Below are 144,179 nucleotides of genomic sequence, written 5' to 3' on the forward strand. Positions count from 1 at the left end.
GCACCTTGAGCATTCCCAGCAGCCTCAGCAGCAGCCTGCTGTCTGAGGGGTTCAAGAGAAGGACAGGTTAGCTGAGCCTGCCCCAAGTCGGCCCTAGAAGGTCCCCCTGTCCCCAGAAACTCAACCTGATCAGGTTCAAGTTCTTCAGAGACAGTTCCTTCAGGGGTCTCAAGACCAGCTTCCTGTGAAGCTTGATCCTCACTTGCAGGCAGTTGGGAAGGCACAGCCTTAACCCTCCTGTTCTTCTTCTTGGAAGGTGCTTGGTCCATTGTTCCAGGATCCAAGACCTGAGGTTCAGAGAGGCACTTTTTGTCTGTGACCTGGTCACAGCAAGGACATGTGATGATATCCCTAACATCTCTGCATGAGTCCTGTACTCAACTTCTGACCATAGAGAGTTCTCCAGGTCATTGCCCAACAAACATTCAACTGGGAGATCAGCACTAACCACAACTCTTTTTAGGCCAGTTACCCCTCCCCAGGAAAAGTTAACAAGTGCCACACTATGTGTAGTAGTGACATTGCTGGCATTGGTCACCAGGTAATTATCACCTGGCATGTATTGTCCAGGGTCCACAAAGTTAGGTGTCACCATTGTGACACTGGCACATGTGTCCCTGTAAGCTTGAGCCACTTTGTTATTAATCAAAGGCGTCTGTCTGTATTTTCCCAAGTTACTGGGACTGATGTCAGGGGTCAAATCTATGTCCCCTTCACAAATCAGAACAGCCTGGGTAAGGGTTCTGACTAGGTCAGAATCTACTTCAGTTCCCAAGAAAATACTCACTACCCCCTTGGCTTGTGGACCAGCACTGCTAGCTGTACTAGTGGGTGCAGGTGCCTTAGGGGCTGCAGTGCTGGGGGCTCCACCCTTTTTACACTCACTTGTCCAGTGAGAGGTGTTTTTACAAGTTTTACACCAGGGTTTCTTCTGACCTTCTTTCTTCTTTTTCTTGGAAGTTTGGGACCCACCCTCTGTTTCAGTTTGGGGCCCTGTTGAAGACTTCTGGTCTTTAGATTTCTGCTCCCCACCCTTCTGGTCTGTTTTCTTCTGGTCACCACCCTGGTTCTGGTTCTGGTTCTTTTGCTTAACTCTGGTTCTTACCCATTTGTCTGCCCTCTTTCCCAATTCTTGGGGAAAGGTCAAATCTGAGTCAACCAAATGTTGATGCAACTGCTGGTTCTGACAATTATTTAAAATGTGTTCTCTCATCAGCAAATTATACAATCCTTCATAGTCTGTAACCTTGCTTCCCAGCAACCATCCCTCCAGAGCCTTAGTGGCACACTCAACAAATTCAGACCAGTCCTGAGTCTGTGTCTTCTGGGTATCTCTGAACATTAACCTGTACTGTTCAGTGGTTAAGCCTAACCCATCAATCAGAGCACTCTTCAGGACCATGTAGTTTCTAGAATCCCCATCACTAACTGTGAGGAGTCTGTCTCGGCCTCTACCTTCAAAGGAGAGCCACAAGATTGCTGCCCACTGCTCCTGAGGGGTCTGCTGTACTCTGCAGGCTCTCTCCATTGCAGTTATCCATTTGTGGATATCATCCCCAGCTTTGTAGGGGGGCAAAATCTTTCTGTTATCAAAAGACCTGTCTTTATCCTTGTGGATATTGCTGCCACCAGTGGGTTCTATTATCCCACTCTCTCTAGGCTGTCTTGCTCTAGCAAGTTTCTCTTGGGCCAGGGCAACTTCTAATTTTTGTCTCTGGATCCTCAATTCAGCCTCTCTCATTTTGGCCTCATGTTCCCTTCTCTGAGGGCCAGTAATCTCCCTTCTGGAGTGACCATGAGAGCCTCTAGAAGCATGGGAGTTGTTAGAGTCACCTGAGTGAGTCCTTCTCCTCCTAGGCTTCTGGTTAAGTCCACCTGGGTGTCTGAATGGGTTGTTACCAGATTCAATCCCAAATAGGCTTAAGTTAGCCTGGTTCAGCCTACTGACCAGCACCTGACTATTTCTGTCATCATCTGACTCACTGCTCCCCCTTCTGTCTCTTCTTCCTCTTCCTCCTCCTCATCTACCTGAGGAGCTCCAGTAATGGGGGCTTCCTCATCTACCAGGACTATAGGGACAGGGGCTTCTACAGTGTCATCCTCAGAAGGATGGCCTCCTTCAGCATTCCCTGTGGGGTCTGCCTTAGAGGTCTTTAGAGTCTCAGACTGGTCTAAGAGCTCTCTAAGGTGGTCTGTAGTAGGGGAAGGCCCTGTCTTCAGACCCCTTAAGACACAAAGCTGTCTTGATTCCTTAAAGGAAAAAATAGCAAATTTGGATGGTGCCCTTGGAGGGTCACTCTCAACAGGGACGTTCCCAGTGGAACCCTCTGCTCCAGACATTGCTCTAGTGTGGGTGGATGTGTTGCAATCTACCTACACTGGTGTTTACCTACTAAACCTATCTAGTAGTTGTAGTCAGGGTGTGCTACTCCCTTTCCTCTACAACAACTAAGTTCAGTAGAACTTAAGTATACTAGTCTTGTTTTATATGTACCTAGCAGGTACCTGTATGATCTTTCAAATGATAATCTCAAAGATTGTAATGGTAAAACAACAGCAAGCTCAGATCCCAATCCGCTGCTCACCAATGTGAGAAGTTGGCCTGGTATATAATGCTCACTAATTCTAGTGATCACTTTGTACCATGCCAAGCAACCCTTATGATGATTGGTTGTAAGTCAACCTTATAGACCAGTTATCCTAGTGGTAACGTGGACAAAGCAGTCTTAGGCTAAACTCTGAAAGGCATGTGAAGCCAGCTGTATTACCATACACAACCCCCTTGAATACCAAATGAAAGGACACTACACAGATATATATTGAAAATATATATTGATTTATTAACTAAAAGTATCCCCTGGACTCTTTATGAGCACAGAAGCACAAGCGTTAAACACAAGACAGTTTAAAATACACAAAAGTTGCACAATATGGATGAGCCCTAGGGGCCACCTAAACCATATACTAAGAAAGTGGTATAAGAGATACCAATCTGAAAGGAAACAGGCCTAGGGCCTTGGGAATCGCTGGAGCTGTTCGAGACTAGCAGTGACTAAGTCGGGAAAATCCCGCGGGACTCGGGTGCAGTGTTTAAAGTGCACGTACTCACCAATGCAAAGTCTATGGTGCGTAAAAAGTACAAAGTTAGTTAGTTCGGAACCTTCCGAGTGACCTAGAAAGCTGAAACTTGAGACACAGGCCCTAGAGATGTGTACCAGTGTAGGAACACTGGCGGAGCTGAGTTACCTCACCCACAGGAAGCGGGTGCATAGGGTCGAAGTAGTGTCGGGTGTCGTCATGCTGGTCGATGGTGCTTGGAGCTGAAGATGCTGCAGGCGGCTCGATGTGAAGAGTTCCGGTGGATTCAAGGGTGGATCTGAAGATGTGAAGACCTGAACGCAGAGGGGACAATGTTCAAAGTCACTAGCCAGTGACTACCGTGGAACCAGATTGGAACCAGGCAATGTCGGGTGCAAACAGGCATTGAGGTGTAGCTTCTCTCTGCAGCCACGTGGACCCCGGGGGTCGAGGACGTCCAGGAGTCGGTCACGAGCTGTCCCATGCAGGCTTCTCGCTGTTTGCGGTGTCGGCAACCTGATCGGAGCAAACAGGCCTTGGCTAATGCAAGCCACGCAGGAGTCGAAAAAGGCTTAACACTCGGACCAGCAAGGTCAGAGAGGGTGCTCCTTTTTACAGGAGCGAGGGCAAGTCTGGAGCAACCAGACCCGTGGTGTAGTTTGTAGTTGTAGTCGCCAAGATGGCCACTGACCACGTGGCTAGTGGCCAGGATGGCGCGTCAAGTGGCACAATGCAAAAGGGCCCCAATGCAGACGTGGAGATGCTGGGGGGCTGATCTTCGGTGCAAGGGCTGCTCGGTGGTGGGGGTTCTCAGTCCCCAAAGCACAACGTTGAGGATGCCTCTGGTGCTGCGCTGTCAGCTCTTCTGGTGTCTTCCAAGAAGTCCGGTCCCACGTCTCTCGGTGCCTCCACGGGTCCCTTCTTTGCAGGGACTGTGGATCGGGCTGTGAGAAGTCTGGGAGTCTGGGTCCTGTCAGGCTCTGGGCTCGGGCTCCGGCGGGAGGCAGCGGCAAAGCAGACGTTGATTTGATGGTTGGTACCTGTGTTCACAGGGTGGCCACTGCTAGGCCACAAGGGAGATTCTCTTCAGTCTTCTGTGCAGCAGAATGTCGAAGTCCAGTCTTCTTCTTCGTGTAAAGTTGATTCAGGATGATCGGCTGTGCAATGGCACTGCTCCCACTCTTATTCCCAATCTGAGGGGTGGATCACCTACTAGGTCCTTCCTCTGGGTGGGACCAGGAAGGGGGGGCGGTTACACCCCCTTTCCTTTGTCCAGCTCCTCGCCAGGCCTGGGTCTGGAATGTCTCAGGACCGGTTTGGACTGGCTTGTGCACAGCGACACCTTGTGTGCCCCGGGCATGTCTCAATCTATTCAGCCCTGTCCTACCCAATACACAAAACCCTGTCTGGGGTGGTGCTCGCACCTCCCAAGACAGGAACCCTTTGTCCAAGCCTCTCTCGCTGGAAGGGCTCCCAGCAGCAGGAGGTCAGACTTGTGTCTGCAGTGGCAGCATCCATTTTGTGATGCTGAGGCTCTGGTTAACTTTAACCGGGGTTAAGACTACACACATGTCGTGTCCCTCTAGAAGGGTGGAATGCTATCCCCGTCGACAGAACTGTCGAGGGGATAGTATTCCAATTCGTATGATACCTTACTCGACATGTTTTGATAAAGCCAAACCAAAGATAGCATATAACCGCGAGGATTATAATGCACTTAGGAGTATATGGTATGGCAGTATCCCGGAACAGCTTAGGGAGTGGTTCCCAACAGCTGCAGACAGGCTCAGCTCATGCTAGAGCACCATCTCACATATTTCCAAGCACTCTGCCTCCAGGATTGATGAGGCCTTCCATAGGAGTGGCTGATAGGAACATGTGTGTCCAGTTTAAGGTCAGGCATAGGGATACTATACCTAAGTAAGAGGTGATTACACAAAATTACCCCAGCTGAGTGATCAGCCAGTTGTGTCAAATATGGAGGCCAGGCCAGGGGTGGCACAATACATGCTGCAGCCCCTGGTAGGCCTTGGAAACACCTTTGCCCTGGGTACCTAGGGTACACTGTTACAGGGGCCAATAAGGTAAACCAGTTCCAATTAGAGAACAGCAGGCTGTGGGTCTGTTTAGCAGGCCCACAGCCACATTAAGTCATAAACCAGTGAAGCAAAAAGCAAAAATTTGGGGTGACCATAGGATAGCAGACCCTACTCTCCTACATGTCCATCAACTGTTGTTTTTGCATTTGTCACCCCGAGTGGGATGGGTATGCTCAGACATGAGTCCCATGCTCTCCACACCACTGGATTCAAGCAAGCCGGGCTGAAGATTGCTGGAATGCCTGAAACCGGTCCTCGGAAGCTTGTTTCCGGTCTAGGGAAGGCATGGCTTGGCAGTTTGGGCTGGACTGTTCCCATGAGGCACAGGGTCAGACTGATTTGCATAGGGCCATGTCTGAACTGGGGTGGTGTGGAGTGCAAAAAAACGATGGATTTAGGCCCAGATCTCTGTACTGGGGTGAATGTATGACATTGTTCTGCATTCTGTCCATCAACTGTGGTTTTTGAATCCTTCTCTCCAAGCACCAAGGAGGGATTTCTCACAATTCTCGAATCAATAAAAACTGGCTCCCCCCTCGACCCCGCACCACTCAACTTCCTGAAATTAGTGACTTCAACCATCAGCCCTACTAAAAAAGCCCCAGTTAGACCCCTTAGAGATGTCCAACTACCGACCCATTTCTCTACTACCAGGGATTAGCAAGGTCGCAGAAAAATTCTCCAATCAACAACTGTCCGCCTTCCTGGAAGCAGGTGAACTCCTTCGCAGCTCCCAGACAGGCGTCAGCCCTGGCCAAGGCACAGACACAGCCCTGATAGCGGTGGTTGAAGAGGCAAGGCATGATTTTGGACTCAGAAGGCTCAGCAGCGGTGATCCTCCTTGACCTAAGCGCAGCCTTCGAAACGGTTGATCACTGTATCCTTATCCAAGGTCTCGGCAGTTTAGGAGTCTCGGGCTCAGCCCTTGCATGGTTAAAATCCTTCACAGACAGCATGCGTTCCAAGGCAAACCCTCTCCAGTACGGCGTGCCACAGGCTCGTCCCTGAGCCCGACACTTTTTAACGCATACATGTCCCCACTGGAAGACATTGTCACCCCTTTCGGGATCAAATTGATCACATACGCAGACGACACACAATTGGTCGTCTCACTCAACCAGTCAGACCACTCCTTTGTGAACCTACGATCCTGTCTCTCAGAAATCTTTTGCTGGATGAATAAATCCCTCCTCAAACTTAACGGAGATAAAACGGAGCCAATGCTGTTGGGCCACAAAACCACATCCATCCTTAACTCCATATGGCCTACATGCATGGGATCAACTCCCCTCCCAAAAAGTGAAGTCAAAACCTTGGCGTCTGGCTCAACCAAAACCTTTCTTTCCAAACCCAAGCTAAGAAAACCATCGGCGTGTGCTTTGGCCTACTCCGCACCGTACGGAAAATACTCCCTCTCTTACCTCCCCACTCCAGAAAACTCCTCATTCAGGGCCTCATCCTCTCTAGGCTGGACTATAGCAACGCCCTATACCTTGGACAGTACCAAATCGCACGCCCGAGGCTAGGGGACATTGCGCTGACCAATCTCCTCTATGCCGACGATCTTGTTCTAATAAGCCGCACTCCAACAGGCCTCCAACATCTTTTGAACACTAGTAGCACATTCTCGCATCGTAACGGCCTAACCATCAACTTGAAAAAAACAAGAATTATGGCTGTGAACTATAAGAAGACCAGGAAGAACAATTGGTTCCTGGACGGCCACAAATTGGATCAAGTGACGTGTTACAAGTACCTGGGTGTCTTATTGGATAGCAGAGGGTCGTTTAAACCTCAATTAGAGACGCTACACCGAAAAGGAACCATGAGCTTCCTCGCGATGAAACCCTTGAAGAAGCTTCTGCCTGACCACACGCTCGACCCTTTTCTGCAGGTACTGAGAGCTCGTCTCCAACCGACATTAACATATGGGAGTGAACTTACTTTTGGAAAAGACGCTCTGACACTTGACAAAGTAATCGCCAGAACCTACAGGTCAATTTTCCAGCTTCCTAGTTATGTCTCATCAGCGCAAATCCGTCTGGAGTTTGGGATACAAAAGCAAACAGTGGAAAGAAGGGGCAGCTTCATAAAATGCTGGCACAAGATCAGAAACGCAGAGCCAGGCACCCTAAATTCCCACCTCTGGACTGAACTGCAAAGACGAGAACGATCACACGCTAGAGAGTATCTGACGGAATCTCTAGAAAATCTCGAGCTGACTGGCCTTTAGAACAGCCAAGTAGACCACAAAAACTTTAAAAAACTAGTAACAAAAGCAACTAAAATAACATCGCTGCTGGAAGACAAAGAAACGCTGGCAAAAAGGGCACATGGATGGATAGTCTTAAATGACTATAAAACTCTAAAGCCTCAAGTGTATTTAGACCAGGGATTTAAACAGATGATCAAGGAAAAATTCCTAAAGCTGCGATTAGTTATACTCCCAATTCTCCCTCATCTGGCTCCATGGAAGAGGATTCAGGACGACCAATCTTGCCGACTCTGCAATACAGGTCCTGAAGATCTAGTCCACACAATATGTATTTGCCCCAGTTTAACGGACCTAAGGAGAACACTACTACGCGAAATATGGAATCAGAAGGGGATTAGATCCTGCCGACAGGCAGTCAAACTGTGTTTCAATCCGCAAGAGACCCAACTAAACTGCAGAACTACAAAATACCTCGACGCAGTGGCAAAAAGAATTAAGGAAGCACAAAAAGATGAAAATGAGTAATAGCCAGACAGTGCCCTGCATTCTTGGGTTCGCGACCCAAATGAAGTACATTAACTGCCTAACCAACTACATGTACTACACAAATAATTTTTTAATGTTTGACAACCAATTTTTATGTATTTTAAATTGTGAGTTTTAATTAACTGTGGAATAAATTTACCTTACCTTACCTATACCTAGGTACCCCAGAGACCACCATAAACAAACTCTAACTCATCCAGAACTCGGCAGCAAGACTGTTGACTGGAACATCAAAAAAACTCTCAGCTAAACCCGCCCATGGATCCCTTCATTGTCTCCCAATACGGGAAAGAATCACATTTAAGTCCCTGTGTATAATGCATAAATCACTCCAGGGCAAGGGCCCCCATCCTGAGAGGCCTGATCACCCCCTACAAAGCCAACAGAGCATTAAGATCTGACCACCTCTACTTTGCAAACACTCCCAGAATAAAGAAGGCACGAACAGGCGAAAGTCTCCTCTCCCTCAACGCCGCAAGGCTCTGGAACACACCACCCCTCAATATTCGGAAGGAATCCAACATCCTGAAATTCCACAAACTCCTAAAAACTTCCTTTTTCCCTAAGCCCCCGTTCCTTCTGCTAAAATCCATACTCATAGCGCTGGGACGCCCACGGGTAGCCACACGCTCTACAAATCCAATTCCATTCCATTCCACTATCCGCACCAAAAGCACAATATCTTATTTTGCCACACATTGGTCAGAACATCATCACTCCAATGCGCAGTTAAAATTTATGATCTTAGAAATGTTGTTGAGGAAATCTGGTCAAGACAACAGTAGAGTGTTGGCTCAAAGAGAAGCATGGTGGATAAAAAAATGTCAGACCCTTATGCCTGGGGGTCTTAATGACAGAATTGAATTACTATGTTTCTGTTTCTTTAATGTTTGCCATTCTCCAGATTTTCATTATGTCTGCTTTTGTCATTTATTCCAGTAGGTTTTGCACGCTGGTTCCTATGTGTTGACTTTTGTGGCCCATAGATTGTACAGATGCATCTCTTCAGTCAATTATTTTTTTAACATGTGGTGGTGTTTATTTTTATCATTATCTTTTCATTTCTTCATTTTTTCATTTATTTCTGTTTTTTTCCCTGTTTCGATTTTATTAACACCGGGAATTTCATCATGACCATTTTGTTATTTCCTTTATAGTGGTTTGGAGTTTTCTTGCATTTCTTCGTGGTAATATCACTTTTGTATAATTAATCACGCAACACCAGACACTTTGCTGCTCACTTTGTTCCGTAGTTTTTTCCGTTTACACACTCCAAGATGGTACCCATTTCTAGCATCAGCAGTCCTGTTTCTATTTTCATAACCACCATTTGATCACATTGTATACGTTCTGCGGCGTGGTATTAGTAGAGGAGCTTTTATCGTATCAGCTCAAGGAACGTAGCCCGTGTTTGAGTCGTCCGGTTATTCCTGTTCGTAACTTTTTATGCAGGCTTGTACGAAGTTACGAGTAGTCCGGTCATGGCGTGAGCGTTACGAGGGTCACCGTACTACGGCCATTGAGTAAAGGCGTCTACATCTAGAATGTGCTTGAGATGTTGGATCGGGTAATTCACAACGTTATTAAACACTAAGGTATGACATCTCCATTTCGAGAGATTTCCATAAGTTTTTGCGTATTTAGATGCATTAGGATCCATTCTTATTCTCTTTCACTGACAGCCTGGTACAGTGGTATTCCGGAGGAGGTTTATAGAAGAGCTTATTACTGAGTATTTCGCACACTTCTCATTAGTAAGTTATTTTACGTGTTGGCCTTCAGTGAGCCACCATTTTAATTTCCAGATTCTTTTTTAAACTTATTGTGATTTTTTGCACAGTTTTTTCTTAGCTTGTTCCGTTGACACTGGCAGTACACTACTCGTGCATTACAAAGCACGTGGTCATAGCGTAAATCGTTTGCTTTTCATCCAGGATGGCTATGACAGTCAGTTCACATTAGTTTAGTGCACGGATTAACAATCAAGCACTATTTTTGTTTTATTTACGTCATCACTACTAAAGATTAACCTACACAGGTTAATGGTTCTTCTTGCTGTCAGTGCACTATTTCTTCAGATATTGACTGCTTGCTGATGCATATAAGGTTACCCTGTACACCTTCGTTTTGTCTCTACCCTGGACACTTTTTGGCCATGATTTTCAATTGTAAATTGCAGGTTGTTTCCAATAATGTTCCAATCTCGTTTTTTTGTTTTCTTTTATTCCTTGCAGTGGCCCCTGAAGAAGGGATTTCAATCCTGAAATGCATTGGGCATGAGGGCCTGACCAGGAACTTTTGATTTTAATTTTGTCAAAGGGATTTCACTGCAAAACTGTTTATAAATGATAATTACGTATTTGTATAGTGCACGACTACCCGGAGGCATCTCGGCGCTTGTACGAATACCGCTAAGGAACACTTCCTGGCCTTTCCCTGTGAAGTGCCCACTCCTGGGCACCCCCAAGGTGAGGCCATGCATCGTAGCGTTGTTGGGGCCGTTGTGGAGATTAAGCAAGCTATTGCCCAGAGTTGCAGAGTGGGACTCATGATTAGAATAGGCACCGAGGCGAGAATTATCAGGTCTGAGGGAATTGAACCCTGGTTCCAGGCCAGACTTCTGCATCAGGGTCTGCCGCTCTAACCATTGATCCACACTTCTCCACAGTGTACTGTTAAGAAAATTGTGATTCGCTATTTTTCATATTGAATACAATGTACACCAACCAAGTTTCTGTTGCATTCTAATACACTTAACGATCAGTCCATTTAGATTTGTGTTATATTTACATATTATGAAAGTTCACTGATTCTTTTTATTGATTCTTTTTATCTAATAATGTGAATCATAAATACATTAACACTTGCAGCGCGCCTGGCAAACTTGTGGTGCTCCACCAGAAGTATTTCCTAAAGCTGATAAATGCCCACACTTCCATATGGATTGCCAGAAAATAGAAGTGGTAGAGTCCTTCCCATACCCAGGAGTCTTATTTGATAAAAATCAAACTTGGGAGAACCTGGTAGCGGAAAAAGGAAAGGTTTCTGAAAGCTATTGAGGCCTTCTCTAAAAAGTTAGGCGCTAACCCACTTGACCCAATTAAAATTATTTATCAGGCCAAGATGAGGGCAATAGCCACATAAGGGGCAGGAGTCTATGGTATGGCGCCTACCGACTGTCTCCAAAAACTTGAAGATAACTTTTTTAAGTCCCAAGTGTCCCTACCATCCACTTATTCAAATTATATCTTACATATAGAATTGGGGTTACCCTATATGTTAGATACCATTAGACTAGCGCCAAATTAATACAAAACATAATTAAAGACTGTTTAAAATTGGACAATTAGAGTAATGTAACAGGGACCCCCTGATTCCGAATGGAGTTCCTAGGACAGGGTAATTACACTTGTAAAAAAATTCCTAGGCAACCACTGACCTGTCGTTGATCGGGTTAGACCAGAACCCTGGTCTAACCCCACTTCCCCACTTATCCGTGCCCTTCGACAGTTTAATGTCACAGCGTTCAACTACGCTGATGACATACAACTAATTTTCAACATTGATTCCTCTGCTGACTCTATTGCCACCTTTCAAAACACCCTATGCTTCATTAGCAATTGGATGAGCTCAAACCATCTGAAGCTCAACCCCGACAAGACCGAGCTGGTTCTTGTCGGGGGTTCTTCCAACCCTTGGGACTCTTCCTTCTGGCCTGTCAGCCTCGGCAGTCCACCCCGCCCTGCCAACTGTGCCAAAAGTTTGGGAGTCGTCATCAGCAGCGACCTTTCTATGACGCCCCAGATTAGCGCGGTAGTCTCCTCCAGCCATTTTCAATTAAGGAAAATCAGGAAAATCTCCCGGCTACTTACTTCCGAGGCCCTTACCCTGGCCCTGCTTGCGCTAGTAATATCGAGGCTCGACTACGCTAACGCGCTCTATGTTGGCATCCCAGTCTACCAACTTAGGCGGCTTCAGCTGATCCAGAATCAGGCTGCCCGCCTGATCCATTTTCTCCCAAGAGATCAACACGTCCGTCCCCTTCTAAAAAGCCTCCATTGGCTCCCGGTAGCCGCCCGCTGCAAGTTCAAGCTGGGCTGTATCATTTCCAAATCCCTTGCAGGTCAGGGCCCCCTCTTTATTTCGTCCCTCCTTCAACCCTATGTCCCTCCTCGCACTCTCCGGTCTTCCCAATTGGCCTTGTTATCCATTCCCAGATACAAGAGGAAGAAACACGGTGGGCTCAAGTTCTCCTTCCTGGCCCCCACTTTTTGGAATTCCCTCCCCCTGCCTCTCAGAATGTCCACTCCGTACCCCAAATTCAGATCTTCCCTTAAAACTTTTCTTTTTACCGAATCCTACAAATAAACGGCCTCTTTGCTCCTTCATCTGCTCTCTTCTTTATGGCGCCAAGAAACCTAATGGTGTTAGCTGCGCCTTACAAATTTGTTTAACATAACATAACATAACAACCCTACATAAGAAAAAGCCTCAATACACCGAAAAACTGACAATTAAGTTGTTGTCGATATCAATATCATGCATTGATATCGACAACAACTTAATTGTTTGCTCTTTTGATGATCATTGTACACCAGTCAGTTCTTATTTCTGATGAAATGTTTTTAACCAATTAAGGTGGTTATTCAATATGTTTTGTTGCTACCTTCTTTTAAACTGTTTTTTATTAATTGATGTGCATTGTCAAAATACCTTAATAAATATATATAAATATATATATATACATATATATATATATATATATATATATATATATATATATATATATATATATATATATATCTTTTTTTTTATATATAATCACGTAGTTTGTCAGTGTATTGAGGCTTTTTCTTATCTAGGGTTCTGGTCTAACCTGATCAACCACATGTCAGTGGTTGCCTAGGAATTTTTTACAAGTGTAAAATTGGACAATTACAATAAGATCAGACAGCTGAGTTATGTGGAATCAGAATTGATGGCAATTTGGTTGGGAGAATTATTTAATGATTAAACGGCATGCAGGAAGATTTCAAAACAGAAATTAATTGTGATTTTTATGCGGAGGGCTCATTATCTTCGTAGGAAAAGGAATTACAGAAAAAAGACGGTCCTCGCATATCATTGATTACCCCGAGCAAGAGGGAGGATATTCCTATCTAGATCTAGATAGGAACTTTTGGGGTTTTGTCTGACTCTCCTCCCCTTGATGTTAGGTTATATGGAGAGAAGATTCAACACTCAGATTTGATGCTGTGTCCCTGCGAGAACCATTCCCCCCAATCTGACCTGCACCTAGACTTGTTTTGTGGGTTTTAAAAGACAGGAAGATGTTAAATGTTGTATACTTGTAAGCACAGCTGCCCCAGCAAAGGGGCGTCCCGGCGCTGTATACCCCTGGGGAACCCATCCTGGCTTTCCCTGTGAGATGGTCCCTCCTGGGGATCTCCAAGGTGAAGACAAGCATCCCCGGCGCTGATGGGGCCGTTAGTAGAGATTAAGCAAGCTATTGCCCAGAGTTGCTGAGTGGGACCCATGGTTGGAGTAGGCACTGAGGCGAGAATTATCGAGTCCGCTGACCATGGCCCAAGACCCTGCCGCGTAGGGAATCGAACCCTGGTCCCGGACCGACCTCTGATTCTGGGTCTGCCCCCTCTAACCAGTGAGCCACACCACTCCACGAGAAGAACTTATCCTTCCGATTTTAAGGCGCCACAATTTTAAACAATGCCAGGTGGCACATTACTTCTTTCCCTTTGTCTGTTTTTCGGTAGCCACCTTTTGGTGGGTCTGTATGAAAAGGAGAAAGGCGCGAGGTTGGTTTCAAACTAAGAATTATATGTAGAAATTAGTAATTTGATGTACACTAACTGGATTCAGTCTATGAGCACATAATGCACTTTATGTGATAAAATGTCCTGTAAAAATTATTATTTGATGTTCTTTTTAGATAATTCGACTTGCTCTAGGATTTTAACTTGTTATGAACTGGGGCTGGTTGTTGATCACTGATTTAAATTGTGTTTTTTATGATCTATGTTTAAGAGATTGAATAAAGATTGATTTTATTGATATATTGACTTGCATGTGTGTCTCAGAGTCTGTGCTCCCTCTACCTGCTGCTTGGAGAAGCTGCTGCAGTGCCCCTGGCATGGCAGGGAGGAGCTCATGGTAATCCAAGGCCCGGGACAGTGTGTGTGCTCCGCGCATGCGCAGCTGTTAACACAAGGCCCGGGAGCAGTGTCTGTGCTCCGCGCATGCGTAGCGTTAATACAAGACCCTCCTTAACGTGCCTGTGCTCAGTGCATGCGCAGCTGTTAACACAAGGCCCAAGAGCAGTGTCTGTGCTACGCGCATGCGTAGCTGTTAATACAAGGCCCTTTAAGGTGCCTGTGTTCGACGCGTGCGCAGCTGTTAATACAAGACCCGGGAGTAAAGTCTGTGCTCAGCGCACGCGCAGCTGTTAACAAGAGGCCCTCCTTAACCCGCGCTCTGCTTAGGAAGGCAGTGTCTGCCCTCAGCACATGCGCAGTTGTGCACAGGAGCCTCTTTCAGCTGGCGCTCCGCTGAGGAGGCAGTGTCTGCCCCCAGCGCAAGCACGGGTGTAAATCCATCGAGCCCTCTTTAAGCCGCGCTCGTAGTTCAGTCCTGGGGCTTGCTTGTGTGTGATGGAGGACAGTGTGGACGGTCCCGGTTGTGTGCCCGCTCGGTTGGGCTCTGTAGGCCGCGCTCTCCCTGCGAGGCTGCGCAATGCTCAGTGACAGAATGCAACAGTTTCATGTGCCTCGCAATCCTCAGCGCATGCGCAGTCATACAGAATGGTAAATTCTGCGCATGCGCCCGTGTGAGAAATCGAGTGTCCTGCGCATGCGCAGCTACAGTTCCTGAGCGTGGCTCTTGTACTGCGAGCGGTTTGTTGTCTTTGCGCCCCCTCCGCCGGGCTCCACTGCCCCCCTCAGGTCGCTCCTCCCTCGCCGCCTCTCTCAGAGCGAACCCACAAAAGAGGTAAGGGGGACATGGCCGCGAGGCAGCGAAGAGCAATAAAGTATGAGAACTGCAGGGGAAGGGGGGCTGAGGGCGGGGCCTGTGAATGTGGGGGCGGAGCCTGTGGTGTGAATGCTCCTCCCCTGCCTGGGGGTGGGGGGTGGCTCTGGTGTTCTAACTATATTTCCACCCCGTCGTTTTGTACACCCCCTACGTCAGAGGGATGCCGATTCATGCAGGTTCTGCCTGTGTATTCGTGCTCCTCCGTCTGGCTGTGCACGCCCTACGCGTGTCACTCACTTTGCGCATGCGTGCTTCGGTTTATTTGATGCGTTTTTCTCTCGCGCGGACTTTACCCGACGGTGTCGGAGGCTTCACAATAGGAACAGCAGCGTGACACAAGGGGAAAATTACACGTCAGCATGTTACAAAAGCAAATATTACGTTAAAAGAGGCAAAAGTGACAATCGTGAGCAAACAAAATACATGAGGAGCAAACGGTGCATTACAGGAGGAAAAAGTGACGCTTGCAGGTTAAAAAAGCGAACAAAGTACAAGTGGAGGTAAAATACTGCACCGGAAACCGACGGCTCGACCGCTGTTGGCTAAGCATACTGAAGTGCTCGGTCGGTGACGCAGGGTGGCATCTGCTCATGCATCTAAACATAGCTCACTCACTCCTGACAATCACTCACTCCTGACCCTCAATCACTCCTGACCCTCACTCAATCCAGGCCCTTACTCAATCCTGATCCTCACTCAAACCTGGCCCTCACTCAATCCTGACCCTCACTCAATCCAGGCCCTCAATCAATCCTGACCCTCACTCAATCCAGGCCCTCACTCAATCCTGTCCCTCACTCACTCCTGACCCTCACTCCTGACCCTCACTCAATCCTGACCCTCACTCAATCCAGGCCCTCACTCATGACCCTCACTCAATCCTGGCCCTCACTCCCTCCTGACCCTCACTAAATCCTGGCCCTCACTCACTCCTGACCCTCACTCAATACAGGCCCTCACTCAATCCTGTCCATCACTCACTCTTGACCCTCACTCAATCCAGGCCCTCACTCAATCCTGGTCCTCACTCAATCCTGTTGCTCACTCACTCCTGACCCTCACTCAATCCAGGCCCTGACTCAATCCTGGCCCTCACGCACTCCTGACCCTCACTCAATCCTGACCCTCACTCAATCCTGGCCCTCACTCAATCCTAACCCTCACTCAATCCTGACCCTCACTCAATCCAGGTTCTCACTCAATCCTGGCCCTCACTCATGACCCTCACTCAATCCTGGCCCTCACTCACTCCTGACCCTCACTAAATCCTGGCCCTCACTCACTCCTGACCCTCACTCAATCCAGGCCCTCACTCAATCCTGTCCCTCACTCACTCTTGACCCTCATTCAATCCAGGCCCTCACTCAATCCTGGCCCTTACTCAATCCTGACCCTCACTCAATCCTGGCCCTCACTCAATCCTGACCCTCACTCAATCCAGGCCCTCAATCAATCCTGGCCCTCACTCAATCCTGGCCCTCACTCAATCCTGACCCTCACTTAATCCTAGCCCTCACTCCTGACCCTCACTCAATCCAGGCCCTCACTTAATCCTGGCCCTCACTCAATCCTGACCCTTACTCAATCCAGGCCCTCACTCAATCCTGTCCCTCACTCACTCCTGACCCTCACTCAATCCAGTCCCTCACTCAATCCTGGCCCTCACTCAATCCTGACCCTCACTCAATCCAGGCCCTCACTCAATCCTGGCCCTCACTCCATCCTGACCCTCACTCGATCCAGGCCCTCATTCAATCCTGGCCCTCACTCAATCCTGACCCTCACTCAATCCAGGCCCTCACTCAATCCTGTCCCTCACTCTTGACCCTCACTCAATCCAGGCCCTCACTCAATCCTGGCCCTCACTCAATCCTGACCCTCACTCAATCCAGGCCCTCACTCAATCCTGACCCTCACTCAATCCTGGCCCTCACACAATCCTGGCCCTCACTCAATCCTGACCCTCACTCAATCCAGGCCCTCAATCAATCCTGGCCCTCACTCAATCCTGGCCCTCACTCAATCCTGACCCTCACTCAATCCTGGCCCTCACTTAATCCTGGCCCTCACTCACTCCTGACCCTCACTCAATCCAGGCCCTCACTTAATCCTGGCCCTCACTCAATCCTGACCCTTACTCAATCCAGGCCCTCACTCAATCCTGTCCCTCACTCACTCCTGACCCTCACTCAATCCAGTCCCTCACTCAATCCTGGCCCTCACTCAATCCTGACCCTCACTCAACCCTGACCCTCACTCAATCCAGGCCCTCACTCAATCCTGGCCCTCACTCAATCCTGACCCTCACTCAATCCAGGCCCTCACTCAATCCTGTCCCTCACTCGTGAACCTCACTCAATCCAGGCCCTCACTCAATCCTGGCCCTCACTCAATCCTGACCCTCACTCAATCCAGGCCCTCACTCAATCCTGACCCTCACTCAATCCTGGCCCTCACGCAATCCTGGCCCTCACTCAATCCTGACCCTCACTCAATCCTGACCCTCACTCAATCCTGGCCCTCACTCAATCCTGGCCCTCACTCAACCCTGACCCTCACTCAATCCTGGCCCTCACTTAATCCTGGCCCTCACTCACTCCTGACCCTCACTCAATCCAGGCCCTCACTTAATCCTGGCCCTCACTCAATCCTGACCCTTACTCAATCCAGGCCCTCACTCAATCCTGTCCCTCACTCACTCCTGACCCTCACTCAATCCAGTCCCTCACTCAATCCTGGCCCTCACTCAATCCTGACCCTCACTCAATCCAGGCCCTCACTCAATCCTGGCCCTCAATCAATCCTGACCCTCACTCAATCCAGGCCCTCACTCAATCCTGGCCCTCACTCATGACCCTCACTCAATCCTGACCCTCACTCAATCCAGGCCCTCACTAACTCCTGACCCTCACTCAATCCTGGCCCTCACTCACTCCTGACCGTTACTCAATCCTGGCCCTCACTCACTCCTGACCCTCACTCAATCCTGGCCCTCACTCAATCCTGATCCTCATTCAATCCTGGCCCTCACTCACTCCTGACCCTGGCTCAATCCTGGCCCTCACTCACTCCTGACCCTCACTTAATCCTGGCCCTCACTCAATCCTGGCCCTCACTCAATCCTGGCCCTCACTCAATCCTGACCCTCACTCAATCCAGGCCCTCACTCAATCCTGGCCCTCACTCAATCCAGGCCCTCACTCAATTCTGACCCTAACTCAATCCAGGCCCTCACTCAATCCTGGCCCTCACTCAATCCTGGCCCTCACTCCTGACCCTCACTGAATCCAGGCCCTCACTCCTGACCCTCACTCAATCCTGGCCCTCACTCATTTCTGACCCTCACTCAATCCTGGCCCTCACTCACTCCTGACCCTCACTCAATCCTGACCCTCACTCAATCCTGACGCTCACTCACCCTGGCCCTCACTCAATCCTGACCCTCACTCAATCCTTGCCCTCACTCAATCCTGACCTTCACTCAATCCTGACCCTTACTCAATCCTGGCCCTCACTCAATCCTGGCCCTCACTCCTGACCCTCAATCAATCCTGGCCCGCACTCAATCCAGGCCCTCACCCAATCCTGGCCTTCACTCCTGACGCTCACTCCTGACCCTCACTCAATCCTGGCCCTCACTCAATCCTGACCCTCACTCACTCCTGACCCTCACTCAATCCAGGCCCTCACCTAATCCTGGCCCTCACTCCCGACCCTCACTCAATCCTGACCCTCACTCAATCCAGGCCCTCACTCCTGACCCTCAATCAATCCTGGTGCTCACTCACTCCTGACCCTCACTCAATCCTGGCCCTCACTCACTCCTGACCCTCCCTCAATCCTGACCCTCACTCAATCCTGGCCCTCACTCAATCCTGACCCTCACTCAATCCTGGCCCTCACTCAATCCTGACCCTCACTCAATCCTGACCCTCACTCACTCCTGACCCTCACTCAATCCTGACCCTTACTCAATCCTGGCCCTCACTCACTCCTGACCCTCACTCCTGACCCTCACTCAATCCTGGCCCTCACTCAATCCAGGCCCTCACCCAATCCTGGCGCTCACTCCTGACGCTCACTCACTCCTGACCCTCACTCAATCCTGGCCCTCACTCAATCCAGGCCCTTACTCAATCCTGATCCTCACTCACTCCTGACCCTCAATCAATCCTGACCCTCACTCAATCCAGGCCCTTACCTAATCCTGGCCCTCACTCCCGACCCTCACTCAATCCTGACCCTCACTCAATCCAGGCCCTCACTCCTGACCCTCAATCAATGGTGGTGCTCACTCACTCATGACCCTCACTCAATCCTGGCCCTCACTCACGTCTGACCCTCACTCAATCCTGACCCTCACTCAATCCAGGCCCTCACTCCTGACCCTCAATCAATCCTGGTGCTCACTCACTCCTGACCCTCACTCAATCCTGGCCCTCACTCACGTCTGACCCTCACTCAATCCTGGCCCTCACTCAATCCTGGCCCTCACTCAATCCTGGCCCTCCCTCAATCCTGGCCCTCACTCACTCCTGACCCTCACTCAATCCTGGCCCTCACTCAATCCTGGCCCTCACTCAATCCAGGCCCTCACTCAACCCTGGCCCTCACTCAATCCTGACCCTCACTCAATCCTGACCCTCACTCAATCCTTGCCCTCATTCAATCCTGACCCTCACTCACTCCTGACCCTCACTCAATCCTGACCCTCACTCAATCCTGACCCTTACTCAATCCTGGCCCTCACTCAATCCTGGCCCTCACTCCTGACCCTCAATCAATCCTGGCCCTCACTCAATCCAGGCCCTCACCCAATCCTGGCCCTCACTTCTGACGCTCACTCACTCCTGACCCTCACTCAATCCTGGCCCTCACTCAATCCTGACCCTCACTCACTCCTGACCCTCACTCAATCCTGACCCTCACTCAATCCAGGCCCTCACCTAATCCTGGCCCTCACTCCTGACCCTCACTCAATCCTGACCCTCACTCAATCCAGGCCCTCACTCCTGACCCTCACTCAATCCAGGCCCTCACTCCTGACCCTCAATCAATCCTGGTGCTCACTCACTCCTGACCCTCACTCAATCCTGGCCCTCACTCACTCCTGACCCTCCCTCAATCCTGACCCTCACTCACCCTGGCCCTCACTCAATCCTGACCCTCACTCAATCCTGGCCCTCACTCAATCCTGACCCTCACTCAATCCTGACCCTCACTCACTCCTGACCCTCACTCAATCCTGACCCTTACTCAATCCTGGCCCTCACTCACTCCTGACCCTCACTCCTGACCCTCACTCAATCCTGGCCCTTACTCAATCCAGGCCCTCACCCAATCCTGGCCCTCACTCCTAACGCTCACTCACTCCTGACCCTCACTCAATCCAGGCCCTCACCTAATCCTGGCCCTCACTCCCGACCCTCACTCAATCCTGACCCTCACTCAATCCAGGCCCTCACTCCTGACCCTCAATCAATCCTGGTGCTCACTCACTCCTGACCCTCACTCAATCCTGGCCCTCGCTCACATCTGACCCTCACTCAATCCTGACCCTTACTCAATCCTGGCCCTCACTCAGTCCTGACCCTCACTCACTCCTGACCCTCACTCAATCCTGGCCCTCTCTCAATCCTGGCCCTCACTCAGTCCTGACCCTCCCTCAATCCTGGCCCTCACTCACTCCTGACCTCACTCAATCCTGGCCCTCACTCAATCCAGGCCCTCACTCAATCCTGGCCCTCACTCAATCCTGGCCCTCACTCAATCCTGGCCCTCACTCAATCCTGGCTCTCACTCACTCCTGACCCTCACTCAATCCTGGCCCTCACTCACTCCTGAACCTCACTCACTCCTGACCCTCACTTAATCCTGACCCTCACTCAATCCTGGCCCTCACTCACTCCTAACCCTCACTCACTCCTGACCCTCACTCAATCCTGGCCCTCACTCACTCCTGACCCTCACTCCTGACCCTCACTCAACCCTGGCCCTCACTCACTCCTGACCCTCACTCAATCCTGACCCTCACTCACTCCTGACCCTCACTCAATCCTGACCCTTACTCAATCCTGGCCCTCACTCACTCCTGACCCTCACTCCTGACCCTCACTCAATCCTGGCCCTCACTCAATCCAGGCCCTCACCCAATCCTGGCCCTCACTCCTGACCCTCACTCACTCCTGACCCTCACTCACTCCTGACCCTCACTCAATCCTGGCCCTCACTCACTCCTGACCCTCACTCACTCCTGACCCTCACTCAATCCTGGCCCTCACTCACTCCTGACCCTCACTCAATCCTGGCCCTCACTCACTCCTGACCCTCACTCACTCCTGACCCTCACTCAATCCTGGCCCTCACTCAATCCAGGCCCTCACCCAATCCTGGCCCTCACTCCTGACCCTCACTCACTCCTGACCCTCACTCACTCCTGACCCTCACTCAATCCTGGCCCTCACTCACTCCTGACCCTCACTCACTCCTGACCCTCACTCAATCCTGGCCCTCACTCACTCCTGACCCCCACTCAATCCCTGGAAAAGGAAGGGGTGTGAGGCCCCCGCCTTTAAATAAATTGTGTGCCCCGGGGAGGTGGTGGTCCCCGGGACAATGTGGGGGAGCCAAAAGCCCCCCCCCACTTTAATTTATTTCAGCCCTGGGGAGGTGGAGGTCCCCTGGGCAGCGGGGGGCTGCGTGCCCCCACATAATTAAATAAAGCCCCGGGGAAGTGGTGGTCCCTGAGACTTGGGGGGACCTGGAAGGCCCTGCCCCACAACCTATTAAACAAGTCCCAGGGAGGTGGAGGTCCCCGGGGCAGCGGGGGGCGCGTGCTCCCCGCATTTAATTAGCATAGTCCCGGGGAGGTGGCTGTCCCCGGGGCAGCGGGGGGCGCGTGCTCCCCGCATAATTAAATAAAGCCCCGGGGAAGTGGTGGTCCCTGAGACTTGGGGGGGCCTGGAAGGCCCTGCCCACATCCTATTAAACAAGTCCCAGGGAGGTGGCGGTCCCCAGGGCTGCGGGGGGCGCGTGCTCCCCGCATTTAATTAGCATAGCCCTGGGGAGGTGGTGGTCCCCAGGGCTGCGTGAGGCGCGTGCTCCCCGCATTTAATTAGCATAGCCCTGGGGAGGTGGAGGTCCCCTCGGCAGCGGGGGAACTGCGTGCCCCCGCATAATTAAATAAAGCCCCGGGGAAGTGGTGGTCCCTAAGACTTGGGGGGGACCTGGAAGGCCCTGCCCCACATCCTATTAAACAAGTCCCAGGGAGGTGGCTGTCCCCAGGGCTGCGGGGGGCGCGTGCTCCCCGCATTTAATTAGCATAGCCCTGTGGAGGTGGTGGTCCCCAGGGCTGCGTGGGGCGCGTGCTCCCCGCATTTAATTAGCATAGCCCTGGGGAGGTGGTGGTCCCCAGGGCTGCGGGGGGGGGGGGCTCCCCGCATTTAATTAGCATAGCCCTGGGGAGGTGGAGGTCCCCTGGGCAGCGGGGGGCTGCGTGCCCCCGCATAATTAAATAAAGCCCCGGGGAAGTGGTGGTCCCTAAGACTTGGGGGGGACCTGGAAGGCCCTGCCCCCCATCCTATTAAACAAGTCCCAGGGAGGTGGAGGTCCCCGGGGCAGCGGGGGGCGCGTGCTCCCCGCATAATTAAATAAAGCCCCGGGGAAGTGGTGGTCCCTGAGACTTGGGGGGGCCTAGAAGGCCCTGCCCCACATCCTATTAAACAAGTCCTGGGGAGGTGGAGGTCCCCTGGGCAGCGGGGGGCGCATGCTCCCCGCATTTAATTAGCATAGCCCTGGGGAGGTGGAGGTCCCCGGGGCAGCGGGGGAACTGCGTGCCCCCGCATAATTAAACAAAGCCCCGGGGAGGTGGTGGTCCCTCAGACTTGGGGGGACCTGGAAGGCCCTGCCCCACATCCTATTAAACAAGTCCTGGGGAGGTGGAGGTCCCCTGGGCAGCGGGGGAACTGCGTGCCCCCGCATAATTAAATAAAGCCCCGGGGAAGTGGTGGTCCCTAAGACTTGGGGGGGACCTGGAAGGCCCTGCCCCACATCCTATTAAACAAGTCCCAGGGAGGTGGAGGTCCCCGGGGCAGCGGGGGGTGCGTGCTCCCCGCATAATTAAATAAAGCCCCGGGGAAGTGGTGGTCCCTGAGACTTGGGGGGGCCTGGAAGGCCCTGCCCCACATCCTATTAAACAAGTCCTGGGGAGGTGGAGGTCCCCTGGGCAGCGGGGGAACTGCGTGCCCCCGCATAATTAAATAAAGCCCCGGGGAAGTGGTGGTCCCTAAGACTTGGGGGGGACCTGGAAGGCCCTGCCCCACATCCTATTAAACAAGTCCCAGGGAGGTGGCTGTCCCCTGGGCTGCAGGGGGCGCGTGCTCCCCGCATTTAATTAGCATAGCCCTGGGGAGGTGGAGGTCCCCTGGGCTGCGGGGGGGCGTGCTCCCCGCATTTAATTAGCATAGCCCTGGGGAGGTGGAGGTCACCTGGGCTGCAGGGGGGCGTGCTCCCCGCATTTAATTAGCATAGCCCTGGGGAGGTGGTGGTCCCCAGGGCTGCGTGGGGCGCGTGCCCCCGCATAATTAAATAAAGCCCCGGGGAGGTGGTGGTCCCTAAGACTTGGGGGGGACCTGGAAGGCCCTGCCCCACATCCTATTAAACAAGTCCCAGGGAGGTGGCTGTCCCCTGGGCTGCGGGGGGCGCGTGCTCCCCGCATTTAATTAGCATAGCCCTGGGGAGGTGGTGGTCCCCAGGGCTGCGTGGGGCGCGTGCTCCCCGCATTTAATTAGCATAGCCCTGGGGAGGTGGAGGTCCCCTGGGCAGCGGGGGGCTGGGTGCCCCCGCATAATTAAATAAAGCCCCGGGGAAGTGGTGATCCCTAAGACTTGGCGGGGACCTGGAAGGCCCTGCCCCACATCCTATTAAACAAGTCCCAGGGAGGTGGCTGTCCCCTGGGCTGCGGGGGGCGCGTGCTCCCCGCATTTAATTAGCATAGCCCTGGGGAGGTGGAGGTCCCCAGGGCTGCGGGGTGGCCTGGAAGGCCCTCCCCCACATCTTATTAAACAAGTCCCAGGGAGGTGGCTGTCCCCTGGGCTGCGGGGGGCGCGTGCTCCCCGCATTTAATTAGCATAGCCCTGGGGAGGTGGAGGTCCCCAGGGCTGCGGGGGGGCCTGGAAGGCCCTCCCCCACATCTTATTAAACAAGTCCCAGGGAGGTGGCTGTCCCCTGGGCTGCGGGGGGCGCGTGCTCCCCGCATTTAATTAGCATAGCCCTGGGGAGGTGGAGGTCCCCTGGGCAGCGGGGGGCTGGGTGCCCCCGCATAATTAAATAAAGCCCCGGGGAAGTGGTGGTCCCTAAGACTTGGGGGGGACATGGAAGGCCCTGCCCCACATCCTATTAAACAAGTCCCAGGGAGGTGGCTGTCCCCTGGGCTGCGGGGGGCGCGTGCTCCCCGCATTTAATTAGCATAGCCCTGGGGAGGTGGAGGTCCCCAGGGCTGCGGGGGGGCCTGGAAGGCCCTCCCCCACATCTTATTAAACAAGTCCCAGGGAGGTGGCTGTCCCCTGGGCTGCGGGGGGCGCGTGCTCCCCGCATTTAATTAGCATAGCCCTGGGAGGTGGTGGTCCCCAGGGCTGGGGTATCCCCGCGGGCCCCGCTAATTAACTGGACAAGGCTCCCAGGACCTGGCCCACCCGGGGGCGTACAGATAACTCCTGCACTTTGTTTTAAAAATGTTTTAGGGCAGGATTCGAACACCTGGAGTAAATTCTTCTGAATTTTTGGGGGATTTGTTTTTTGTAATGCTTTCTTTGGGCTTGGGGGTCTTTGTGGGACCCTCTGAGCAGCCTAGGGTGTCAGGGTGTTTCTACCCTGCCCCCTTTTCTTGTTTTTCATCTTTTTTTCACCCTTTTTCTTGTGACTCGGTTACAGAGTCACAAGATGGCTGTCAACACTGCCTGGTTTGGAGTGTTGACAGCCAATCAGAGTGCAGATCGTGCCCAGGAGGGTTCGCAAATCCTCCTCAGTGCTCAGATATCGATATTTCAATTTTTGTTTTATTTCTCAGCAACTACTGAACAGATTTACACCATTTAAACAAGCATTGGCATAGCCAAAAGGTCTCGCTTTGAGACCTTCCAATCCTTTAGCCATGCAGCACATTATCCTGGGTGCTGTGCTGCCACGGATTGAAGAGCTATACAATTAATTACTGCACACTGGGTCATGCAGTGTGATTCAGGAATACATGCCTGTTCAAGAAACATTTATGGACACATGAAGCAGCCAGGGCTATTGCACTTTTTTTAAAAAGTGCATTGGCACTGCATGCTATGTTTGCAGAGACGCTGACTGAATGCAGTAAGGGCAGAAGCAGTGCAAGCTTCACACACAGCAGTGCAAGCTTCACACACCCAGCAGTGCAAGCTGCACACCCAGCAGTGCAAGCTTCACACACACACCTACACAGCAGTGCAAGCTTCAATTACACACACAGCAGACAGCGCATTGCAGTTTCCCTCGCAGAGACACTGACTAATTGCAGTATGGGCAGCAGCAGTGCAAGTTTCACACACAGCAGTGCAAGCTGCACACCCAGCAGTGCAAGCTTCACACACACGCACACAGCAGTGCAAGCTGCACACCCAGCAGTGCAAGCTTCACACACACACACACACACATCCAGCAGTGCAAGCTTCACTCACACACACAACAGGCAGCGCAATGCAGGTCCCCTCGCAGGATTTGAAAGTGCACACCAGGTTATGTAACCCTTTTAAAGGCGGGGAGCAATTGTGGCCTGTCCATATTGTGACTATCACTGCGGTGACATGAAGCTGTATGTTTGCCAAAGAAGAAGTTCAGCAGAGTCGCCGCCGCAACCCAGGGCAGCTTGAGGAGAATGATTGTGGGGCTTCTGGCTTGAGCACACGATTGGGCAGGAGTTGATCGTGTCAAGAGAGGAAGTTGATTGAATCACCAATGTGGGCCCTGACCACTGACCAGAGGTGAAAGGCGGGTGAGCGTTACCCCAGGGGCCTGCCTACGGAGTGTGAAGAGTGGCATCACTGCTGTGCCCCGGGACCTTCATGAAACAATGGGTGGCACCCGCCTGCAAATAAAGACTGGCATTATAGCTGCAGCCAAGGCACTTGTGCAGGGGAGGAAGTCTACACCTACCAGGGGCCCAACTTTGATTAAGACGGGCATTATTGCTGCGGCCCTCTGTGATGTCACTGAGCATGTTATGAGTGATGTAATATGTGACGTCATGAGCAGTGCATTGCAGGGGCGGAGTTCTAGTTTACTCTACTAACTATAACGGCCGGATTTCTCTGGTTTTATACGAGTGAAATGTCCAACTAACTATAATGTCCCAGAAGCCTATGGTTTCTTAGTGAATATATATATATTATATATATGTCCAGTTTCATCTACAGCAATCAACAGAGCGCACTCTCGGAGCAAGTATATTTTCAAAACATTTATACCACAAATGCCAGACGTGTTTCGCCACGGTCGCCTTCCTCAGTGTCAACCAAACAATTCATTCAATTGTCATTTAAATAAATTTAGCATGATTCAAAACTGAAAATCAGTGACAGCGAAAGAGGTAACTTTGTGTGTAACTCTCCTGGCAGTGACTATAGGGTCATCTTGTAACATTGTTGTTAATACAAGCGCGGTATTAGGAAAGGTTATTTACTAATGCATTTCATTTAACAAGTGCCTCTCAACCATTCATTGGGCTGTCTTGTATCTCGCTCTGTACAGGCAATGTAATACCAGGTTCAGTATCCCACTGGAACTGTAATTTTCTGTAGTTACTGCTCCGGCTCTAAAATTAACCTACGTGAATCCACATTTCTTCTTCATTATTTAAACCTTTCGGGGCCTTACACCGCAACTGGATTATGTATCTTGATTCTAGGGTACCGAGTTTTTTGACTCTATCTCCACCCCTCTCATCTTTTTTCCCACCTGGTCCAGACAGACAAACCTCAACAGGCTGTTATTGCTGTTGTGTTCCAACTCAAAATGCATGGCAACTGGATAGGGTTGATCTTTATTTGTGATCTCCCATAAATGATCCAGGATCCTTTTTTTAGTGGGATGAATAGTACCCACATATTGTTTCCCACATGGGCATTCTAAGCAGTACACTCTGTGGTCTGAGTTGCAGTTCAAGAACTTTTTTATCTGCATTTTTGATTTTCTCGCTGGTACCACGTATTCCCTCACTTTCTTGCTATTTTTACATGCTTTGCATCTTGTGCAGGGGAAAAACCCTCTGATTGGATCCTTCCTACTTGCCTTTTCTCGAAAGTGTCTTCTGACCTGGTGGTCTTTCAGAGAGGTGCCCCTTCTATAGGTAACGAGTGGTGCATCTGATATGTGCCTTCCAATGGTGTCAGATTTAAGGATGCACCAGTTCCTTCTGAGGATCTGATATAATTCTGACGCCTTCTCTGTGTAATCTGTAATTAATCTTACAGTATTATCTTCATGAGTCTGTTCTTTTCTGTTATTATGTGCACTTTCTTTATCTACTAGTAGCTGACTGCGTGGTATGGCATCACTTATTTTCTCTGCTTGGTCTAGAATTCCTTTGCAATATCCTCTCTTGAGAAATCTTCTCTTTGCCTTTGATTTAGCTGTGTCATATTCATTATGGGTAGAGCAATTTCTTTTAATTCTCAAGAGTTCCCCATACGGTATATTATCAATCACATTTTGTGGGTGATAACTTCCCACTGGAGAATGGAATATACTGCAGGTGGTTTCCGATATACAGTAGTATGTAGGGAATTATCTTCCACATACACTCTCAAATCTAAGTAGACTACCTCTTTACTGTCAATGCAGCTGGTAAATTTCAAATTAAGTTTGTTATTATTCAATGTCCCTATGTAGTCTTCTGCCTCTTTCTGGGTACCCACCACCCACCCCCACTTCCCAGATGATGAATAAATCATCTATATAGCGTGCCTATAAAGCCGTAGCGTGGCCATTGGGGGTAGTGGGAGGGGTAGAGCTGGGGCTGCACTTCAAGATGCTCACACCCTGCACAGCTCAAGAAGCTCGCAAAATACTGCCATGGCTTAACAAGAGAAACAAGAAGAATCTTATCTGAGCCTCTTGTCACCATACATCTCAAATAAACAGACTCAAGGAAGAAATGTTGCAGAAATGTAACAGGCTGACTCAGTAACCAAGAATGACTCAGCGAGCCTGTCTGCCTCCGACACTTCTGGAAAGTTAGGGAAGGATTAGCAGAACAAGCTGCTTTTACCCAGAGCAGTGAATGAAAGTCTGCGCATAAAAAGCAAGTTACATTGCTATATTGTTTAGACAAAGAAGGTTTAAAAACAATATGGCACTTTGCGATTATTAGAATGTGAAGCATGATAATACAAAACTATATGCAATTTGAGGATACAATATGAATACTTGACACCCTTCATTTAATTCATTCTGGCCTGAGAGATCCCGACAGTCTGGGGGAAGGAGGGCGTCCATGTTTTTTGCAGGGTGGTAATGGGGGGAGGGCTCAAGTTTTGTAACACTACTGACCTGCACATAAACTTAATACTCAAAAAGTTGTGAGCCAGCTCTTGTCACTGTACCTCTCAGAGAACCCCGAACTTGGACATTAATTATCTGCTAACTGCAGGAACATGAGTTATCCACAGAGCACTGTCAGGGAAAGCCATAAGAAGCTGCTAGCTCCCATTGAAGAGTGAGAGGACTGAAAGTACCAATACTGTCTCACCTCACAAATGCGGCTTCCTCACCCTCTCTTCAGACATGCCACCTGCATCACGAGTCAACGGTTACCCAAGCTCTGCAAAAATTACTGGATCAAGAGGCTCCCTCCCAGGCTTGCCACAGTTGTTTTCCCTTCAGTAATGGAGCGTGTGAGACAGACTGTGCTGGACCCTGAACACGTATTCAAGGAAGTGTGAGTGCGACGAGGCTGGTTTATTAATTCACCACTTGACTAATCAGTCTCCTGCCCCTACGTCGTCACTTAAGCCACAATTTGTGACATATTTACTATTTTAAGGCTTGTAATAACATCACTTTTGTATATTTAAGTCCATACAGATACTGAAAACAGCAAAACCGCAAGTACTAAAATTCAGAGTACAGGGGGTACGAGCCCTAATTTAAAAACAAGCATTGGCATAGCCAATAGGTCTTGCATTTGGGACCTTATAAGTGTTTAGCCATGCAACAGTTGAAGCACCAAGGATATTCTGCTGCATAACGAAATACGTATACTGTCCAAACAGCGAGACCTATTGGCTATGCCAATGCTTGTTTGTTTTTTGTTGCTGTTTTGTTTAAGTTGCCAGATCTACAATAGCTGGACATTGTTTTTGTTAATTGTTCTTTTCATCAAATGAACTTGTTTTCATAGCTCTGAATGTTGTTTCCATTCTGGTTGTAGGAAGCAGTCATTCCTGGGGGTGTGGGGGCTGCCCAGCTGTGCGCATGCGCCGAACCTTGCACATGAGAAAATGCCTGGTGTAGGCGCAATTCAGAAGTGTGGAGTGAGTGAGCCCCTGGCAGCGGACTCACTCACACAGGCGTTCATGCACCGCGCCTGCATACTCAGCATGGTTTAAGGAAACTCGACCCACTCCCTCCCAGGCATCGAACACATATTTACCAAGAAACTCTGAGAAGAGCCTGCCTGCTGCACTGAGGGCTGGTGGTGTGTGTGCCTGGTGAAATTGTGCACTGACGGCTGGTGGTGTGTGTGCCTGGTGGAATCCTGCACTAATGGCTTGTGGTGTGTGTCTGTTGGAATCCTGCACTGATGGCTGGTGGTGTGTGTGCCCGGTGGAAGCGTGCACTGACAGCTGGTGGTGTGTGTGCCTGGTGGAATCCTGCACTAATGGCTTGTGGTGTGTGTCTGTTGGAATCCTGCACTGATGGCTGGTGGTGTGTATGCCTGGTGGAAGCATGCACTGACGGCTGGTGGTGTGTGTACCTGGTGGAATCCTGCACTAATGGCTTGTGGTGTGTGTGTCTGTTGGAATCGTGCACTGATGGCTTGTGGTGTGTGCCTGGTGAAATTGTGCACTGACGGCTGGTGGTGTGTATGCCTGGTGGAAGCATGCACGGACGGCTGGTGGTGTGTGTGCCTGGTGGAAGCGTACACTGATGGCTGGTGGTGTGTGTGCCTGGTAGAAGCATGCACTGACGGCTGGTGGTGTGTATGCCTGGTCGAAGTGTGCACTGACAGCTGGTGGTGTGTGTGCCTGGTGGAAGTGCGCACTGAATGACTTCTAATCATTTATGACTTCTAGATATGATCCAATACTTTGCATTTAATGTGTAAGGTTTGTGTTTTTTTTGTAATGTGGTTCACATGTAAAAAAATATTTGTTTGTCAGTACAGGTTTGAAATGCTAAATGCGCGCACTCTATTTCTTTACGAATAAGAAAACGGAACACTTTAATCACAAAAGCATTATTAATTATAAGACGAGAACGTTATGGCACTGCAATGGGCACATGATTTTAAAATGCAGAATGCGTGCAGTATATTTATTTTAAAATTAAGAAAACACAACTCTTTAAGCACAAAAGCATGAAGGAAAATGAAGCTGACTAAGAGGGAGGGGGGAGTGAGAGTAGAGAGAGAAGTGGCGGGGGAGCATGGTTCAGGTCCGTGCTGGGACCCAGCCTCACTTGCCCTTCCCTCTGAAAAAGGTGGAGGGGGAGAAGGAGTAGGGAAGAGCTGCAAAGCAAAGCTGCTGGCAGACTCTGACCTTGAAGCCTAGAGGTGGGGGCCCGAGGAGCGAGCAGCCCAGAGTAGAAAGGGAGACAGGAACACTTGTTTTCAAGAAATGAAATGCACTGTTCATGCCCTATTGACAAACTTCCATGGCATGAATAGGGGTGAGGCTTGCAAACAGGAGAAGTTTCCCTCCTCCCTGTTCAAAGGGAGGGGGCGAGAGGGGAAACAGCAGGCTGGAGAAGGTCAGTGCTGGGTTGTTTTCAACTTTGGAGATACGGAGAATGGAATGCAGGGGGAGGAGAAAACAGCCAGGGCCTGTGACCCATGACTAGAGAGGAAAGCCATATGGCCCTCTGCTCGTAAGCGCATGCCCGCACACATGCACGCAAGCTCTAGGCCACAGTGGTAGCATTTTCTGAAGCCCTTACTAAAGTCTCGCCAGAGCACAACGCATGCGCTGCTCTAGGCTCGACCTAAAAATAGGTTTTAGAGGGGCAGGGTTTGCAAATTAGCAGAGTCAGTGTGCAGTAATGTCTCAGAGAGGGACATAGCAAGTCTATAATATCTCTATTTAATGGTAAAGAATCGTGATTCACATAATATAAGCACGCACATAAGCAGTGTATGCCCTCCTGTACATAAATAAGGAAGGCTTAAATGTATTTTGGTACAACAATGTGGGAGAGTTTTAATGAAACTAGGGGGAATATGTAAACATTAACCTTTATTCGGCAGAGCAAGTTTCCAGTGGGAGTAAGCTAAAATATTGTAATGCATGATATTGTAGTGTAGTTCCTATATTCCCAATAGGCTCTGCGCATTGGAATAACATAAACACCAGTTTAGACGTAGGACTGAAGTCGACTAGGTCTCTACTCAATATGTTAGACTTAATTAGGTATGCCAGCTAGCTCAGAGGTCACTAGAAACTTTCTCGAATGAACAGGGAGGAGTTAACTTCCCTGATTAGACAAGAAGGGATTAGCTTCTGACAACCGCATAAACATGACAACTTTGCTCCCTCCAGAATAAGGAGTATATCTCCAGAGTCGTGTGAAAACAATGGATAGCTATTTCACTCAGTCAATCATGCATACTTAGTTTCACCAGAGTGCAGAGAAATAGAGAGATGGGCGTTTTCAATAAAAGGTGTTATTTATTGAGCAGTCCTCTTTCTCATGCAAGAAAAGTAAATTGCCACAATTGCAATACTTGTCATAAAGTAAAGTGCGCACAGTAAAAGGAGTATTATAAAATAATACTGTAAAAGCATTGAAATGGTTTCTGAGCCATATGTTATGTTATGTTATGTTATAACAATTTATTATGCGCACAGCAACTCCAGCGAAGGAGCGTCCCGTCGCAGAGACAAGGAGCAACATAACAAAACAGGGAGATAGGCCTCAGAGAGATGGCTAAAACAGGAAAGTCTTGATGGCTCTACGGAAAGACAACAGGTCCTCAAGCAGTCGGATATCAACTGGGAGGGTGTTCCAGATTAACGCAGCTTTCACCCTGAAGGAACGACCCCCCATCCTGCTGAGCCTAAATCTGGGGACAACAGCAAGGGCCTGACCTTGAGAACGGAGGTTGCGGGTGGGGGCATAGAAGGAAATTGAGTTGGCCAAAATCTCAGGGCCTATACCTCTTAGGATTGTGAAGGTCAGACAAAGGACCTTAAAAAGAATACGCTTCCTTACAGGGAGCCAATGCAGGGAGCGGAGGACATTAGCCACCGGGCAGAATCTAGGTAGGCCGACAATGGCTGTCGCCGCGGCGTTTTGCACCCGCTGCAGACGAGTTAACTCAGCCTGGTTAGCCCCAGCTAGCAAAGAGCTTGCGTAGTCCAGACGAGAGATGATGGTTGCCTGGACTACAAGCTGTCTGGTAGGGGCATCGAAGAATTTAAGAACTGGTCTTAAACCTCTTAGCAGTCCAAAGCAACAGGCTGCCATTTTTTTGGTGTGCCCTACGAATGTGAGACCAGCGTCTAACCAGACCCCTAGATTCTTCACCTCCGACACCGGGGTCGGAGTGGGGCCCAGCTCCGAAGGCCACCACTGATCGCCCCAGAGCTCCACTCCCTTCCCGACAACCATAACCTCTGTTTTTGTGGCATTAAGCTGGAGACAGTTACCTGTCAACCAGCTGGCCACCGCCTTCAGTCCAGACTGAAACCTGGGGGCATCCTGTTCCGCATCCCCGCTGAGAGTAACCGCCAGCTGTGTGTCATCGGCATATGAGACCAAAGTTAGGCCCCACTGCCTTGCGACATCAGCCAGCGGTCTCACGTAAAGGTTGAACAACGTGGGACTCAGCGAGGACCCCTGCGGAACCCCCATGGCCAGAGGCTGGAACCTGGACTTGAAGGGAGGGATGGCAACACAGAAGGAACGGTTGTCCAGGAAGGAGCGGAACCATTGCAGCGCCTGGCCACCGATCTCCTCGAGACGCTGCAGGAGGATGCTGTGCGATACAGTATCGAAGGCGGCGCTGAGGTCTAACAAAATCAGCGCCGCCGTCTGACCAGCATCCAACCTCGCACGGAGATGTTCCACCATCACAAGAAGGGCAGTCTCCGTGCTGTGGCCAGCACGGAAGCCATTCTGTGTGGGATCGAGGGCATTGGACCGGGCTAGATGTTCAGACAGGGCCAGATTGACATGGGCCTCTGTCAGCTTAGCTGGCCAGGGTAGCAGCGAGATGGGACGATAGCTTTCCGGCTTAGACGGGTCAAGGGAGGGTTTTTTAATAATCGGAGACACCACCGCCTGCTTCCAACTAGTGGGGACTACCCCCGACTCCAGGGAAAGATTGACAAGGGAGCGTATAGCCGGGCGTCCCAAAAAGGTCTGGTCTCGAAAGAGGGCAGGCCTCACTGGATCAGATGGAGACCCAGATTTAACTTGCATGGCAAGTTTGTCAAACCCATCCAAGGTGAGAGGGGGAAATGAGAGCAGAGTGGTCTGATGAGGTGTCTCCTTGGAGCTACCCAGCACACTTCCAATACTAGGGAATGCCCGATATATAGCCTGGACTTTTCCCAAGAAATAGGAAGCGAGGGATTCGCAGTGTGCGACAGAGCTCTCAAAATGGATAAAATGCATACTTAAAATGGATAAAATATATACAATTACATACAATGATAAAAGTTGACTAACCGTACTCAACTGGTGCTTCTAAATACGCCTACCCCGGTGTACCTAACCTAAGCCTAGTACGTGGGAAGGAGTAAGTGAGCTGCAGTTTAAGTTAAGTTAGTTTGGCCAAGAATCTGAATCAAGAATTCTCTAAGGGTCTAATCAGCTCCGTACCTTGGTTTTAGAATGAAGGAGGTCTTGTATCTCATTCTCAGGACTCGATCTCCCAGTAACCCGCAAGGGTGACTGGAAACACTGGAGCAGGATTTTCCCGGCAGGAGAAAAGACAGCGTCTTTCTCAGTGCTTCAAATAGAAGGGACGGCTTCCTTCGGCACTCGCATCAGCTGGGCTTTGGGTAAGTAGATAGCCGCTCTGCTCCAAACCACCGTGTGTTGCTTAAGGCAAATGCTGGTATATTTTTACCTGGAAGGTGCCTTGTTTGACGTAAGGTTGGACATAAGACGTCAATTAGAACTGTCACTAGGAACTGGCAGTTCTTTCAGGACTCGCAGGAGTTCTAGGACAAATCGAAACAAAAGCATGGGGAATTCCCAGGTTGCTGGAGGTTTGGTTTGTTTAAAGAACTTGTTGTACTTTCAAGGAGTCTAAGGAAGTTGCCTTGCCGTATTTGGACTGCATTGGCTATTACTAAATATGGATATGATTCTTATTCCTTTATAAGGAAACTAGCAGCCCGCCCCAGCGTTGCCTGGGGCAGAAGGGGGCCGGGGGCAGTATTTCAGGCTTGCGTGCACTCCCGCCCCGGCCCCCGCCCAATCACGACATTTTCTGTGTCCCGGACAATGTCGTGGCGGGCGGGAGTGCACGCAAGCCTGAAATGCTGCCCCCAGACCCGAAGCCTTGCTGCAGTTGTTCGGCCCAACCTCCCGCACCGGCTCCCTCCCGTCCCGTGTCCCAGAGCCTTACCTGATCCGCCGCTCCTCCCCGAGCTCCTCACTTCACCGCCGCTCCTCCTCGTCATCACGTATGTTGCGGCCAGCGCTACGTCGTGGCCATCAGCGCCGCGGCCAGCGCTACTTTCAGGGCACTACTTTTTTTAAGTTATATTTTTAAATTTACGTTTTTTAAAAATTTTCTATAGCCTATGTCCATCTGCACACCCTGAGGATTACAACAATGTATTGGGTGTGTGGATTGGCGCTGTGGTTCCCGAGTTTACCTTGCCAAAAGGTTTGCGTTCTCTCTTTATAATAGTAGTATAGATGATTTGTTATAACCACATAATGGCATAAATCGGGGATATTTAATTTGGGTCCTAGATACGTTTACAACACCCACTCCATGTATAATGTCCATCATTACTAAATACTAAGCAATATATAAACATATAGGTATGCATGTGTTTTCCAGCCCACCCCAAAATACATCAAATGCATTTGAAATGGTATAGATACACGAAAATGAGTATTATACTGTACGCTTTCAAGCAGTGGTATCATTCAGATAAAATGTTGTTCATTTAGAATGTTGACTGAATGAATCACGAAATTTACATTCATGAAATGGCTCTTAATACAGAAAAAAGAGGTCGAGACCATTTCATCACATATTCATACAAGATTGTACATGCGCTAGAGGCTGATTCAAAATATTGTCTCTAGAGTCTCTATAAATAGAAGTTCTGTTCTCTAAAAATAGTTCTACTTTAAGCAGAGTATCATGTGCCAAAAAAAAGGTAAATATTTTGGAAATTGGGAAAAAATAATTTTGCTTTCAAGGGAAAAAATAGTTCCAAATGTTTTCAGTAGTGTTGTTTATAAAAACTGAAGGCCGAATTCAGAGTTCAGGGAACGCTGTGTGCTCGCTATTTCAAATATTATTCTCGTTGTTAGGAGAGAACATTACCTCAGATAGGCCAGCAAAAAACGCGTCTACCACAGTAGGTGAAAGTTGGGCCAACTCCGAAAAGGTTGAAATAGTGCATATATGCGATGCATTGCCATCATCGGTGTCTAGATCAGCAGTAGTCACGGAAGGTTGTACCTGTGTGGTGCTGCTTTCATCTCAACGAATGCCGTCATCAGAATAGGTAGCCGCTGGGAACAACACGTTGCATGAGTCGTTACCGGACAAAGCAAAGCATCGATATCCATTGGTACTGCTGATGGTAGTGTAAGACAGATGTCCAACACGCATTCTTCTCCGCATAGCAGAGATACTAGGTGCCGCAGCGGCTATTGTGTGCCTCATAATTGCTATTTTTAAACCCTCATACTGTCCTGATAACGTTGTGGGTTTTAAACTGTGTACAATTGAAGGAGCTCACTGTACCTTTTATTCGGTCGCAGCCTCGTTCCATCACGGCTGGTGCCGTTTGTGAGGAGGGCGTTCTCAACCTTTGGCCTGGCCCCTGTGGGCGTTGCATTTCCGCCAGAACGGCGGGACCGGTGCCTTCTTAGGCAGCACCACCTTCTCCCGCGCAGCGGACGCGCCTGAGATACTAGGTGCCGCAGCGGCGATTGTGTGCCTCATAATTGCTATTTTTAAACCCTGATACTGTCCTGATAACGTTGTGTGTTTTAAACTGTGTACAATTGAAGGAGCTCACTGTACCTTTTATTCGGTCGCTGCCTCGTTCCATCACGGCTGGTGCCGTTTGTGTGGAGAGCGTTCTCGACCTTTGGCCCGGCCCCTGTAGGCGTTGCATTTCCGCCAGAGGCGGGACCGATCCCTTCTTAGGCAGCACCACCTTCTCCCGCGCAGCGGACGCGCCCGAGACTCTAGGCGCCGCAGCGGCGATTGTGTGCCTCATAATTGCTATTTTTAAACCCTGATACTGTCCTGATAACATTGTGTGTTTTAAACTGTGTACAATTGAAGGAGCTCACTGTACCTTTTATTCAGTCGCCGCCTCGTTCCATCACGGCTGGTACCGTTTGTGTGGAGGGCGTTCTCGACCTTTGGACCGGCCCCTGTGGGCGTTGCATTTCCGCCAGAGGCGGGACCGGTGCCTTCTTAGGCAGCACCACCTTCTCCCGCGCAGCGGACGCGCCTGAGATACTAGGCGCCGCAGCAGCGATTGTGTGCCTCATAATTGCTATTTTTAAACCCTGATACTGACCTGATAACGTTGTGTGTTTTAAACTGTGTACAATTGAAAGAGCTCACTGTACCTTTTATTCGGTCGCCTCCTCGTTCGATCACGGCTGGTGCCGTTTGTGTGGAGGGCGTTCTCGACCTTTGGCCCGGCCCCTGTGGGCGTTGCATTTCCGCCAGAGGCGGGACCGGTGCCTTCTTAGGCAGCACCACCTTCTCCCGCTCAGCGGACGCGCGTGGCGGACCGCCGGCGGGTCGCCGAAGGCTCACCAAAGGCGAGCCCGTCTGCGCCCGTCCGCGCTGGTCCGTCGCTAGTTGCTAGGATCCCTGGTTGACAGTTATCCTGAATGGCCCCATTGGCCCGGGAGGAGCTGCTCGCTCTTCAATGTCAGGCGGCCTGTGCGGCCCATCTCTGGTACCCTGGCTCACAATACCTGCGGTGTGACCACTGAGGTTTTGAGGCCACAGAGGCCGTCCTGACCCCACTGGCCACAGCCTCAGTGGAAAAAATTACTGCGAACTTAAAAATATTGAGCCTTAATTGCAGGTCCCTAGCTAATCACCACGGAGATGTCCATGAGCTCCTTATAGATTGATCCCCTGATCTGTTATTTTTAACGGAAACGTGGCTAACTAACGATTCATCGGCTATCTCGGCTTTGGCCCTCCCCCCTGGCTATCTTATACAAACTCAGAACAGACCTAAAGGAAGGGGTGGGGGACTAGCGGTGATTTTTAAAACCGTCTATTCCTGTACTCTTTCCCCCACAAGTATAGCCAACTGTGAAAGCACTATATTTAAGCTAAGGTTCTCAGACATCTTCACCCTCACGGGGCTTTTGATATATCGCCCTTCTGGGCCAGCGAGCGCTTTTCAGGAGTCATTAGTCTCAACCGTCTCAGCATTAGCCTTGCAGTCAGCAAACTTCAGCATATTGGGGGACCTCAATATCCATCTTGAGTACCGCGAGTCCCCTGCTATACTGAAGGTCCTGGGCGACCTGGAGGCCTGCCAGCTATATCAGGTGGTTGAAGGCTCATCTGGCGGGCCACCTGCTAGACCCGGTGTTCTCGACATCCAGGGAACTACAGCCTCTACCCCTAGTCCCCTGAGCTGGTCGGATCATTTTCTGGTGCAGATTTCCATTAAGATCCCAGCCAGCTCTAGGGAAAAGCTTCCTCCCACCCCCCTTTGGAGGCGCCCATGGCATAAGCTAGATGGTGCCTTGTTTGAGGCCAGACTAAAAAATTCCCGTCCAGATTGGTCTGGAAACTTGGGGGAGGCCGACTTAGCTTACAGGGAGTGGATCAACAAGTCATTGGATCACTTCATCCCTAAGAAAATGTCGAGGCCCAAACGCGAACAGTCCCACCCATGGTACTGCGAGGCACTCGCAATTAAAAAAAAGCAATGTAAGTTACTTGAGCGTATCTGGAGGCGATCTTACGACCCTCTGGCTAAAACCAACTTCAGAGCCACCACTAAAGCCTATCATAGGCTTATAAAAAAGACCAAAGCCAGCTACTACACTGATCTGATCAGCTCCAGCACTAATCGCTCTAAAACTATCTTCTTGCTAGTGAAGGAGATGACTAAGTCACCTGAGGGAACTAGCAGCACAATAGTATCTGACTCGCAGTGCAAAGAGCTAGCCTATTTTTTTGTCAATAAAGTCCAAGGGATCTACAACTCATTTAACCCTGGTGGACCTATTATGACCCCTAGCCCTATCACAGGCCCACCGGACCTCCCCTATTTACTCCAAACCCTCCCACTCATCTCGCAGGCAGACATAGAACTTCTGGCCTTAAAAGTTAAGTCTGGGTCCCTGGAAGCTCCCGTTAAACCAGAGACGTTTAGACTATTCCAGGAGCCCATCATGATGGAAGGGCGGGAGTTGATCAACAGATCACTTCAGTCAGCTACAATTCCTAAATCTTGGAAACATGCCACGTTGTCCCCCTGTTAAAAAAACCCACTCTGGACCCTTCCAAGCCAGAAAGCTTTCGACCTATTTCCCTGCTCCCGTACCTGGCCAAGGTGGCGGAAGCACACGCGAAGTCCATCTTGACAGGTTACTTGGAGACTAATGGGATTCTGGATGAGTCTCAGAACAGATTCCGCGCCAAACATAGCACAGAATCTGCCCTACTGGCCGTTACGGAACAGCTAAGGGCGACACAGGACATGGGTAGCACCTCAGCTCTGGTCCTGCTGGACCTGAGTGCGGCGTTCGGCACGGTCTCCCATGGGATCCTACTTAGGAGACTTTGGGAGATAGGAGTCGGAGACGGAGCTCTGGATTGGTTTTCGTCATTTCTATCCGACCGTTCCTTCCAGGTCCATGCTCCGCCGTACTCATCCAGCAGGTTCCCTCTAGGCTGCGGCGTCCCGCAGGGGTCTGCCCTCAGTCCCACATTGTTTAACATGTATGTCTTCCCCTTGGCCATGTTGGCCAGGGAACCTAAGATCAAATTAATTTCATACGCGGACAACACGCAACTGATCTTCACCTTTTCTAATGAGACCGTGGGGGACCGAGCCAAATTCCAAGAAGATATCCTGGCCATTTCCAACTGGTTGACAGAGAACTGTCTCCAGCTGAATTAATCCAAAACCGAGGTACTTCTTATTGGCAGCGACACTCAGAAGTGGGATGAGCACTGGTGGCCCCCTACATTGGGCCTGCCTCCTACTCCTTAGAAGGAAGTCAAAAATTTGGGTGTGATAATAGATAACTCACTTGCCCTTGAGTCCCATGCCAAAAGAGTGGCAGGCACTTGCTACGGCCGCCTACGCTCTCTATCCCATCTAGACTACTGTAATGCCCTTATGCTTGGTTCCAACTTGACAGTCACTAACAGACTGTAAAGGGCTTAGAACACTGCCGCCCGCATTCTGTTCGGACTGCCGAAACACTGCCATACCTCCCAGGTCTTGCGAAGGTTGCATTGGCTGCCTGTTAAACAACCCATTCAAATCAAAACCCTCTGTCTCATTCACAAAATTCTTTATTGCCTTGGCCCCCAAATCTTGCAGGGAGTTTGTTCCTTCTATGTCCCTTCGCGTGCTCTCTGCTCCGCGGACCTTTTTCTTGCCCACACCGTCAAGATCCGGAGGTGCAGAGCTGGGGGCCGGTCATTTAGGTATCTGGCTCCGAAACTCTGGAACTCAATCCCTCTAAGAGTGTGCGCTACTACAAACCACCTGCTCTTCCGAAAAAAATTAAAACCTGGTTGTTTTCTTCTGTTTAGGGTCCCCCCGGGGTTCGGCACTCTGTCGTCTCTATTCTTGCCGTCCTGTAATTAGGCATGTCCGCAAGAGCTGGGACGCCCCGTTGCTGGGGTAGCCATGCGCTATATAAAATAGCGTAACATAACAACATAACATAACATCGAAGCACAGGTAAGATGCAATTTTGCCTAATTGGTCTGAACGAAAGAAACCAGGTAGTATTCAGATCTCTTAGCCGGGCCAATCCGAGGACCTTAGTGATACGGTCTCGGTATCGTATTGCTAGGATCGTTTCTTCCATCGTAGCCTGAGTTTTGTCTGTGACTTGGCTTGCCATATCGGAGCAGAAGGACGAAAATAAAATTCCTGCTACGAGTCCCAAAATAAGAGGCAGGCCACCGAAAAGAGAATGCACAAAATTCGGGAAGACGCCCAGAACTGTTTCAAAGGGTGCTAACAGTTCCGAAAAAATTGTCTTAAATACATGTGCGATGCCACTGGTATCTGACATGTTTAAGATTTGACTTAACATTTCTACGAAATGCACGGGGCAATTTGTCGATAATAGGGTATGTATCTCTGCCGCTGTCCTTGCAACTTGCAGTTCATATGTCTCTTTGGACGAGGTTAAAGGCACAGTTGTTTGTAAAAGAATAGACTTAATTCTGCTTAAAGTATCAATTCGAATAGAAGAAATATTCACAGAAGGCCATATTGCTGCCTCCATGTCTGGATTGCTGTTTGGATACAATACTTGCATACAACAAATGACCCTGGAAGTAACGCTCACAAGATAGGATTTTCCTGGCATTGGAAAGTTGTCTGAAAAAGGGCTCTATCTGTGTAGCAGGGGTGCCGTGCAGATTACATGAAAGGTTGTTTGATGAACATTCGCAGGCTCCATGCAAGTTAATACCTTGACACAGAAGTGTACCGCTTAGTGATTTTTTACAATTGTTACCACTAAGAAATACCTCTTTTTCCCTTCACTATAACATTTATGCGTAAAAGGCTAATTCCAGGTTGATTTGATGTATCCTTTACCCAACCTTTCATACAGGCCAGCTGGTATATATTTTTGGCAGTATTGAAACTGAAAAGTTGTTATCGGGATTGTAATGGTGCCATGTATTATCCATTCAATGACAGGTCTTTCTGATATTGTCAATGGTAATCTCTCAAGTTTTTCAATGCTCAGCACCGTATAGTCTGCTCCTTTTTGTGCCAACGAGATTTGTCTATCAATAAGGTTAAAGATAGAAAATAATGACGTTATGTGGATTAGACGCCATGGCACGTAGCCTGAATGGAGGTTTTGTAACGTCCAGCCTAGCTGTACAATAGAACGTAATTGGGACTGGCCATGTTGTAACATTAGCATATCCTGTTCTATTATATCAATAGCAGATGATACAATGCTGTCCAGTGAATAAATTCTGGAGGACAGAGTCGTTAACCCATTGTCCACTACACAAAGTGATTTTTCCAAATTAATACGATCAATTTCTCGTATTTTATCTGCAGTTTCAATTTGTGTTACTTTCCAAGCTTCGTTGTAAGCTGCGTATATACCGGCGTATATGAAACGTTTTTGAAGCTGTTTGCGAGGTCCCAATATGAAATCTCGCAAGTCAGCACCTTCTTTAAGTAAAGTTAAGTGTTGCTTAATTTCGGGAAGTGTGAATCTCTGTAGCCAATCGAGGCATAGTTTTGTTAATGTTAATGTTAAATTGGTCTTCTATAGCGCACGGCTACTCCAAAGGAGTGTCCCGGCGCTTTTTATTGGTGACCAGAAAAAAAACAGACAACACACAACCATAACAGGTTCAATACAGAGGATTAAAGGGGTCCAGCACTATAGAGAGCGCCCTAGTGGGCAAAGAGCCAAGTCTTTAGGCCCTTCCTAAAAGCCAGTAGATTAGATGTACTGCGTAGAGTCAAAGGGAGAGAGTTCCAGAGTTGCGGAGCTCGCAGCCTGAAAGAGCGGCCTCCAATACGGGCCTTTTTTACTCAGGGGACCACAGCCAGGAAAAGGGACTCCGATCTCAAAGATCGTGCCGGATGGTAAAAGGCGAGCCTCCTTTGGAGATATTGGGCTCCCGAGGCGTACAGAGCCTTATGGGCCAGTGTCAAAGCCTTAAATGCTATCCGCTTCCGGATAGGCAGCCAATGGAGCGACTGCAATAGGCTAGAGGCTCTGGCCTGCATGTGGAGGCCAAAGATGGCCCGTGCGGCCGTGTTCTGGACCACCTGCAGGTGGTGCAAGAGATACTCCGGCAGGCCAAGATATAGTATGTTGGAGTAATCTAATCTTGAACCGATTAGGGCCTGAACCGTAGTCCTCCTATGTTCCTCGGAGAGCAGAGGGGAGAACTTCCTGAGCATCCTGAGGATGCCGAAACAAGTTCCCGTGAGAGGCAGAACCTGGGATCTAAGCGTCAGCCCGTTGTCAATCTTGATTCCCAGGTTCTTAGCTAGCTGGGACGAGTGCGCTGGAGGGAACATGTCGGCAGGCCACCATCCATGCCAATCTGGGTCAGATGGACAGCCGAAGAAGAGTATCTCAGATTTATCTGAGTTGCACTTGAGGCTGTTTAGCTGGAACCATTTAGAAACAGCCCCAAGGCACTCACGGATACTCTCTCCGTCAAAATCTTCTCCTTTCCGGCAAGTAAAGAGGAGCTGGGTATCATCGGCATAGGATACGATCTGGGCCCCGAAAGACTCCACCAATGTCGCCAAAGGGGTCATAAAGATGTTAAATAGAGTCGGGCTCAACACGGAGCCCTGAGGGACTCCGACTCCCAATGGCAGCACCTCGGCGGAGCTAGAAGAGGCCCAGACCGTTTGTCGGCGGTCAGCCAGGAAAGATCTAAATCAGCTGAACACCGTCCCCCTCAGACCGATCTCATAAAGTCTGGCGAGGAGACCCTCATGGGGGACGGTGTCAAAAGCCGCTGACAAATCAAGCATGACCAGCATAGCTTTGCCTCCTAAATCCAGCGACTCTTTAATGGCTTCTGACACCTCCAGCAGCGCCGTCTCGGTGCTTAGATTGGGGTGGAAGCCAGATTGGGAGGAGTGTAAAAGATCGTGAGACTCCAAGAAATTGGAGAGCACGATATGTACATGTCTCTCCAAGATCTTAGCCAACGCAGGGAGGAGCGAGATGGGCCTATAATTGGTGGGAGCCTCCGGGGCAAGGCTCGGTTTCTTAAGGAGGGGGATGACCATAGCCTGCTTCCACGCCTGCGGGATCACCCCCTGGCCCAGGGAGAGATTCAAGAGCGGATTTGGCAGAGGATTTACGGCAACCGCCATTTTCGCCAAAAATGTGGCCGGGCATGGATCAAGGAGGCGACCCAGATTTAAGATTAGCCATAAGTGCCAACAATGAGGGTGCCGACAGTGGCAGAAAAGCTGCCAAGACTGGACCTGGAGGAATTGGATGAACTGGCCCATCCGCGAGACTGGGATGAACATCGACCAGCTTTGTAGGAAAGGAGTCCTGAATCACCTTGATCTTTGTGGTGAGGAAATTGGCAAGGGTACCAACCCATGACTCAGAAGGAGCGACCTGAGTCGAATTTGAACGCGGGGTCGTGAATTCTCTAACGATCGAAAAGATCTCCTTACAAGAGTTGGCTGCGTCCTCAATTCCCCTGGCAAAATAGCCTTTTTTCTCCTGGAGAATTTCCCGGTGGTAGGCTTTGACCGTTGACCTGTAGGTAAGCCTCGCCTCAGCGTCATACTGAGTCCGCCAAGCCCTTTCGGCAACTTTACACTGCCTACGGGAGTGCGCCAGCGCATCGGTGAACCAAGGAGCAGAGACCCCTTTGAATGTAGTTCGGGGGGGAATCACGGGGGCTAGATCGTTCAGCCTGTCCGTTAGCCACATCTGCAGAGCTTCTAGGTCTTTGTCCAGATCACCCGTAAAAGGGAAGGGATGGTCCAGAGAGGCCTGGGCCAGCATCTCCGTAGTCACCCGATGATACGCCCTGGATGCTGACCCCTTGTCAAGGTTAGCGGCAGATAAACAACACAAGAGCAGAAAACACAAGCCACTAACCTTTAGGGGTCTAGCCAGCAGGGACCACGGAGAGAAGATAGTCTTCCCTATACCCGATAACACTGACCCTCTCCGGTGGAGGTATACACCGGAGACAGGTAGTCCTCCAGGTAAAGGGAAGGGGAGTTGCGCCGGGAAGGTTGTTGTGAAGGCACCCCTCAAGATCTGGTCTATGGCACAGGAGGACTTCAAGGCACAACAATGTCTGCAAAGACAAGAACACGGGTTAGTAGTGCTCTGAGGATAAGGGATACAAGCAAACATAGGCAATTATCAACATGGGATTCACTTACGGATGATAACCGCTTGATTCGTCCCCAAAGTCGGGAAATGACGAGGGCTCGGATTCAAGCTGGAAACGGGTTCTGTTTAAGTCACAGTTAGCTACACAAACGGTGTAGAAAGGTGATTTCCTCTTCGAGTAGTTATAGTCACTATCGAACAGGATATCGTTTGGAAGAGAGAGGTGATGTGAGATATACCAGACAATACTCATTGGCATCAAATACCTACTCTAGAAAGCACGGCCGTGCTAAATAATAAGGAGACCAGATCTCTACTTACGAAAATATCCAAAGTATATCGGCGTCCAAAGCGGGAAAGAAAGTGTCCGCGCACCCTTTGCTCTCGGCGTCCAAAGCGGGAAGGCAAGCGTCCGCGCACCCTTTGCTCTCGGCGTCCAAAGCGGGAAGGCAAGCGTCCGCGCATACACAGGTCTAAGAAGGCTAGGTCCATACACGATCAGGTAACCGGAAGGATTGACAAGCAACTTGGAATTGTGACGGAAGTGTTTTTATACTCTCTCTGGGGGCGGAGACTGTTTCGTCTCGCCCTGGAGCTTTCTGGGAGATGTAGTGCTGCCGCGGTATTTCCTCACTTGAGCCTTCCAGCTCGTCACGATCACGACAGAACCCCCTCTCGAGGATCGCCGACCCGGCGGTCGACCCGGTTTTCCAGGATACAGCTGATGAAATTGCGAGATCAAGGCAGGGCAGTGCAAATTCTGCTCTGGTTCCCATGTTCTCTCCTCTACCCCAAATCCCTTCCAGCTCACCAGATACTGCACTCTACCCCTATGGATCCGGGAATCCAACAATTCTTCCACCTCATACTCTTCCAGACCTTCTACCAATACTGGAGCAGGATGGACGGGCAATCTAGTTTCCAGATGACAAGGTAGGAGTAGTGAAACGTGAAACACTGGATGTATTCTCCAGTTCTGGGGAATGGAAAGCTTTAAGGCCACAGGGTTGATAACCTCCTCAACACTATAGGGACCTATATATCTAGGTTTGAGTTTGTTAATTCCCCGGAGATGAATGTTTTTTGTGGAAAGCCATACCTTATCCCCCACCTTGTAGACCGGTTCAGGAGTGCGTTTCTTGTCGGCATACCGCTTCTGCGTCGCTTGAGCTTCAGCCAAGTGATGTTTTGCGTCAATTTGAATGGCCTGGAGATGAGCATGATGTTCCTGGATACTGGGTAGATTGGTCGTAACAGGCCATTCGAAGGGGAGAATGTTCGGATGGTACCCAAGCAGACAGAAAAAGGGAGAACATCCCAGTGTAGTGTGGTCAGAGTTATTGTAGGTGAATTCAGCTAACCACAAGAGGGTAACCCAATCCGTTGAGTTCTGCAATGTAAAACAACGTAGGTATTGTTCGAGGGTGTGGTTGAGCCTCTCTGTTTTGCCATCTGTCTGAGGGTGGTAACTCGTGGAGAGTCTTGCGTCTATGGCCAAGGAATCGCAAAGGGCCTTCCAAAAACGTGAAGTAAACTGAGACCCTCTGTCGGTGATGAATACTCTGGGGATGCCATGGGCTCGGATGAGGTGCTGCAAGATAATCATGGCTAGTTCGGCTGATGTAGGCAGACCCTCCAGCGGTACAAAGTGTCCCATTTTAGTCAAGTGATCTACTATCACCAGTACCGTAGTTTTTCCCTGACATAAAGGCATCTCAACTATAAAATCCATTGAGACCGTATGCCAGGGTGCAGGAGGAATGGGAATGGAACGTAACAGCCCCGAAGGTTTGTTGTGTTTTGCTTTTCCTTGAGTGCATACTGAACAGTTCCGTATGTATTTTTTAACATCGTTTCGTAAGGTCGGCCACCAGAATGAACGTTCTATGGTAGCGATAGTTTTATACACTCCCCAATGTCCCCCCAACACAGAGTCATGTGCCCAATTCAGCACCTGCATTTGCAGCCCAGGGTCCGGCACATATAAGGCATGTCGGTAGTACAGGAGGTCGTCTTTTTGTGTTCTCATTTGAGGATCTTCCATTAACCAAGCCTGGACATCGATCTCAGTTACTGCTACTCTGGTATCCTCGAGGAAATCACTGGATGTGAGCAAGGCGATGGTGTTTTCAGGGAAGGATTTCTCAGGAAGGATGGTTGTTGGTTCCACAGGAATGTCTGAAAGGGGTTCTTGCGTGTCTTGATTCCTTGAGAGGGCATCGGCTTTTCCGTTTTGCGGGCCTGGCCGATATTTGATGATGAAATCATAGTCTGAGAAGAAGAGAGTCCATCTCAACTGCCTGGGGGTCAGTGCTTTTGCGGTCTTTAAGAACAGTAAGTTCCGATGGTCCGTGTAGATCTCGATGGTATGGCGTGCCCCCAACAGGTAATGTCTCCATTCCTCACACCCTCTCTTAATTGCCAGCAACTCTTTGTCCGTGATCGAATAGTTGATTTCGCTTGGACTGAGTTTTTTGGAGTAGAATGCCACTGGATGGATTTGTCCCGTTTCCGGGTGGCGTTGCGAAAGTACCCCTCCCAATGCGTACTGCGAAGCATCTGTTTCTAAGATGAAAGGAAGTTGTGCATCTGGATGTCGCAAGATAGGAGCCTTGGTGAAGCTATCCTTTAGAATGCAGAAAGAGTTTTCTGCCTCCTCTCCCCACTTGAAGGGAACGTTTTTCTTTAACAGATGGGAAATGGGGTGGATGATTTTAGAAAAGTCTTTGATAAAACGCCGGTAATAATTGGCAAAACCAAGGAAGCTTTGCACCGATTTCACGTCTTGAGGAGTTTTCCAGCTTGTGATGGCTTCCACCTTTCCACTCTCCATCTGAAACCCATTGGCGTTTATCACATACCCCAAAAATGAAACTTCTGTGGCATGGAAGAGGCATTTTTCTAGTTTTGCAAACAGCTGATGTTGGTGTAGACGACTCAACACTTCTTTGACATGGCGTTCGTGTTCCTGGAGAGTACTGGAGTATACCAGGATATCGTCTATGTATACCATGCATATGGTATCCAGTAGACCCCTGAGCACCTCGTCCATAAAGAATTGGAAGGCTGCAGGAGCGTTGCATAACCCGAAGGGCATTACATTGTACTCAAATAGGCCGAACTTCGTACGGAACGCGGTCTTCCATTCATCCCCCTTTTTCACTCTCACCAGATGGTAGGCCCCTCTCAGATCTAATTTGGTGAAGTATCGAGCTCCCTTTATTTGGTCCATCATTACAGGAATCAGAGGAAGGGGATATCTATTTTTCACCGTAATGTTGTTCAAGGCTCTGTAGTCGATACAGGGACGTAATTCTGCACAGTCTTTCTTCGGGATGAAGAAGAGGGGAGACGAAGCAGGGGAAGTGGAATGACTGATGAATCCCGTAGCAAGATTCTCCTCAATGTAGTTCTGTAAATAGAGGTTCTCATGTTCCGTCAGGGCATACACCCTGCTACAAGGAATAGAGGCACCGGGGAGGAGTTCGATGCAACAATCATATACCCTGTGCGGGGGCAATCCGGTGGCTTTTTGTTTGTCGAACAGAGAACGATATTCTTCATATATCTCAGGTAGATTTGACGTACTTCCGAGAGGTGTTTCTGAGCATGCCACTGCCAAGTGTCTAAGACTGGGTCGTTCTTCATGGTCTTCTTCTTCGACAGGGTTATAGCAATGTTCCATGCAATAGGGGGAGTTTAAGGTGACGGTACGAGCTGACCAACACACTACTGGATCATGTAACGTAAACCAGGGCATGCCTAGGATCATACGAAACTGAGGAGCGGCTATCAAATCGAATTGTATAAACTTCATATGTTCTCCGTGCTGCATTCTCAAAGGGAGTGTATGTTTAACCACCGGCCCGGAAGACAAAATGGATCCATCCACGGCTTTTACTTGTTCAGGTTCTGTCTTTTCTTCCCATGGTAGCCCCAGGGAATTGGCGTAGTCAATATCCATGTAGTTTCCTGTGGCCCCCGAATCCAACAATGCATCCATCCGAGTGTAGTTATCTCGGGTAGTCCACAGAGAGATAGGCAAATTCATGTGTGCCACAGCAGGCATCATCGTATTGGCGAGTAAGTTGGAGATCCTTGTTGGTTGTTGGTCCATCCCAGAGATCTCATTCGGGGTTGGACGTTCTAGTTTTCCGCCGTCTCACGGGATCCAAGGGCTGCAGTAGTTTTTTGTCCTTGGGTTTTGTCCGTAAGTGGGGTCCGAGCACGACATTCTCGTACAAAATGCCCCCCTTTCCCACAGTACATACAGAGTTTCATCTTTCTCCGTCGCTCTCTTTCCTCAGACGTCAGAGGACCTCGAATACCCCCAATCTGCATGGGTTCCACGTTATCGGAGCTTTTGGTGTGATCTTCGGAGGGGAGCTTGAATCTTGGATACCATCCGCGTCCATCACCTCTGTTTCGATCTCCTTTCCTCTCCAGGAGCCGATGGTCCAATTGTACGGTGAGGTCGATGAGTTCCTCGCATGTAGCGGGTAATTGGACTACCTGTGACAGGACATCTTTCAATTCGCTCCGAAGGCCCTGATAGAACAACGAGGTCCTTTTTTCTTGAGGCCAGTCAGTTTCGGCTAAGAGGCGATTAAATGAGGTGATGTACGCCAGTAAATCTTGCGACCCTTGTCGCAACGTTAGGAGTTCCTTATCTAACGACAACATATGTGTCTTGCGATCGAAGAGTTTCCTTAAGGCTGTACAAAAGTCTGGGAATCGATGTAGAACGGGATCGTTCCTTTCCATCAACGGAATAGTCCAGCTCGCCGCATTCCCTCCCATATAAGACATCATAAATGCGGTTTTTGCAGCATCATCTTGAAATACGGCAGGTTTGCATAAGAAGTGGAGACGACACTGGTTTAAAAAGGTCTCAAACTTCTTAGGATCTCCGTAAAACCTCTCTGGGGCAGCCAAAGGTATTCCTGTATTCTGGATGACGTGCACTGTAGGAGTGTGGTCTGTGGAGGATGTAGGTACGGCATGGGGATTAAAGAACTCCCCCCCTGAAGCTATTGGGGTCGATGGTTGAGGTAGGGTTTGTCCCGGAGGAGGAAGCGTCGCTTCTCTAATATAGGACCCACCCCCGGGGTTTCTGCGGGACATACCAGCGACTTCTCTACGCATAGTATTCATGTCTTTTCTGAGCTCTTGATTTTCCACTCGAGAAGCATGTACTTCTTGTTGGAGTACACTAAATCCCTCAAGCAACGAGGTCAAGGCAGCATTAGTATCCATGGCCCAGGCTGGTCTCTTTCCTTGGGCTTGTCAATCTGTCAAGGTTAGCGGCAGATAAACAACACAAGAGCAGAAAACACAAGCCACTAACCTTTAGGGGTCTAGCCAGCAGGGACCACGGAGAGAAGATAGTCTTCCCTATACCCGATAACACTGACCCTCTCCGGTGGAGGTATACACCGGAGACAGGTAGTCCTCCAGGTAAAGGGAAGGGGAGTTGCGCCGGGAAGGTTGTTGTGAAGGCACCCCTCAAGATCTGGTCTATGGCACAGGAGGACTTCAAGGCACAACAATGTCTGCAAAGACAAGAACACGGGTTAGTAGTGCTCTGAGGATAAGGGATACAAGCAAACATAGGCAATTATCAACATGGGATTCACTTACGGATGATAACCGCTTGATTCGTCCCCAAAGTCGGGAAATGACGAGGACTCGGATTCAAGCTGGAAACGGGTTCTGTTTAAGTCACAGTTAGCTACACAAACGGTGTAGAAAGGTGATTTCCTCTTCGAGTAGTTATAGTCACTATCGAACAGGATATCGTTTGGAAGAGAGAGGTGATGTGAGATATACCAGACAATACTCATTGGCATCAAATACCTACTCTAGAAAGCACGGCCGTGCTAAATAATAAGGAGACCAGATCTCTACTTACGAAAATATCCAAAGTATATCGGCGTCCAAAGCGGGAAAGAAAGCGTCCGCGCACCCTTTGCTCTCGGCGTCCAAAGCGGGAAGGCAAGCGTCCGCGCACCCTTTGCTCTCGGCGTCCAAAGCGGGAAGGCAAGCGTCCGCGCATACACAGGTCTAAGAAGGCTAGGTCCATACACGATCAGGTAACCGGAAGGATTGACAAGCAACTTGGAATTGTGACGGAAGTGTTTTTATACTCTCTCTGGGGGCGGAGACTGTTTCGTCTCGCCCTGGAGCTTTCTGGGAGATGTAGTGCTGCCGCGGTATTTCCTCACTTGAGCCTTCCAGCTCGTCACGATCACGACACCCCTGATGTCTCATAGTAGTACTTGATGGTTTCTTAGTGCACGGTATGTAAAAGTAGGCCAACCGACGATCTGACCAGAGTACCGGCAACAATGCCGTCACCTCAATAGGGGATGTAGAAAAGACCTGATCCAGAGTGTGGCCCTTGTCGTGGGTCGGTCCAGAGAGATAAGGAATCAGGCCTAAGGGAGCCGTAATGTCAATCAATTTAGTTGTATCAGAGTCAGAACTCTCATCCATATTGAAATTAAAATCTCCAGCCAGTAAGCAGTGCTCCGCTCTTAGGGTCAACGTCGAAATTATCGACTGAAGCTCCTCAAAGAAGGACCCTGCTGGGCCAGGGGGCCTATACACTCGGAGCCCTTTAAGAGATTGTTGAGGTGTCAGTGATATGGAGAAAGCAAGGGATTCAGAGCCCGTGATGGCCTTCATGTGGATGATAGAACATGTAAAGGCTTTATTCACGACGAGTGCGACGCCCCCACCTCTCCCACCTCTCCCTTCCGGTCTGTCCTGCCTAAAAATATTGTATTCAGGGGGGATCGCTGTAGCAATATCGGGGTTTGATGACTCACCTAACCAGGTCTCTGTCAGCATCAGGTATACCGGTTTTTCAGTGACAAGGAGATCAAAGATTTCCTGGGCATGTCTGCGAACAGATCTGGTATTTAAAAGTAGGCAGAGATGCTTCACATTAACCACCTCCCTGATTGATGTAGAGGGCGGGACACTGCCCAGAGACCAGCCGCAGCCCGGGCATTTGCTCTTGCCCCTATATCGACCAGGAAAAACTGTATGACAGGCGCACAAGGCCTTTTGGAGTGAACAGAGCTCTAGGGACGAGTAGCGCATCATAATAGCGCCAAAGGAGGTGTATGCAAAAAGACCGAGCCTGCCCGCCACTCCGTACGCCACCGGGACGTACCTACGGGTTTTCCTACAGTGTATGTTGTAACTATCCCTGGACTTTGTCTCTGGGAATATCTCGGGTCTGGCCTGTTCTGTTTAAACCCCTTTATTTTGTTCGGGAATCTATCTTGACAGTTATTAGTGTCTGTGGGCCAGATCAACCATTTGTTCCAATCAGGAATTGTTCTGTTTTGGTTTAAAATGTAGGATACGTCTAACCCCTCATCTGTAGTGGTGTTTCTATCAGGCATAGGCTTTGATATAGACAGGTTGTTTAAATCTTTTATCTTTGCTAAACCAAGACAGGTTGTTTGTTGAATGGTGTCATTCAGGAACACTGGGATCATGCAGGCTCTAAATAATGATTCTAGACCTTGTACCTGTCATTCTTTTGTACCCCAGATGGTTTTTGTCTCAGTGTTGTTTTTCCAAAATTCAAAACCAAATGTAGACATTTTTTCATAACATTTTTCAAAATAAATCAGTTTAGTATTTGTCAACATGTTTTTCACTCCTGTTTTATTTAACATTTTGAAATAAAACGTTTCTAGATTAGTGTAATTAAACCCTGCGAAGTATGGAAATTTCTCATAAAATGTTTTCGAACTGCCTTTTGGCGGAGGTGGACAATGTTCCCATTGATTATAACTGAAAACATTTCTAGGATTTGCAGATTTATGCAGATAATGATGCCCAAAGTGATTGTAACAATACATTTCCTCATAATTCGACGAACCCTGTAAATAGTCATGTTCTGTAAATTTTGCTGACATTTCTAAATCTGACATCATATTATTAATATTTTCAAAGTCCCAATCATCAGAGAAAGTACCAGGTGATACAAAGTCACTTAAGGAGATCTTAAATTGGTGTGGATATTTCAAGAGCTCAACCGGGCCATAGATTTCATAGTCAGTTTTGTCCCATGCTATACCACCAGGTATAGGGATGGCTCTGATTTTCACTGATGATAGTTCTCTTTTTTCGATGTGAGAGGATCTGTGTGGTTTCAAGACCAAGATGGTTTTTCTGACTTGCTGTGTTCATTGTAATATATTTTCCATCAATAAATCTAGCCAAACTTAAAACCAAGATGAGCCACAGAAGGAGGAAAAGTACACCTAACACAATCCATAATTTAATCCATGGTGAAGTTGGATATGTTTCTCTGAGTTGATGAAAGAGCTCTGTGATTTTCTTTTTGAAAGTTTTGTTTGCTGGCTTGTCTCCATGTTCACTTGGATCATCAGAAAAGTCATCAAAGTTGATAAAGTAGCCAGATGCAGTTCTGTCAATTGGTGGAATTGCTTCCGGATTTCCATTGATCTTTGGATTATCTTTTGTTACATTTGTATAGTTCGAAGCTACATCGTTGTAGACAGGTGTTTCTTGAGAACTGTTGCAATTTGGGTTTCAAGAGGCACAAGTTCCAAGGCTTTGTTGCATAGTCCTTTATTATTCACTGAAGGTTTATCAAATGTGATTAGTCTCTCAGTTTGAACCTCTTGGATTGTAGCAAGATTTGGTCTTCTGCTATTTCTTGGGAGTCCACTGGGCCTACTACTTATTATCGGCCACATGGGTGTGGTTTCACCAGGTCTATTGATACAACTCGGTTCTCCTCTTTTCCGGCAAGTGGCGGTAGTACTTCTGATCTTGTTCCGCTGACAGCTAAGACAAGTACTGCTTTTCTGTAAGAAGGCCCAAATTCCTTCTTCACCGCGATCTTTTCTCTGACCAGATCCCCAATCTTTGGAATCCAGACAGGTCTTGCTGGGACAGGTGGTTTTTCTTCAGTGGTAGTTGGCTTTAGCTTTTCGTTACTTAGACTTTTTCTTGTTTCATTTAAGTCCTGTAAAACAGCCAAACGATCTTTGATATCAAAGGTTTTTTGTTTCACCACTGAAGTCTGACAGTCCAAATCCTGGATGATCATTCTAGTACCAAATAAAATTTTGTACGGACTGATACCTCCTAAAGAATTTCTTGGCATGTTATTAAGACTACGTTGGACACTTATTAGATGTTTGTCCCACCCGTCACCCGAACCTAATACCCTCGCTGTTATAGATTGCTTTATGTCACGTTTTTTTCTCTCCACTACCGCATTTCCCTCAGGATGGAATGGACTAGAATACCCCAATGCAATGCCCATGCTGGCCATGGCCTCCTTGTAAGCCCAAGAGCTAAACGCAGGACCCTGGTCAGAATGTAGCACGCCAATTGCGTATGTGCCGATAAAGACTCGCAAATCTTTTATAACAGTTCTGGCATCAGCCGAGCGCTGGGGCCACATCCAAATGAATCTCGTCTTAATAATTATGGGATCGCATTGTTCCGTTCGGATGTCTGCGCATAGGTAGCCTGATACTGTCTAATAGTGGTGTCTGGGCAGGTGTCTGGTCCGGTTCACAACTGCGATCTCTGTTGCAGTCCTGACAATTCATTGCAAAGTTATAAATTTGCACGCTCATCCCCGACCACCAGTATTTTGATTGTAATTCTATTAGAGATTTCAGGATCTCCTGGTGCCTCAGACCCAATCCCATGTGTGCTTCTTGTATCAAGAAGATTCTCCGGTTCGTGTTTGGAATTACTCTATCCCCCACTCCAGGGAGTTCGCATCAATTATGTATGTATTGCCGAGTGGATAGTTTAGAGGTAACGCCGCATGATTGCCTTCCATTGAGGCTTTTACTGCAAGCAGCGTTTCGCCATCTATTTGTTTTTCGTACGCTTTTTTGTAGCTATGGAAGCCGAGTGATCAGCTGCCGCTGTGGCTCTGTCAGCCAATTAATTCCCTGCAACGTGAACGCCATCACGTTGAAGACTCTGCGTATGTATCATGTGAGTCTTTTGTAGTTCTTTCTGCAAAAGAACTACTTGTTCCCAAAGTTTTTTATGCTTTATTGTGTCACCTGTCTCATCTTTGTAACCGTTTTTTATCCAGGTCTGCATGGAATTATTGTAAGACCGGAATCGCACACTATTAGTGTCAGGAATTCGCAATCAGCATTTTCAAGCGCCATCTTTAGAGATCTTATTTCAGCTCGCCGAGCTGTACAGTTTCTGAGTGATTCAGTTTTAGTGACCATCGGTCTGAATTTACCTAAGCGCCAGCGACCTTTAACAATCGCGCACGCAGCATTGTAAATTTGTTTTTTCAAAACGTAGTGTTGTGCAAATCTGTCTGTGTAGATTACACAGGTGTACTGTTCGAGAGGCAGAATTTCGATTGACAGGGGGCATTCATGTTCGTTTTTCAGATTTTCTAGTTTTTTCATTTTCGGATCAAAAGCGTGTTTCACGTCTTCTGTAGCAAGAGAATTTTCCCATTGTATCCATTTTAGATCTAGAGCTATAGCATTTGGAATGCCTGGTCTTGTTACTGCCTCAAGGGCTGACACTGCTGTTAAAACAGATATCCTTTTCCCTTGGGCTAGGGCTCTTTCTTTTGCTACAGCAGTTTGAACCACAGTTAGAATTTTTTCAGTAGAACTGAATTTCATTTCAGCTTGTGTGTACAAGTGTGACTTGTAAGCTATTGGTACCGTTTCTCCCTCATTAGAGGTCAGGTATGTGAATCCGCATCTTCCGGGGAAGACTCGGATTACACGGTTGCGTTCGTTTGCGCGTGTTTGCAGTTTTGTTTTAGTTAACATGTCTGTCTGTAATGATCTTAAAATTTCTGTGTGTTTTGGTTTAAAATTGGGTTTTATTAGTTCGTAGAGAGGTTTAACCCTCTCTGCATAATTTAGAATGTATGTTCTTCCGAAATTCAGGAAACCTAGTATTGATTGTAAGTTTTTCAGCGTTTTTGGAGCTTGGGGTACTTCACACTTCTCTAGGAAGTTGTCTGCAAGGCTTTTACCTTCACTTGATAATTCATATCCTAAAAATAGGACAGTCAGATGGGCAATTCGTGATTTTTTAAAGTTGAATTTGTACCCTTCAGCTGCGAACCCAAATATTATGGTGTTCACTCTTTTCAAGTGAGTCTCCAGGTCATCGTCTCTAAGATAGATGTCATCGACATAGGCTAATGCCTCATCATCATAAATTTGTAGTAACTCTGTTACCCTTGCTGAAAATAATCCTGGGCTTATCTTGAATCCCTGTGGGAGACGACAACATTGTTTTTGGGTCCCCATGCTGGAGAAAGCGGTCAAATATCTGCTTTCAGGTGCTATGTTTTGACAGAAGAAACCATTTGAGATATCTAATGTCATTTTATATTTCTTCTGCACGATGTTATTCATTAGTGCTGCACTGTGTGAATTTTGTACTGCAAATGTAAATGTAAATGTAGTTGAGCTTATATAGCGCACAGCTACCCGCAGTGGGTGTCCCGGCGCTTGCTTAGGGAACCCGTCCTAATATTCACCTGTGTGATAGCCCCAGCGGGTATCCACAAGGTGAAAGTCAGGCATCCCGCCGCGAGGGGCCGTTGTGGAGATTAAGCAAGCTATTGCCCAGAGTCGCAGAGTGTGAACCCGTGAGTCGAGAAGGCACCGGAGCGAGAATTATCGAGTCCGTGGAATTTTTAGCCCAAGACCCGCCGAGGCGGGGAATTGAACCCTGGTCCAGGACCAATCTCAGCTTCCGGGTCTGCCGCCTCTAACCCCTGAGCCACACTTCTCCACTAAGACGGCTGTAATGCCAGAAACCGGTCCCCGGGAGCTTGTTTCCTTCCCAGTGTAAGAATTGGCTTTTGTAGTTTGGTTTGCCCTGTTCCCATCATGCACTGGGACAGGAACAGACTAATTTGCATACAGCCAGGTTCTGAAACTGGGATGGTGCAGTGAGCTAAAAAACGGTGTTGGATCTAGCCCTGATCTCTTGACTGGGTGAGAGCTTTCTGCTTAATTCAGAGACTCTGTCCCTCACCACCCCTTGTTGTAAATATTTTTGTCCACCCTAAGCGTGGAAGGGTATTCTCAGATGTGAGACCCTTGCTCATTGCACCATCAGGATTCAAGCAAACCGGGCCGAAGACGGCTGTAATGCCAGAAACCGGTCCCCGGGAGCTTGTTTCCTTCCCAGTGTAAGAATTGGCTTTTGTAGTTTGGTTTGCCCTGTTCCCATCATGCACTGGGACAGGAACAGACTAATTTGCATACAGCCAGGATCTGAAACTGGGATGGTGCAGTGAGCTAAAAAACGGTGTTGGATCTAGCCCTGATCTCTTGACTGGGTGAGAGCTTTCTGCTTAATTCAGAGACTCTGTCCCTCACCACCCCTTGTTGTAAATATTTTTGTCCACCCTAAGCGTGGAAGGGTATTCTCAGATGTGAGACCCTTGCTCATTGCACCATCAGGATTCAAGCAAACCGGGCCGAAGACGGCTGTAATGCCAGAAACCGGTCCCCGGGAGCTTGTTTCCTTCCCAGTGTAAGAATTGGCTTTTGTAGTTTGGTTTGCCCTGTTCCCATCATGCACTGGGACAGGAACAGACTAATTTGCATACAGCCAGGTTCTGAAACTGGGATGGTGCAGTGAGCTAAAAAACGGTGTTGGATCTAGCCCTGATCTCTTGACTGGGTGAGAGCTTTCTGCTTAATTCAGAGACTCTGTCCCTCACCACCCCTTGTTGTAAATATTTTTGTCCACCCTAAGCGTGGAAGGGTATTCTCAGATGTGAGACCCTTGCTCATTGCACCATCAGGATTCAAGCAAACCGGGCCGAAGACGGCTGTAATGCCAGAAACCGGTCCCCGAGAGCTTGTTTCCTTCCCAGTGTAAGAATTGGCTTTTGTAGTTTGGTTTGCCCTGTTCCCATCATGCACTGGGACAGGAACAGACTAATTTGCATACAGCCAGGTTCTGAAACTGGGATGGTGCAGTGAGCTAAAAAACGGTGTTGGATCTAGCCCTGATCTCTTGACTGGGTGAGAGCTTTCTGCTTAATTCAGAGACTCTGTCCCTCACCACCCCTTGTTGTAAATATTTTTGTCCACCCTAAGCGTGGAAGGGTATTCTCAGATGTGAGACCCTTGCTCATTGCACCATCAGGATTCAAGCAAACCGGGCCGAAGACGGCTGTAATGCCAGAAACCGGTCCCCGGGAGCTTGTTTCCTTCCCAGTGTAAGAATTGGCTTTTGTAGTTTGGTTTGCCCTGTTCCCATCATGCACTGGGACAGGAACAGACTAATTTGCATACAGCCAGGTTCTGAAACTGGGATGGTGCAGTGAGCTAAAAAACGGTGTTGGATCTAGCCCTGATCTCTTGACTGGGTGAGAGCTTTCTGCTTAATTCAGAGACTCTGTCCCTCACCACCCCTTGTTGTAAATATTTTTGTCCACCCTAAGCGTGGAAGGGTATTCTCAGATGTGAGACCCTTGCTCATTGCACCATCAGGATTCAAGCAAACCGGGCCGAAGACGGCTGTAATGCCAGAAACCGGTCCCCGGGAGCTTGTTTCCTTCCCAGTGTAAGAATTGGCTTTTGTAGTTTGGTTTGCCCTGTTCCCATCATGCACTGGGACAGGAACAGACTAATTTGCATACAGCCAGGTTCTGAAACTGGGATGGTGCAGTGAGCTAAAAAACGGTGTTGGATCTAGCCCTGATCTCTTGACTGGGTGAGAGCTTTCTGCTTAATTCAGAGACTCTGTCCCTCACCACCCCTTGTTGTAAATATTTTTGTCCACCCTAAGCGTGGAAGGGTATTCTCAGATGTGAGACCCTTGCTCATTGCACCATCAGGATTCAAGCAAACCGGGCCGAAGACGGCTGTAATGCCGGAAACCGGTCCCCGGGAGCTTGTTTCCTTCCCAGTGTAAGAATTGGCTTTTGTAGTTTGGTTTGCCCTGTTCCCATCATGCACTGGGACAGGAACAGACTAATTTGCATACAGCCAGGTTCTGAAACTGGGATGGTGCAGTGAGCTAAAAAACGGTGTTGGATCTAGCCCTGATCTCTTGACTGGGTGAGAGCTTTCTGCTTAATTCAGAGACTCTGTCCCTCACCACCCCTTGTTGTAAATATTTTTGTCCACCCTAAGCGTGGAAGGGTATTCTCAGATGTGAGACCCTTGCTCATTGCACCATCAGGATTCAAGCAAACCGGGCCGAAGACGGCTGTAATGCCAGAAACCGGTCCCCGGGAGCTTGTTTCCTTCCCAGTGTAAGAATTGGCTTTTGTAGTTTGGTTTGCCCTGTTCCCATCATGCACTGGGACAGGAACAGACTAATTTGCATACAGCCAGGTTCTGAAACTGGGATGGTGCAGTGAGCTAAAAAACGGTGTTGGATCTAGCCCTGATCTCTTGACTGGGTGAGAGCTTTCTGCTTAATTCAGAGACTCTGTCCCTCACCACCCCTTGTTGTAAATATTTTTGTCCACCCTAAGCGTGGAAGGGTATTCTCAGATGTGAGACCCTTGCTCATTGCACCATCAGGATTCAAGCAAACCGGGCCGAAGACGGCTGTAATGCCAGAAACCGGTCCCCGGGAGCTTGTTTCCTTCCCAGTGTAAGAATTGGCTTTTGTAGTTTGGTTTGCCCTGTTCCCATCATGCACTGGGACAGGAACAGACTAATTTGCATACAGCCAGGTTCTGAAACTGGGATGGTGCAGTGAGCTAAAAAACGGTGTTGGATCTAGCCCTGATCTCTTGACTGGGTGAGAGCTTTCTGCTTAATTCAGAGACTCTGTCCCTCACCACCCCTTGTTGTAAATATTTTTGTCCACCCTAAGCGTGGAAGGGTATTCTCAGATGTGAGACCCTTGCTCATTGCACCATCAGGATTCAAGCAAACCGGGCCGAAGACGGCTGTAATGCCAGAAACCGGTCCCCGGGAGCTTGTTTCCTTCCCAGTGTAAGAATTGGCTTTTGTAGTTTGGTTTGCCCTGTTCCCATCATGCACTGGGACAGGAACAGACTAATTTGCATACAGCCAGGTTCTGAAACTGGGATGGTGCAGTGAGCTAAAAAACGGTGTTGGATCTAGCCCTGATCTCTTGACTGGGTGAGAGCTTTCTGCTTAATTCAGAGACTCTGTCCCTCACCACCCCTTGTTGTAAATATATATGCAAATGTTTTACAGCAGGAGTTTAGGTGTCTGTAGTCCAAAACTAGACGATATGAATCGTCTGGCTTGGAGACAGGAAACAAAGGATTGTTCATTTGTGAGGTGCATGTTTCAATCACCCCCTGATATTCAAGTTGATCTAAAATTTCTCTTACTTGTTTTTTAGCTTCCTGCTTAACAGGAGACTGCCTCTGTGCAGTAGGTTGATATTTTAACTGGATTCTATAGTGAGGAGAATCCTCATCCCACCCTACATGATTTTTTTTATAATGCAGGGGCCCATTTTCTAGCAAATGTGTTTTTTTATGATTTGGAATGTGATTTGAGAAGGCAGGCATAATCCTTTCTTCGCCATGTGGGCACTCCCTGACAAACTCTGGTGGCCAGTCCCTTTCTGCTAGAAGGATATCATAGCCTTGAGATAGATACTCCCAAAAGAGACCTTTTATTTTCCTATTTTTATCTCCCTCTATATGTAATGTTATTTCATATAGTTTATGGGGCACGCTCACTCGGGTGTCTGCAGTTTCCACTTGAATGTATTCATTCGTGTCCACTGTCTCCACAAGATTCATCAGGATCTTGCGAGCTATGGTCACTTCTGCTGCGCTGTCTAGCATTGTCTGGGCCCACTCTCCGTTTTTCAGTTGTGTCCTCAGGATTCTGGGCATGTTTTATTTTAATACTGGCTACCTTCTTTCTGGGAAATTTTTTACTTTGATGAGCAGGTTCCTTGTCTTTGGGCTTGACGTGCTCTTCTTTATGTTCTGACCGTCCTCTTCTTTCCGATTTCTTTGAGGAGTTCTGAAAAGATCGAGAGGGACGTGTATCAATATCTTGATATCTGTCAGGTTTTTAGGTCTCGCCTGTCGATGCGCATGCGCATCGAGCAAGGCGAGAGTATTGCGAGTTATCCACTCTTTATCCACACTGCAAGGAATCGTGGCGATTCCTTGCAGTGCCCGTGACTTTTAAGGTCAATGCGCATGCGCATTAAGCTTATGCGCATGCGCATTGACCTTAAAAGTCACGGGCGCGTGCATGTCCGTCTTTGTTTACCCGCTCCGCCCCCTCCCGCCGTGTCGCCTTGCCTACTCTCTTCCACAGCCTCCCCCAGCTCCGCCCCCTCACTACTTGATTGCACGGCCGCTAGGCCGTGCCTCCCCTACTCTCCTCCCCCCTCCTCCTCTCCTCCCCTGCCATGCCCCTGATCTAGTTTTTTTTAAGTGGTTCTTTCTGAGACGGATATCAGGTGTTAATTTAAGGAGGTCTTTTGAGGCTTCAGTAGAGTAAAACAACGAGGGGTAATGATTTCCAGCCGCCGATTGTTGTCTTGCAATATGACCAGCCGAGATGTCCGTCAGTGTCTGGCTATTTGTGCTTCAGGTGGGCTGGCATGCGTTCTCACATATTTTGCAGCGGGAAATGACTGTCTGAGGGGCTCGCTCCACAACAGACATTAGCAATAGATTTGTTTTCCGCCCGTGTTTGTGAGACGCAGCGCACTATCGGGCCATTTGAAGGACTTTGTGTCAGGGACAGGAAGCAAAATGAGTGGCGTGCTGACCAAGCATATCTGGTAAGGCGGCTTTGCAGATGAGCGAAGCTCGCGCTGTTTAAGAGGATGCAATTACTTTCGAACTTTGTGCGCGCGTGGAGCAATCTGATGGCTTGTGGGCGTCGTTAAAATCCAATAAATGTATTAGTGGATTTTCAAAACCTGTCTTTATTTTGAAACTAATGGCTGTGACATCCTTTGAAGTGGATGCCGGCTTGTGCCCTCTGGCTGCGATTCGTCTTTGCATCGTCTCCAGCGTGACATCGATGCCCAAGAACTCGCCCACCTGCACACCAAAAGCATCGCATGGGGATTGGTCAGGAGAATGTATGACGAACCTACTGTGACTCGATTGCCGCAGCCTAACCTGCCTGAAGCACGTTTTCTTTACAGCCAATAAGGGAGGAAGTTAAAGGCTTGTTTGTTTATTTTACCCGCCGTGTCTCTGCTGCTTCCCCCTGTCCTGTCTCTCCTCCTCTCCCTCTCTATACCCTCCCCCTCCCCCCCACCACTCCCATCAAGTCCCTCTGGCCCTTCCCTCCTCCCCGGACCCCTCCTCCCCTGCCCCCTCCACCCTTTCTTGTTACCACTTGTAAAGAGAAAGCGGGCCCATTCACAGTATGGCGTGCAGGCACAGGCTGCACTTTGGGGTCGACCAGATCCACCCAATCTGTTTAATCCTGGCGGCAAGCGGTTGGTGTGTCGCAGGGGTCTCCACAGGTCTCACCAGGTAGGGTTTACCACTGACCGCAGTTCCAGGACGCGTTCAACTTGTTTAATTTTTTTTATCGGGAATGCTTCTTGTCAGAGGATTTAGCTCTTCAAGTTAAATCTCGATGTTATTCAAATATATTGTTACTTGGAGATTTAATCTCTTTATATGGTCATGCCCGTAAACTGTAGTTAAATTGCATCTTTTATTAAGTAGATTTTTTCGACATGAAAATCCAGATTACATTCTGTTACGCTGACGTGCATTTTTGCGAACTTGTTTTATGTTTTCTTTTTGAATATCAGTAAGTAATCATTTCATCGGTTTCTTACATTAAAAGGTTTCGGTTTGGAGAGTCGATTTTAGACGCCTGTCTGTATGCGGGTAGAAAACGGTGCTTTTAAAATTTGAGACAAGATTATTGTTGGTTTATTAAGGGTGTAAATACATTTACCCTTTCTATGAAAAGATGGAATAGTGTAACAAGCTTATTCCTAGTTTCGAAGCGCAAAGCAAGCGTGCTGGGCGTAGAAACCTGACCCCACATGGATATCCCTCTTTGGGTCTAGTTAGTGAAAATAGCTCAGATATGGACTGGTGGAGCCCAGACAGGAGTGACATGGGCCGGTCTTATTAACACATGCGATGTGTATATTACTCACTGGGTTTGTCTGGTTCGGTTGTTGGCTTTTTGGTAATTAATTATTTTGTAGGGAACAACTCTTTAATTGTTGAATAGGTTGCTTGGCTTTGCAGGGGTCTTTGGTTGTGCCACAAGAATAGCAAAAAAAAGTCTACATCTGGGCTTGCTGCCAACGTGCTTTAATTAAATATTGCATATTCTAATTGAACAGTGCCACTGCTTCCAAAAATCAGGTGGACTTTGAAGACTTTTAGGAACCAATTTTATTTTGAATGCACACCGCATAAAAATTAGGGGCACATAAGAAATGTGATACTGCATTTAATCACTGTATACCGACACAAAATGCCACATTTAAGTATTCCTGTCGATGACATGTGGTCAGGCACCCTCAACCCCTCACCCTCACTCACCCTCAACCCCTCACCCACACTCACCCACACTCACCCCCACTCACCCTCACTCACACTCACCCACCCTCACTCACCCTCACTCACCCTCACTCACCCTCACTCACTCACCCTCACTCACCCTCACTCACCCTCACACACCCTCACTCACCCTCACTCACCCTCACTCACCCGCACTCACCCTCACTCACCCTCACTCACCCTCACCCACCCTCACCCACCCTCACTCACCCTCACTCACCCTCACTCACCCTCACTCACCCTCACTCACCCTCACTCACCCTCACCCTCACTCACCCTCACTCACCCTCACCCTCACTCACCCTCAACCCCTCACTCACCCTCAACCCCTCACCCACCCTCAACCCCTCACCCTCACTCACCCTCAACCCCTCACCCTCAACCCCTCACTCACCCTCACTCACCCTCACCCTCAACCCCTCAGCCTCAGCCTCACCCTCACCCTCACTCACCCTCAACCCCTCACCCTCACTCACCCTCACTCACCCTCAACCTCATGCTAAAGATTTACAAAAAAACCATTAACAATTCTAAAAGCACTAACTCTAATGCTGCGAGACCTATTGCATTTCTAATGCTTGTTTCAAATTGTCCCTATTTCTAAGGTTGTATCTTTTTTCAGAGGGCTCCCGTTGTGGAGACTTGACCCCCTTCTGGAGATCTATTTCTTCGTTGAGGAGACCTTCCTCTGGACTGAAACTGTTTTTTTCTGGGAGAGGTTTGTTTATTACCTTCCCACTTCTTCTTTTGAGAATTGAGATTAATTTTAATGAAAGTCTTTTCAGGATTTTCAGTTAGTGTATTTAGTCGGTAGGTTGTACCGTCAACTGTTAATTGAACGAAATCTCTATATGCCTTTGTTAATTCTTATATTTTAACTAAGAGTTCTTCGCTTTACATTTTTTCTATGTCGGGGTGTGGTGTGTAGCTGGCTAGAACCGGCCATGTGGCAAATGGTCTACCTAGTGGACCGAGCCGGGTAATGTGATTTTGATGTTTTAGGGCGCCATTAAACCAGAGCAGGTGCTCTTGGAATGTTAGTGGAATTTCAACTTCTTCGAAAGGAGAGTATTGCTCCGGAGCTTCCACTATTTTGTAGTAGTGGAACTCATGTGTTACAGCATGTGCTGCTTGAAAATGTATCCAGGAATAGAATACCTCTGTCTGCCGAAATTCATGTGCCTCTACCACAAATACGACTGTACCACCTCTTGATGGTCGTCCATTTTCTATAAGTTTTATAGTTATGGTTTTTCTTATATTGACCGGGATGATTATTGTATCCGGGTCGTTATTTTGGACAGTTGTGTCGTCCGCTAAGAGTTGAGCTGCTAGTCTAGCTCTATCCCTTTCGTCCTCACTGTCTGACATTTTTCCTCACAGAAAGTTTGCAGAGCAAGGTTTGAGGAAACAAAGATTCGGTGCACAATATTTTGGAACACTGTATCCTTCAACATTGACTAAACCAAAAACGAATACATAGGAATCTCTTCCTACTAAGTTTCGGCGGATATTAACCTTTCACCCACTCCAGAAGTCTATTGGAGTTTTTATGGGAAAAGGGTCTGTGTCAAAAAGCACGACTGAGTTACTCTAGTATCTTGTGTTAGATTATCGCTCTGCGCATTAGAATAACATAAACGGCAGTTTAGACGTAGGACTGAGGTTGACTAGGTCTCTACTGAATATGTTAGACTTAATTAGGTATGCCAGCTAGCTCAGAGGTTACTAGAAACTTTCTCAAATGAACAGGGAGGAGTTAACTTCCCTGATTAGACAAGAAGGGATTAACTTCAAACAACCGCATAAACATGACAACTTTGCTCCCTCCAGAATAAGGAGTATATCTCCGGAGTCGTGTGAAAACAATAGATAGCTATTTCACTCAGTCAATCGTGCATACTTAGTTTCAACAGAGTGCAGAGAAATAGAGAGACGGGCGTTTTCAATAAAAGGTATTATTTATTGAGCAGTCCTCTTTCTCATGCAAGAGAAGTGAATTGCCACAATTGCAATACTTGTCATAAAGTAAAGTGCGTACAGTAAAAGGAGTATTATAAAATAATTCTGTAAAAGCATTGATATGGTTTCTGAGCCCTATGATACTTAAAATGGATAAAATATATACAATTACATATAATGATAAAAGTTGACTAAACGTACTCAACTGGTGCTTCTAAATACGCCTGTCCCGGTGTACCTAACCTAAGCCTAGTAAGTGGGAAGGAGTATGTGAGCTGCAGTTTAAGTTAAGTTAGTTTGGCCAAGAATCTGAATCAAGAATTCTCTAAGGGTCTAATCAGCTACGTACCTTGGTTTTAGAATGAAGGAGGTCTTGTATCTCGTTCTCAGGACTCGATATCCCAGTAACCTGCAAGGGTGACTGGAAACACTGGAGCAGGATTTTCTCGGCAGTAGAAAAGACAGCGTCTTTCTCAGTGCGTCAAATGGGAGGGACGGCTTCCTTCGGCACTCGCATCAGCTCGGCTTTGGGTAAGTAGATAGCCGCTCTGCTCCAAACCACTGTGTGTTGCTTAAGGTAAATGCTGGTATATTTATACCTGGAAGGTGCCGTGTTTGACGTAAGGTTGGACATAAGACGTCAATTAGAACCGTCACTAGGAACTGGCAGTTCTTTCAGGACTCGCAGGAGTTCTAGGACAAATCAAAACAAAAGCATGGGGAATTCCCAGGTTGCTGGAGGTTTGGTTTGTTTAAAGAACTCGTTGTACTTTCCAGGAGTCTAAGGAAGTAGCCTTGCCGTATTTGGACTGCATTGGCTATTACTAAATATGGATATGATTCTTATGCCTTTATAAGAATATGATTTGTTATAACCACATAAGGGCATAAATCGTGGATATTTAATTAGGGTCCTAGATACGTTTACAACAATATAGAATGAATATAGTCCTCTCTGAAGCTGACTTGCATATCTATGCATTGCACAGATACTCTATACAGTAGTCTGTTCTTCTTTTCCTTATGCATGATAGCGTGTATTACAATTCGCTTATAGATGCCACTTTTTCAGCTATTTAATTCACTAATGGGGAGCATTTTTATTTTGGTGGCCGTGAATACTCTCTATCTCAGTGCGACCCTGATAGTTGGCAGCCCACTAACGATTCCTGATATTTACTAAATACCAGGCAGTTGGGGTATACCTGCTGTTGGACAGGCCCCAGAAAGGGCTCGCTCCCTCTCCGCATGACAGAACCAGGACACCGACTCTCCAGGAGCTACCCACAGAAGCAACCCGCAACCCGTCCCCCACGGGACGCCTGCCCCCGAACATCTCTGTATCACTGGCCCGGGCCACCGCCAACACCATTGCCCGGGCCCAGACGCCATCTTGGACACTGCACCACGAGGCCGCGTGGCCTCAGCTCGACCCTAACCCTGGGCCTGGCCAGGCCCCCGACATCCCGGCACCACCATCCACCCAGGAGGTGAACGGACCACTGGCAGGTCAATGGGAGAGAGGAGTGTCGATGGCTCTCCCCCGCCAGGTGCCGATCGCCCCCAGCCTCCCCGGGCGCTGGCTCCACCCCCCTGCTGGGTGTCTGGACTCCCTCATCCCGGACCTCCCGACCTCCAAGTGCGAGGGTCCGGACATCAAAGGGCGCCAGCCCTATAACTGGGGCAGCTCCAGAGCAGGAAGGCAGTTGTATCCTGGAGTCGAGAGACACCGTGAAGAACTCATCCTTGACGGACTGCTGGCGCTGCCGCAGCCCTGCCTTGTGAACTGTCGTCCTGCCTGCTGGCGCTGCCGCGGCCTTCTGCAACCTTCATCCTCGTCGGGACCTGCTGGCGCTGCCGCGGCCCCCTGCAACCACCATCTTCGCCGGGACCTGCTGGCGCTGCCGCGGCCCGTTGCAACCACCATCTTCGTCGGGACCTGCTGGCGCTGCCGCGGCCCGTTGCCACCTACGACCTCCTCGGGACCTGCTGGCGCTGCCGCGGCCCGACCTCCTAGAACGCCGAGCTCGAGGATTGTGAGCTAACCATCATTCCATCGCAACTACCAGTTTGGTAACAAGACTGTCCCGCTACCCCCTTTCCCTTCAAGAGACTAGAATCGAGGGGACCCCCGTGTCCTGACCTCCTTGTACCATACTACCGTACTTCAAGATTTGCTTATAAAGAACGTTAAACCTTATCTTTGTGTGGTGTCCATCTGTGGGGGGGAAGTTACTTGTCTGTACGATCGCTAGGAGACGGCTCTCCCCAGAGGCCTCTCCCCTTGTCCTCGGCCGACCCTCCAGGTCCCGTCTAACATTGGTGGCCAGCGGCGCGATCCGAACCAACGCGTACCGTACAGAGAGTAACTCACCCCACGACTAAACCACAATGACAACTAAAGAGAGCGGATCCACAGAGAAATTCCAGATGGAAAAACTAGAAAATTACAGCCATCGAGAGCTAAAACAATTTTGCATAGAACTAGGCATTGCTACCACCGGTCTGAGCACGAAGGAGGACTTCAAACACGCCCTAGAATCTTGGGCGGAAACCGGTGCGCTAGACCCCGGGACCAAAACGTCGAAGCACCAGAGACAAACACCACTTCTCCCGAAGAAAGGAGAGCGGGTCTCTCCCGGGAAGAGATCCAAGAACGAGAAAAAAAGCAGACTCCACGAATTAGAGTTGGCACGGCTCAAGTTGGACGGAGAGCTGAAACTAGCGGAACAAAAGATGAACTTAGAACACTTACGGCTCCGAGAGGAGCGGGAAGAGAAACAAAGACAAAGAGAACTCGAAGAGAAAAAACTGGCATACGAACACGAGCGCAAGCTAGCTGAAATCGAACTGCGAAAACAAAACAAAGAACTAGGGGTGCCCGAGCAACCGCGCACCCCAGGCGCTACGGAACAAAAAGTCCACATCCCCAAAGATGTCGTCCGAGAATATTATCGGAACGACGACATACAACAGTGGTTCAAGGCCTATGAGATCGCCATGACCTCCCACCGGATCGATCGAAGTGACTGGGGAGCCAGTCTATGGGAGAGGTTCGTCAACGAAGGCCGCGATGCCCTGCTACAGCTCCCGGACCATCAGATGACGTCCTATGATCACATGAAGGCCGCCCTCCTCACTCGATATGGGCTCACGCCCGAGATGTACCACCAGAGGTTCCGCGACTGCACCCGGATCCCGGGTACAACTTGGGTAGAATATGTGAACTATTTTGGCCGAGCCTTCGAGGGATGGATCAAGGGTAGCCGCGTAACCACCTACGAGCAACTCTTCAACCTCATTGTATGGGAGCACCTCTCCAACAACTGCTTCGTCGAGCTCAGGCAACACCTCCTCGACAGTAAATTGACTGACCCTCGGCAGCTTGCCGCTGAGGCTGACCGTTGGGAGAGCACCCGAGTGGCCCGGAGTGGGCCAAACGAGCAGAACCGAAACAACCAAGGTCACCATTGTCCCCGAGGAGGAGGAGGAGGCCAGGGCCGGGGCAGAGATGCCGTCCCGGCAGCTCCCGCCAACAACACCCGCCCCCGGCTGGGCGGGGAAACCCTCCGATGCGCCCAGGATTCCGAGCCAATGTTACTTGCCATCGGTGCCAGCGAATCGGCCCCTATGCCAGCGACCCAAACTGCCCAAAGAACCAGACTCCCGGGCCCCGCCAGGTCGCGGCCGCCGCCCTAGGAGAAGAACAAACTTCCGAAGAGCATGAAGAATACGAGCAGGAGCAACCCGAGTGGGAACCTGCCGCCATGGTCCTGGCTTGCCTAGGGGGAAGAGACATGATCCCGCGGGTCCCCCTACCCGCAAACACCAGAAAATACAGCCAGTGGGTGAACATAAATGGACGCAAGGCCGAAGCCCTGCGTGACACAGGGGCCAGTGTGACGGCCGTCCGCTGTCACCTGGTGACCCCAGAACAAATCCTGCCAAACGTTCTTTGCCCCGTCCGATCGGCCGACAATTCTGAGAGCCTGTGTCGGATGGCCTGTGTCCCCTTCGAATGGGGAGGAGTGTCCGGCATGCTAAAAGTGACTGTCCGCGATGATGCCCCCGTGGACTGCCTCCTGGGAAACGATCTCGAGAGTTCCCCGTGGGCGGCCGTTGAAAGACGAGAACACCTGGGGATGTTGGGCCTCCCGGACTGGGCGTGCGTAACAACCCGGTCCATGCCGCCCGTGCCATCCCCAGACCCGAAGAACCCGAATGGCCAGCACCTCCTCCCCCGATCACTCCAGAGGAAGACACCGTCCATACTGACCCCGCAGAGCAAGCCCAGGATGAGCCCGCTCAGCCCCAAGACCTTCCAGACCTGGCTCAGTGGCGTCAAGAGGGGGGGCCCACCCAAGAACAATTCCGGCAGGAGCAAAAGACCTGTCCCTCCCTCGAGGGACTCCGGCAGCAAGCCCTCGCCCAGAGCGCGGGGGACATCGCAGGCGCGCACTGGATCTATTGGGACAATGACCTACTGTACAGCGAGCAAAGAATCGCAGAATTAGGGGCCAGTCGGGTGCTGGTGGTGCCCCTCCGCTTCAGAGACTTCCTTTTGAACTTGGCACATGATGTCCCCCTGGCTGGGCACCTGGGGCAGGACAAAACCTACAACCGTCTGGTGACCCACTTTTACTGGCCAAAGATGCGAAATGACGTTTCCAACCACTGCCGGGCCTGCCCCACCTGCCAGGCCAGCGGAAAGAGCGGCCGAAAACTCAAGGCCCCCCTGCAACCATTTCCCGTCGTCACCACCCCGTTCGAAAGAGTGGGAATAGACATTGTGGGGCCCCTGGACCCCCGAACAGCACAAGGGCACCGATTCATCCTGGTCCTGGTGGACCACGCCACCCGCTATCCCGAGGCCATTCCTCTTCGAACTGTGACAGCACCAGTGGTAGGCCGAGCCTTGATGGGGATCTTCTCGCGAGTGGGCTTCCCCCGGGAGGTCGTCAGTGACCGGGGCACGAACTTTATTTCCAAATATATGAAGTCCCTCTGGCAGCAGTGCGGAGTCACCTACCGATTCACAACCCCCTATCACCCGCAAGGAAACGGACTGGTCGAGCGGTTCAACCGCACATTCAAGGGGATGATTATGGGGCTGGAGGAACCCCTACGCCGCCAGTGGGACGTGCTACTCCCGTGCCTCCTCTTCGCCTACCGAGAAGTCCCCCAGAAGTCCCTCGGTTTCAGCCCCTTCGAGCTCCTGTACGGACACCCTGTCCGAGGGCCCCTCAGCCTAGTTAAAGAAGAATGGGAAATGGCCCCCCTGAAAACCCCTCCAGACGTCTATAAGTACCTCCTGACCCTCCGCAATCAGACCAGGCGATTCAGGGAGATCGCTAAAGCCAATCTTGAGGCCAGTCAGGAGGACATGAAGAAATGGTACGATCAACATGCCTCCTCCATTGAGTTCGAGCCTGGTCAGCAGGTATGGGTGATGTCCCCCACCGAGCCTTGTGCCTTGCAAGATAAATGGACCGGACCCTTCAAGGTGGTCGAACGCAAGGGCCCTGTCACCTATCTCATCGACAAGGAGTCCCCCCGAAACCCCCTCCGGGTCCTCCACACCAAAAGACTCAAACCGCACTTCGTGCGCTCGGAGCTCAGCCTACTGATGGCTACAGACAGTGGGGCGGAAGAAGACTCCGAGCCCCTCCCTGACCTACTGAGGACCCGTGAAAGAGATGGTTCCGTGGACGGGGCCCGACTCTCCGAGGCCCTGACCCCGGAGCAGCACCAAGACTGTCGGACCCTCCTGCTGCAATTTGCAAACCTGTTTTCCCTCACCCCCGGGGTCACCCCCTGGTACCTTCACGACGTGGACACCGGGGACAGTCCTCCTATCCGACACCGGGCATACCGAGTACCAGACCGGGTGCGCGCCTGCATCCAAGAAGAGGTCGCCAAAATGCTCACCCTCGGAGTCATCGAGCCCTCAGACAGCCCCTGGGCCAGCCCAGTCGTACTGGTCCCCAAAGCGGCTGCCCCGGGCACCACCCCCGAGCTCCGGTTCTGCGTCGACTATCGGGGTCTGAACGCTGTCACCCGGACCGACGCTCATCCCATCCCCCGAGCAGATGAACTGGTCGACCGCATGGGGGCTGCCCGCTACCTAAGCATCTTCGACCTGACAGCGGGCTACTGGCAGATCGGCCTCACCCCCAGGGCCCAAGAACGATCCGCTTTCTCCACCCCGGATGGGCACTACCAGTTCACAGTGATGCCCTTCGGTATGAAAAACGCTCCAGCCACGTTTCAACGACTTGTGAACCAGGTATTGGCGGGCCTCGAAGAATTCAGCGCCGCCTACCTGGACGATATCGCGGTATACAGCCGCCACTGGTCAGACCACCTCTGCCACCTCCGAGAGGTCCTACAGGCCCTTCAACGAGCTGGCCTCACCATCAAGGCCAGCAAATGTCAAATCGGCCAAGGGTCCGTGACCTACCTCGGACACCAAGTGGGGAGCGGTCTGGTGGCCCCTCTCCAACTCAAGATCGCCGCCATCCAGTCCTGGCAGCCACCCGTCACCCAAACCGAGGTACGAGCCTTCTTGGGACTCACCGGGTACTACCGGCGGTTTGTGAAGGACTATGGCAGCATTGTGGGGCCCCTCACGGAACTCACATCCAAGAAACATCCAAAAACGGTCAATTGGACCCCAGACTGTCAAGCGGCCTTCGAGAAGCTGAAGGCCGCCATGTGCACCGCCCCGGTGCTCCAGGCCCCCGACTACAGCCGTGAGTTCATTGTCCAGACTGATGCCTCAGACCATGGCATTGGGGCCGTCCTCTCCCAACTAAACCCCGAGGGAATCGACCAACCAGTGGCCTTTATCAGCCGACGCCTACTGGCCAGAGAACAGCGCTGGAGTACCATCGAGCGGGAGGCCTTCGCAGTAGTGTGGGCCCTCAAGAAGCTCCGACCCTACCTCTTCGGTACCCACTTTCGGATACAAACAGACCATCGCCCCCTGCAATGGTTAATGCAGATGCGGGGGGAGAATCCCAAACTGCTGCGATGGTCTATCTCCCTGCAGCAGGGGATGGACTTTACTGTGGAGCATCGCCCTGGCCAAGACCACGCCAATGCGGATGGCCTGTCACGCTTTTTCCACCTCGAGGAGGAGAGTCCCCAAGAGGATGGGTGACTCTCCCCGCCTTCAGCTGGGGGGGACGCATGTTGGACAGGCCCCAGAAAGGGCTCGCTCCCTCCCCGCATGACAGAACCAGGACACCGACTCTCCAGGAGCTACCCACAGAAGCAACCCGCAAACCGTCCCCCACGGGACGCCTGCCCCCGAACATCTCTGTATCACTGGCCCGGGCCACCGCCAACACCATTGCCCGGGCCCAGCCGCCATCTTGGACACTGCACCACGAGGCCGCGTGGCCTCAGCTCGACCCTAACCCTGGGCCTGGCCAGGCCCCCGACATCCCGGCACCACCATCCACCCAGGAGGTGAACGGACCACTGGCAGGTCAATGGGAGAGAGGAGTGTCGATGGCTCTCCCCCGCCAGGTGCCGATCGCCCCCAGCCTCCCCGGGCGCTGGCTCCACCCCCTTGCTGGGTGTCTGGACTCCCTCATCCCGGACCTCCCGACCTCCAAGTGCGAGGGTCCGGACATCAAAGGGCGCCAGCCCTATAACTGGGGCAGCTCCAGAGCAGGAAGGCAGTTGTATCCTGGAGTCGAGAGACACCGTGAAGAACTCATCCTTGACGGACTGCTGGCGCTGCCGCAGCCATGCCTTGTGAACTGTCGTCCTGCCTGCTGGCGCTGCCGCGGCCTTCTGCAACTTTCATCCTCGTCGGGACCTGCTGGCGCTGCCGCGGCCCCCTGCAACCACCATCTTCGTCGGGACCTGCTGGCACTGCCGCGGCCCGTTGCAACCACCATCTTCGTCGGGACCTGCTGGCGCTGCCGCGGCCCGTTGCCACCTACGACCTCCTCGGGACCTGCTGGCGCTGCCGCAGCCCGACCTCCTAGAACGCCGAGCTCGAGGATTGTGAGCTAACCATCATTCCATCGCAACTACCAGTTTGGTAACAAGACTGTCCCGCTACCCCCTTTCCCTTCAAGAGACTAGAATCGAGGGGACCCCCGTGTCCTGACCTCCTTGTACCATACTACCGTACTTCAAGATTTGCTTATAAAGAACGTTAAACCTTATCTTTGTGTGGTGTCCATCTGTGGGGGGGAAGTTACTTGTCTGTACGATCGCTAGGAGACGGCTCTCCCCGGAGGCCTCTCCCCTAGTCCTCGGCCGACCCTCCAGGTCCCGTCTAACACCTGCTACTTGCTACCAAATGGGTGTTTGGACACACACCGAACTGGAAAAATGAAATTCGATGTTTCTTCACAAGAATAATTAGGCGGATTGTTGGTGTCTCATCATTTCCATTTATTTCAGTTGGTGATTTTTAATCTTTACAATTTCAATTTTTTTTAGACTCTCATGCTAGTGTCGAACAGGAAGTTTTTGACACATGAAGTAACAGTAGGTGGTGTAGCACCCAGGATAATGTTCTGCATGGCTACTTATAGAGTCCCAAAAGCGAGACCTATTGGCTATGTCAAAGCTTGTTTTCAGTCATTCCACAAGGTTCATTTAGTTACTTCTGCTCTTCCATAGGAAAAGCATTTTTTGTTTTGCCAATAACTTTGTGTGAGAAAGTTGCTCTATATATACTGGACCAGAATAAGGTACAGTGTGTATAGAGGCCACAAACCCCAGAGGTATAATAGAGGTTAAAGCCAGGTGTGACCTTACTCTCTAAAGTGGTAGCTGGGTCGAGTAGTAAGGCAGTACCAGAGGACAGTGTAAAGGGTTTCACACACTCAAGGACTGAACTCCGGGCCAATTGTTTATATATCAAAAGATATAGTTGTTTTATTTTTAGAGCCAACAGGTATAAAAATATTCTTTTCTCGATATGAGTATGAGTACTCTCATGTAATTACTTTGCAAAGAGGCAATAAACTTGGTAGACACAATAGGTACAGAGGTTGCAGTAATAAATGCAGCTAATTACTTTAGCGATTACTTTTGTAATCCCAGGACTGGATCCTAGATTCAGTCTTGGGGTCTAAGCTGGAAACAGTTTAGCAAAAACCATTTGGCTATTGCAATGATTTTTAAGAAATATAAAGCTATTTCAAAAGTTCACACGTAGAAACTTTTCAATGAAAATCTGGCAATTTTATCCATTGGGAGGAAAATCAAGTTGCAGTTAAAGTATGATCTCGGTACTTTTGTAATCCAATACTGGGCTCCTAGGTCCAGCACTGGGGTCTCAACTTCAAACAGGTAAGTAATTACGTTTCAGTATTCGGTATGATTTTTAAAGAACATTTCAAGTTTTCAAAAGTAGACAGAAGAAATTCAACAGAAAAGCACACAATGGAGTCCTATGGCGAAAGTTACTAGTAACCCCGGCTGGGATTACTTCTGCTGTTCAGTACTGGGCTACAAGATGCAGTACTGGCTTCTCTCCTGAGCACAGGTCAGTATTTCAGAATTCGGAATGCAGTTGATTTTATGTGAATATTTTAAGTTTCCAAAACTTCACACTTAGAAAATTTCTCGAGTCAACCCAGTCTATTTTATCCAATGGCAGGTAAGTGAGTTACCGGTTTCCAGGTGAGTACTTGACTGGTGAAGGTAGGGTTCTGGGCATGGACTCAGGCGTCCACCAGGGTCAGGTAGGTACAGTTGGTTCACCCGCAGCGGCACAGGGGCGGCCGGGTGCAGAGGTAGTTAGGTCCAATGTTATCCAATGAGGGGCAAGGGGCCTCCGGTTGGTGGCTTCTGGCTAGCAGGCCACGCTGCTGTGGGAGCTGGGCTCCTGGTCACTTGCTCAGGGCAAATGGGGAAGAAGGATAGTGTACAGGTTGCACTGCCAGGGGCACTTGGGCGGCTGGGTACTTTTGTTCCAAAAACTCATGTTCTTGATTGTTCATGTTTGTCAGTAGGTAATTAAACACCCTCAGGGGTTTTATCTCTTTAGTGACACAAGCTGCAATAAAGGTTTCTTTGTCAGTGCAACAAAATATGAATGTCCGACGAGCCTCTGTAGGTCAAAGAATGGAAGGACTGGGGAACTGTCATTCATCTCACTGCTAAGCAGAGCAGTGTCATGCTTCATCCTCCGTCAGGCCTCTGATTTTGACCAACATCGCTTAGAACACTGGGACTTTAGAGCCCATCCTTTTAATGAGAAAAACAAAACTACAAGTCCCATAAGCAATAGTGGTGGAAGATGTCACCCATGACCTGGGACAACATCCGATTCAGCACATCCAGTTCCATTTTTTAAGTATTTGACACAATATTGAATTTATAAACTTGGTTTTTCATGGTCATGAGTCACCAGAATACTAAAACGTGTCTTTTATTTTCAGGGTCAATTAAGTAATGGTCACCAGCTTGGAAGCTCTGTTCATTCTTCAGTATTTGTCATTGATCTTCACATGTGGCTGGTTTGGGTCTGCCCCCTGCATCGTTCCCGATAACTCGCATAGGTAAGAATAATGGGGATGTGGATAGGGATACAGTTAAAGTATCGACATACAAGGAACAGCTACCCAATTCAGAATTACTTCATTTGTGCAAATACAATAATAATAACAAGTGCTCCCCCCGCAATTGAGTCAAGTTATAGGAGAAAACTGCAGAATTTCAAATAGACTTTAAAAGATATATAATTAAAAGTGTAAAAGTGAACAGCGGATGCTTACAAAACATAGAAAACCCCCACTTTCAGTATTCATCAACGAGGTTTATAAACAGTCCAAATGTATCCTTCCCTATGCAGGAACTTGTATCTATTCAGTCTTACCGCAAGTTATAGATGAAGTCCATATGGTGAATTAAAACAGTAAAGACAAGAGGTATAGCCCAGCATTTTCTGGGCTTAAATGGGTGCGGACAGGCCCGCCCGCGCGCATCCCGCGATGCGGGAAGCCTGTTGCGGATTTAAGCGCCTCCTGGCGCTGTATAATCACGCAGCTGGCTGGCGCCCTCGGTGACTCTGGGAAATAGAGTCCCGGCGCGACTGGATGGCCACTGAAGGTGTAGGGCTGCAGTCACACGAAGCAGCTGGCAGGATTGAGATTAGCATATCATTGAGATTGACTGGTAATTAATTGCTTTGTGAAGAGAGACCATTTTCAAATAGCATTCGAATAATCTCCTTCGAAGTGAAAATCAACAATTGCCTGCGCAGTGTTTGTAAAAGAATCTTTGGTGTTATCTGACTAATAAAGTTTCTTATAATTTACTGTCGTTATTTCTCCCGGAAGTGTTGTATAGTTTTCAAATCTTAGGCCATTTAACTCAATTATTTGTTGATAGTGGTCGCTTATATCTATTCCCTCTATCTGATAAGACAACATTTTATGAAATAGATTCAATGATGCTATGATATAATCTATTCTAGACCTATGATCCCTTGCTTGAAAAAAACATGCTGGTGGCGAATCTTGAGGAAATCGCCCATTTAGCACTCTCAGACCTATGGTTTCTAATTCTTTTACAAGAGTCTTGCCGATTTTTTCATTCTTTTGTTCCCTCATACCCATTGGTCGCCATTGTTCTTTGTAATTATATACGTTGATTACTGCAAGAGATTTGATTATATTTTGTTTCTTGTATCCTATTTTGACAATTAGATAGTCCTTTTGACTTGGGACGTCCATTTCACTTTCCATTTTTAGCTCAGTTGATATAAAAATAGCCAAACCCCCACACGGTCTGCCATAGTTACTTGTTCTCTTAGCTAATGAGTAATAACCCTATACCCTTCCAAACTAAAAGGAACTAAAGCCCAAGTCTCTTGTAAACAGATGATTTGAAACCAGCACAAAGTAGCTAATTGTTTACTCTGAATCTTTGCTTGAACCCCATTTATATTCCACAAACATAATCTGACCCTTTCATTCATAATTGTTGGCCTCCTTAAAGGAACTTGAGATTGTAGATGTCAATCCTGCCTGACTGCGTCAAAAAAGGCCCTTGACTCTTTGCACTGGCTCCCAGTCAAGAAAAGAGTTATGGGAAGAGCTTTGCGCGGTTCCAAGATGGACGCGTGAGCAAAGGGCTCCTGAGACCCTCATCGCCTCCCGCATCTATCTTGTCACAAATCCTGACTTGAACGACGGGTACTTATTGCTTATGCCCTGCTGATTCGGAGAACTTTTTCCGGAAATCAAATCAGACGCCGAAAACCGGACTTGCTGCATCCTGAAGTTTGCGGCCTACATCGTGGGCCATCCTCGGACTTGAGTCCCCGAGGTACCCAGGTGGCAACTCAACAACAACGGCCAGTGTGGCACGCCCACAGCCCCTGTGGTACTTTCCGGTTTCGCTTTGGGTCATTGTCGATGGCGTTCTACGGCCGCCCCAGTCGACTTCTCGTTCCTGCGATAGGTCCTACGCTTGCTTGGGATCCTAGCCCTTTTGCCCCTGAGGATCATCGAGAGCGAGATCATTTTGACCAGATCCCACCGGCTCCGTGGGAGTTCATCGCCCACTATGGCGGGCAAAGCAGATGCCGAGAAGCGGAACACCAAGGGCACGCATCGTGGCGGTGTTATTCAAACTCAAACCATAGAGCGCTACACTCGCCCATAAGGATCCCCAGGTGGAGCGAGCAAGGCTCTAGAGTGGACCGGGGATGGCACTCTTTCAACGGAGGAGCCGACACTGAAGGACATCATGGGCGCCATCACCAGTGTTCGGAAGACTATGGGCCAACAAGATGAAACCCTCGCTGCGAAGATCGACACGGTGGCGATCCAGGTTAACCTCATTAGGGCGGATCTGGGCAAGACGAATGAATGGGTCAAGTCCCTGGACATCAAAACTGCGAGCTTGACCACTGATGTCTCGGACCTCCAGGCTGAGGTTCGCACTCTCCGTACCTCCAACGACCAGTTTGCCCGCCGGCTGGAGGATTTCAAGAGCCGGGCCAGGCGCAATAACGTCCGCATCGTGGGGGTTCCGGAGAACTCTGCAGATGTATCCACGGACCTTCTGGTGGAGGATCTTGTCCTGAAACATCTTGTGCCTAAGGGCCTCAGCAACCTTTTTACCGTGGAGCGAGCACATAGAGTTCCCGGTGGAAACCCAAGCTGGGGGCCGCACCAAGGCCTATCATCGCCAGGATCTTTAATTTTCGGGACCGGGATGCTATCCTGCAAGCCTCACGTACTACAGGTCCCACTAAATTTGACAATGCCTCAGTCAGTTTCTATCCAGACTTCACCCAGGCGGTGCAGAAGCAACGCATGGGTTTCACCGGGGTGAAGAGGCAGCTTAGAGATATGGGACTGAAGTATGCCATGCTTTTTCCAGCCCGTCTGAGGATCGAGTAGGAGGAGCCGGCGTTTTTCTTTGATCGCCCCGAAGTGGTCAGTGACTGGTTGGATACATTGCCCTCAAACCGCACCGACAGCGAGAGCTCGAGAGGTGCCGAGGGGGGCCTGGCTGAACAGGAGTAGTGAGTCTGCATTGGCGAACCGGTTACTATGGACTTATAGCAGTGGCTTTATCGTAGTCTTGCTTTATAATGTGGATAGCCGGGCGTGGGGGGAATCGGGCCTCTTCTTCCTCCTCTGGGGGCTTTTCTCTCTCTTCTTGTAGGTTAGTTTAATGGGGCGACAGGCACACTGCAAGTTGGGGTGGCTTTCTGGTCTAACACAGGGGTGCAGGGTGTGGGGGGTGTTTTTCAGGGTTCTTTGGGCGTGGTGGGGGGTCATTTCCTATTTGTTTTGTTCGAGGCTGCGCCATGTTCTGTTTTGTATCCTGTGTGCTTGTTCCCGGGCGGGGGGGCTGGGGGCCCAGTGCGGGGATGGGGGGGGGGGGGACTTAGGGTGCTGAGTTGGAACGTTAACGGTCTTGGTGATAGGATAAAGCGGGGAATTGTATTGCAATATCTGAAACGCTGTGCCCCAGATGTGATCTTACTCCAGGAGACGCACTTGGTTGGAAATGCATGCCACGCACTGAACAGACGGGGCTACCGTTTGGTGGCCCACTCAGGGTTTACCTCCGGGTCGAGAGGGGTGGGGGTCCTGGTAAGAACTTCCCTCCCCCTGGAGATAGATGACGTAGTGTTGCACGACAGGGGCCGCTATGCGGCTATTACGGGTCGGTGGGAAGGGAAAACGATTTCCATTTTGTCTGTATATGTCCCCCCTGGCCTGCAGGCCACCACATTTGCTGATTTGGGTGTTGTGATCCTGGGGTTTCCTGATGGTATACTGGTAGTGGGTGGCGATTTTAACTCTGTAGTTAGTTGGGATGAAGATTGTAGCCCCCCAAGAGCCCTGCCTGCGGCACAGCTTTGGCTCGGGAAGCTCCTGGACACGCTTGGTCTAGTCGATTGTTGGAGGCAACTGCACCCTGGACAGCTTCAATATACTTTCTATTCGGGAGCCCATGGGAGTCTATCGAGATTGGACTATATTCTTGTGCCAGCAGCACAGATGGTCTCTGTACAGGAAATTAGGCATTTGGCAAGGGGGATTTCTGATCACTCTCCGCTTTGGCTTATAGTCGACATACAGTTGGGTGCTGAGGGCCGGATCGCTCCGATCAACCCCTGGCACCTTCGTAATCCTAAGATCAGGTCGGAGGTGGTGAAGTGTATGGACTACTATTTTGCTGAGAACGAGGGATCGGTACCCTCCCCTGTTACATTGTGGGAGGCCTATAAGCCAGTGATTCGTGGTCAAGTCTTGTCCCTCATTGCCAGCGAAAGGAGGCGTAAGAATGCTGCGGTGGTGAATCTGGAAAACGAAATCACTGACTTAGAAAGGCAGATGGAGTCCGGGGTCACTCCGGAGGTGGTGCATTCTCTGGCCCTGAAACAATTTGACTACAAGGCGCTGGTCACTGATGCGGCCAACGCAATGCACCGTGAGCAACAGGGGCGTTTGTATGATGTTGGTGATAAGGCGGGAAAGTTGATTGCATGGTTGGACAAAAAGGATAGATTGAACCGGGTGGTGCCTGTTGTTGAACGGATGGATGGTGTGCGTGTTGTGGACCCGATTGATATAGTCAAGGTATTTGCCCAGCACTTTCAGGCGGTATATGCGCCGGTCTCTGATAGGCCGGAAGAGGACTCGCATTTATTGCTTCGGGATATCGCCCTCCCTAGCCGGTCGGATTCGGACAAGGAGCTTATGGAGGCGGATTTTTCCACCGATGAAGTAGCGCTCGCTATCCGTTCACTTCGTTCCGGGAAGGCCTCGGGTCCGAATGGGATACTGGTGGAATTATACAAACTCTGCCCCGACAAAATGGCACCTTATCTCCGTCGGATGTTCCTGTCAACGCGAGATATCGGATCTCTTCCCCGAGATCAGAGATTGGCATCTATTGTGGTCATCCACAAAGATGGCACGCCCTTGATCAATCTTCATCGTATCGGCCAATTTCGCTCTTGAATGTTGAGCCTAAAATTCTCACCAAACTTTTGGCAAATCGGCTGATTACGGTCATTGCTGGCTTGATCCATCCGGACTAATCTGGATTTATACCCCACCGTAACACTGCGCTCAATCTACGTAGCCACCATGGCGTCTTGGCAGGGGCGGGGTCTCTTGGAGAGCCGGCCATCTTGGTTTCCCTTGATGCCTCAATGGTCTTCGACACGGTGGAGTGGTCATATTTATGGGCTGCCCTTGCTATGTTTGGTTTTGGCCCTAAATTCATTGGGTGGATTAAGCTTTTGTATGAGCAGCCGCTGGCACAGGTGGTGGTTAATGGTAGGGCTTCGGAGCCCTTCCCCTTCGGACGCGGAACGAGACAAGGGTGCCCCTTGTCACCGCTCCTCTTTGCGCTTGCCCTTGAGCCCCTGGCTGCATGGCTACGTTGGGAACCGTCGCTTAAGGGCATCCGATGGTCGCCTAACTTCGAGGACCTCTCCTCGTAAGTCGTTGGGTGTCCTGTTTGATGTGTTACGCTCCTTTGGGAGGAATTCCGGTTTGGTCATTAACTGGGCCAAGTCCTGTATTTATCCACTTACGGACGATGTGCTTCCTCTCCCCCGTATTTGTCCGATACCGGTTTCTAGAGTTGGCTTTAAATACTTGGGGATCTACATTTCACTGTACCCCAAAGCCCACTACGAGCGGAATTTGTTGCCTCCGCTTTCCCGGCTTCGGTCGGATGTTGCGGCGTGGTGTGGCTTGCCACTCTCCCCTTTGGGAAGGGCGGCCCTGTTCAAAATGATGTCTCTCCCCCGCTTCCTGTATGCCATTCAGAATACACTTGATTTGGTACCTGCTAGCTATTTTCGTGAGATCGAGGGCTTGCAGAGGAAGTTGATGTGGGGTGGGCGACCGATATCGCATTGGCAACATTGACTTTGCCATGGTATGACGGAGGTATCGCGCTGCCCGACATCAAGCGCTATTACTGGGCCTCCCAGTTGAGTGCTGTGAACCACGCTATGTATGGTCCTGTCCCCGAATCCCGCGTTTGAGATGGACAGATGGCAACTGCCCGGGGGGAATTACAATCCTGCGCTTTATTCTAGAGCCGACCGGAAGCACCTCATGGGCCCTACCGCTGTTGCGGTGCGAGTCTGGGGAAGTGCGACCGTCGCCACGGGGTGGACGGATAAACTGACGAAATCGCCCCCACTGTATGCCGCGGAAGCGCTAGGTGGCCTGTGGACGTCGAAGGGTTTCAACAGATGGGATCTCATCGGTATCAGCAGGGTGGGCGACCTTTGGGCCAAGGGCGCAGTTAAGACCTTCGAGGTGCTCCAGCGGGAATATAAACTGAGCAATAGGGAATATTACCGGTACCTTCAAGTCAGCCATGCGCTTAACTCGGTTTTCCCGGCTGGTACTACGATCCCGGAGTCCTCTCCTCTTGAGGATAGAGTGCTTGCCGGATACGTCCCCGACAGCACTATATCTCTTATCTATAAGAAACTGATCAACGATCGCACGGATCTCCTTCTACAATTGAGGAATGCTTGGACCAGAGACGGGTTAGAACTGGATGATGAAGACTGACAGGCGGCGATATCTTCCCCCAAGGAGGTCGCGATTCCGGCACGCCTTAGGCTGGTGCAGCTTAAAATATTGCATCGGGTGTATGTCACGGGCCCGCGACTGGCACATATGGGTTTCTCTGTGGATGGGTTGTGTAGGCGTGGATGTGGTATGTTGGCTACATTTTTGCATATCCTCTGGGAATGTCCGGAGGTGGCAACGTTTTGGCGCCGAATGCATGCGGTTATGGGTGAAGTGACGGGTATTGTGTTATTGCCTGAGGCCAGACGCTGTCTGTTGAATGTTTGGGAGCCGAATGACTGTACTGTTGCTCAAACTCAATGGGTCACATTGGGTAATATGGTTGCTAAACGGGATATAGCCCCGTTGTGGGGTTCTCAGAGGCCGCCATCACTCCTAGCATGGAAAGAAATTTTGGACCGGTCCATGTTCAGGGAAAAAACTGTATATGTCTCCCGAGGCAGACCTAAGAAATGGGGTAGGGTCTGGGGTCAATGGAATGCGTATCGTGGAGAGATCTGCACCCCCCCCCCGTTCACCGACATTCCAGACCCGCTTCTTCTCCCTTGACTGTACGTTCCCAATGCATAGCTTTTGTTGACTACATTGTATTGTTTTGCCCCTTGGGTCCCCCCCCCCACCCTCCCCAGTATTTCTCCTCTTTTATATTGTAGCATGTCTTCCACCCGTCTCCCACTGCCATAAGGGACAGCCAATCTATCACACAGTAATGCCTCAATCTTTTTTGTGTTTTGTTTGTTGTTATTTATATAAAACATAAAATGCGAAACATTTCACTAATCCTATTTATGCCACATGCTTTTATATGATCACGAGATATTGCTGCCGTACCACCGGGTTGTCGGCTGAAGAGCTGTGCACTTTGAAGTTAATATTGTGGTGTGTGACTGACCAGCCTCCGTGGTTGTCGGTCTGTAACTGTCTCTTTCTTTACATAATTAAGGTTTTTTTTAAAAAAAGAGTTATCTTTAAGACGTTACTCACCTGTCATCGCATTTCTCAGAAAGTTAGCCCGGCATATCTGAGAGACTTGGTCACCAGGTATTTTTCAAGGAGGTCTCTTAGATCTAGTGGGACTGAACAGTTGGAAATTCCAAAGGTAAAGAAGGCTAGAATGGGGGCCGTTCTTTCTCGGTCCTGGCTGCTCAGAACTGGAATAAGCTCCCATTAAAACTTAGGTTAGAAAGCTCGGAAGCTAAATTTAGAAAGCTGCTGAAAACCTACCTGTTCACCGGCTCGCACATTTGTGACCCTCAGTTGCGGTTAATGTCACCTCCCTCTCACTTATCGTGGGGACACGCCGAGATGGCGTAACTATGTGCTTTATACATTTCTTTATTATTATTATTATTATTATTATGGAGGGCTGCTGTTAGCCAACCTAATTTGACAGTGTCAAATAATAGGTCTCCTATTTTTTCCTCTAATGATTTTAAAAGGGGCCCGTTAGTCATACCTATGGGGTTTTTTAATATTGAGTATTTCTTATTATTCTCTGTTCTCATTTGGTTATGACTTTGTAATTTTGTTGAAACAAAAGGGCTAGGATAGGAAGGTTGCAGGGTAGTTGTTATTTTTATTCCCCAGTTCTGAAAGAGATTATGTTCTTGCATAATAAGGGTGGCGGCAGTAGAAGATGTCCAAATTACTAATGTAGATTCTCGATTATTCTTCTTGATTGTGAGGAATTCAATTGATTCTATTTCGGTACATTTAATTTCCTTTAATGAGGGTACTGCATTACACAATTTTAATATGTTCCCACGAGTCAAGATATCATTATTACTCCTAGATTTATATTCCGGCGTAAAAATTACCTGTACCACTCCTTCTTTTTGATCTGGGTTATTTGATTTAATTTGTTGTAGGCTATTTCCACCTTGAGCATGCTCAATTAATCTCCCATTATGATTACTAACAGTTTGAGACCTTGATTGTCGATGTTTATGTAACTGCTTCGTTTCGGTTCCCAGATCTTGTGGTAATTTAATATCCTTCCAGGTTTTTAACAAATCTCTATTCGTTTCATCCCCTCTGATACTCTCCCTCTTTGCTCTATTTGTTTCCAATTGTGATGGCTTATTTTCCACCTGTTTATTACTTTCCTCCACTTGCAGCATTTCTAAGGACTGAACTTTCCCATTATCTATCATTTTTATACTATCAGCTTGCTTGTTTAAGCATTTATTTTTCATAACTGCGTGTCCCTCCGAAGGATCCTTATTAAATAGAGACTAAAAGAGTTTTCTTGGAGACATTTGTTTACCCTCACCTTCACAATATGATATTTGGTCCTGGTTGTTTCCAGTGTTCAAACTCACTATATCTGATGCATTTGTATTTTTTTTTATACTTTTAGAAGCTTTATTTCTTGCTTTCCGTTGTTTTTTCCTCTGTCTTTTTGATAGATGAACTTCCGGAGCTGCATCTGTCATTGTTGATTGTGTCGAGCATAGGTTTATCACTTCTTGATCTTTTGTTTTATCATCTATTTTTTCTTTAACAACAACAGTATTGTCTTTACATGTTATTGTATCTTTAGAGGGGCAGTCGGTCTTGATGGGTTAAATTCCCACATTAGGAAAATTCCCTTTTACATCGTCAATTATTATTTTTAAAATATCCGGAATGGTAGCCAGTTTGTTAATTAGTGGGGCACAACTACACTCTGCATACGTAGATATTGGCTGAGATTGTGCCCTTACTATTAGATTATTTTGCGTTGTTATCTTCTGCTCAATTCCGGCAACAGAGGATGCCATAGGGCTCAAGAGATCTATTTGGGCCTTCATTTTGTTTGACTGATATGTTAAAGCTTCCAGAGTTAATTGCGAGGTTAAATCCCAATTGCTCTTGCGTTCCCACTTCCTGGTACCTGAGTACCTGGGCTATGTTGTTGCCCATTTATGAATGATAGGTCCTTATACTCCTCTTTTTGTAATCCTTGAAAATGATGTCCCTCGTCACAAGAATTAATGAATTGTGGACTACTATTCAAAACGTCTTTTTGATATGGAGTACTCCAACGCTGCAGAGTTTCTGGGTTGCTGTTGATCTTATTAATTTGAGATCCGTTATTTTGATAAAATTTCAGCTGTCCAGTTTTTTAACTGAATTTATTCGATTTCAGTGGGGTATTGGCTTCCCTTATGATTTTCACCCCACCATTTAGTTCATTTGGAGCTTCTTGCCCTGGTTGATTTATGTGGCCCAAATTAGATTGTTCCCCTATATTGCTAGCTTTCCTGATTTTTACTTGCACTTCTATTGGCATTGGCTGCCTAGTTGGTAGTAATTGCTGAGTATCTCAGTACATTTGTGCATTTTGGGTCCTCTTGTTGTGAACGACGAGTAAGTGGAATAGTTAACATCTCTAGGTTCGTTATTTGACCCCAATGGTGGACTTGTTCCTTAGTTGAATTTGACATCCGTTCGACTTCAGCTTCAGACTCAGGGTGGCCTGGTTCACTTACTCCTTGCTTAGGGGATATAATATTTGTTCTACTCAGTGGTTTAATTGGAGTTTGAAGATCACAAAGTTAGCATAGCACCAGTTGGATCTTGCATAAAATCTAACTTTGACGGCGACTTTCCCAGTTTCCCAAATGGATGGACCTTAGATGATTTTAAGGACTGTATGTCACCTGCCTGGTTTATTTTATGTATCTAATATTAGTGTTTGTTGTATTTTTCTTTTCCTTTTGATAGGAGGGAAAGGTGGCCGCTCCTTTCCTGACCTCATCATACACCCTCTAAGGTGAAGAAGTCTTGCTTCTTTCAGAGAATCAAACGGGCCAGTGACAAGACCAAAGTGTGCTTTGATAGGACAAAAACACCTCCAAACTCCTCCAAGGGAAAACACCCCCAAAGCACACCTCAGTACAGAATCCGCCGCTACTGGTGGTTACTTATTTAATTAATTAATTAATCAATCAATCGATTGATTAATATCCGGGCTCCTGGTAGGGCTGTAGTCTAGGCATGCAGAGTCATTTAGGGGTCGAGGGGTGCTTCAACAGGGTCAAAGTCTATATCACTTACCCCGTTGCATAATTTCTCAGATTTTGTATTACAGACTTATTACAGACTCCAATGGCTCTGCGACTTACAGACCGATCAACCTTAACTACTCGCCACACGCAACACACCTCTTGCCACTTGTCACTCACTACTCACTGTTCATTGCTTGTTCGTTGCTATTCATCGCTGTCAAGAATACAAGGGAGAATGCTGGCAATCGTTCAGGAGCATGAGTGGGATCCAGAGCCAGTCCCACTACAGACGGCACTTGTAGGCACTTCTCTCCACTCCTCTGCTCTGCTCTGCTCAGTGCTAGGTATATACGTAAAATCAGGCGGCAGGCCAAGGCTCCTCAGTACCCTCTGTGCTCCTCTGTGCCTCTGTGTCCTGCAGCAGCCGCCGCACCAGCAGCACTGCAGGCCAAGGCTCGTTTGACCCCTGCAGCGGCCGCCGCACGAGCAGCACCACAGCACCAGCAGCGCCTTAGCACCGCGGTGCGCGCAGCGGCCGTTCCTGCAGATTCGTAGAACTTAAAGCGCCCGTATAACAGGACGCGGGTGAAGCGGGAGAAAACTTCGGGAGCGGGAAGCGGTCACAAAACAAACCCAGGCAGTCGTCCCAGGCTCTGCTCCGCTCCGCTTCCTCGTCAACTCCTCCTCGGCTTGGCTGGGCCCCTTGGCTCTACTCGATACGCCCTGCACTCAACACAGAATCGCAGGCCGACAACGACAGTGAACACCAACAGAGGGAAGAATTGTGTGCTTCCCCCAGGTAGTAAAAAGTCTTTGCTGCTTCTGCTGCACCCAGCGTCTTATTCGTCTTTTCAGTCTCATTTTTCTGTCTGGAAAAAAATGGTGTCCTGATTTTCTGCACCCAGTAAATCCAGGTGCAGAAAAACCTAACAACTGATAATCAGTTGGAATAAAATGAACACATGAAAGTACGCCTTAATTTCATTGCCCTTGATTCATACTCTGGACTATAGTTGAGGGATAGGTCTAGGCGTAGTCCTCGCAGCACACAATAGATTTGCTTGAGGCAGAGGCCAAAACTCAAAAGTCAGGATACCAGATACAAGTAGGTGGTAACTCAGGGCAGGGGAAAACGCCTGTTGTCCGTGGTAGAGTCATTCCCGTCCCAGAAATCTGCATTACAAATTAATTAATAGTATATATTTTTTTAATATCAGTTTGGTGCCAGTCCATATGACTTTAATACCTGCCTTTGGGATTCTATGTTACAACTCCATAGGGTACATATATCCTTTGTGAGCCTAATAAAATGTTGAAAATTCTACAAATCCTCACTCCTACATCCAAGTACTCTCATGCTAACATTCTATAGTCTGCTCTGTCTGAAAAACAGCTCAACATTTTCAAAATTCTGCATTGTTTTGGCTTGTAAATTATATTTTTGGAAATGTACATGTATTAACTATTTAATTTTAATACTATAGGTGATTGAGATCACGGACGAAGAAAGCAAGATTTATCACTAAGCAACTGATTGTCAGTGCCATAAGAAGAATTATTTTGAAAAACTGAAGGACATCCAGCAATCTACGTTTAAACAATTTCCAAAAATCTAAGTGTGGCGAGGAAAGTACTATACCTGTAAGTGAAGTCTCTAATTTTGCATTTCATTAAACCAAGAGCAAAACCATATCTGTGCACACAGCATCAGAAATAATGTAGAAAGATCACTTCAGCATCCTCATCTGATATATTATCAGAAAGACAAATTGTGTCAGCATGACAGAATAACGTTCATCTAATGCATCATGTAATTCTAGAGAGGAAGCACACACTGCATAAAAGAAAATTACAACTAAAGGGTTCTTCTGGATACCATCAAAGAAAAGACACTGAAAGAAGACTCCGAAGCTGACATGTTAACAACCAAAAGATTGGAAAATCACCTTTGTTCAACAACCGTTTTTAACCAGTTACGCAAGTTTGAGACTATCTGCCTCGGGATATAACACCTTGACCCACTCTGCTCACTCTCGCAAAAACCTTACAAATTCACCACTTTATTGTGTTCATGACCTTCTCAGATTGTTTCTTTTTTATTGTGTACTGTTCTGTAATTCTATGTAAATCGCCTCAACAGTGCTGGAGTGATATGTAAAACTGTTAAATATAAAAATGGAATAAAGCAGCACCGTTGTGCTGTAGCTAATGTAAATAAATCCTCGTCTTCAGAACTACAAACCTTAACCTTACACCAAACATAGATAGGGTAAAAGGAATTGATGTTCTGCGACTAATGATCCACAATAGTACTGTGAACGTTCTAACTCCCTCAGTTAGTGCCATTACGTCAGTGCAAAAAGGTACTTATTAGTTTAATCATAAAATATCAGACTAGCACCTTATTACTGCATTGCTAAGAACCTATACAAATAGATTTGAGAAAAACTTCAGTCACAAAATAAGTTGCTGCCGGAGAGGCTATTACCTAAAGACTATTATCTGCTAGAAACATTTCGACAGGTGTTACAGGGCTGCTTCAGACTATTTTGCTCAATTCAAGTGTTAAGAAGATTACACACAACTCTTTTAGAGATAAATGCTGAACATTATCTAAACAAGCCCGACTCTAAAATCAGGTTCACTCTTACTGTGGCATATAAGCAAGAGAAAACGATATATTAACTCTAGGAATACACCTTATAAAAACTCGGACTGTGAGAACAAATTCATTGTTCAAACCCGCCTCAATCGAGGCAAAATAATCGAAGTTGGGGAAAAAAGTTACTTGTGCCAAAAAAGATACAGCCATAAATCTTATTTCACAGAATTTGACAGAATGCACACTGGGGGAATCCACTCTCAGTGCAATGTATGCCAAAAAAGTTTCAGGCGTAAATCTTATCTCACTGAGCATATGAGAATCCACACTGGGGAAAAACCTTATCAGTGCTCTTTATGCCAGAAAAGGTTTAGTATCAAACCGAGTCTGTATCGACATGCATTAACCCACTCTGTGGAAAAACTTTACCAGTGCGCTGAATGCCAAAAAAGTTTCAACCGTAAATCTTATTTCACTGAACATATGAGAATTCACTCTGGGGAAAACCCTTATCAGTGCTCTGAATGCCAGGAAAGGTTTTGTAACAAACAAAGTCTTTCTCGACATTTAATAACCCACTCTGGCGGAAAACCTTACCAGTGCTCTGAATGCCAGAAATGTTTCATTTTCAAAAACAGTCTCACTCGTCATATAAGAACCCACACTGGGGATAAACCTTATCAATGCACGGATTGCCAGAAATGTTTCTTTGACAAAAACAGTTTCACTCAGCATAGAAAAGCCCACACTGGGGATAAACCTTTTCAGTGCTCTGAATGCCAGAAATGTTTCAGTTGCAAAAGTAAACTCACTGAACATACAAGAATCCACTCTGGGGAAAACCCTTATCAGTGCTCTGAATGCCCAAAACATTTCAACCGTAAATCACTTCTAACTGCACATTTGAGATTCCACACTGGGGAGAAACCTTATCAGTGCTCTGAATGCCAGGAAAGGTTTTGTAACAAACAAAGTCTTTCTCGACATGCAATAACCCATTCTGTGGAACAACCTTATCAGTGCTCTGAATGCCAGAAATGTTTCAGTATAAAAAGTAGTCTCACACGGCATATAAAAATCCACACTGGGGAAAACCGTTATCAGTGCACTGAATGCGACAATTGTTTCAGTCAAAAAAGCTGTCTCACTCGGCATACAAGAACCCACACTGGGGAAAAACCTTATCAGTGCTCTGAATGCCAGAAATGTTTCAGTGAAAAAAGACATCTCACGCTGCATATTAAAACCCACACTGGGGAAAAACCTTATCAGTGCTCTGAATGCCAGAAATGTTTCAGTGAAAAAAGACATCTCATGCTGCATATAAAAACCCACACTGGGGAAAAACCTTATCAGTGCTCTGAATGCCAGAAATGTTTCAGTGAAAAAAGACATCTCATGCTGCATATAATAACCCACACTGGGGAAAAACCTTATCAGTGCTCTGAATGCCAGAAATATTTCCGAGACAAACTAAGTCTTTCTCAACATGCAATAACCCACACCGGGGAAAAACCTTATCAGTGCTCTGAATGCCAGAGATGTTTCAGTGACAAAATGAGACTCACTAAACATACAAGGACCCACACTTGGGTAAAACGTTATCAGTGCACTGAATGCGACAAATGTTTCAGTGAAAAAAGCAATCTCATTTATCATATAAGAACCCACACTGGGGAAAAACCTTATCAGTGCTCTGAATGCCACAAATGTTTCAGTCAAAAAAACAGTCTCATTCATCATATAAGAACCCACACTGGGGAAAAACCTTATCAGTGCTCTGAATGCCAGATATGTTTCATTCAAAAAAGAAGTCTCACTCAACATATAAGAACCCACACTGGGGAAAAACCTTATCAGTGCTCTGAATGCCACAAATGTTTCATTGGAAAAAACAGTCTCACTCATCATTTAAGAACCCACACTGGGGAAAAACCTTATCAGTGCTCTGAATGCAAGAAATGTTTCAGTGAAAGAAGCAGTCTCACTTACCATATAAGAATCCACACTGGGGAAAAACCTTATCAGTGCTCTGAATGTCAAAAATGTTTCAGCCAAAAATCTCATCTCACTGAACATGTGAGAATCCACACTGGTGAATAAAATTATGAGTGCTCTAAAGGTCAGAAAAGATTCAAAGGTAGAGATGGTTACAAGCGCCATAAGAAAACACACCATCAAAATAATTCAGTGCTCCGAATGCCAGAAAAGCATCAATTTTAAACTCAGTCTCACTCTACATGACCAGACGCACACAGGGGAAAAACATTACCAATGCTGTGAATGCCAGAAATTCCTATTTGATAAGCACAGCCTCACTAACCATAAGCGACTTCATACTGATGAAAAACGTTATGAGTGCTCTGAATGCCAGAAAAGCTGCAGAGAAAAATGCTATCTCACCATGAGAAACACCACACTGGAGAAAATCCTTATGCCATAAAAGCTTGAATCTGAAAGACAAGAGTTATGCTTCATGAGAGATCCCACTCTGGGGAAAAACCTTATGAGTGCTCAAAATGCAAGCAAAGTTTTGGTCACAAATTACTTCTCACTTGTCATGAGCAAACTCACACGGGAGAAAAAAAGCCTTATGTGTGTTCTGAATGTCAGATAAGGTTTAGTCTCGAACACAATGACACTTCATATGAGAGAATTCACACCGGACTAAAGCCTTATACAGGAGGGGGAAGCCAGAAACGTTTTACTCAGAAAGGAGATCTCACTAAACATGAAAAATGCATCCACACCAGGTGAAAAGTAAGGCGTATCTTGAGTTGCAGAAAAGCTTCTAACAACCTGACTTTACATGAGAGAGCACATATTGTAGTTTCAATAGAATTCACCAAGAAACTCTTGCAGGATAACTTAGGCTGCCCGCATGCAACCTCCAAAGAAATTTCAGGCCTGGAAATATTTTTAATTGCAACAGAATCCACAATTTGAGTATCTGAAAGTTACAAAACTCTCAAGGCAGGGGTGTGGAATTTAATAAAATATCTACTTGTCCATGGGGCAGGTTGCTTCATAAATCTACTTGTCCTGTAACAAAATCCACTTGTCCCTTTTGTGCAATGTAATGAGGCGATAAATTATGAAAGCAATCTCATTATATAAGAGCTCTGAAATAGCCTCTCTGAATATTCGCGGGCTCATACCATAGTACGGTTTGAATACTAGCAGTTCTCTTATGTTACCACTTTTCTGCAGATATACATATTGGGGGCTGAAGGTAATAGTAAGCAACATTTCCAGGGTTGGAATGCTCTTTTGAGTCTGTGCAAACCTACTATCTTGCATGTTTTAAGGGTTTTCACTAACTCTTCTCTAAACTTAGAGTACCGAACTGAGAAAGTTTGGAAATGTACTCCTGACAATGGCAGACATAAAACTTCTTCCATGGTTGGAAAATAAGTGGTTGGAGGAAAGCCTACTTCCAAACCCTCAAATTTTCGCATGAGCAAATCTACACCTGCAGATTTGATCATGCTAAAATGCAGTCCACAAATATTTTTTAGGAGTACTATTTCTTAACCTACTTCTCTAAAGTATTGTGAATTCACGAAAGCTGTATATCTGTACTTAATGCAAGGCAATGGGAGCAGTTTTTAGACTTTATTTAATAATTGGGCCCCTAAGTAGGTCTAGCGTTAACCATGACCTTTTGTGTTTATTAAAATTCTGTCTGTCTCTCTCTCTCTCTTTCTCTCTATCGGATAGCTTCACTGTGAGTGATAGCTTTCTGTTCTTTCACAAGAAGCACATCGACACACAAGTGTTTTGTTCAGTGACAGGAACAAGTGAGGCAATGTGTGCTTTTTGAGACCAAAACAATTTTTGCTTTAGCCAGTGTTTGTTATAATGGTGAGGGCCCGGCATCTCCCACACCAATAAGGGTTTACAAAAACCGTGCCAAAACAAGTCACACATTGACAAAACCAAAATGCTGACTAACAATTTCAGACCAACGGCTTCACCAATGCTTGTTTATTGTTATGTTTCTCATAATCTTATTAAAACCGGTTACACTGATTTTCCATTATGAATATTTTGGTGAAATACTAGCATACATCAACACATTTTACTAAATGATGCTGCAAAGAAGTGTTACCTAAAATGTAACAGTAGTTAAGCAAAATGTTTTTGCATTATTTTGTGAAAATTATATTTTGAAAGCAAAGAATCATCAAAATTGCTTTCAAGCTTCTGCAAATAATTGCATCCAATTAGAGAGCATTCTGGGAGCACTATACATAGCCTCATATTGCTAAACATTGAAAAAGTGTGTGCACATTTTTATACTGGAACCAATGTCAGTAGTGAAGCCTGAGCTTACAACATTTACTTACAGCGCACACCCTAATAATAAAGGCTTTGCATTAATGAACCATAAATACAAGTTTGAAAAGCATTAACACATGGACACAAATATTACCTTAACTGCAGGCAATGCCTTTCCCTGAGTCATAATGTGGTACTGTAAACTGGCATGATAACTTGTTGCCCTTGACCCCAAACAGTATGTCCCTGGCGTCGGGCTATAGGAATTCCCACAGAGAAGTGTTAGTGCTTGCAAAAATCAACAAATTGCCCAAAAAATCACAATAATAATATCTTCAATTTTACTCCACCCAAAAGGTTTCTACTCACCCTTGTTTCTTAACATATGACTGATATCTATATTTTCATGATAAGATTAAGCCTACGTGGAGTTCCTCAATGAGGAACTCCACACTAAGCATGGGCGAATTTTGAGAATCTGGCGTTCGCGAATTTTGCGGATTCTTTTTTTGTGTGTTCGCAAGGATTTCTGCCAGTTCGCAAGGATTTCTGCCAGTTCGCAAGGGTTTTGTACCAGTTCGCAATTGCGAACTTACATGTCGGCTTGCAACGGTCGAGATTATGTTGTTTCTACGTCTGGTTCATCATCACAGGTTCCCAGCACCCTCTGTTTCACCCCTGCCACCCTCTGTTTCACCCATGCCACCCTCTGGTACATCAATGCCACCCTCTGGTTCATCATCACTGTAGATTATGGGGGGAAAAAGCAAGCACACCTGCCTGCTTCAACTGACATGAATTAATTTGGGGTTGATTTATTAATGTGTCACTGTTTTAAAATTCCAGTCTGGCACCTGCTTCCTTATCTGTAATTTGCTTTCTGTTGCAGGACCTTTGTGGCTTACTTGTAGCTATTCTATGAGCGTGCTGTGAGGGTCAGAGCAGGGTCATACAATTGTTGCAACTAGCAACTGAACTCCGGAGGGGCCCTTGTCAGGAAGCACTACAGGGAATGGTTACTAATGATGAGTTTGAACTTTTGAACCTGCTGAATGCTTTCACCTTTGCAAAACTCGTTTTTCTGCAGAACAGCATTACAGCAACTGTAATGCCCCAAACAAGCTTATATGAGAAAGTTGATTTCTAACCCAAAAGTTATCCAAAGAAAATCAAAAGGCCTCAAATCCAAAAAAGTGCAGGCAAATGTCAACCTGAGGAGTTATTCTGATAAAAATCATCATTTTCAGAAGGTCTATGCTGCTTGCTAGTAGATTTCTTGTGCAGAATTGCAATTTTTGTAATTTAGCGAGTGCGAGATTGTTGCTGCCCGCCGCACCTACATGTTCGCAATTGCGAACTTACACCGACGCCGCAAAATTGTATCACCAAGAAAAAAAATCCGCTGCGTGCGAATTTGCGGATTTTCGGTAAATTTGCGAGCGTTCGCGGATTGCGAATTTACCGAAAATCCGCAAAATCCGCGAGCGGAACGGATTTTCCGCCCATGCTTACTCCACACAGTGACAAAAAGACTCTGGCGGTCTACGTGGAGTTCCGCGATCAGCAGAGTGGGTAAGGGTCATGCTGTTAGTGGTGATTTTGATATCCTGGTGTTTGTCCCGGCCTGTAAAAATAATCGTGAATGGCACCATGTGCAGCGCAAGAGGGTGCAGCTGCTTCTATTCGAGCGGCAGCTTTGTCAAAGCAAAGGAAGGTTTCTCAACGCGAGGGGTTGTGACCTGCCGCGTCCACTCGCATTGAGAAATCTGACGACCCGCTTTGAGAAATTGCCCCAGGAGGTTGATTTTGTTCGCCAACTAGCCATGGCGAGCACGAGCAAGGCAAAAATCTCATCAGGAGGTGGATTTTCCCTGCTCCAGCAAATAACGTTGAAGAGCGCGAGCTTCGTAAAAAAAACCCCGCTACGCTTCATGGAGCGGAGTTTTTAGGAACTATGCGAGCTCCGAAAACTCAGCGAGCAGAGTTCACCACCCAGAATGAGATAATATACGACGGCAGGAAAACATAACAAACCAGTTACTTTCCTTCGATAACGCTCTTTCTGGTGGTTACTCCTTTACCTGCAGATTCCTTACCTTGTGAATATTCCCCACACACCAGACTGGATCCTCACTCTTTAAAGCAGTCCTGCTGCACGCAGTAGGAGACATCATGTAGCTCAGTGTCGACGTCATTCTGCTCCAACAAGCGTAGACTCATAGAAGCACTTCTCATGCGCAGTGTGAACAACTACAGAGGCCTATGAGTTCATTATCTCACAGGTCTGTATCCCATATACAGGCCCTGGGCAGATATTAATTCACCATTTTTATCATGATTAGAATTCAGATGAGGCCTTTTCATTTCCAAAAATTATAATTGTATTCTCAGCAGCAAGGGTATATATAAATCGTTGAGTGATGACTGCGCAGTGCTCAAGATGAAAGTGATATGATGATAAAACCGTCCGATCCATATTTTGTACACAGAAACAGGGCTGTAAATACTTTTGTACAATACAAGTTAAGCAAAGGCGATTCTTAGAAGATATCATTTATGAAATAGCCCCTGTATAGTCAATGTTTTGACCGTTCCAGTTAATTACCGTGGTCTCATCAGGACGGTAGATCACCGCCTCTCCAATATGCTTCTCAACTATATTCAATACAACCCAGTAAGGATTCTTCTGTATCTCGGGGCACCGTACCTGGGAGGAACTCAAATTCAACTAAGCAGTTCCAGCGCCCGTTCGTCGGACCAAACAACTGCAGCCAGTGAATCCTCGGCTCGCTGTCAAACAAGTTCAAGTGTGACTCTTCCAGCAACCGTCATTGACTGTCTTGTCTGTGAGAAGCTGCACCAGCCCTCCTGTGATGGTGGGCAGGAAGACCTTCACCGCCAAGTGAAATGCTCCCAACTCCAGCAGCTTGATGTGGAGTTGGGTCTCTGCCGCTGACGAGGGTTCCCTAGTCTCTGTCTCCCATATGGCCTTCCCATCCCAGTTGTGATACATCCGTCACCACTGTTAAGTCTGGGCGGAATAGCGAGAGGGATCTGCCACTGGCACAATCTAATTCACTGAAGAAAATGTTGGATGCTGCCTTCAATAGGGTGAGTCAGTGTCTGGAAGGACACAAAGAGGTTTTGCAGCTGCATCAGTAGCAGCAGGTCACTCAGTGGCATGATGTCCGGTTCATTTCCTATATGTGCCATGGCCATGAAAGAACTTGGAGACCTGCTGTGTTTGCAGCAGGGTCTGGCACTGGCAGAGTTGAAAAACCCTACTGTAGCCAAAAGGGGACGAGATATGTAATGAAATTGTGTGGCCGAGGCAGACAGACCCAAGGAATCTGTCAGGGGCCTGGTCTGCTTTCTTGCTTAAAAGGCGAGAGCCATTGAATAGCTTGTCCATTAACGATGCTTGGGTATCTTTAGAGAAGCATATATACCTAATCCAGGCAATGCACCGAAGTTCCACACTCATGTCAATTGCCTGACCAAAGCAATTGACTGTGTCCAAGTCACAACATATTACAAACTTTGCTGCAACACATCTATCCTGAATAGCTTGTGTTCGCCGGCAGAGTTTAGGCCACTGTTTCCCACAGGGAATATTTGGGAGCATTGTCATTCAGACACTCCAGGATTTAGCGATGTGCAAAATAAAATCGCCAGTTTTGTAACAAGCCTGCCGTTTTCATAAAAATGCCAGTGAATGCTACCTTGTCCTTGCATTGATCCAGTGCTCGCTAATGAGCCAATAAAAGGAGGAGTCTCAGCAGCACGCAAGTGATGTGTTCTTTGTTTATTTACTCCTCACTGGCCTGCCTGCTGTTTTGCATTCATCTGAAGGGCTTCGGACTCTACCACCTGCCGCTGGACCAGAGGACCTTCCTGGCTGCAGTCTGGACTCTTCTGCAGCCAGAGGAGAGAACAGACTGTACGTCGGAGAAAGGGGCACCAAAAAGATCAGGTAGGTTATACTGGCATGCTGCAGCAGTGTGCATCTGTCTCCTCCACTCCTACAGCTTGCCTGTTCTTCCTTATCCTCGCCAGGGCTGTGGGTGCCCTAGGCAAGGAAATTGAAGGGGACATGGGCAAACCAGTGTGATGGCCCCTGAGAGGGGGCAGTATATTACTGCAGGGTTCTACCTCTCATGGGGGATGTAGTGGGACCTGGGACAAGGCAAGATTTACATGCAGTGGAACATCGGGCCCAGTGGGCCAATAATTTTCAAAAGGGGCCCACCAAACGCGCCGTGCCCCGTCCATTGCTTGAAAAAAAAACAACTGGTGGAGCACTCTGGTCATTCTTTGGTGGCTCCCACTCACCCCTTCTCATCCAGTTTTCCCTCACTAGTGTTTTGGTGCTGGGAGTCCAGTGTTTTCAGGATACAAAGGAGAGTGTAGAGGGTAGTGTTTGGCAATAGGGACAATGGTAGGGTAGGGGTCAGTTTGGGGGGGGAGGATAGAGGGCAGTGTTATGGAGGAAGCAGACAGTGTAGCCATGTAGTGTTTCGGGGGTAGGTCACTGTGTTCGGGGAGTAGTAGTAATTCATGCCATAGGGGAGGACAAGGAAGATTGAATTTCTAAGGTGGCGAAAATGTTTTTGTCAAAGTGCTTTATGTCCTAAACACCCTCCCGTATCCTGAACATAATGAGATTATGTAGATTACATCTCTCCGTGCCTAATGCTGCCATTTGCATTTCAAAACCAGTGATTGACTGTGGAAAACAGCAATAATCAATATTTTGTGGGCCCGTCAGGCCTCTGTTTGACCTGTGACAAACAGCAGTTATCAGGGTTCAGTGGGCCTTTAAGGCATGTGGGACCTGCTGCACCAATCAGAAGCTAAGCCCCTGCCTCTTAACAGCTTCTATTCTAGCCCCACTGGAGAACCAAAACAGCCAAGTACTGATCTGGCCAGATATGCAGGCATGCAGCCGCCTCTTCCACGTCGCATGAAAGCAGCATACGGGAAACAACCATTTTCTGAGGCAAAGTCAACCAACACCTCGTCTGTTCCAACCTGAATCCATATTAAACCAGGGACGAAAAACGGTTCATCGTCATCCCGTGCTTATCAGAAGGGTAAAATACATTCATCTAACATTACAGTGTACCACATAAAAAATTGTGATTCTGTTTACAAATTAAATCTAGCATGCATATAGAAAGGGGAGCCTTTGGCCAAAATAGCCATTTTCCCTACCCATACTTTTAACACATCTTATACAAAAAATGCTAATTACATTGTCATCCGGCAATAGTCATTAGCGTCAACTCATAACCAAATGCCGCTTAGAATTGTCTTTCACTTCAAGCTTTCAAAAATAAATTGATCTAAAAGCAGTATTTAATTTTTTGAGATTATGTACTCTTACCCAAATTTTGAGCATCAATTTTATGACACAGCATAGAAAAAAGGAGTTGTTTATATATACTAAACCTCCAGAAACTTTCAATTAACCAGTTATAAATCACTTCTAGCTTAGTTAGTTTATAGTCTTCTTTTTTTTAATAGAAATTATTTCACATTGTTACTGGATCTTAATGGCTAAACACTTATAATTTCCCAAAGGCGAGACCTATTGGCTATGACAATGCTTGTTAGTGATCGAGTACATTGAGCAGCAGAACTTTTGATTAAGTCCTGAAGAATGCCGCAAACACCTCTTTTGGGGGGTTAAGAGGCTGAAACATATTGACCTCTTATTGACTCTAACAGTGCATGTGTATTTCTCCCACAGTGCCCTGTTTTTAATCCTGGCCCAGGGCGTACAAATATTGGAAAGCACATACCCTTTAGCAAGTTTTAACTTTCACTCTGCTGCCCCCACTACCCTGAGCTCATTATTGTGGTATTTAGTGTACCTTTCTCTATAACAAAATATGCCTGAACTCCTCCCTCTCAGTGAGGGGGTTGTATCACAGTGCAAGGAGATTCCCAATAAGGAAGTATGCCAACTATGATGGGTGAGGAAAATCGTCCTTTTAAAGGGATATTTCATCTTAGCTATCAATCAATCAATCAGCGAATTTGTAAAGCGCGCTACTCACCCGCTAGGGTCTCAAGATAACTAGATCTTCATTTGCAACGGTAATCCTCAGAGACCCAAGGGTTTCTTGATTGTGGTAGAAATACATTCTTACCCCTTCATTGTACGTTCAAGCACAGACCATTGCATGAAATGTTGTGATCTATGTAGGAAAAATACTGTGTGCACTGAGAAAATGTGTTAAAACAACAGAAAGTTGATAATCGCATTTAACACCTTCTCAAATCTGGATTTATCTAGAAGAGAAGTCTGTTAATTCTAGCAGATTTTTGATACCTCAAGGTATAAGAAATTAGGGATATTTATCTGATATCTCTATCAGTAAATTATCTGAAATTATTGAACATAAACTTTTGCAAGTATTATTTCTAGATATTAAGGAAGTTCAGTATTGGTCTTTTCGAAACTAATCCCAGTGCGTATGACTACAATAACCACCTCTCTCAAATCAATATTGTGCTTGTTTTAGTGAGAAAGCTAAATGATCTAGGAAAAACCAGGAACTGACGTCAGTATTTTTCTTAGGAAGCTTCAAGTTAAACAGTGAAAACACTTTTTAGAATGCCCCAATGATAAAGATATTTCATTATGTTTGACAAATAGAATAGGTGCATTTCATGACAATATTGAAATGGGAAATAACAGGAACAAATATTTACACGACATTTAAAAATATTAGAGACTGAATTTCCGCAATATAGGAAATAACGAGGTTCATATACTAATAATCCATTTGGTAAAAAGTGGTTGCTTGTAGAGTCAGTACACTACTTTGTCTATGATTGCTTTTAAATAAAGGTATTTTTTAATGCACCCCATTTTACTTTCAGATTTACAAATGTCCCCTTGAGTTACTATCTCCTGTTTTTTTGCCGAGATATGGTTTCAAAGCTCAATACATACCGTATCAATGTATTAAATATTCAGAAAGAAAACTATTAACATTCCTCTTCCAAATTCTGAATTGTAAAATGGGCTTATTACATTTCAAAAAGGGGTTTAGCATTTGCAAACTCTGTGAATTACTGAACCAGTGGATTTTTTTAACAATAAAACATGAGGCCATTTTTCTCAATTCCCTCCAAATTAAGTGTGCTAATAATGTTAGTTGAATGATAACCGGTGCATGTACCTATTTAGTGTTAGTGTTGCTTCAGCTCAAATAATAACCACCACACATAACTCTTACACAATATTTAAAGACAGAATTGCTGACATCCAGCTTTAATGTTTTGTTAAATATATTTGCAAATGTTGTCACTTAAACAGGAAAGCAGCTAAAGCATTCCCTGGACATAAATTAGGGTGTAATCATAATCTTTAGATACATTTTCTTTGTTTCAGGAACATTGTGTGTCTTCTGGGATTACTCTAAACCACTATAGTAAACATATTCAATGTTTTTAAGTTTGATCTGTTTGTACTGGTTTCTATTGCAGTCAATAATCTAGATTTAGACCAAGGATCAATTCCACCCATGAATTTTAAAATCTATTTATCAATGATCTCTATTAGTGTTATCGAAACTAAAACTGTAATAGAACTGTTCTGAGCGATGGACCTTCAAGTATTATGCTCAGTCAATTTATTGAACAAACCATGGAGTTAAAATCTGAATAGATTAGATCCACAAGCATTGCCTGACCACTGTATTTTACATCAATAGATTACTTATCAGCACATTTTCTCTAAGTACAATGCACTCATCTTCTATTGTTCATGGAGCTCGTGCTGGGTCTGTTTGAACTCTTTTAAAATATGACATTTAAATGTCCAAAAGTTCAGGAATTCTAGTTCCAAGCCTGGTCAAACCTTAATGAATGCTACACCAAAAGATGCCCTTCTGTTCCTACATTTTATTGTGCACCATGATTCAGAAATGGCATATTTTTGCTTTTCTGAGGTAAAATTCTAAACATATTTATTGTTGTTGCCAACCCAAACATTATCACTAATTGTGAAGATAACAAAAAGTTGTCTTGTGATGCTTGCTGTAATAGGAAGTGTTTAATCAAACGGTGGATTGAATTCATGTTTAGGTGACAATTTTTAAAAAGTGTATGGATTTTGTATATATTTAAAACTGTTTATCTCCAAAAAGGCCTGAATCAATAAAGTGAATTGAATTTCAAGTTTATCATTTGAATCCTATTGTTGGAAAAGATGTGATTTTGAACCCCATGGGTCGGTTCCTTTCCAGAAAGCATTCAGGTTGTAATCATGAGTCAAATAATGCGGAGTGGGTTAAAATATTCAAATTGAATTCTAATTACATATGAAATGTTAATTGTTCAATATATTTCTCCTAGTATCTTAATGTGAGGACTTTATTGCTTTAGGAAAATAATTAGTATTTGTTTTTCTATATGTAGGAAGTATTCCATTAATGAAATCACTGTATCCCACCGTCTTTGTTTCCTTTCCTGTTCTTTATGAACGTTTCTATTGTTAAACTTCAAAGATTGCCCCAAATTAGGAATTGTACTCTACATATTTTTGCTGTGTTACAGTATGTTGATTTTTATGTACTACTTTTGTCTCTTATGTGTACGGCAACTGATGTTTTGTTTTGCTTTAATAATCAGCTTATGTTTATTAGGTTTTATTATTCAATAAAATGTTTCAAACACAACAAATGGTAGTTGATATGTATTTACAACTGCAGCATTTTTATTGTATGGGCAGTTTCAAAGGGGCCAAAAATATGGTCTGTGGGATGACGGTGGACCACATTGACATCAGCAGGGGGAGGTTTGGGTAGGTGATTAGGGGTACATGTAAGGTTGGAAGTAGGGGGAACAAAGCATGTACATTGTGTGGACTGTGACTCCAGGAGTTATTGTGAGGGATACCATGCTACCCTGTAAATGAATCCCCTAGTGATTATTATCAACAAACTTTATTCGGTTTTATAAAAGAAAAACATCTTCCAAGTTAAAGATTGACAAATATATTTATGTCAAAGTTAATCAGAACACAAGATAAAAATTCATGAATTACAGTACAGAAGTTAATCGCAGCTTGACCTGTACATCGACCCGTGAAAAGTTAAGCGTATGCAAAACAGTGTCCTTAGAGAGTAGTTGTAAAAAGATAAGAGCTGGTCTCACCCTCCTAAAACCCGCTTTTTTGAGAATGGGAATAATAAATAACTTTCTAGGGACAGCATAAAAAATACAAAACATAAAAAAAATGCATCATGTCCTGAGGAGACTCACCGTTGCAGCCACAGAGCATGAGGCACAAGGCCTCTGTGGGAGCCGCAAGGGTGTGCCAAGAGGTAATGGAAGAGTATGAGCCGAAACTGGGTGAATAGAAAAAGATCATGGATGCTTTTAAGCCCTAGAAGATAAGGTTTGTGGTTGGTACAGTTTTTAACACAATGTACTTACGCACACTAGGCTTACACAGCTCATTTCCCTCTATCACAGCAGCTCATTCTTAAAAAACAATCTTTGACCAGAGAAAGGTCCCTCTTACATATGCGCTCAGGGTTAGCAAATAGTTCCTACCTACCCTGGAGAGGCCAACTCTTAAATACTGGAGCCATCGGATGCTTGAGACATGGTCAAGTGAAAGGCATTCCCGTAGGACATCTTTGCTAAGTATATTTTCTTAATTAGCCCAAATATTAAGCCACAATGCTAGGGGACGGAAAGCCTGTACATCTGAGAGGAAAGGCATCCCCAACTCTTTGTGCACGACATAAAATAGGGTGCTTTGTGGGACAGGAAGGGCCCATCGCAGTAAAGAGGTTTCAGCACTTTGCACTGCCCCTACCCCAATGTGGCCCCATATCTCACTCCCATAGCTAACCCTTGAAATATATTTGGCTTCATATATCTTCAAAAGAGGCTTCCCTCCCACTCTGCTGGCAAAGTTAAAAACAGCTGCAAAAGCTTTCACTATATCCCCTTTCTTCCAAGTAAGCAAAGGGCACCAACTCAAGGAATTGTCAAACACAACTCCCAAATAAGAGAAAACATTGGCCTTCGGTATTGACGAAAGTCCGAATTTAAAAGTGAACTGCTTAGCTTTACAAGGTCCCACCTGTATAATGAACAACCTGAAATGATTAAACGAAAGGTCCAAGTCCTTCATTAAAAGGGCAAAAGAATTCAGAAGAAGATGTAGGCACCTAGATGTCCTCGCCAAGAGGACTACGTTGTCCGTGTTTAGGAGGACTGGCAGGCTACGCTTGCCTACCTGGGGACAATCCGCATTTGTGACCTAGAGGGCCTTCTCTAAGGAATTAATATATAGGTTAAAAAGAAAGGATGCTAAAATGCACCCCTGACACACCCCTCTCTTGATGTCAAGCTGACTGGACACTTTTAGATCCTTTTAATAGCGGACAACCGCTATTAAATCACGGTGAAGATCCCTCAGAAATAAAATGATGTTACTGTCAATGCCAATGGAGGACATCAACTGCCACAGCTTGGACCTATTGACCCAGTGGAATGCTGAGGACAGGTCCATGAAGGCTATGTTTATGGGGCTGGAACGAGCCACAGTGTATTTGTTCAGAACCATGTACAGATTTAAACACTGTTCCACAGTGGAACAACCTGGGCGAAAGCCGTATTGGATATCGGATATAAAGTTGTTTTCATTTTCCCAAGATACAAGTGTGTCAAGTACCATGCGGCCCACCACCTTCACCACAGAGTCCAGAAGAGAAATGAGCCTATAACAATAGGTACTGTACCGATCTCCCTTTTTAAATACCGGGACTATATAAAGCCCAAGAATCTGGGCGGCCAACCTGGACTGTAGCATTGATAACAGCTGTGTGGACAGGCACCCAGGTTTCTACGTGGGCGATGTAGAGATATGGCAAGATCCCATCTGGCGTGGGGTCCTTGTTTTTAGACAGACCCAGAATACTGGCTCTCACCTCTTGGGTGGTGAAAATAGGTTCCAACTTGCCTCCCACCCTTTCCTGCCCTTCAGTTGGTAGGGTATCCAACTGGAAAATACCCTTGAAATGATGTACTCAATTGTCCTCAGTGATATGGGCATCCAGTAAATTAGCATTATTTCCATATAGAAATGGGCTTTTAATAATGCCCCAGACCTTTGAGCTATACACACTGTACTAGCCTCCACTAATTCGATCCAGCCCTCTATCTTCAGGGCCGACTCGCGAGTTGCTAGAGCAGCCTTATATATGCTCTTTGTAGGCCTTCGACCGCCACCCGGTCTCGGGGCTTAACACCCAAGGCCTGTCTCAGGTTCCTGGAAGCCTGGTAGCACCCCGAACCATCGTGGACCTGGTTGCTTACAGCCCCCACCGAGGCCCGTAGTAACTTCCTTATGACAGTAGACATGGATCCAAATGCACCCATGATGTCCAGAGCACTTGCCTCATCATTGAGACAGGTTGCAAACTTGCTGCGACACTGAGTTAAAAGAGACTCGTGAAGTAGCTCTGGGACAATACACCCCCACTTTACGCTCCTTCTCGCTTCCATCACTTTACAGGGGACACCAGCCCTCTGCCCACATTGGTATGTCCGAGTGTTCGGGTCTAGCCTGTTAAAACACAAATAGGGTTGTGGTAACTACATTCACTCGCCTGCACAGAAAAATCGGTAACCAGAGAAATGGGGGGGTAGATACAAAGGTGAATTCAATAAAGGTCTCACACCCTCTCCCAATAACGGTGGGAGTAATGTCTGTTTTCCCCAGAGGCAGCTTATTCATTACAGATGTTAAATCAAATTCAAGCAAGATGGAGTTAAGCTCAATTGCCTGGGGAGTATGTTCCATGTGTAAGCCTGCTTGGCGTGCACAGCCCATAGCTTCCACTCCTCCTTGCCTGATGTTCCCACACAAGTGTTAAAATCCCGTTAGAAAAATGTAGTGATTACTCTTACCTTTCAAGATGCTATCCTGAAGTACAGACCCCAGCAGAATTATATAGCCCTCATCCAAGCGTGGATCTCCCGCGTTGTAAAAGTTTACCAGAAGTAGCTTACTTTTTCCACTGGACAACAACATCACATGCAAATTGGGAGAGGCGTATAGTGAGGTAGCGGAGATATCAAGGACAGCTAGAGAAACAAAGGGGAAAAGCTCTCCCTTGGCTCTCCCTTACCTGGATGGGGTAGCTGGAATTAAGAGGATTTTATACCATCCAGGTGATAAATGTTGTTTATAGCCCATGTTTCCGGGAGGCATATCACATCAAAACTCTTAACAAGAGCCAACCATTCGGTGTTATCAATCTTGCTCTCCAGCCCCGCGATATTCCAAGAAAGAAATTTACACCCTCCATTCACACTCAAGGCCTGTTCCGGGGCCGATACATTTCTCTGGGATGCAAGTGCCTCAGGGTCCGAGAGACCCACACATCGTCAATTGCAATCTTCCAATGAGCTCAGAGGAGTAAAACTATTTGATGTGCTTACCCCTATAATCCCCTCTGTACAACCCCTATGGCCCACCTCTTGGAGCCGTTCGTTCTGGGACCGTAGTTGGTAATAATTGAATCTGTAGAAGTATCCCAGCAGGTGTGTCAAGATTGCTGAGTTCCAACACCTGTAATTAGACTGGCCAACTGTGCTTAAGGTTCGGTTTACCATGACTGAATTGTTAAAATTGATGATAATACAGTCCCCAGCCAGGATTTCTTGGCGCTACCAACCCACCTTTTCCGGCGCACCATGGGAATTTGGTTTTCCACCCTAAGCCAAGAGGCAATGTTGGAATTGAGCCAGTGCACCACCTTATTGTTCAGCTGGTAAAAGTCTTCCTTGGTCGCGGGGTTGAGGCACGGTACTCTAGTTAACACCACAACAAGCGGAGTGGACTCAGGTAGAAGATGAACAGATCCCAAACTAGGAGAATAGTTATTCAAGTCCCCTGGGGGCATGGTTTCCAGCACTTTCCACCTATCATCGTAACTGTAAAATCCGCCCACTTTGAAACCCTGAGATTGCAGACTGAGAAGAAACTGGGTTCAGGGTGACCCCCGCCCCCTTCCGGTTGGCTGGCCGGTCTTTAGGGTCATGCCTGGGCATAATAGGTGGCGTTGTATCTCCTACCAAGTGACTAGGCTGCTTCGTGATAGACACTGCTCTGTCTCCTGCCCCCGTGCCACTACCACTGGGACTAGAAATGGTGGTCGAGATCGTAGGCCTTGTAGGAGGGATACTTGTGGAGAGAAGGGCATGATCCCCCTGCAAGGAGGCGATCAGTGCAGACAGGTTGCTTTCCAGTTCAGAAAGTTGTAGTAGGATGGGTTCCAATTTAGTTCCAAGTTCTGACAGCAAGGCCGCTTTGAGCATGTCTAATGAAATCTGATCCAGGTTAGGCACTACTGGGTGGACTGCTGAAGATGACTGTGATCCAATGTTCTTTCTGCCTTTACTAGGGCCCCCAACAGAGGGGTGCTTCCTTTTTGTGCCTCCTGGGCCCAACCCATTGCTTGAGGTCATGTCAGGGGCTGACCTAAAAATTGGCGACTGGGCACCGACCCATGTGACAACAACTGGTGTAAGGGGGGGGGGGGCGATACCCCCAGCCTGGTCTTGAGGCATATCTTGAGGTATGTCCACCAAGCCTACTTGAGGAGACTGAGGCTCAGTATGGAAACCAGCATATGGAGCAACAGAAAAAATCACTAGGGAAGGGTGGGAAGGTAAGCGAGATAATCATCTAATAGCCAATTAAATATCCTTGTCCAGAACCCCAGCAGCCTGCTGCAAAAAAGCATCCTATGTATGACTTTTATGTTTTTTCTTTTATAAAACCGGATAAAGTTTGTTGAATCCACTAATGTTTAGAAGAAACATAGTTTAGACAGTACTGGACCTTAAAGTAAGCCTTTTCTGCCTGCTATTGCTGCATTTGGTGAGCCAGGTGTACACAGGAAGTAACTTGATTGGTATGAAATGTATTTATTTAAGACATTTGTATAGCGCGGCTGTCACCTTACAGGTATCCTGGCGCTGAGATATCTCCTAGATGGGAAGCACAGGGAGGTAACAATGGAATGGCAGCAATGAAATGGCCAGAAGTTTAACATTTAGGAAACAGCCAGGTTTTGACCCGTTTCCTAAAAGGGAGAAGTTCCTTAGTTTGGCGGATGTCCAGGGGCAAGCTATTCCAAAGTTTGGCAGCCGAAACTTTAAAAGATCTGCCTCCGGTCCTAACCGTTTTAAATCTTGGTACTTTTACAAGGCAGGCCGTTGTAGATCGAAGTGCTCTGGATGGAATGTACTTATCAAACATGGTTTGCAGAGAGCTGGGCCCAACTCCCTGCAGAGCTTTAAAAACAAGACAGAGAGATTTGAAGGCCACTCGCTGTTTCAATGGGAGCCAGTGAAGCTCGGCCAGCGCCGCTGTGGCCGAAGATCTCCTGGACCAACCGAGGGCCAATTTGGCAGCGGCAGATTGAACTCTTTGGAGTCTGTCTAACAGCGTGGATGGAGCCTCGAGTAGCAGCGCATTGCAATAGTCAAGACGACTAAGAATGGTGCACCTGACTATTAAAGCCCGGGCCTGTAAGGGAAGAAGTGGCAGGATCTTACGTAGGGAGCGAATGAGAGCCGAGCAGGTGGACACTGTTTTCGCAACCTGGGCTTCCATGCTGAGTTTATTATCCATCATAACACCCAGATTGCGAACAGTGGTGACTGGCTGTGGCTTTTCCAAGGAATCAGGGGGCCCGAACTCCACCGGGAATGGGCTAGGGATCCAACTTCCAGCACAGAACAGGACCTCGGTTTTGGAGGCGTTGAACTGTAAAGAATTATTGTGTAGCCAACGAGCCGTGTCTCGTAGACAGTCATGAAAAGATTCCAAGGGAATGGATTCCTCACCCTCCCAAGAGAGGATGAGTTGAGTGTCGTCAGCGTAGTTGATTGCCTTTAGCCTGTGGGATTTTATCAACGTAATCAGTAGTGTAAGGTAAACGTTAAATAAAATCGGGCTGATGGACGAGCCTTGGGGCACCCCGTAGAGCACCGGGGAGAAGGCCGATCGAAACGGGGGAAGGGACACGGCCTGCTTCCTATTCCGCAAGAAAGAGCGTAACCAGTGCAGGGCAGTGCCCCCCACCCCGGCCTCCCTCAGTCTCTCCAGTAGAGTCTCGTGATTAACCGTATCGAATGCGGCAGACAGGTCCAGCAAAATCAAAGCAACTGCCTGGCCCCTGTCTGCACGCATTCGAAGGTCCTCCATGGCGGTAAGTAGGGCTGTTTCAGTGCCATGGGCTGGACGGAAACCAAATTGTATTTCGTCCAGGAAATGATTTTGCTCCATATGTTTGGAGAGACAGGAACTCACCCAGCGCTCGGCTATTTTTGCCGGGAATGGTAGCAGGGAGATGGGCAGATAATTCTGTAGACACTCAGGGTTTAAGGAGGGTATTTTCACCAATGGCGTAATAGGAGCTTGCTTCCAGGGAGCAGGGACTAAACCACTACGCAGAGATTGATTGCAGATCCTGCAGAGAGTGGGGAAGAGTTCTTCTCCGGAGGCCTTCCAGATTTTGTGAGGAATAGGGTCCAGAGGAGATCCCGATGAAATTCCGCGAGCCAGTCTATCGAAGTCCGAAATACAATCTTAGTCATCACTATCTCCTTATTCCTTTAGTCTCTTATCTGTAAACACTTTGAGTGCCTGGTACTGAGCTCTGTTAAAGTACAAAGTGCTTTAAAAAAATCCTTGTGAACCCCCCAACAAAGTGTTTAGTTCACTGAGTTGGGCAGCCATAAACCTTGCTCATTTATTCCTTGCTTGACCTCTTTGCCAAAATATTGTGGTTGAGAACTCTCTATTAAAGGTCTGGGCAGTTCACACTCAGTGGCATTTCCTTGATAAGAACAGTCCCGGTCTCACCATCACAGACAGTGACATCCACGTTGTGTAACAAACAAGATGAAATCTATAAACATTTGAGGTAAGTTTGTGATAGAAAAACAGGACTGTAACCTTGGGTAGTCTTAGATGCATACTCTGTATCATCCCACTTGTACCATACAGTAAGCGGCAGCTAAACCGCCACCCAACTGATTGGCCATCTTACACGAGGCCTTTGAACACTATACAAACGTGCACGTACACGCTGCAGCTGCATCCCGCTTATGCTGTAGATCTTCTCTGCCGTGTTTCGTTACCCAGAAGCGCAGAGAGAAGTCGCAATGATTTATTAGTTCTTCAGAAATCGAACGTGGAGTTTAGAAACTTCTAATGAATATATGAATCCCTCTCTTTTACTTATACTTTAAGTTCTTTGACTCTAAGTTCCCTGACTGATTGTAACAAAATTTTAATTTTAGCTAGGACACGTGGATACAGTCCTTATGGAATCCCTTTGGGATCGTAAAGAAGTGCCGCACTCAGCACGACTTCCTGCAAATTTGTTTTTCTACTGCCCTGCACTGAAAAACTAGGAAAGATTGCATCAAAGATGCCATTATGAACTTTGGCACTATATCTTGTATAGCGATCCTAATTTAATTAATTTTCCTAATTAGGTTACCCTGCCCCGTGGACAAAACATTGATCCACAGTTTTCATCTCATCCCGGCTGGGAAGTGAGTCTTAACATGCTTTCTACATTTGACTAGCCTCCAGCTTTAAATAACATTAGGCTAACAAGGGCTTTTAATCCCATTCAATCTAGTTAACACCACAACAAGCGGAGTAGACTCAGGTAGGAGATGAACAGATCCCAAACTAGGAGAATAGTTATTCAAGTCCCCTGGGGGCATGGTTTCCAGCCCTTCCCACCTATCATCGTAACTGTAAAATCCGTCCCACTTTGAAACCCTGAGATTGCAGACTGAGAAGAAACTGGGTTCAGGGTGACCCCCGCCCCCTTCCGGTTGGCTGGCCGGTCTTTAGGGTCATGCCTGGGCATAATAGGTGGCGTTGTATCTCCTACCATGTGACTAGGCTGCTTCGTGATAGACACTGCTCTGTCTCCTGCCCCCGTGCCACTACCACTGGGATTAGAAATGGTGGTCGAGATCGTAGGCCTTGTAGGAGGGATACTTGTGAAGAGAAGGGCATGATCCCCCTGCAAGGAGGCGATAAGTGCAGACAGGTTGCTTTCCAGTGCAGAAAGTTGTAGTAGGATGGGGACCAATTTAGTTCCAAGTTCTGACAGCAAGGCCGCTTTGAGCATGTCTAATGAAATATAATCCAGGTTAGGCACTACTGGGTGGACTGCTGAAGATGACTGTGATCCAATGTTCTTTCTGCCTTTACTAGGGCCCCCAACAGAGGGGCGCTTCCTCTTAGTGCCTCCTGGGCCCAACCCATTGCTTGAGGTCATGTCAGGGGCTGATCTAAAAATTGGCGACTGAGCACGGGACCCATGTGACAGCAACTAGTGTAAGGGGGGGGGGGCGATACCCCCAGCCTGGTCTTGAGGTATATCTTGAGGTATGTCCACCAAGCCTACTTGAGGAAACTGAGGCTCAGTATGGAAACCAGCATATGGAGCAACAGAAAAAATCACTAGGGAAGGGTGGGAAGGTAAGCGAGATAATCATCTAATAGCCAATTAAATATCCTTGTCCAGAACCCCAGCAGCCTGCTGCAAAAAAGCATCCTATGTATGACTTTTATGTTTTTTCTTTTATAAAACCGGATAAAGTTTGTTGAATCCACTAATGTTTAGAAGAAACATAGTTTAGACAGTACTGGACCTTAAAGTAAGCCTTTTCTGCCTGCTATTGCTGCATTTGGTGAGCCAGGTGTACACAGGAAGTAACTTGATTGGTATGAAATGTATTTATTTAAGACATTTGTATAGCGCGGCTGTCACCTTACAGGTATCCTGGCGCTGAGATATCTCCTAGATGGGAAGCACAGGGAGGCAACAATGGAATGGCAGCAATGAAATGGCCAGAAGTTTAACATTTAGGAAACAGCCAGGTTTTGACCCGTTTCCTAAAAGGGAGAAGTTCCTTACTTTGGCGGATGTCCAGGGGCAAGCTATTCCAAAGTTTGGCAGCCGAAACTTTAAAAGATCTGCCTCCGGTCCTAACCGTTTTAAATCTTGGTACTTGTACAAGGCAGGCCGCTGTAGATCGAAGTGCTCTGGATGGAATGTACTTATCAAACATGGTTTGCAGAGAGCTGGGCCCAACTCCCTGCAGAGCTTTAAAAACAAGACAGAGAGATTTGAAGGCCACTCGCTGTTTCAATGGGAGCCAGTGAAGCTCGGCCAGCGCCGCTGTGGCCGAAGATCTCCTGGACCAACCGAGGGCCAATTTGGCAGCGGCAGATTGAACTCTTTGGAGTCTGTCTAACAGCGTGGATGGAGCCTCGAGTAGCAGCGCATTGCAATAGTCAAGACGACTAAGAATGGTGCACCTGACTATTAAAGCCCGGGCCTGTAAGGGAAGAAGTGGCAGGATCTTACGTAGGGAGCGAATGAGAGCCGAGCAGGTGGACACTGTTTTCGCAACCTGGGCTTCCATGCTGAGTTTATTATCCATCATAACACCCAGATTGCGAACAGTGGTGACTGGCTGTGGCTTTTCCAAGGAATCAGGGGGCCCGAACTCCACCGGGAATGGGCGAGGGATCCAACTTCCAGCACAGAACAGGACCTCGGTTTTGGAGGCGTTGAACTGTAAAGAATTATTGTGTAGCCAACGAGCCGTGTCTCGTAGACAGTCATGAAAAGATTCCAAGGGAATCGATTCCTCACCCTCCCAAGAGAGGATGAGTTGAGTGTCGTCAGCGTAGTTGATTGCCTTTAGCCTGTGGGATTTTATCAACGTAATCAGTGGTTTAAGGTAAACGTTAAATAAAATCGGGCTGATGGACGAGCCTTGGGGCACCCCGTAGAGCACCGGGGAGAAGGCCGATCGAAACGGGGGAAGGGACACGGCCTGCTTCCTATTCCGCAAGAAAGAGCGTAACCAGTGCAGGGCAGTGCCCCCCACCCCGGCCTCCCTCAGTCTCTCCAGTAGAGTCTCGTGAGTAACCGTATCGAATGCGGCAGACAGGTCCAGCAAAATCAAAGCAACTGCCTGGCCCCTGTCTGCACGCATTCGAAGGTCCTCCATGGCGGTAAGTAGGGCTGTTTCAGTGCCATGGGCTGGACGGAAACCAAATTGATTTCGTCCAGGAAATGATTTTGCTCCAGATGTTTGGAGAGACAGAAACTCACCCAGCGCTCGGCTATTTTTGCCGGGAATGGTAGCAGGGAGATGGGCCGATAATTCTGTAGACACTCAGGGTTTAAGGAGGGTTTTTTCACCAATGGCATAATAAGAGCTTGCTTCCAGGGAGCAGGGACTAAACCACTACGCAGAGATTGATTGCAGATCCTGCAGAGAGTGGGGAAGAGTTCTTCTCCGGAGGCCTTCCATATTTTGTGAGGAATAGGGTCCAGAGGAGATCCCGATGAAATTCCGCGAGCCAGTCTATCGAAGTCCGAAATACAATCTTAGTCATCACTATCTCCTTATTCCTTTAGTCTCTTATCTGTAAACACTTTGAGTGCTTGGTACTGGGCTCTGGTAAAGTACAAAGTGCTTAAAAAAAATCCTTGTGAACTCCCCATCAAGGTGTTTAGTTCACTGAGTTGGGCAGCCACAAACCTTGCTCATTTATTCCTTGCTTGACCTCTTTGCCAAAATATTGTGGTTGAGAACTCTCTATTAAAGGTCTGGGCAGTTCACACTCCGTGGCATTTCCTTGATGAGAACAGTCCCAGTCTCACCATCACAGACAGTGACATCCACGTTGTGTAACAAACAAGATGAAATCTATAAACATTTGAGGTAAGTTTGTGATAGAAAAACAGGACTGTAACCTTGGGTAGTCTTAGATGCATACTCTGTATCATCCCACTTGTACCATACAGTAAGCGGCAGCTAACCCGCTACCTACCTGATTGGCCATCTTCCACGAGGCCTTTGAACACTGTACAAACGTGCATGTACACGCTGCAGCTGCATCCCGCTTATGTTGTAGGTCTTCTCTGCCGTGTTCCGTTCCCCAGAAGCGCAGAGAGAAGCCGCAATGATTTATTAGTTCTTCAGAAATCGAACGTGGAGTTTAGAAACTTCTAATGAATATATGAATTCCTCTCTTTTACTTATACTTTAAGTTCTTTGACTCTAAGTTCCCTGACTGATTGTAACAAAATTTAAATTTTAGCTAGGACAAGTGTTTACTGTCCTTATAGAATCCCTTTGGGATCGTAAAAAAGTGCTGCACTCAGCGCGACTTCATGCAAATTTGTTTTTCTACTGCCCTGCACTGAAAAACTAGGAAAGATTGCATCAAAGATGCCATTATGAACTTTGGCACTATATCTTGTATAGCGATCCTAATTTAATTAATTTTCCTAATTAGGTTACCTTGCCCCTTGGACAAAACATTGATCCACAGTTTTCATCTCATCCCGGCTGGGAAGTGAGTCTTAACATGCTTTCTACATTTGACTAGCCTCCAGCTTTAAATAACATTAGGCTAACAAGGGCTTTTAATCCCATTCAGGGGCCTTTTTAGGTCTCCCATAGATAGCTCTTGCGCTGTCTCTTTGAGACATGCTGTATTCAGGATATGGGAGTGAAGCTTCACCCACTTTCTGCCCATCTTTTTTATTGTCTCCTGTTACTGTCATTTGTAAATGGTATATGGAACGCACTCCCTAGAGACCTCCGATGCCACCGCTCCTTCGCCTGCTTCAAAGGGAACCTTAAACTCCTCCTTAACAGATACCTTACCACACAAGCCAACTGAACTAAGCTCCAATAGCTCACTCTCTCCAAGGCTCGAACGTTTGGGGTAGTTAGTTATTTGGTTGTTTCAGCTGTCTAGTATATCATTCACTTCTATAATTTATGCTGTTTTAATTAGTCCACACACTGTCAATCAATCAATCAATCAAGAATTTGTAGAGCGCACTACTTTGTAGAGCGCACAGTGATGTCACTGACCATGTCATGAATGATCTAATATGTGACATCATCAGCAGTGCATTGCGGGTGCACGAAATATAGTTAGTCCAACTAACTATATAGGAGCAATTTCAATGGTTTTGTATGAGTGAAATGTCCAGCAAACTATAACACCCCTAAAACTTTTTTTGAGTGAATTTCAAAGTTTTTTTTAATGCTAATTCCTAACTATATAAGGCCTGAAACCTATGTTTTTTTCAGTGAATTTCAAAGGTTTTTTAAATGCTAATTCCTAACTATATAAGGCCTGAAACCTATGGTTTTTTAAGTGAATTTGCAAGGTTTTTTAAATGCTAATTCCTAACTATATAAGGCCTGAAACCTATGGTTTTTTAAGTGAATTTGCGAGGTTTTTTAAAGGCTAATTCCTAACTATATAAGCCCTGAAACCTATGTTTTTTTCAGTGAATTTGCAAGGTTTTTTAAATGCTAATTCCTAACTATATCAGGCGTGAAACCTATATTTTTTTTCAATACATTTCAAATGTTTTGTAAATGCTAATTCTATTAACGGATAACGTTTATATATGTTATTATCCTTCTGGGACCACCTGAGCAGCTACCTTGTTTCTCAGGAGAAGTGAGGCACAAGAGAGCACAAAACAAGAGTGGAAAACGCGGAAAGGGGGGCAGGGTAGAGACCCCCTGACCTCCTAACCCTTCTCAGGTTGTCCTAGAAGGACCCCCAAGGCCAAAATTATTATTATTATTTTTTTATAAAATTGCATAAGGCCTGAAACCTATGGTTTTTGAAGTGAATTTGCTAGGTTTTTTAAATGCTAATTCCTAACTATATAAGGCCTGAAATCTATGGTTTTTTAAGTGAATTTGCAAGGTTTTTTAAATGCTAATTCCTAACTATATATGTATATATATAAATTCCTTTATTCGGTTTAACACGTTGGCAAACCATAAAAGCACATTTGTTTTTAAAAATACAGTATAAAAAATATGAAATCTACATTTTCAAGCAAATATTTGATCCAGTGTAAGTCAATACATTTTAAAAGACTAGAGAGGGTTAGTTCATTATAGTTTCTAGGGCCGCAATCAAGTAAGCATGGGCGAATTTTGCGAATCTCGCGTTCGCGAATTTTGCGGATTTGCGAACTCGCAATCCGCAAAATCCGCGAATTCTCGCGAATTTGCGGATTTTTTTTTGTGTTTGCGCAGGTTTCTGCCAGTTCGCGAGGGTTTTGTACAATGTCGCAAATTGCGAACTTACCTGTCGGGTCGCAAGTTTCGCGAACTTGTTGTTTCTACGTGTCCAGCCTGTTTGGGACACTCTTCTTCATCACTGCCACTCTCTGTCACCACTGCCACTCTCTGACTACTCATGCCACCCTCTGGCCCACCAATGACACCCTCTGTTTCATCACAGCACCCTCTGGTTGTCCAGTCAGTGTACATTATTATGGCAACGCAAGCACACCTTCCCTGCCTCAAGTGACCTGAATTAATTTGGGGCTGATTAATGTGTCACAGAATATTTTTTTAGCTGGCACCTGCTTCCTTAGTGCTTCCTGATTAGTGATCTTTTGCACTTGCTAAGTGCTTTCATTGTTGCAAAATTAATTACAACACCTGCCCTGCCCCAACTGACAATAATGAATTAGGGGCTGATTAATGGATTTGAACTTCCAGCCTGGCTCCTGCTTGTCTCCCTTAGCTGTAATTCAGGACCTTTGTGGCATATGTGTAACTATTCTGAGGTTCAGAGCAGGGTCACATAATAGTTGCAACTGGCAACTGAACTCTGGAGGGGCCCCTCAGGAAGCACTACAGGAAATGGCTACTAATGATGAGCCTGAACTTTTGAACCTGGTAAGTAGTTTCAGTTTTGCTAAGATCGTATTTCTGCAATTTTGCACTTATTCGCGGGGCGCGAACTCACGCGAACAGTGCGAACAGTGCAAGCAAAATCCGCTGCGCGCGGATTTGCGGATTTTGCGGGAGATTCGCAAATCTCGCGGATTGCGAATTTACCGAAAATCCGCAAAATCCGCGAGCGAAACGGATTTTCCGCCCATGCTTACAATCAAGATGTATTATTACAGGTTTTTTCTATGCCTTATGACACATTTCAGAAAATTCACAACATGGTAACAGACAGATTCAGATTCCAACATTTGTAGGCGAAACATTGCGGGACAGCATTGCCTCAAACCCCATTGCCTCAACAATGGCAATAACCATGTTTTACGATGTGAGGTATGAAATTTACAAAACAATATAGTGTGTAAATTAGTTTGTTTTGAATTCTCATCACACGGACATACAGGAAGGGTTTGTTCCCACCTATTTCCTACACAGCAGGCTACTAGCCTGAAAAAAAGGTCTAGCCTAAATCTTGTCAGCAGCATTCTCTCGTAAGGACTAATTTCCAATGTTAAATAAGGCTGAATGCTTTCTGTGGCCTGGACCATATTAGCATGGAGGACCGAGGGTTTTTGAGACTCAGCGGCCAGCCTTAGTGACTCTAGGTGACTTAATGCCAGTTGTTTCAATGTTTTCTTCGGTATGTCAATAATATTTTCAGGTTGGAGATAATAGTTCTCCTTTCCTAGATCTTTAAAAAACATTCTGACATACCGGAGCCATAGAATATTATCTGCTCTATCAAGAGACATCAGCTCTGCTACAATTGACTGTGTAAATATGTTTTTTTCGGAGGTCCAAATACGCCTCCACAGCAATAGCGGCTAGATCTTTATGAGGTCTTCTAAATAAGGGACACCAAGTTCCACATGAATTGCGTATATGGAAGTGGAACGTGGTATTGCTAGGAGGAATCTGAAACAAGAATTTTCTACAACCTGAAGAGTAGTTGTGTCAACATGGCCCCAGAGACCGGCCCCGTATAGTGCAATTGACTGGCACTTTGCACTATACATTTTTAATAGCTCTACTGGAGCCCTTTTCCCTAATCTCTGTGAGAAACTGACCAACGCCGCTGTGGCTCTTTTGAATAAGTGGCACCTTGCGTCCACTGCTGCCCGCCAATTCTGCTTCCTATCAATCATGATGCCCAAGTACGGATATTTATCGGCTATCTCGAGTTTTTGGTTGTTAAGGTGAATGCTCCTAACTTGTTTTTTCTTACTCCCTGCTATCATGACGAACGTTTTTTTTACGTTCACATGCAGATCCAGCTTGGTCATGAAGTCCGTGTAACTATTCAAAGACTTCTGCAGTTCACGCGGAGTGTGTGCCAAGATTACGGCGTCGTCTGCGTAGAGCAGAGCGGGAATCAGGCGCTTTTTTACCTGCGGGAGGTCCTGTGCCCCCCTCAGCATCTCCTCCTCAAGACCATTGGTATACAAAGAGAATAGGAAGGGGGCCAGGACACAACCTTGTCTGACTCCACGCTCCACCCTAAACGGCTCCGTCAGCTCCCCCCTTAGGCCAAAACGCACTCTCGCAGTCGCTGTTGAATATAGTTCTCTCAGGAAATCTAAGATAACAGCGTCCACTCCCATTTCCCTCAAGATTGTCCAGAGTTTTGCGTGGGAGACGCAGTCAAATGCTGCGGACAGGTCCACGTATACCATGTAGACCGTGCCCTTTTTGCTTGTGTGTATTTACTAGTTAGGAGGCTAAGATTGAGAGCTTGCTCCACTGTGCCGAAGCCTTCTCAAAATCCAAACTGGAGATCAGAGATTATGCCTTTCGCCTCAGCCCACTGCTGGAATCTCTGGAGGATTACCCTACCAGCGACTTTACAAAGAGAATCCATCAGCAAAATGGGGCGATAGCATGTGGGATCCTGGCGATCCCCTTTCTTTTTTTTTTTTTTTGGAAAACCTTTATTGTATCTTCACAGCTTCACACAGCATGCCGCCTACATCCCAAGAGGGCCGGCCGCTAATCAGGAGTGTCACAATGAGAACGACCTTCAGAAATACAGTCAGTGTAGGTTATAGCAAAAGTCATATCTGAGAAGGCCGCCAGCGAAAGTAGTGAAGGTCAGAAGCAAATGTTCCATGCAGGATGATCGAGGTTCTCATTTTCTATTTTCAAAACTAACTAAAGGAACAGTCGAACATAGGGAAATCACAGTACGATCATTGTCTTTGTATATTGCTAGATAGACGTGAGAGTACACCCGGAGCAAAACAACGTCATATGCATCCACAAGTTAACATCAGGTGTAAAGGAGACACCGCCCCCCTTAACCCTTCCTGAAGGATCCCGCCCCACAATCAACCACCCTCACTCCAACCCGTCATCCTCATCCGAGTCTAATGGGTCATCCTCTGGCAGTGGGTCGCAGATGTCACCCCGGTAAGTGTTCCATGGGGACCATACCTTGTTCCACTTGCCAGGACAAGCTCGGTTTAGGTATACAGCCCTTTCAGTAACCATCGCCCTGTCCATGTTAATGCACCACTGTGATGTTGTCGGGAGGTCCGCCACCCCCCAGCGCTGCGCAATGTCTCGCTTTGCTACCATCATACCCAGTGTCACCCAAATGCGTCCATGCCGGGACAAGTCTGTCGGCTCCCAAACATTGAGGAGGCACCGTCGTGGTTCCGGCAATACCGAGACCTCCAGCACCTGTGACACAGTGCGCAGGACCTGACGCCAGTAGCTGTGTATGCGTGGGCAATCCCAGAATGTATGGAAGAAGGTGCCCTCCTCCCCACCGCCTCTCAAGCAAAAGGGATCAGGGGTCCGTTGTATGCGGTGTAGTAGTGTTCTGGTGTAATATGTTCTGTGGAGAACTTTGAGCTGGAGTAGCCTCATCCTGGCCGATATGCCTGCCTCCTTGGGGGAAGCCAACGCCTCGTTCCACTCATGTTCGTCAAGCGCGCACACCTCCCGTTCCCATTTCTCCTTAAGGGACACCAGTGGATCCGGGGAGTTGTTAAGTAGCTTCCGGTATGTGAGGGAGGTCGCCTTTTCTACCATATAGTCCGTCAGGAGGCGATCCTCCAGCGGGGAGGACTCAGGAAGAGTCGAACCAGTTGGAATGGCCGCTAGTAATGCATGGCGAATTTGTACATACCGGTATGTCTCGTGAGGTCCCAGATCATAAAGCTCTTTCAGACGGGCGAAGGTGATGACACCCCCTCGCTCCCACATATCCCCCACCATGGAGATTCCTATGTCATCCCATCGGGAGAACCCCTTACTGACCCGAAGATTGCCCACGGCACACGCGTCCCAGAGCGGAGTGAGTTTGGTGAGCGTGTCTTTCCACCCCAGCGCAGCGGTGGCTGCGTGCCAAGTGGCTACTGTGAGCCTGGTGGGGCCCACCAGTGGTCTAAGTTTCCGCCGATCATAAAGCGGTGCCAGTAAGGTATTGGCGCCTAGCTGAGCTCTATCTGCCTGGAATGCCGGGTCGGATTGCGATGCATGCAGCCACTGGTTAATGGGCCTGAGTTGTGCCGCCCAGTAGTATAGATGCAGGTTCGGGAGTGCGATGCCGCCCTCGTACCAGCTCCTGCAGAGTTTGGCTTGGGCTATACGCGCAGGGCGGTTGCCCCACAACAGCCCAGAGACTACTGCCGCAACCTTCCTGAACTATCCCGCTGACACTGGGAATGGAGTGTTGTCTAGGATGTATAGGAAACGGGGTAAGGACTTCATTTTAAACAAGGCAGCTCTCCCCAGCATCGTCAACGGCAATCCTGCCCAGAAGCCTGCGTCTTGTTTGAGACGATCCAGTGGTGGCAAGAGGTTCAGCCTTTCGTGTTCGGTAGGGTCTTTCGTGACATGGATGCCTAGGTATTTGAAGGAGGAATCGGCCAGCCGCAGTGGGCAGTCCGGGCCAAGTGTCGGGTGGTTCCCTGTCAGGACATACAACTCTGACTTACTCCAGTTGATGGTATAACCAGAGGTTTCGCCGTGGTCGTTACAGAGCTGCAAAAGAGCTGGTACGCCATGCTCGGGATCCGTCAGGTATACCAGCATGTCGTCTGCATACAGAGATATGCGGTCCTCCCATCCCTCCCTCCATTTAATCCCTTTAAGTAAGGGGGTAGTTCTAATACGGATGGCCAGAGGTTCTAGGGAGAGTGCAAAGAGAAGGGGGGAAAGTGGGCAGCCCTGCCGGGTACCACGTCCAAGTGAGAAAGAGCGTGATATGTGGCCGTTCGCCACCACGTGTGCCACTGGTGCTGTGTAAAGTAATCGTATCCATGAGATGAAGTTTGGGCCAAAGCCCATGCACGAAAGGACTTCAAAGAGGTAGGCCCACTCCACTAGATCAAAGGCCATTTTCGCATCTAGTGCCAGTATAGCCGCAGTCTCGCCAATGCAGTCCGCCCTCGCCAACACCCCGTGCACCCTTCTGAGATTGAGCGCGGTGTTCCTGTGGGGCATGAATCCCGACTGGTCCGGGTGGATAAGGTCGGACAGGTGAGGCATCAGACGGTTAGCCAGGAGTTTCGCTAGGATTTTACTCTCCGCGTTAAGCAGGGAGATAGGGCGGTAGGATGAGCATTCCTCGGGGGGTTTGCCGGGCTTAGGGATAACCACAATCGTGGCCGTCCGTTGGTCCAACGGGAGCATCCCCTTATCTTTACATTCCACATACATTTTAAGCAAATGCGGGCAAAGAGCGTCAGTACGTGCTTGGAACCATTCTACCGGGATGCCATTCGGCCCCAGTGCCTTGCCGGGTCGGAGGGCTCCGATGGCGACCCGTAGTTCATCTGTGGTAAACGGCGCCTCTAGATCAGCTACGGCCTCCGGCTGCAGCGTTGGAATGTCTATGTTGCTTAACGCGCATTGGGCCGCCATCGTTGTGACTACCCGGTCAGGGGTGTATACTTTTTCAAAGTGGGATGCCAGCGCCTCTACCACTCGATCAGGGTCGGTCAGAATCCTGCCCTCGTCATCCCTCACCTGCTGGATACCTCTGGAGCTACCCCCTCTTTTGTCGAGCCAGGCCAACATCTTCCCCGCCTTATCCCCCACATCATACACCCGGTCCTGTGTGTCGGTGATATGTCCCTGTGTAATGTGTCGTGCATGGTCTGCGTACAGTCGCTGTTCAAGTGCGAGGGTGTGTGCTGTATTTTCCGTGGGGTCGGCTTCATGGGCAGTGGTGGCTGCACGCAGTCGGAGCTCGAGGGCAGAGTGTTCAGCTGTCTGTTCCCTTCTGTGTGCTGTTATGGAGCCTATCGCCTGCCCCCGCAACACTGTTTTATATGCCTCCCAGAGAACCTCAGCCGAGGCCGCGGTTGGTTCATTTTCCGTGAAATAGTGTTCCGTGGCCTTCTGCAGGGCCTTCCTGACTTTCGGGACCTTAAGATAAGAGGCTTGAATGGGGAAAATGCGGCGGCGGGACCGTGTCCGCGAGGTGACTGTGAGAGTCAGTGGTGAATGGTCTGAGATGCCCCGAGGGTGTATATTCACTTCATCTACGCGCTGTAGCCCATCCCCTAAAGCTAGGAAGTAGTCAATGCGGGATAGACTATTGTGAACGGTGGAGTGGAACGTGTATTGCCGTACCATCGGGTGAACATGGCGCCAAACGTCCACCAGCCCCAGTGCCTCTAGAAATCGCCGAAACCGGGAGGGACCCCCCGGAAGGGCGGTCGCCGGGAACTTGTTGAGCTGCGGATCTGCAGTTGCGTTGAAGTCCCCACCTATAAGCATGTCTCCCTCCGGGAGGGACAGCAAGAAGTCACCCAGGGCCGGTAGCATCACCGAGTGTAGTGAAGGTGGGATGTAAACTGAAACTACTGTTAAGGGGCGTCCGTCCCATTGACCCGCCACCGCTGCAAAGCAACCCTGCGTGTCGGTTCTAGTGCTAAGGGTAATGAAGTGAGAAGATTTTCTGATCAGTATGCCCGTACCCCGGGAACCAGTGGAAAATTCGGAGTGAACCAACATTCTATACACCCTTCTGTCCAAGGCCTTGGTCGCATTACCCACCAAGTGGGTCTCCTGCAGGAGTATCACGTCTGGTTTGTAGCGTTTCACCTCGGACAGAACGAGGCCGCGTTTCACCTTATCACCCGGGCCTCGCACATTCCAGGCGAGAAGTCGGAGGTTGGAGTCGCTTACTTGCGTCCCACCCGCTCCCGTTGTATTGAGCTGCTCACCCACCATCCGTAGGGATTAGAAACAAATACCACCAGTACAGACTCCATCGCACCAGCAACATTACAATAGCTGTCAAAGTACATTGTACAATTTGAGATTGATTCTGTGAAGTTCCCTTAACGATTAACCAACCCCCACAACCCCCCCACCCTGCCTCCCTGCCAAACGGACTCAGAACTGCCCGCCACCCCAACTCAGCAGAGCGCTTATCCCATGCCAAAGGCGATCCCCTTTCTTGAAGATTGGGAACATGATAGATCTCGACCAAGATTCTATCAGGCCCACTTTTGCTGCTGCACTACATACTCTGGTGAGAATAGGGGCCCAAAGATCTAAATTATGTTTGAAGAGGTCCACCGGAACCCCATCTGGGCCCGGTGCTTTCCCATTCTTACTAGCACCCAGTGCAACTATTAACTCAGAAATGTCGAACTGTAGGGAAATTGGGTATTCAACCTTTGTCAGTGTGTTTTCGGTCCTTTCTGGTGTTGGGTTTTTAAAAATTTTTGAGAAGTGAGCTATCCATATGTCTTCCTCTATGGCCACTTCTATTTTAGGACTTTTATCATCTACAAGGTAGGGTGATCTAAGTGTACGCCAGAATTTCTCACTATTTTTAGAAAGAGCGCTAGTATGGAGATCATTCCATAATTTTTGCTTAAGTTCTTCTATTCTTAATTTACGTGCCCTATTGTATTGTTTTCTATAGAGTTGGATCTGAGTCTGGTCTCTGGGAGTAATTTTTAGAGCTAGTTTTAAGTTGGTTAGGGCCTCTGTACAGCTGTGATTAAACCATCCTCTAACAATCGTATTTTGGCTTTTAGAGTTAGAGGTAAGGAGACACTTTGTTTTCTCCAGTATTTGAATAAAATTACTTAGAACAGTCTCATCTGTTTCTTGTAAGTCTAAGCATTTAATTATGTTTGGTAAGCCACTTTTACCAGTTTACCGGTGATTTCTGTGGATTTACCTTTTCCCACTTTAATGTATATCCATTTTGTTTTCCCAGCTCCAATCGATTTTGGGCAAGCGTTTTTTCTATAATTGTAGTTATCATTTTGACCTGATTTATATAGAAATCAGTTTTCAAGGCAGAATGATCACTTAGTGTGTTGTGTCTAACCTCAAAAGTTTTAAGTCTACATGCCAGTACGGGGGAAAGGAGGATATAATCGACTGTTGTTTGGAATCCTCTGCCAACGTAAGTTGGCTGTAGATAGTCTGTATCTGCGCTTGTGGTGTTAGCTATTTCTAAATCTAACTCTGATAATATATTGTTCATAGCATCCCCTATTTTGGTGTGTTCAAAATGGATCAAAGGGGAGTCTACCTCGTCTGTTATACCACATTGATTGGTCTTTCCTCGTGGGCATGGGTGTATGTTAAAATCCCCTCCACAGAGGAGGTGGATTGCCCCTTTGCCTATCCTGGTTTGGCGGAACTGGATTATGTTTTCATGTATATTTGAAAGGAGGGTCAAGAATTGTCCATCTTCCAAATTATTATAGAGATTAATTAGAAGGACTGTATCCTTGTTCTTGAGGGTGAGGCATAATATTTGGTAGTTTGGGTCAGAGTCGACTGGCGTTACTTTTAGATTCAGAGTGTTAGCTATAAATGTAGTAATCCCCCTTTTGGTCTGCCCGCATTACAAGTAAGGGCTGGGATAAAATACGTTTTGTATCCTGGGAGATGAAGTTCCACTGTGGACCACGTCTCCTGTAGACAAACTATTTTTCCCTAATCCAGAAAGTGCAGGGCCGTCCCATCATCAATTTTAGAGCGGAGACCCGCCACATTCCAGAAGAAGATGGAAAGAGGAGCCGTGTCTAAATTCTTTTCTACTGCGCCTTGTTCTGGGGAAGGTGTTAAGTTTATTACTTTGGGTGAGGTAGGATTATTTTGTCCAGTCACCTCTAATGGTCAATCGACCATTTCAAGGCCACTGAATCTATTCCTCGTTGGAATATTATACCAAGTGTCGCATCGTGGTTGTTCGTTATAGGTTATTCTCAGCGAGTACGGGCCTTGATCATCCCACCCCCTCCGCCTATAGCATGGTCCTACTGTTTGCCAGGGGTTCTCATAATTCTGGCAGCGCGGAATCACTGGTTGTCTTATGTTGCCATAATCAAAGTGGCGTGAAGTTGTGAATTCCCAGGGAGTTTCATGATTATTATTATAGAAGTCATTATATTGTCTTGCTGGGTAGAAGAAAGAGAGTGGTTTAGTACTTATGCCCGCGTTTCCACCCGAGGGCTCCCATGAGCAGATGTAATCTACGACTCTGGGGTCCTCGAATGTAATGACGATACAATCTCCCGGGATAGTCTTTCTTCCATTTCCCACCCAGGTTGTTCTACGAACCGCTGGGGGCCGGAGTTTTGGCTACTGGTGTTTTAGTTACCATTGTTTTTGGCGCAGGTTTTTTTGAGACTGGTGTCGTTAGGACCGGTGTTTTGGGGATTGCTGCTGGTGACGGCAAGGGATTACTTTGTGAAGTAGTTATGGTAGTATTAGTAGGTAATTTTGGTCTGGTTTTATTTATCTTTTCGGGCCCTGGTTTAGTTGTTATATTTGGCAATGTAGGGAGATTATCTTGAATGTTTATTTGGTTAGGCAGTAACTGCTTACTATTCATATTTCCCCCCTTTTTTTGTTCCGCCGGGGCTAGTACCGGTTTTACAAGCTTTACTAGGTTAGTTAACTGATTCTCTATCCTCGCCAGTCTTGCCTCTACTGGGGCGAATAGAGATTTCACTGTGTCTTTAATTATGTCTAAGAGCTGTGCGTTGTTACTAGACGTTGTATCGTTACTGCATGGTAAGAGAACTGGGGACTCTGAGGAGATTAGACTAGATGAGTCATGCACAGGTTGATTTACTATTGCCGTGACTAATATGTGTTCCTGCCTAGGAGATGCGGGATGAACCCTAGTAGGTGTATCTTCAATGGGGGTATCAGCAATCTCAGTCATATTGGTGGTTTTTTGGCCATTTTTTCTTTTACTTACTGCGCCCTCTCTCCTCCCTCTAGCTTGTCTTATTTCATCCGGAGTGGTTTGAACAAGGAGGTCTGGGGTCCTTTCCAGGTCTAGAACAGATTGGCCTGCTGATATCTGGGAATCTGAGAGCTGGAAGACCGAGAGGTGGACAGTATTTGGTAGACTGAGTCTGCCCTCACAGCGACTCCCTTCTCCTGAATTACCGTCTATTGCAGGGGATCTTGCCTTCACTAAATGACCCATAGAGGATCTCTTAGCGTGTTCTAAGTCCAGTGACACCCTACTTTCTATCAAAGTAATACTTTGATCAATAAAAAGGTTAGCCTTGGTGATGAAGTCGTCCATTGGGCCTAGCAGTTTATCCCCACACCCGTTAGTCTTGCTTTTACCCTTATTTCCCCTGGTTGATACCATTGTTCGTGAAGAGCCAATCCACAAAACTGATTTTTTTAAAATAGTAACTATGTGGAGCCCAGTGTCAATAAAATGTTTCTGGAGAAATAGTTAGTGGGTTCGCCCGGTCCGGTCTCTCCGGTCCTCGAACGGCCTCAAACGGCCCGCTCTTTGCCCGGTCTTCACCCCGAGCTCCGTCCTGCGTGCGTCCCGCATCGCGGTGGAGCTGCGCCAATCAAATACGTGAGGGCGGGGGCGTGGCCGCCGGGGGAAGAGGCACCAGCTGTGCAGAATGGAGAATGCTGGGCCTCGCAGTCCCCGGATAAGTTCCTTTCGCTAGGCAAACGGCAGAGTCCTCAACCTGGGCAGTTCCAGACTGGGAGCGAGTTGATTTTCCGCCGACTGCGGAAAGCGCTCACACCAGCTGTCGTGCCTCAGGGAGCAAGCAGGGAGATCGTAGGTCAGGCACCCAAACTGTGGAACAATCCTCCGTGGCAAGCAGTTCAGTTCCGTGAGCGGCACCCGCGAAGCGGGTGTCGCGAAAGGTTATGAGGTCTGCAGGCGGGGGCGTGGCTGCCGGGGGAAGAGGCACCAGCTGTGCAGAATGGAGAATGCTGGGCCTCGCAGTCCCCCGGTAGGTTCCTTTCGCTAGGCAAACGGCAGAGTCCTCAACCTGGGCAGATCCAGACTGGGAGCGAGTTGATTTTCCGCCGACTGCGGAAAGCGCTCACACCAGCTGTCGTGCCTCAGGGAGCAAGCAGGGATATTGTAGGTCAAGCACCCAAACTGTGGAACAATCCTCCGTGGCAAGCAGTTCAGTTCCGTGAGCGCCACCCCATCCTAACTATATATGGCCTGAAACCTATGGTTTTTTCATTGAATTTGAAAGGTTTTTTAAATGCTAGTTCCTAGCTATATATGGCCTGAAACCTATGGTTTTTTCAGTAAATTTGCAAGGTTTTTTAAGTGCTAATTCATAACTATATCTGGCGTGAAACCTATTTTTTTTCCAAAAAACTTCAAAGGTTTCGTAAATGCAAATTCTATTAGCGAATAAAGTTTTTATGTGTTAATATCCTTCTGGTACCACCTGAGCAGCCATCTTATTTCTCAGTAGAACTGAGGCACAAGAGAGCACAATACAAGAGTGGAAAACGCAAAAAGGGGGCAGGGTAGAGACCCCCTGACCCCCTAGCCCTTCTCAGGTTGGCCCAGAAGGACCCCCTAGGGCAACATTTTTTTAAATGAAATCACGGGGTACGCGCACGGTACACGTACGTACGCGGACCTGTATGCATACCGTGCGGGCACCTCGTTTTTTTTTATGGCCTTGGTGGTCCTTCTGGGACCCCCTGAGAAGGGCTAGGGGGTTGGGAGGTCTCTACCCTGCCCCCTTTTTGTGTTTTCCACTCTTGTTCTGGGCTCTCTTGTGCCTCAGTTCTCCTGATAAACAAGATGATGGCCTACTCTTCCTGGTTTGGACCGTTTGGACAGTCGACTGCCAGCCAATCAGGATCGCCCTCGCGCACGTAAGGGTACGCGCACTTACGCGTACGGTATGCGTACGGTACGCGTACGGTGCACGGACCCGTAAGCTCATATAGATATATATGTGTTTTTGAACCTAATTTTCAAAAAAACCACTGGAGCATATTTCACCACACATAGCAAAGGCACATCTGCGTACCAGTCCCTACAATTTTGCCAAGTTTGGCGTAATTCCGTACAGCGGTTCGGGCTGTAGACTTGTCAGACCGTCCTATGGAAATTAACATGGGCAAAACACGTTTTGGGACCCCCCTTTTTTCTCAGCCCCCACTTCACGAATCCCCCCGAAACTTTCAGGGAAGGAGTGGAGCGCAGCGAGACCATTTTAAGGAAAATTACAGGCAGATCCCTCAATCGGCGTCAAAGTTATTCCCAATAGAATGTTCGGAATTTCCTATGGTAGCCAATCCTAACTATATATACCTACTGACTATCGCCAGTAGGTATATATAGTTAGGATTTTTTTGAATAGGGATTTCTGAAAATTCTATGTTGAATAACTTTTGTGTTGAAGGACGGAATTGGCTGAAATTTTCAGGAAAATGGCACATCTTGTTTCTGAGCGTCCCCTGAAAGTTTGGGGGGGTTTCGTGAAGTGGGGGCCGAGATAAAAGGGGGGTCCCAAAATGTGTTTTTAACATTGAGTTTTCTATAGGGCGGTTGGACTCACTTTTAGCTCGAACGGCTGAATGGATTTCTATGAAACTTGGCAAAATTGTAGGGACTGGTAGTCCGATGTGCCTTTGCTAGGTCTCAAGATATGTGCTCCAGTGGATTTTGAGTATTTTAGGTTCAAAAAAATATATATATCTGCGACAGCGTCCCGGTTAGCGCCCCGGTTCGCGTACCAGACGCGTAACGGAACTTGGCGAGGAGAAGCGGATTGGCTCTGTGGTGACTGTCAACATTCTAAACAGTTCGGAGCGGCCGCCATCTTGTCTCTAGGTAGGATCGAGAGACAAGAGGTGGAAATAAACGAAGGGGGAAATGAATAAAAGGGGGCAAGGTAGACCCCTCCTGACCCCCTACGATTGATGTGGGGGCTATTAAAGGGCCCCGCGGGGCAAAAAAAAATTTTTTTTTGATTTTTCGCGGTGGAAGCGCTACTTGGTACACGAATCGGGTAGCTTACCGGTAGCGTAACGGGAGTTCGCCATCTTGCGTTAACGTCTAATTTGGACACAAGATGGATGATAAACAATGCTGGGATTGTGTAAAAGGGGGCAAGGGAGACATATCCTGACCCCCTAGATTTTGTGAAGGTGGATGAGGAGGCCCATATATGCCCAAAAAAAAAATGTAAATTTTCTCGCGATGTTAGCGCCCGGTGCGCTAACCGCGTAAATCGTGAAAATTAGTAAAAAAAAGTTACATTTTAAATTTATTTAGAGTGATCATCATTAGGGTAGCTCTGAAAAGAGCTTTTGGGTCTGTGGAAGGTTTAGGTACTTATAAGTAGGTACCAATACACAGTCTTAAATTCTGGATGAAAACTCTGTTCCCCTCATCTGAGAAGTGCACACCATCTCCTCTGTAGATATCTTGCATGTAGTAACGCAAGTTATTGTTGTAGATGGAGCCCATTCCATGGTCTCTCATGTACGCTGAAACAGACTTATTTACATGCTTCCTCGCTTTCTCAATTTGTGGTCAAAATTGATTGGACCACCTCCATTTCTGTCTTTGGCATATATTTGAATATACCAAGGCAGTGTGAGGAAAAAGTGCCATCAATTGTTCAAAGGTGTCCTTTAAAAGCATTTCCATACCTACCCCAGTCAAAGTGCCCAAATCATTTCCTCCACAGTGCACTATTATGAGGTCAGGGTTTGGCAAATGCAAAAAGGTTTTCACCAATGGTATCAATTGGTGACATCTCAATCCTCTCTGGCCAATCCAGTTGATTTCCACATTTTGTAAATTGAGGTTGTGTAAATTTCTGTTATCAGCATACCTGTGAGCCCAGTGGATGTAACTATGTCCAACAATCCAGACAGAAAACATGGTGAGAGGAGGTTCTGCTGCAGTCAGATGAAATGTGGGAATGAAATGGCAGTTGAAACAGTAGGAGTTTGTAATGAAAAAAACTGTGGAGTTTCAGTGCTAATGATTCAGTAGCAGTGATTGGTGGATTTTGATTGCTGAAAACAGAAAGTTAGGGTACATGGATGTGTTCTTTGAAAGATGTAATTCGAATGGTTAAGAAAAAATCATTTTAAGAAACATTGCACTGGATAAGCAGGTGTACTGAGAGTTCAGAGTTCAGTTGAAACATTGTTGTGTGAACTTGTAAACATGAGAGGTCTGTCAGGAGCTAGTTGCTATGGAAAAAAGGCAAAAAGGGCAGAGGGGGGAAGGGTGTTGATTTGAAAAAAGTGAGGGAAGAGTTTTGATTGGGTGACATGAGAGATATGTGTGATGAATTACAGCATTTCTGTGCCAATGTTGGTTGCACTCTCTGGAGTGAATACCCTTTGCTCTGCTAAAGAAAAATTGGTGTGTGTCTGGGACTGTTTTTTCAAAAAATTCAAAAAATTCAAAAAGCATTTGCTAAGGTGAGACAAGATTCATTTAATTTAGATAGAGACTAGTATGCTTTAGGGAGAAAATTAGGAAGCAAGTTGTGTATTTAAAATGTTGCTTTGTGTCAAGTGTTTTACAAAAAGATTTTGTTTCTTTGAGAAATTGTAATTGGAGATAATGTGAAGTATTAGTACTGACAGGGTGTGTTTGTACATAGGAGCTGTGCTGTGTTTTCAAATTATGACTTGAAAATCGTTTTAAAGGAAAAGGAATACTTTTTAAATTTATGAGAAGTAAAAAATGGTGTCTGCTTCTTTTAACAAATATTTCACTTGCCCCATGAATCAGGGAGAATAATTTGCTTACTTGATGTGTTTAAAAACGTTTCTTGAAGTCATTTAGGTTTCTTGATATGTACTGCTAGAGTTTCATAGCCAGCATGGGGCATATTTACAAGGCCTTTGAGACACTTTCACATTATTTCCCCATGTTAAAAGTGACGCAAAAGTGGTGCAAGGGCCTTGTAAATACGCCCCCATGTGTGTTAGGGCATTTTAAGTCACTTCCCATTGAATCTGGGAGAATAATTTGCTTACTTGATGTGTTTAAAAACGTTTTTCGAAGTTATTTAGGTTTCTTGATATGTACTGCTTGAGTTTCATAGCCAGCATGGGGCATATTTACAAGGACTTTGAGCCACTTTCACGTTATATTCCCCATGTTAAAAGTGACGCAAAAGTGGTGCAAGGGCCTTGTAAATACGCCCCCTTGTGTGTTAGGGCATTTTAAGTCACTTCCCGTGAATCTGGGAGAATAATTTGCTTAATTGATATGTTTAAAAACGTTTCTGGAAGTCATTTAGGTTTCTTGATATGTACTGCTAGAGTTTCATAGCCAGCATGGGGCATATTTACAAGGCCTTTGAGCCACTTTCACGTTATTTTCCCCATGTTAAAAGTGACTCAAAAGTGGTGCAAGGGCCTTGTAAATACGCCCCATGTGTGTTAGGGCATTTTAAGTCACTTCCCCCATGAATCTGGGAGAATAATTTTCTTACTTGATGTGTTTTAAAAATGTGTTTTTTTTACTTAAAATAGCTCAAAGGCTTTGTAAATATGTCCCATGCTGGCTATGAAACTCTAGCAGTACATATTCTGAAACCTAAGTGACTTGAAGAAACGATTTTAAACACATCCAGTAAGCAAATTATTGTAGAAGCATTCCATTCCATTGCTACTATTTGTGGGTTTAAAATGTGTCTATGCTGCTAAATTACCGTAGGTAGAATTGACAACTAGTGTGTTAATTGTTTGCCTACTGTTATTGGTTTACTGTTTGGTAATAGTGGTTAATAACATTTTTTTTTAAATTTACCACAGATTCAACTCAAGATCTTTTGAAAAATTCGAAAAAAATGCCCTCAAGGCAAAGAACAAGAAAAGAAGCAAAGCGACTTACACCCCACCTTGGTAAACCTTTGCAGCAGTCCTCTACAATAAAAACTTGTCAAGTCACCAAAGAAACATTTGCAGACAAAAAAGTATCACTACAGAACATGTTTTAGTCCAGGAGAAGAGAGCCAATTTAAACGGGAAGGAAAGGCCCCTCAAAAATGTTATGGCTAGAGCAGGCGATAACTCTGTGCATGGTAGTAGAAGGAAAAAACAGTTTAGGGACATTCGTAGACGAATGTTCTGCAACAGGATAATTGGCAATTTGTTAAAAAATATTAAGAAAGGTCAACAAAAAGTGGCTTGTTATAAGAGAAAGAAAAATGTAGAGAAAATTATTGATCAGGCTTTCGAAATTAAGCGAAAGTTATTTATTTTGATAATCAATAGAATTAGGAAACTAAACAAGGCAATTTATGATTTCAAATCAAATAGTAGATGGAAGAGAACAGTTAATCGTAGTAATTTTTGGGAAGTTTTTCCAGGAGAATGGATGCATAGTTCAAGTTGTGAGGCATTTTTTCATGATTGAGAGTTATTTCCAGGACAATGATTTGGTGCATGCAGTTGACACCAGTGGTCGAGCATATGAGGTGAAAGACGGTTGTCCGGTTGAAAAAGGAAAACTTGTGTCAACAGAGGCAGAAGAGGTGTTAGGTAATTAAGTTTTAGGGAGACGTCCTAAGGGACCAGTGTACACCTGGAAGTGTAGTACTATTTGCAGTGTGCGACAGGATTCCATCAATTTGCTTTGTGATTTTGTACGGACATTTAATAAGAAAAGTTTAAAACAGAAAATGATGTTGTTGCAAGAATTAGATCCTTGCAGAGTGAGAGAAGTGACAGGTTTGCGTGGTCATTCACTGGCTTGTCTTTCCAGGAGAGTATGCCAGAGTGTTTTTCATCATTTCAGGATGCTAGCAGTGCAGCATAATAAAGTGAGGAAATTAGTTAGAATGTTGTATTATGCTAAGAGTCCAGCAATTATGCTTAAACAATTAAGCACTGCTCTTTTGCATGGTTCTGAAGTAGATGTGAAGAATATTTGTGAAGAAATTGAGTTTTGTTACTTTGCTAGTAAAGAGAACAATGTTGAAATTGACCCAGTAGAAGAAGGTAATGTGGAAGAGAGTGTACAGATTTCCAGTACAGATAAGTTTCACAAGGAAATTTCCACGTTTACGGTGAAATCTAGTGAGATGCCTAATTTCACTTGTGTGTGTTGTCGAAGGACTTATTATAAGAATCAGACTAAGTTAGTGGATTTATATGCAAAAAGTGAAATGGAAAACAATAGTGAATGGAAGGATTTTGCAACATACTTGATGGTAGAAAATTGTTTTGATTTGGGATCAGATCAACGTATGTCTACTTATTGTTTTAACAAATTAAATCAAAACCGAATGCCTGCTAGAGCGGTTCATAATAATCTGGAATTGGTTGACATTCCTTCTGAACTGAAGGATTTAAATACTTATGAATCTATTTTGATTCAAAGTGTCCATCCTTTTCAGGCTATTGTTCGAATGGAGCCTAAGACAGGGAAATTGCCTCCATCAGATTTACAGAGAGGATTAAAGGGAAGAGTTGTTTATTTGCCTCTGGATTTGAAGAAAAATATTGATACAATTGGTGTAGACAAAGTGGAAGAGGAACCTCTGGTTATCCTAGTTAATGGGGTTCCGACAAATAGTAAGAAAATCTGGCAAGATTTAGTGGATGTTAGGAAAGTCAAAAAGGCAATGTTGTATTTGATGAAAAACAATGAGTACTACAAGAATGTATGTGTTGTAGAAGAGGAACTAAGTGAAGAAGAGGACAGCGATTTGTGTGCTGGACAAATAGAGAAAGTACCGTATTTTCCGGCGTATAAGACGACTTTTTAACCCCTTAAAATGTTCTGGAAAGTCGGGGGTCGTCTTATACGCCGGATGCTAAATTTGAAGGAATGTTTTCATGCGTTTTTACATAGCGCAGACTACACCCGAAGGTGTCAGACTGCTTCTGCATTATATAAAAATGGGCTGATGTGAGTAACAATAACAATGAACAAATTACAAAAGCAAACATTAAGTTACATGGATCAAAAGTGACAATAGCGAGCAACCAAAATACATGAGGTAGCAATCGGTACATTCCTGGAGAAAAAGTGATAAGTGTGCAGGTTACAAAAGCATACAAAGCATACAAAGCATACAAAGCATACAAAGTACGAGCCAAAATAAAATAAAATACATCCTCAAAATGGCTATGCAGGACTGCGTTGGACTGCACTAGAAGTGGGGGTAGTCTTATACGGCGAGTATAGCACGAAACCTACATTTTATTAAGCAAAGTAGGGGGTGGTCTTATACGCCGGGTCGTCTTATACGCCGGAAAATACGGTAGATGCCTCTAAAAATGAAGAAATTTATGAACATTATAGTGTTCATCCTTTGCATTCTAAAGAAGTCATGGGGAATGCTATTGAGTTGTTTCAAATGAAACAAGCCAAAGGGAGTCCCATTAGTGTTTGGGAGGAAAGTTTGGAAGCTCAGTGTTTCCCACAGTTATTTCCAACAGGTCGAGGAGGAAGATATGATGAGCGACCTGATCAAATTCTTGCTTCTGAATACCGGACTTTACGATTGTATGCAGAAGATCCTAGGTTTCGTCAATGCATTCCCTATTTGTTTCATCTACTGTATGAAAGTGATCTGTCTGGACTGTCTTATGCAGTGAACCACATCCTGAAAAGTGGTGTACAGCTGCAAAATATCTCGGCAAGGGAGTGAATGTTATCGTCAGTGATGTGATCAGTGATGTCAATTGAGATGTCATCAGTGATGTCATCAGTGATGTCACTGACTATGTCATGAATGATGTAATATGTGACATCATCAGCAGTGGATTGCGGGTGCGCGATATATAGTTAGGGCAACTAACTATATATGCGAATTTCAATGGTTTTGTGTGAGTAAAATAAGGTTTTGTAAATGCTAATTCCTAACTATATATGGTCTATAACCTATGGTTTTTTCAGTGAATTTTCAAGGTTTTGTAAATGCTAATTCCTAACTATATATGGTCTATAATCTATGTTTTTTTTAGTAAATATATATATATATACATATATATATATATGTATATATATGAATATATATATATTTATTTATATACATTCAAACAGGTCCGGCATACAGCCGGTAGGCAGAAAAGGCACTCACTCAGGCAGGGGTTTTGCTCATACCAACTGTTTTATTTTTCTCATCTCGTCGTTACTGACGAGATGAGAAAAATAAAACAGTTGGTATGAGCAAAACCCCTGTCTGAGTGAATGCCTTTTCTGCCTACCGGCTGTATGCCGGACCTGTTTGAATCTAATGTCGACTGGTTCTGTCGAGCTGATAAAAAGTGCAACGCGCATCACTGAGAGCGCCAGCGTTGCAACAAGGAACCACAACCGCATTGATATATATATATACATATATATATATATATATATGAACAATCAGCTCCTTACGACTCAGCTCAGCGCGCCGCGCCAGCAACGAAGGAGACGGACCAGCCAGGTACAGCAAGATGGTAGTTTATTTCACAGACAACAGCTACACGTTTCCGGCTAACTCGCCCTTGTTCACACTGTAATGCTAATAAAAACAATTGCTTTTTTTATATGCTGTGAAAGTGAACACACCTCTAGTGATGACATCATAGATCACATGGTTATAGACATAAAAGAAATATTCACTTTTTCTTTTTCTTTCTGTCTGAGAAGCCAGAATAAATAACAGGATAAATCCCAATTGGCCTCATAAATATACATTAAAATATTTAAGAAACAATTATATATCTGTATAAATACATATATATTATATATTGCACAAGCTATTACATAAGAAATCCAGCCTTAATATGTCTATAAAGTGATTTGTGTAAAAATGGAAAAGCAGCAATTGAGATGAAAGTGCATGTGAGACTGTGTAAAAATTGTGCAAATGAAGCAAAAAGTGCATACTGCAAGGTCAGGAAGTAATTCATTATCTGCAACTGTATATACTCAGATCCCTGAGATAGTTACATTAAAATCTACTAAAATAACCTTAAAAGCAGTAAAAACATGTGCGTGTATATATCAAAAATAGTCATCAATAAGATATATGCTAAACCATACACGAACATGAGACAAAAGATCATCATACATTTATAAAAAATAGTATAAATGACTAAAAATGTATAGAAAATGTATGTAGAAAAATAGTAGAAATTTTGCATTGAAAGGATGGTATCAAGTTATCTAGAAAGAAAGAAGAAAAATAGAATATATTAAGATGAAGTTAAAAACTATATCATCATATATACATATATTTACAACATAGTATCAATTTTATCAGAGACTGAAAAACGCCAGCTTCAATTGCGAAAATATATATACCTATAACAAGAGATGGAGATATGGCTCTCAATAATAGGGATCCTAACTATTGAGTGCCAGGTTGTTATAGACAATAGATAAGTTACGAGAAAGCACATATATGAAAAGAAACTTTGTATCTGGAAATAATGGATTATAAGCAATAAATTATATGAAGTAATGCATTTCTTCTGTGTTGTTTAATCCATTAGGCCATCTACTGTCAAATTCCAAAATCATTTTGGTTTCCAATTGTCGAAGCATAAGTTCTCGATCACCTCCTCTTCTAGGTTGAGAAATAGCTCCCACCACAAAGTATTTGAGACATGCCACATCTTTGTTGTGGACAGCCTTAAAATGGCGGGCAACTGGATAGGCCGGGTCACTTTGGATGATAGCCCTCAAATGCTGCAATATCCTGACATGCACCTGCAGCCTGGTACTACCAACGTAGTTTAAGCCGCAGGTGCAGGTAAGGACATATACAGCATGCTTGGTTTTGCAGTTGTAACTGCCAGTGATCAGTTTACCATCTGGGTAAAAAGGGGTCAAGTACCGTGTGGTATTCACCCCAAATTTGCAAGCTCGACAGCTTGAACATTTTCGAAACCCTTTAGCAGGCTGAAGCCATATGGTGTTTTGCTTAAGTTCAGGGGCAGCCTTATCCAAGGAAGATCCCATATTTTTGGCCCTTCAAAAAGTGAAAACAGGGGACTGAGGGAGCTTAGGACCTAGAATGGTATCACTTAATATTATTGGCCAGTTTTTCTTCATAATGGCTTTAAGTTGAGTGCATGTGTTAGGGTCTGTACGTGTGAGTGAGTGTACGTATAGCTGTGTTGGTGGTCATACACACACTCATTCTTCAATACACCTTGGCATATATATATACGTATGAATATATATATATATATATATATATTACCTACTGGCGGTCGCTAGTAGGTATATATAGTTAGGATTTTTTCTCTATGGGACTTTTGAAAATTCTATGTCTAATAACTTTGGCGTTTGTGGACGGAATCAGCTGAAATTTTCAGGAAAATGGCACATTTTGTTTCTGAGCAACCCCTGAAAATTTGGGGGGGTTTCGTCAGGGGGGGGCCGAGAAAAAAGGGGGTCCCAAAACGCGTTTTTAACATTGAGTTTTCCATAGGGCGTTTGGCCTCACTTTTAGCTCGAACGGCTGAATGGATTTGCAGGAAACTTGGCAAAATTGTAGGGACTGTTAACCCGATGTGCCTTTGCTGGGTCTCAATATGTGTGCTCCAGTGGATTTTGAGAAATTAACGTTTTAAAAAACAGATATATCTGTGACAGCGTCCCGGATAGCGCTCCGGTTCACGAACTTTTCGCGTAACGGAACTTTGCGAAGCGAAGCTGATTGGCTCTCTGGTGTCTGTCAACATTCTAAACAGTCCGGAGCGGCTGCCATCTTGTCTCTCGGTAGGATCGAGAGACAAGAAGAGGAGAAAAAAACGAAGGGGGAATTTAATGAAAGGGGGCAAGGTAGACCCTTCTTGACACCCTAGGAATGATGTTGGGGTTATTAAAGGGTCCCGTGGGGCAAAAAAAAATATATTGTTTTTTTGCGGTAGAAGCGCTTTCCGGTTCGCGAACCGGGACGAGAAACGGGAATTCGCCATTTTGTGTTTCGTTTTAATTAAATTACAAGATGGAGGAAAAACAATGTGAGAAATGGGTATAAGGGGGTACGGGCGACGTATCCTGACCCCCTATGTTTTCTGAGGGTGGCTGAGGATGCTCATATATGTTGATACTTGTCTTTCAGCGGCTGCGCGTGAGCGTTTTTTTTGCTTATAAATATATACAACACACCAAAAACAGTAAACACGTTAAAAAATGTTTTTTAAACAGAAGCAACAATGGTCAGTAGCGGTCTGTTGTGCGAATAGTCCGAAGGTAGCACAACGCGCTGAGATCTGAACGGCACCCAGGTGATGTCCTTTACTTGCCGCACTGGTTTTGGCATCCTACAATGCTGCTCCGAAAAACGGCGTGGGGCGCCCCGGGGTTGGGGGGGGGGGCGGCGTGAACTGGCCTCCCCCGGTGGAGGCACGTCTGCTGTAGTGGGGCGCCCCATTAGCGTTTCCCTTGCCATTCAGCGGTTTTCCGCCCGCTTTTGCTGCACTGTGCCTCGTCAGTAGCAGTCTGTTGTGCAAATAGTCCGAAGGCAGCACAACGCGCTGAGATCTGGACGGCACCCAGGCGATGTCCTTTACTTTCCGCACTGGTCTTGGCATCCTACAATGCTGCGCCGAAAAACGGCGTGGGGCGCCCCAGGGGGGGGGGGGAGGCGGCGTGAACGGGCCTCCCCAGGTGGAGGCTCGTCTGCTGTAGTGGGGCGCCCCTTTACCGTTTCAGTTGCCATTCAGCGGTTTTCCGCCCGCTTCTGCTGCACTGTGCCTCATCCGCCATTCAGCTGTTTACCGCCCGCTCTTGCCGCTACAGCGTCTCGCTCACCATCTAGTTGAATTGCGCCCACTCTTGCGGTGCAGCGATAGGCGGCTGCCACAGGACTCTTAAAATGGCGGCCGGCTCTTCGGATTTGGGCCTGGTCCACTAAAATGGCTCTGGGACACCTTGGAACTCGGACGCTTGTCTGCTAGGGCTTGGGCCCCATTCTCGAAAGCATCCCCTCAGCCTTGAAGATTCTACAAAAGTCTTGGGGGCCCCCGACTCCCGCAGGCTTCCGGTGGGGAGCGGCTGCCATGATTGCTTGCGGAATGGCCACGACGGAGCTACGAGATGGTGGTGCTCTCATGCTGACGCCAGCTTCAGTCTGAAACATCCAGAAACACTGTAGACTATCAATTCGATGAGTTCCGGTGGAGCCCCAACGTGACCCGGTAGGGAAGAACTTGCCCTCCCCTTTTTTGAGTGATGGTTCTTGTTGCCTGTCCCCTCTGTTGTCATCTAGCGGAACCTTTTTGGATTGCCGAGTGAGAAAAAAAAAGGTGGGGCTTTCATCGTTTGGGAAAAAAAATTTTTTTAATCCAATGAAAAGTGTTATTTTTAGGTCATATGATCAAGCATTTCATCATTAGGAAACCAAAAGTAAAATGAACCAATGAAAAGTTTTATAAACAAGTCACATGACCTGTTATGCGGCTTTGGGCTATAAAAAGCCTACAAAATCCTTTGGCCTGTGAGGCGGCGTCAGTAGCGGACCGATGTGCGAATAGGCCGAAGGCAGCACAATGCGCCGAGATCCGGATGGCACCGAGGTGGTGTCCAACAAGTTGCCGCACTGGTGTGGCCATCCTACAATGCTGCGCCGAAAGACGGCGTGTCCAGCTGAGTTGCGGTTACTTTTGCTGCTACAGTACGCCGAAGGCAGCACAACGCGCCGAGATCCGGATGGCACCAAGGTGGTGTCCAGCAAGTTTCACTGGTGTGGCCATCCTACAATGCTGCGCCGAAAGACGGCGTGGGGTGCCCGGGGGGGGGGGAGAGGTGGCATAAACGGACCTCTTCCGCCTCCCCAGGTGAAGGCACCTCATCTGCAGTGGGGTGCCTCTTAGCGTTTCACTTGCCTTCCAGCAGAGTTCTGCCCGCTCTTGCGGCACAGTGCCGCACCCTCCATCCAGCTGAGTTCCGCCCGCTCTTGCGGTACAGCGTCTTGCCCGCCATCCAGATGAGTTTCTCCCGCTCTGCGGTACAGTGACTCGAACGCACCGAGATCCGGATGGCACCGAGGTGGTGTCCAGCAAGTTTCACTGGTGTGGCCATCCTACAATGCTGCGCCGAAAGACGGCGTGGGGAGCCCGGGGTTTGGGGGGGAGGCAGCGCAAACGGGCCTCTCCCTCCTCCCCAGGTGGAGGCACCTCATCTGCAGTGGGGTGCCTCTTAGCGTTTGACTCGCCTTCCAGCTGAGTTCTGCCCGCTTTTGCGGTACAGTGACTCACCCGCCATCTAGCTGAATTGCGGCTACTCTTGTGGTGCAGCGATAGCCGGCTGCAACAGGACTCTCAAAATGGTGGCCAGCTCTTTGGATTTGGGCCTGGTCCACTAAAATGGCTTTGGGACACCTTGGAACTCGGACGCTTGCCTGCTAGGGCATGGGCCCCATTCACGAAAGCGTCCCCTCTTTTGACTGATTGTTCTTGTTGCCTATTTCTTCTGTTGTCATTTAACGGAACCTTTTTGGACTGCCGAAAAGGGTTCTAGTCCGACCGCTGGTTGGTGGAGACATTTTGACTATATCCTGGACCTGCCCGGCCTCGCCCAAAATGGCGCCGGTATAAATGGAACTCGTAACTCCTTGTTGTGTACTGGTTGCCCAACCTTGATATCACAAGATACGTATGCAGTTTTGAAGCACATGGCGGGCGGGGACGAGAATTGATTGAACATTTGGACATCCCTATTGATATTAAGTTCTGATGTGTTATTGATTACTGTACTATTGAAAGTTCGAATTAACGTCACCCATGGTACTTGCCCGCAAATGTATATCTAGATAATTTTATTGTAATTGGTCCTGTCGTACTTTAATTATAAAATGTACATCCACCGATTCCGCAAATGTTAGACACCCTAGTTCTTGCAACCTAATGGGTCGCCAGTTACGTTGTTCTACAGTGTAAATGTCCCCTCATCATATACGATTCCAGTTTGCTCCGTGGCCGGCCCACGTGGTTATAGGCCCGTATTTGTATACTGACATTTTCACAATAAAGGTTTTTAAAACAAAACATGGTAGTAGTACCTACATTGGTAAAGTTTTGAATAATAGCCACTGTTTTCGAATCAGTAAAAGGCAAGTGAAATAAAGCAGTCCAATTACATGACGGTTAAAAGGTATAATACGCAGGAACGCAGTAAAGATAAATGCTCAAGGGCTGTTGTGTTTTCTACTCCTGCAACATAAAGTGATCGATAAGAATCTGATATTCATGCCTATCAGCAACTAAGACAGCAGGCCGAGCCTCTTTTGCTCAACGGCTACCTCATGGGACGAAGAAACGCCCTTTTTCTCGAAAAAGGAATATTTTACTTGCAGGACAGTTGTAAATTTCCCGGGAAAATGCATTAGCCTGGAACATTGTTAGTGATAAACTGTAAATGCATCTGGGTCCTTTGCTTTACAAGTCAGAGTGAGAAAAAAAAAGGTGGGGCTTTCATCATTTGGGAAAAAAAATGTTCGAAAGCAATGAAAAGCGTTATTTTTAGGTCATATGACCAAGCCTTTCATCATTAGAATAACAAAAGTAAAATGAACCAATGAAAAGTTTTATTAACAAGTCACATGACCTGTTATGCTTACGTTACGCGCTGCGCGCCGCGATCTGGATCGTTTCCAGGAAGCTGCGCCTTGCGCACCAGAGCACTACCGGGTGCGCTATCGCGGCGCGTCATATGACACATTACGCGACAACGCAGGTCCAGAAATATAGTCAAAATGTCTACACCAAAAAGCGGTCGGAACACAACCCCTTTCAGCAGTCCAAAAAGTTCTGTTAAATGACAAGAGAAGGGACATGCAACAAGAGCCATCAGTCAAAGAGGGGAGGGCAAGTTCTTCTCTACCGGGTCACGTTGGGGCTCCACCGGAACTGATCGAATTGGTAGTCTACAGTGTTTCTGGATGTTTCAGACTGAAGCTGGCATCAACATGAGAGCACCACAATCTCGTAGCTACGTTGTGGCCGTTCCGCAAGCAATCATGGCAGTCGCTCCCCACCGGAAGTCTACGGGAGTCGGGGGTCCCGGTGACTGTTGTAGAACATTCAAGGCTGAGGGGACTCTTTTGGGAATGGGGCCCATGCCCTAGCAGTCAAGCGTCCGAGTTCCACGGTTGCCCAGAGCCATCTTTGCAGGCCAGGCCCAAGTCTGTGGAGCCGACCGCCATTTCGTGAGCTCCGTAGCAGCCGCCTGTCACTGTACCGCAAGATTGGGTGCAATTCCGTTGGATGGCGGGTGAGACGTTGTAATAGCAAGAGCAGGCGCAATTCAGCTGGCCGAGCGAGGCACTGTGTCGCAAGAGCAGGCGCAAGTCAGCTGGTCGAGTGAAGCGCTGGGGTGTAGCTGAGAAACCTCCACCTGGGGAGGTGGGGGAGGCTCGTTCGCGCCGCCTCTCCCTTCTACTGCACCCCACGCCGTCTCCTGGCGCAGGTATATGTGATGGTCAGGCCAGGGCACCGCAGGACGTGTCTTCAGGTCAAACGGATTGTGGGACAAGGTGTGGAGCAGGCGCAATTATCTCGGGGGCCTCCGTCAAGTGGTTCAGGGAGGCACTGCATCACATTGTTTTCCAATGCAGTCAGGTCCACAAACAGCCCCCATTTACTTTGAGAATAGTGAAGCTGTAGCAGGTGCAAATAAGCTTCAGACAGTGTTACAAGCGTTGCTCGGAACCCTTAACTATGGCACCCAACATCCAGGACTTATGCCATTTGTGCAAGGCAGTGACATCGAAGCATCTCAGGGACCAAGCAACATACCATATCCAGAGTCCTTCCCACAACCTCTGCCTTCCTTCTTACCTAGTTATTGTTCTTTCACTCCCACTCCAGGCTTTTAGTCTGTGGATGGAAAACCATGAACCTACACTCACCTATGAAAATCTTACTATTGATGGTTTATTTTGAGCCCAAAATACAAAGGCTTGTTTGGATCGATGTTGCAGCAGACTGCCATGTAAATAGTTATTTAATCAAACGTTTTAGCCTGTTACTTTGCTGGTGTGTTGTATATATTTATAATATTTGCATAGTGTTTGTCGTTATTTTGGGTGGGGTGGGCGGCGGAGCCGAGCTGTTTTGCAGCCATCATGGTGTCGAGCTCAGTTCCTCTCACTAGTTTTGTATTTGTCATGAGGGGTTGTTCATAATGTTTCTATTTTAGCGAGGTAAAAAAGAGATCCCATTAGTGGCCTACTGATTTTGCTTGATTCCTTTTGTTGTTTTTAACGATTTTTCACTATCTGCAAAGACTAAACAGAGTATTGCGACTCTGTGCTTGTTTGTAAATAGAGAATGAACCAAAGAGAACCAATTCCAAAACAATAAATGCTAGGATAACAATCAATCAAATGGAGAGGGAAGCAGGCACGACGGATTACAACGGGGGCAAAGGCCTGTGTTACCTACCCTTCACTATCTGCAAAGAGAGAATACTCCTAAAAGAAAAGAGGAGGGGGGAAGGGAGGGGAAGCATTCAAAGCACATCAGCGTGCATAAATACGAAAATGTTTTTACCTACCACGTACTTGACATTTTACAGCTTTTGATATTTGCTATTAAAAAACCATTGAAATTCACTGAAAAAACCATAGGTTATAGACCATATTTAGTTAGGAATTAGCATTTACAAAACCTTGAAAATTCACTGAAAAAACCATAGGTTATAGACCATATATAGTTAGGGATTAGCATTTACAAAACCTTATTTTACTCACACAAAACCATTGAAATTTGCATATATAGTTAGTTGCACTAACTATATATCGCGCACCCGCAATCCACTGCTGATGATGTCACATATTACATCATTCATGACATGGTCATGCTAATACCTAACTATATATGGTCTATAACCTATGGTTTTTTCAGTGAATTTCAATGGTTTTTTAATAGCAAATATCAAAAGCTGTAAAATGTATTCTTATTTTAATGGAAAAATATATTTTATATGTTTGTAATATAATTTTTTTATGTACATATTTTTTTTATTATTTTTTTTTGTTTCGCTACCGGTCCGCGCACCGGGTAGCTTCCCATTAGCTCAATTTGGTGCCGCGACCCGGTCCGCGAACTGGGAAACGTTCCGTTAGCGCAACTGCCGCGCAAGAAAACAACATCGTGACGCGTCGCGTAAACGCGACGTATCGCATTGCCGCGTAATGCGTCTTATGACACGCAGCGTTAGCGCACCAGGAAGTGCTCCGGAGCTCGAAACGAGGCGCAAAGCGCAGCGCCCCGGAACGCGTAACGTAAGCATAACAGGTCATGTGACTTGTTCATAAAACTTTTCATTGGTTCATTTTACTTTTGGTTTCCTAATGATGTAAGGCTAGGTCATGTGACCTGAAAATAACACTTTTCATTGGTTTATTACATTTTTTTTTCACAAATGATGAAAACCCCACCTTTTTTCCTCACTCTGACTTTCATTTTTATGAGATAAAGACCTACTTTCGAAATTTGGAAAAATGGCAAGTGTTGTAGCTGCAGCTGCTGGAGCCACTCCACCACCACCACCAAAAAAGGATGGACCACCTCCTCAGGTCCTCATAAATCAAGAGGAGGAAGAAGAGGAAGAAGAGGAAGAGGAGCAAGTGAGCAGACCGTTTTTACAAGAAGAACCAAGGAGGTCCCATGTGAAAGTAAATTACATCTGGCAATTCTTCACATATCCCCAGGAACAAAAAAAAGTAAATGCCCGTTATGTCACATGTTTGATCTGTGACAAAGAACTATCCCGAGGAACAGATAAAAAGTACAGCTATGGCAATTACACCATGCATCGCCATATGGACAGGTGGCACCCTATTAATTACAGTGCTGCACAGGTACGTGACCTACAGGAAACACCCCCTCCTGTGGCCAGTACATCAGCTGAATAGGCAGTGACGGGACCAGAGGCGAGGGAGACGGTCCCAAACATACAGATGAACTTTGGTGATATGAAGCATACCTGTATTTTTTGCGGCAAATTGATCTCCTATGGAGAGAAAAGTATAACTCTCATCAACCTAGCTTATGAAAATCACAAATCTACAAAACGGCTGAGAAAGTAAATTATCTTTTTTTTTGTTGCTCCTGTTGAGCCCTTTATAATGACTGATTTTCGTTTCCCCCCAAAAAAAACAAAAAAAAATTAAAACTTTCTTAAAATACAAAAAAAGTAA

At 47.1% G+C, this 144,179-nt stretch overlaps 1 protein-coding gene across 2 annotated transcripts; it reads left to right on the top strand.

The window, feature by feature from the left end:
* The first annotated feature begins 14,792 nt into the window (after positions 1 to 14,792).
* LOC147737029 (uncharacterized) lies at positions 14,793 to 91,700 on the top strand. 2 transcript variants are annotated; one of them, XM_086959643.1, is made up of 4 exons: positions 14,793 to 14,943; positions 68,918 to 69,030; positions 75,400 to 75,519; positions 87,530 to 91,700. In XM_086959643.1, exon 4 carries the CDS (start codon positions 88,885 to 88,887, stop codon positions 90,748 to 90,750), a length of 1,866 nt encoding a protein of 621 aa, XP_086815769.1. In that variant the 5' UTR covers positions 14,793 to 14,943; positions 68,918 to 69,030; positions 75,400 to 75,519; positions 87,530 to 88,884; the 3' UTR covers positions 90,751 to 91,700. The 2 variants fall into 2 exon arrangements, with proteins under 2 accessions (XP_086815769.1, XP_086815858.1); XM_086959732.1 differs by lacking the exon at positions 68,918 to 69,030 and having other exon boundaries at positions 14,809 to 14,943; positions 87,530 to 87,686; positions 87,866 to 91,700.
* The last annotated feature ends 52,479 nt before the right edge of the window (positions 91,701 to 144,179 follow it).

The sequence above is a fragment of the Lissotriton vulgaris genome, chromosome 1_1 (genome assembly GCF_964263255.1).
Source record: "Lissotriton vulgaris chromosome 1_1, aLisVul1.2, whole genome shotgun sequence".
Taxonomy (NCBI): domain Eukaryota; kingdom Metazoa; phylum Chordata; class Amphibia; order Caudata; family Salamandridae; genus Lissotriton; species Lissotriton vulgaris.

Bases quoted from the DNA above. Each gene is read 5' to 3' on its own strand.
- LOC147737029 (XM_086959643.1), top strand. From the start codon at position 88,885: ATGCACACTGGGGGAATCCACTCTCAGTGCAATGTATGCCAAAAAAGT.